Source organism: Abrus precatorius, unplaced genomic scaffold, assembly GCF_003935025.1.
Source record: "Abrus precatorius isolate BTA unplaced genomic scaffold, Abrus_2018 Scaffold7, whole genome shotgun sequence".
Lineage (NCBI taxonomy): Eukaryota > Viridiplantae > Streptophyta > Magnoliopsida > Fabales > Fabaceae > Abrus > Abrus precatorius.
In genome coordinates, this window is record NW_020874417.1 from 301,133 (window position 1) to 427,184 (window position 126,052).

Here is a 126,052-nt window from a genome sequence, read left to right on the forward strand (position 1 = left end):
CAAAAAATAAAAGAGAAACATAACTTTTATTTATTTATTTTCTTTTCATTCATGTTCCCCATATTTTCTTTCCGCATGGCAGAGTAACTCGGTTTTTTTTTTTTTTTTGTATGTTTGTAATTATATGCAGGAATGTATATTTCATTAAATATTTTTTTTGTAAATATTAAATTTTATTGATTCATATCAAATTTAACTTTTTTCATCAGATAAATTAAAGTCATTACTTTATTTCATCAACAAAAGTTAAGTGATATTTTATTTCCACAAATATATAATTTACACAAAGTTTAACATTCATAATAACTGAAAAAAATAGATTTATTATAGTTTTTGTTTAAATATCACAAATTTTTTATAATCTCTCATTTCTAAAATAAGTTATAGTCTTGTCCTGATAAAATATTTTTTTCTCATATAATTCATTTATTAATCTTTCTTTTGTTTTGTCCATTAAGTATATTTTTAAACTTTTTATCCTTCTAAACATGATGATTTTTTTTCCCATTTAGTTCACATAAACATTATAACCTTCGCATTTAATTATCCGTCTATTAAGCCATGTAGGCGCTTATGTTATGTTTGAGAAAAATAATTGATAAAAATTTACTTCAGGTTGAAAATAATCTTTAACTGAAAGCTAATAAGTTGATTTATTGAATTATATATTTGATAAAATTAGTTGTTGAATTAGTTTAAAAATGTCATATTTGTGTGAATTTTTATACAAATTCTACTATATTATGTAGACAAAGGTATTTTTTTATATAATTATATTTTGAGGTTTTTCAAAAATAAGTATTTTATTTTAATAACATATATAAGTAATAATGAAAATAAATGAATAATATTAAAGGAGGGGAAATTATAAATTTTGTTAAAATATTGAATATTAAAATTAAAATTAAAAATAATAATAAGTTATAAGTTTATATATCACTTCAATCAATGTATGAAAATAAATAGATATAAATTATTGTATAAATTATTTGAAATTAAGTGTCAAACACGCTTTTAAAGTGTAAAACAAAACGAAAGAATAAAAAAAATGTAAAGGGAAAATGTTACAAGCACCAAATTATAACTTTATATGTATAAAAAAAAATTATAACTTTATAAACATGAAAAGTTAATAGTAAATCTGTGATATTTGGAACGATAAAAATATATTTAAGCTAATAATGGTACTCAACAATTGAATTAATTAAATTTAATCTAATCAAAGTTTATTCACGAACGTAAATAGTCATAAATCCCTTACCCGAAAACAAAAAAAAGCATTCAGTCAATCTAAAGTTTTTTGATCCGTTGTGTAATTAAATTGGCCCAAATTGACCTAAAACCCAGTTGAATTGGTGTAAGCTAATTTTTGAGTTAACGAATGAAATTAAATTTGCAAAATTTCTTAAGTGAATTTTGAATCCCGTGACCTAATAATTAAGTTAAATAGTCATTATATCAATACAGACTTCAATATATACAGTTCAACTAATGAATTGTTAGTTGAACCAAACTCATTATCTCAACCAAATTGATAGCCATACCGAATTCGATGACATTGCTTTAAAGTTGTAGTACATTTATTTTATTATGTACAATACAATTTCCACACGTACAATCAAGGGAGTGAAAAGTACAGAGAAATCAACGCTTTTCATGTTTTTTTAATACAATCGTAATTATTAGTTAAATTTTTAAAAAATTAAGAATGAAAAAAAGTGAAATTTACATAATTTTTAATAGTTAAAACTATATATTAATAAAATTGTCTTGTTAGCATTTCTGAAGTACTAAATATCAAACTTAAAATTGATGTAAAGTACGAAATTCGGTTACCAAAACAAACCATAAAAGATAGTACACAGTACACTCGAGGTCTCACACAGCTATGAAATTATTCTTATAATTAGATTTCATAGTACATGAATAGTTCCTCCTTATGCGATTACAAATGAATCATACCTGCACTCATGCCTGCATAATCTAAACAGCCAAGTTATTTCTGGGACAACCTTAACCTTGTTTGATGGGAGATTCTTACTGAGAATGAGATGCTGCTTAGTGTTATTGTTAAGGATGTTGACAACTGACAAGGATGAGGTAAGGTAATCTAGATGAAGAAAGGATGAGGTGGGGGTAAAGACAGGGCAAAAGCAGGGGAACAGGCAGAGCATGGATGGAGCTATCAACATAATAGAGTCAAGAAACTGCGAATGAGAGGGAAAAACTGTTGCGGTTTCACTCATGCACTGCCTCTTCCCTGGCTTTGTCTCCATTCTCCTCTCTTGGTCCCCCTCCTTATTTTTTTGTTGAATATGATCTATGTTCGAATGTGATCATGGATTCAACTTAAAAAGGTAATGACTGTTGTTCACAGAGCTTGGCTAAAGAAGTATGATCACTTGTTCTATGTGTATGGTCCCACATTCTTAGGTGCCTAATCATTGCAAACTGCTACTTGATTCACAACTTCATACCTGTTCTTGTCTCCAATCATTCAGACAAAATGTATGACGCTAGCGATAGAAAATAAGTAAATAACAATTTCACATGTTAGCTAAGGTATAAAAGCAGTGTGATAAATTGTATGGCTCGGAATTATTTCCCTTTGCTAGTACAATCCCCACAAAATTTATTTAACCATCATGTACTCATTTTCATCTCATCCAATTTGAAGTTGCACTAACTTATAGCTTGCATCTTCCTTCAAGTTCAAGGTTAAGTCCTTGTAAGGGTTAAGGACACCAGAGTCTTATCTATTCCATAAGTAAGCCAATCTAATTGCTCACTGCTCTAACAATAACAATCATTCTTTTTTATGCAGCATTTTATCGCAAAATTTTTAAATTTTGCAAGTACTTCATGTCATCTGAGTTTTGATTTTAGCAGGAATGATATGTTGCGTGGTCTAAATTTAACAGATTCACAAAACCACAGCCAATAAAAGAACACTTGGAGAGGGAAGAGAAAATAATTTTATTCAACAAAGAAGAAGAATGACTTACATGCTCTTATATTTATCAGACAAGGACAAGGACTCCATAGAGTCAACTAGGACACAGGGCTGAGCTTCTCCCAATTGATGGTCCAGTTTTCCAGATTCTATAAGCTCTAAATCCTCCAATAGAAACACATAATGCTCTTGAACATCCACAGCACTTTTTTCTCCTCCAACCATGGCTGCAACCACCTCCCACCGTTCTGGGTGGTTCTCATCTACCACGGCTAAAGCTAACTCAAACAATTTGTTCTCCTTCCAACTCCACTCACTTGCGCTCTTAGCAAAATCATTCATGTCACTAGTCTCACTCATTCTAGATGACACTCACTATGACCCTTTGAGGATATCACAGTCATTCATTTACATTATGGTAATTTAATTTTGAAAGACGATTCATTGTTTGAGAATTGAGAATCTCAGTAGCACCTTTGTTGATTGTTGTTGTTTTCTCTGATCAAAATCTCACAACCATACCCCTATGAGCCCTCGGGAAGTCAGATACCTGCAATGACCTGCAAAATCACTTTATCTTTCTTGTCATTAGAAAGGTTACATAATATTAATTAAATTTCAACTTAAGATAATGAAAGATTGGTTATATTGGGCCGAAACAGTTAACTGATGATAAACTAAAGACAAAAACTAAGTACCTTAATATGCATTTCTTGCAAGAACTAGTATCTCAATTTTTTTACAATTCCAAGCACTTGATGTCATGTGGTGCTAGCAAGCTTGATGTGGAAATTTGTATACGTAAAACTTTTAGGCATAATAAATTGGCACATGGAAGAACGGTCAGAAATCATCCACACATTATCAATCCATGATTTATTTTTTCTTTTTCCAAATTTCAACATTTACGTTGCAAGGATGGTAGGTGAAAATGGTGGTTAAGATCGAACAATGCTTGACCTTTCTGTAATATTCGAAACGATTTGATGCCTCACCAATCAGAATGAGGTCACTTTCGAGGGTTAGTATGTGATCAAAGGCTAAGATGTGGGAAACAAAAGGAATTAAACGAGCACAACATAAGTGAGAATAAGGATAGATGTTTTTTTTGGAAATGTGTTAGTTGATCCACAAGACATCACAAGTGATAAGCAATTTTGAATTTAATAATATTTAAGAGGTTGCATAAGGTTGGAATCTGCAGAAGTAATATTTATAGAAAATAGCCATATTAATATTTTAAGGATTAATCTCATTTAAAATCGAAAATGGGGGCATAAGATGAGATCCATAGTACCTACGTTCATGTGGGTTTCATCTTTACGATGATCTCGGGGCCATGAAGGGTAACTAATGGTGAATTTGAAGCATCTTAGCCTAATAGTCGTATGTATGTAGGTACCCATATGAATTTAAGCGAGTCCCGTAGAAAGAAAAATTTTCAGTAGCTAAGAAGATTTGTATAAGAAATTAAAATTTTTAAAAAAATTATATACAAATATTAAAAACAGAAATAAGTTATTTTAAGTGAAAATAAAAATCAGAACAAAAGTAAGGTGACAACTTTATAGTTAAAATTGAAAAAATAACATTTTATTTTTACTTTAATTATAAAAGTATCACTTTTTATTATGTTTTTAAACCCTAAACAATAAATAAAATAATTTTTTACTATTTCTTTGGCAAATATTTGATATAAATAAAAAATAGGCGATAATTTAATAATTAAAAATAAAAAATTTAGAGTTGATTTCAAAAATTAATTTTATATTTTAGATTTTTAAAAAATTCTTTATTTTTCATTTTATTTCTAGTTTTTAAATATTTATACAAAAATGTCAATTTTTGTTTATTAGAAACAGAATTTGTTGGTTACATTTAAAAAGAAAAGAAAAGAAAACCTAACCATTGTTCATCATTTGATCGTGACACTTATAATAATTTCATTTTTAAAAGTACTTATAGTGTAAATAATTGCAATATCATCATTCAACCCATTTTTATATATGGTGCATATTATGCTATTCTATATTTTTTTAGATCAACGATTATGATTCTTCTAATATTTTAAAGATTAAAAAGTATTAATATCTTTTTAACTAAACTACTAACTTTACTACCTATTTACATAGAATTAATGGTAAAAAAAAATATTAAACTCTCTCAATTATATAAAGTAACGTAGATTTTATCTTTATATATAACTAGTTTTGGCACAATTACTACAAGTAATTGTTAAGTGGAATTGACTCCACAAACCCTATTCATACAATATTTAATTTAATAATAACTATTCCTTTTAGTCTATTTTATAAAATTCTTTTTGAAACATTTGATAGTCCTTGTGTGTGTGTATATATTAAAAAATATGTGTTATCTTTTTATATTTATTTTTCATAGTATTTTTTTGCAATTCAATAAGGCAGTAAAATTTATATAAATTGAAAATTTAATTTTAAAAAATATATATCAACATTTCTTAAAAATTTAATTAAAAAGCTTTATAATTTATTTTAAACTGTATATTTTATCATAAAGCTCCTATTTGCATATGGCATATTTTTGTGGAGAAAATAGTGTAGAGTAAGCACCAAAAAGTCTAAAATTATAAATACTCAATCGAGCGAAGGAAGGAAGAAAAAAAGCTTAATTGTAAAGAAGAAAGAATGGCCCTAGTGTGATGCAACTTCTACACCATAACGCAAAATTACGCAATCAAGATTAATCGTAAAATATGTTATTAGTTGTTTATTTTATCATGAAAGTTTTAAAATACAATTAAAACCAGCATTATATTTATAAAAATAAATATTTATGAGTTTATAATCAACAATGAATATCTATAATTATACTATAAACATTTTTCAGTAATTAATAAACAAAGTCACCTTGTTTTTTAGGTCGAATTAACAACTTGCTTTAAACTAATTAATATGCTATCTTTAAAAGAATAGAGAAAACAAGAGCAATCTCGAAAAATAATGATCTCAATGACAAAAGAAAATTTGTGCTTTTTTTTTGTCTTTAAAACAAATTGTGTTGGCCCATAGCTGTACTCCCACCTAGCACGTCAGCTAATGGGCTTTGGACTTCTTCGTTAAACAATTACTGACAGTGTTCAAACTGAAAAAAAGTTTCGATAATTTATATATATATATATATATATATATATCTATATATTGATTATATGATGTAATTATTTTTAATTTTTCTAAATTTTATTTTTAGAATATGATAAATTATTTATTAAAATAAAATTTATATTTTTAATTAATACATTTTAATTTAAAATAATTTTTATTTTAAATAATACACACAAATTATTAAAAGAATCATTAACTTTTTTGTAGATGTAGATTCACAAATTATTCAAAGATAAAATATATCAAAATGTAATTAAAATTGAGTTGGAAAAAGATGAAAACTAACAATTATAAAGATATGTTCTATTGAAGTTTGCTTAACTTGTCTAAATTTACGCAATATACATATATTTTCACAAAAACAAAAGCTCCAATTATTATTGAATTTTATTTATAAGTGTTTTGGTTATATTTATAAATACGGTTAATTTAATTTATCTTAAAAGATTTTAACCTTTTTTTTTGGAAAAAAATATTATGAGTTTTTATAAAAAAAATAAAAACTGTAAATAATATTTATTTATTTAGTGAAAAATAATAATTATTCTAATAATTAAAATTTAAAATCAAATTAATGGTGAGATACTCAGTATTGATTAATTGATGATTAGATGATAATATGATTAAATAGGAAAAGAGAAAGGATGAATAGACAGAAAGAAAATAAATGAACAGCTTTCTTAATCATTAAGAGTGATCTCCTCAAACAAGTAAAAGGATCGATTGGATCTTTAGTAGCATTGAAAGCAGTTCCAATTCGATATCCTGTGTGTACAACTCCCTTAGGGTACATTCACGCTAGAAAGATTACAACACTCGACTCAACATATGCAAAATGCAGCAATGCAAATGCTAGTAATAAAATTAAGCCTTGGTGAAACTAGCATCAAAAGGAATGCCAGCGGCAGGCAACCAAGTGCTAGCTTGGAGCCAATTTTCAGCAGTGAATTGAGTAGCTTCCTCTTTGCTAATAAGACCTTTGGCAAAAGGTGCCCTAGCTTTAACAACAGAACCAGGTCCAGTGTTGCCAAACTCAGCGAAGTAACAGTTCTCAGTGTTTGGTTCAACGGTGTTCCATGGAATGTAACCATCAGGTTGAATCAAGTCACCAATATCATTCTCAATGAACACTGCCCTTGAAAACGCCTTCCATGGCCTTGCCAAGTAAGACTTCACGGTCAAGCGGTCAGCGACGAGTTCAGCATCGGCCATGATCTGGCAGTTCTGAAGGACTATTCCGGTGGGCATGCTCTTCTGGCCAGTGCCATCAGCCACCACAATGTTCTGTTGGTTTGGGCCAGGCTTCCTCACTAGGATCTTGGAGTTCTGGATCAAGGTTGAGGAATAGCCGAAGATGAAATCGATTGTTCCTGAGATCTCGCAGTTGCGGTAAAACTGACGGTGGGCATGTGCGTACAATGTATCTTGATAACCTCTGAGTGCGCAATCAAAGAATGCTGAACGATCACCTTGGACACGTAGTGCCACTGCTTGATGTCCCTCCCAACCAGCGGTATTCTCGAATGCAATTGACTTGGCAATGAAATCATCAGCAGCAGTAGCTGAAAGCATGCACATTTTTAAATTATTATTTCACGTTAATCAAATAGCTACATTATAGAATATGATAGAGACACATGCATGCATGTATATATATTTTTTAACTTACAGAAGGTGGCGGTTCTTATTGTCTTTACACCGGCATTGAAGTTTTTGTTTCCGGTGATGATGGTCTTGGTTGGGCCATCACCGTACAAGAGAATGTTGGGCTTCTTCTTGTCAACGAGGATGTACTCATCATAGATACCAGCCTTAACGTAGATGAGGAACCTACCTTGGTGCTTCTTAGGGTAAGAATTAATAGCATCCAAAATAGTTTTAAATTGGCCACTTCCATCTTGAGCCACTATAGCATGGGGAAGAATTCCACCCTGGTTAGGTTCGTCGAGCTTACCCAAAAGCTTACGATCAGCAGAGGAAAGCCACGTGGGGTAACCCTCATGATCAACCTCGAGAAGGCGACGAGAAGCGGGTTTCAGAGCCAAGTTAAGGTCAAAGGCAGAGAGAATGTGTGCAATTCCAGACACGATATCAAGTGCCAAGCCAGTGAGTTTTTCAACGTTGTCCAAGCTTCCGGTTTGCAACTGCTCTTGCACTTGCTTCTCACCGTCGGTGTTGAACCCATCCAAGCAAGATTGTTGGTAAGCAACCACAGCTCCCAACCAGTTCTTGAGTTCGGCGGCGCGTGTGTTCACGTCCTGAATGCTGCTTTGTTGGACGAAAACACCCGAAGCGTCGAGCTCTTGGATTGCGGATTGTAACAAGTCTTTGCAATCGTCAAGGGCCATCTTCACGCCGGTGCTTTTGTTGCCATGCTCCACTGTGAGCTGGTCGCTCATGTTGAAGGCTTTAATGACGCTGTCCATGGAGGTTTTCACCACGGTTGCTATGTAGTCCTTTGGGTCGGTGGAGTTCACAGGGGACAGAACATCGTGGCAGAGTTTCTGGTCATCGGAGTTTTGGCACAATGATGCTACAGCCCTGTTGTGGTTACTCAACCCTGATCCACCACCACCATTGTTGCTGTTCCCTTTTGGGCTTTGGACAACAGCAACTACGCCAATGACAACACCTACAACGAGGATGAGAGAAACCGCGGAGCCAAGAATTTTGCCATTCATATTTTTTTAAAATTTTTTGGGGATATGATCTTTTTGAGATTTTTTTTTTTATTGGCTTTTTCCCTCCGAAGAGAACATACAAACAAGGATGAAGCTGAAGCGGAGAGAAAGTTATTGGGAATGTGGGAAGGATGGGTTTTTCCTTCCCTTATTGATTGTGTTTGAGGAGAAGGCGATGAAAAACAATGCAGAGGTTTGGGGTATTTATATGTGTCATGGGAGTTTCTTAATGCATGTTTAGCCATGCATTCAGCTTATGACTCGTTCAATGGAAGTTCTGGTTTTTGCGGCTTTCGTGCGTTTCACCATATTTGGAATGCATTCATTTGCTAAAGACGTTCCACGCAGTTACAGATCGCAATTTTGTTTACCATTCGTAGGGTAAATCGCTGGAATAGATCGATTATTTTGTTACCCTCATTTTTAGCATTCCAATCTCCTTACCCCTTTTTCTCCCATATTTTTCCTTCCTTATTTCTCTAATTAAATAATTAATAACTCAACATGGAAAAAGATTAAATATTAACATCTCATACTTCTAGTATACAAATACAACAAAGAATCAGTAAAATTAATTATGTGAAATTATTTTCAAAGTTCATAATAATCTCAACATTTTTACAACTTATTTTTTGACAATTATGTTACAATTTTTATGCATATATATATATATATATATATATATAATTTCTAAAATAAATTATATATTAAATTCACTACACATTGCGCTTAGAACAATATTTCCTTTGCTATTGTATTGGCTTCTCTGTACCGTGTAATTATATGTAATATTGATTTAGTGTAATTTTTTTTATAACAATGAAAATAAGTCGTATATGATAAAACGACCCAAAAGAAAAACTTGTAAGCACAGATCTTTGTCTACAATTTACTTCTAATTTTTAAAAATTGGACTTCTAAAATAAGAGTTACTGAAGATTTTTTTTTTTTGAAAAAAAATAATGTGTAAAATTTATCGAAATGACATGATTTTTAAACATTTTAAAAAACATATCGGTACAGTTTAAGGAAAAGAAGTTAAAGTGTATAGGAAATTTAAGAAAATAACCATGAGAAATTTAACCAGGCCAACTCAGTTAACATGTTATAATTTTTTTAAATATAATGATAAATAAATATTTTTTTAAAAATGATATGCAAATTATACTACAAAAATACTATCATTTACTAATATATAAAGGACTGTCAAGTGTTAGAGTATTTTTTATTAACATACAAAAAATTGTCACGTATCAAGATAATTTTCATTAGTAAAAATTTTCCAACAAAAAATAAATTATTAATAAATATTTAAAGGTCTATACCAACATGCAATGCATTATACTAATATTTGTATATTAATAGTATATGGTAATGTTCTGCCCTGATAAAATATATCATATTATTAGTATAAATTAAAATTTTTTGTAATAGTAATTTATTTTATTATGATAATAAAAACTGATTCAATATTAAATCGTTAATATATATTTTGTTTTCGTAATACTGTATGCGTAAAAAATTCCTGTTTGTAATGTTGTTATTCTTGTTGATTTTTTGCCTCCACATAATGTTGAGTGTATTGTGGTTCCGAGTCTTAGAATTCTGTGACTATAAGAGTACAGTAATTTAATTTCATTCACTAAAAAATGGTTATTTATTAATAATTCAACAATATATAAATTTCTGTTAGCATTATACATATATATATATATATATATATATATATATTAATAAAAATTAAATCATTAAATAAATATCATCAGTTTATACGAATATTAATATATACTATTAATAGATCGAATTTTAGCATGATACATTACATGTTAATATATATATATATATATATATATATATATATATATATATATATATAAATTTATATAAGTATATATTATATCATTAGTATATATCGTCACAATTTATTATAATAATTTAATTTTGTTCAAATCAAAATTATTGAACAAAAGTTATCTTAATAATTAGCAATTTTTGTATGATAATAACTGATAATTTTTCAGTAATTTAAACATTAAGCAATTAATATAAAATAAAATATCTTATTTTTATATTTGATTGAATTTTTATCCTCTTTCGTATACATGTGTTTCAATTTTTTAAAATAGAAAATGTTATAACTATATACGATATTAATTATTTAACGTTGAAATTGAAAAAGAAACTGTAAAAATCAAATCAAACTAACATTAGGAACAGAGTCTACAGTTAATAAACTTGATATTAAGAATGAGGTTGTGTGCTTTAAACTACTAATTTAAAACACTTTACCATATATTCACATCTATTGTATTTATTTTTATTTTATTTCTTGCCACATATCAGATGATAGATTGAAAAAATTGAGAGACTACATGAATCCCCCCTTGGGGGCTAGAAAGATTCAAAGATCATTTTCGATATTATTTTCAATATACTGTATCATAAGGCCTTGCTCTCGCCCTATATATGTACACACACATGCATGATACATTAATTTCTACCCTTACATTCTGCCTGAATCTAGCAATGATCCTACGAATTTCTATGATCTTTCAATCGGTATATACGTTGTGGTTCATTTGAAGGCTTTGAGTTTGACCCAAGTAAACTTAAATTACCTATCTAATAAACTTAGTTCTTTGTTCTAAAAGACGAAAATACAATAACCTTACAGGTATATAATATATATATATATATATATATATATATATACGCATGCAAGCCATAGAATTCAAGCTTTAGTGAAGCCAAGATCGAAAGGAATGCCAGTGGCGGGGAGCCATGTGCTGGCTTGGAGCCATTGTTCAGCAGTGTATTTAGCAGCATCAGTCTTACTAAGAACCCCACGACCCCACTTGACCCTGTTTTGCGCATTGGCACCCAATCCGTTGTTAGCATACTCAGCAAAGAAACATGTGTCAAGGAACTGAGTGCCTTGCCATGGAAGAAACCCATCTGGCTGAATCAAATCACCAATCGTATTTTCCATGAAAATTGCCCTTGAATATGCCTTCCATGGCCTCGCCAAGTACGATCTCACCTTCAACTTCTCGGGTGCCAATGCTGCTTCTGGCAATATCTCACAGTTCTGAAGCACTACCCCTGTGGGCATGTTCTTTTGGTCCGTTCCATCGGCTACTACTATGTTTTGTTGGTTTGGCTCAGGCTTACGCACTATGATTTTGGAGCTCTGGATTAACGTCGTGGCGTAGCCGAAGATGAAGTCAACGGTTCCGGAGATTTCGCAGTTGCGGTAGAATTGACGGTGGGCGTGTGCGTATAACGTGTCTTGAAAACCGTGCATGGCGCAGTCAAAGAAAGCTGAGCGATCACCTTGCACGCGAAGTGCCACTGCCTGGTGCTTGCTCGCTCCAGCGGTGTTCTCGAATGCCATTGACTTTGCAATGAAATTTTCAGCAACGGTGGCTGCACATTAATCATCAAGTTCAATGCAATCTTATTAAATAATAAAAAAATATTTTTTTTCTTAACCTTAGAAAAAAGTGAAATATAAGAAAGATGGAGAAAAACAAAACACAACATAGTTAAGGATTTATTATTTACCTGATAGGAAAGGACGAGAGATAGAGATAATTATAGATTGTATATATAGAATTAAGATGTTAAAAAAAAAATATTATACATTCAAATATCACATTACAACGATTGATGACGTGATACAATTATCTATTTGTTATATTATTATTTAACCATGATTTCTTAACATCAAAAAGAGTTTATAAACATTTAAAAACTAATGGCCATCAGAATAAAAAATCAAGGATTAAAATCCTATAAAATGATCAGAAACATATTTAATCTTAAAATAAAGTTGGTCATAGAGATGGAGAAAAAAACATACCGAAGGTAGCAGATCTCATTGTCTTCCAACCATCGATAAAATTTTTACTTCCAGTGATAATGGTCTTTGTGGGGCCATCACCGTATATTAGAATATTAGGCTTCTTCTTGTCAACGGTAATGTACTCATCATAGGTACCAGCCTTAACGTAAATAACGAATCTACCTTGATGGTTCTTGGGATAAGCATTGATAGCATCCAAAACAGTCTTATATTGGCCACTACCATCTTTGGCAACCACTGCATTAGGTGTGACGGAATCTCCTTTATTCATAGCAGCCAAGAGCTTGCGATCAGAACCGGCCATCCAAGAAGGATACCCATCATGATCCACTTCAAGAAGCCGACGAGAGGAAGGTTTCGAACTCAAAGTCAAGTTGAAAGCAGACAATATTTGCGATATACCCGACACCACATCAAGTGCTAACGCAGTTAGTTTTCCAACGTTGTCTAAACTACCCGTTTGTAACTGTGACTGCACCTTTTTCTCACCGTCCGTGTCGAACCCATCAAGGCACGATTGCTGGTACGCAATCACAGCGCCCAACCAGTTTTTGAGGTCTGTGGCACGGTCGTTAACGTTGTTAATGTTGTTGTCGTTAACTAGGATGTTTGAGGCCTGTAATTCGTCGATGGCGAACTGTAACAAGTCTTTGCAGTCTTCGAGGGCCATTTTGACGGTATTGTTGCTCTGGTTGTTTTCGACGGTGAGCTTGTCGCTCATGTTGAAGGCCTTGATGACGCTGTCCATGGAGGTTTGCACAACGGTTTTGATGTAATCGGTTGGGTCTGAGGTGTTGACATTGCCGAGTGTGTCGGTGCAGAGCTGGTGGTCATCGGTGTTTTGGCATACCGCTGCAACAGCCTTGGAGTGAGTGTTCAAATCGTGGTTGTTTTCGTCGCCGCTTGGGCTGGTGCGGACAAGAGCAACAACGCCCAGAGCAACACCCACTACGAGAATCAGAGAAACGGCGGAGACAAGTACTTTACTTTCCATTTTCTTGTATATAATATTTTTGTCTTTGAAATTATTTTATTGGAACTCAACGATTACGTGACATGAACAACGAGAAAGAGAACTGTGTTTGTGGGAATGGTATTGTGAACGATATGGTGTTGTTCGGAGCCATTTCTAGAACTTTTGGTTCTTATAGATGGTTTAAGGTTTTATTTTTAGGGACATTGACCATTTCTGTGGAAATCGACGACCACTCATTGACTTTGTTACGTCTGGGAGCTCATTGGCCATTATGTATTGCCTTCGCTATCCATCACTTTGGTTGCCCCAACTTTTAACCATTCGATTATTGTAGACAAATGTGCTAATTAATTATACATATATATGTTGTAAATGAAAACATCGATAGCAAATTATGATATATATATATATATATATAACAACGGAATTTATTCTTGGATTGAAGGTTGTATCATCGATATGGTGTGTGAGTGATTTTTTGTTCATCTATGATTCTATTTTTAATTTATATTAAGCATGCAAAATTAATGTACCATATATATTTTATAATAAATGAAATATCAACCATTAAAAGATACATTCAAATCTATATTTTATCTGCATGCCTCATAAAAAGATTTCAGATGCTCTTTCTGGTCTAAATTCGATCTAAACAGAGACAGCCCTCCATCGCATGTTCAGAACTAATTCCTACCCTTTCATGATCGAATTGTCCTTGTAAAAGTTGTTCTGACCTCAATTTTAAAACTGAAAAATTTAAGGAGCTCAACTTAATGGGCTTGAGTTTTTGAGATGTAAAAAAATTATTTTTTGTATTGGATTAGCAAAAGAGTAAGTACATTGTTGACAAAATAAAAAATAAAAAATAAAAATAAAAGAGTATGTTTACTTTACCAATCAAAAACATCTGTTAGTTCTATATACAAATTTAATGCGATAACCTCATTAAATAATTTGTACTGAATTTCTCTTTAATAGTTATTCTTTAAATAAACAAGGGACACTGTTAGTTTCCATTATACTTTGTAAACATATATCCTTATAGTTTTCTCTTAAATATATACTTTGTGTGTGTATACGTACATACATATATATATATAAAGACCCATATATAAATCAAATCTCTTTCAACTTCAAGTGAACGGAATGGAGTTTATTTTATTTTGTTTTCTATCTTTTTTAATTAACAAATAACACAGGCATATCAATAAGAAATTTTTATCTCTTCTAAGTAGTTATTTAATTTTATTTTTTCTGATATGTCATTTTTAAATTAAGTAAACGGTAAAAGAAATAGGTAACTTTTTTTTTTATCAGCTAAAAGGAATTTTATTAAAATATTGATAACAACAGGTAAATGTGTCAGGTCATTTCAAATACAAGTAAACATGTCTTGCATTTGGTGAAAAAGATAATCATTTGTTCTTCCCTTACATGGATAATCATTTATTTTCTCAAGTATATGGTTTTTTTTTCTTATTTTTTAATATTTTTACATTATAAAAGTTTTGTTTTGACATATACAATGCATTATTATAGAATATATCTTGAATATCGTCCTAATTTCTAAGAATTATATATTAGCTACTCGCCATTTTAATGTAACAGAGTTGAGTTTAATTATCAATCGATCGAGCAACACCTATGGTTGGATTTATTTGAACTCAATGTAAATTTACTTTTCTAATAGGTCAAAGAAAATTAGTTTAAAAGAATTTAAAGAATATTATATCCGTACATCAAAGTTCTTTAAAAACTATCCCGTAAAAGACTGTTTCATTAATGGAAAATGGCAAATATATAACACCAATCAGAACAAGTGAAAATTCCCCAATTTAATCAACTCCCAGTACTAGGATATAATGTTTATTATGAGATTCAAAATGCTAAGTCCAAACACCCCTATGCATATATAACATTTTTTCTTAATTATATACACCAAATTAATTATAGTATTTAATAAGCTGTGTACTGTCAAAGTTTTCTATACTAATAATATATCAAAATTAAGTTATTTAAGTTTATCTGGTCGAAAAAAAGTATTTATAATAATTACAAACGTTTGAGTGTTTTTATTTCAATATTTTCAAATTATTTATAAAGGAAAACACATAATAATTTGCCTTGGTTGAAAGGATTTTTTTTTAAATTCTAATATGCATTATGTTAAAATAATAATCATTATTGAAAACTAAATTAATCGTTGTCACAATGTAAACGCATGCAGGCATAGAGATCTTAATATTGATACAAATTTCAAATGAGTTATATAGATTGAATATATTAATAATAATAATAATATTTATATATGTTTTTTTAAAATTTTTCTCGTTCTATCATATTATTTTATTGCTCATATATTTTTTTTTATCTTTTCTTCTTATATATCTACTAAGTGTACAATGATTTATATTTTTTTTAAGAAATACGAGTTTTATAGATGGTAAACTAAATATATGACTAATTCGGATTCTCTCTAGGTGAAGGACCATCCAATGTTTATAAACAAACACTTGTCTCTCACACGTAACTAAATCTTATCCTCATTTTTACTGATCTCATTCATTAATAGAACACAAAATTAAGGGCTAAAAGATGTAGCTAAAGAGGGAGCTACATTAGAGAGTCCAGGTAGGATACATGACACACTTACGAAGTCATTTTTCAAAAAAAGGAATAATGTAAAAATTTCAATTTCAAATATTATTTACAGTTTCCTTACGTTTCCAAACCACGTGTATATACAAGAGGATTCTTCAAAGTAGAATCATAAGAACTGTGCTGAAAGATAATCCTGCGCTGTGTCACATATATTCAAGCTTTGGCGAACCCAATAGCATAAGGAATGCCAGTAGTCCTCAACCAATCATCAGCTTTTCCACCTGGTCCAGCTCTAAGGAATTGACCAGCAGTGAATTGTGCAGCTTCATTCTTATTAATATTGGGATGATAACCCTTCCACTTGACCCTTCCTTGAAGATTAGAACCAGGTCCAACGTTGTCATACTCAGCATAGTACAACGTGTCAAGAAACTGGTTCCCACTCCAAACAGTCCATCCTTCTGGGCTAATTACGTCTCCAATGGTCGATTCCATAACCACTGTTCTAGAATATTGCTTCCACGGCCTCCCCAAGTACGATTTCACTTGGAACCTTGCAGGGAACAAATCCCTCTCTGGGGTTATCTCGCAGTTCTGAATCACAATTCCTGTGGTCATGCTCTGTTTGGCGGTGCCATCTGCGGTCACTGTATTGAATTGATTAGGGCCTGGCTTTCTTACGATGATTCTTGAGTTCTGGATAATGGTTGCAGATGTTCCGAAGATGAAGTCTATGGTGCCCGAGATTTCACAGTTGCGGTAGAATTGACGGTTGGCTTGAACGTACAAGGTGTCTTGGAAAGCGTGCATGGCACAATCGAAGAACGCCGACATGTCTCCCTGGTTTCTGAATGCCACTGCTTGGTGCTTAGCAGCACCAGCGGTGTTCTCGAATGCCATTGACTTTGCAATGAATCCAGGTGCAACATTTGCTGTACGTATATATATTGCATGCACAAATGCATGTAGACAGAAAATTAGTATTGCGAAAACATATTATATATATGACTTACATAACTATTTTCAAAAATAGGTTTGGATATTATATAGTCTTTATGATTGCTAAATTTTTTAAAAGTTCAAATAATTTCAATAAGATGGCCAATTTACCAGACATGTTCTTTCACTTTTAAGGATAGACTAATTAAAAAAGTGTGTTAATAACAACGTGTTGTTAACATTTTTTTATATCGTTTATAATTATTCATTTTATAAAAAGTTAAAGTAAATAAAACATTTTCTTGTAATTTAATACTTACCGAAGGTGGCAGTTTGCATGGTCTTGACACCATCTACGAAGTTTTTGTTACCAGTGACAATGGTCTTTGTAGGGCCATCCCCATACATAAGAATATTAGCTGCAGATTTAGGAACGATGATGTACTCGTGATAGATCCCAGCCTTAACATAAATAATATATCTGCCTTTGAAGCCTTTAGGGTAAGAGGCAACCGCATCCTTAATGGTTTTAAATTTACCACTACCATCTTGGGCAACAACTGCGTTCGGTGGTATTGATTCAACTCCCTTACTCAACAGCTTACGATCGGAAGCAGAGAACCACGATGGGAACTCTTCACCATCAGCATTCTCAGCCTCCAGAAGACGACGAGAAGCAGGCTTCAAATCCAACTGTAAGCCAAAGCTCTGAAGAATGTTAGATAAATTAGTGACAATGTCAAGTGTTATGCCAGTGAGCTTCCCCATTTGGTCCAAACTTTGCGTTTGCAACTGTTCCTTAACCTTGTCCTCACCGTTTGTTCCATTATCAAACCCTTCCATGCATGACTGTTGGTACGAGATAACTGCACTCAACCAATTTCTGAAGTCTGGGGTTTGGTCATGCAAGGCTTGAATATTGTTGTCACGAACCAAGTTAGCCGAGGATTCGATGCTGTCCATGGCGAATTGCATTAAGTCCTTGCAATCATCAAGGGCCATTTTGACTCCAGGAGCATTGTTATTGTTGCCATGTTCCACACTGAGCCTGTCACTCATGTTCAAGGCTTGGATAATGGTTTTTGAAGTTGCTTCCACTGCAGCAGATAGGTAAGCCATTGGGTCTGAGGCGTTAGCGCTGTTCACAGAGTTAAGAGTATCATGACAAAGATTGGGGTCTTCGGTGCCTTGGCACATGGCCTTCACAGATTTTTGATGTGCTGCTACTGCAGGATCAGATGAGTCCTTTTTGTTAACAACAACAACAACACCTATGGCAACACCCACCACTAGGATGAGCGAAACCCCAGAGACAATCACTTTCCCTTTGGACATTTTTTTTACTCTTGACTTTTTAAAGTTTTTTTTATTCCCACGAAATTATAACGATGGAGCAATGTAGGAAAGATGAAATGAAGATTTCCTCCCCTTTTTCAATTTATTGGTTTCTTATTTGGGAGGATGATAATGCTATGTATTATTTATTGATTGATATTTAAGATGGTATGGAGCACAGAGCTACTACAAGGATTGATTCATGGGGTTTATATAGGGAGTTCAACCTTTTGTCTATCTCAGAATAGATGAGAGGGTAACTTTAACATGAATGAGTGTTCAGAATTGACGTTGGTTTCAGAATTTTAAGGGGGGTTGACTAGGACGCTGCTATTTCTTGAACGATAGTTTATTGCTATGGTGGAAATAATTTCCTATAATAAGCAAGATTAGCATTTTCTGGGTAAACTACCGTGTTGAGTTGATGGTAGATGGTGGGCATTGTTTTGGCTGAGAATAGTGAGGCTTGGACCGTTTTTCAGTCCGTAGTTATTCTTTCAGGTCTTCCTTTGTTCTTGAGAAACCGCAGGATTATTCGTGGTGGACTTCAATGACTATCGACCACTAATTAAGATGGTAAGGCTCACTTATCGATTATACAACGATTTGTAGGGATTGTAATATGGTCCAATCCACTGGTTGATCCATTTAAATTATCGATTATAAAACTAGGAATTTTAATTTCAATATAGAAGTTTTTTTTTTTTTACTCAGACCCCTTTTTAACATTCTTATTTAATTTAAAAACATTCAAACATTTTTGTAAAATTTAAAACATCTTTTTGGTATTAATACATATTGGTCGAAGTGGTAAGGGGTTTAATTCTTATAAAGTAACGTTAGGTTTAAATATTATAAATAAAAACAAGTAAATAAATGTCCATAAATTCATCCAAGCAATCAACTCAGATCAGTCGAAAGCCTATGAAATTTTCAGATACTAAAAATGTCGAACCCTAAGGCCCAATCAAAATCCCGAACCCCAAAAGGAAAAGAAAACTTGGGTTTGCGAAATTTTGTTCACAAAAATTTTACTCAAACGAAAAATGTAAGGAAGCCTTCGTTATAAGTTCTTCAACGTACTAGCCGTCCAAAAGAGATTATGAACTAGACAGAGTTCATCACGGGTATCCATATCATTATAAGTAAGATTCTAGAAGGCATATAGAAAAACACCTATATTAAAAAAATTATTTTACAATAATCAAATAGTAATCTGAACATAAATGATATAACTGTTATTTTAACACGTTCAGATCCCGATTTATTTTAAATTAAATCACATCTTTAAAGACAGGTCAAAGAATCAATCTAATAAGAACGGGCCTTTGCCAGTGATTGTTTTCCAGTGGAGATAGTCCACTGACTTGCTCTTAGCTAATGATTATACTCAATTCTGTTTCGTAGTTTTCCCAACACTTAATTGTAAAAATGCCAAGCATCTCAGCGGTGAGGGGTGGAAAGAAAAAACAAATCAAGAAAACAAATACATTAAAAAGAATAAAAGCATGGAAACCGCAAAGAACCTCATGGATTATGAACAAAATGAATGCAGTGTAAACAATGGGATATAAAGCCATATCAATTTACCACCAGCCTCTGAACCAGTCTCTTATATTTTGTATGCACACTCGTGCACATACTCACAGATATATTTAAGAGAAAGAGATAGAGAGAGATTAATTTGGTGTTTCACCAGCAGGTCCAGGTCGTGCAGTCAACAAAGGTTGAAGAGCTTTGACTACAATGCTCATGTTTGGTCTGAAATCAGCTTCGTATTGCACACACAGTGCAGCAACAGCAGCCATCTGTAATTAATCAATTATCATGTTGTTATCCATGGTATTGTTCTTGAGTAGATATTTTATATTTAAGGGCATTTGTCCTGGGTATCTGTGGTTCCAATAATAAAGGTTTCCAGAAAAATTTGATATTGTTCTACAAGAAAGTATTTGTTTATTTTCTTCTAGCATAATGAATACCCAGGTTCTTGTACTGAAACTTAAAACATAAACTATTTTCTTCCAATTGTTCAACTAATTCGTATATCCAACAAATTTCCACCTAAAGGAAATGATATAATAGTTTTTCTTTTAGATTTAAATTTTTGTCTCTTGCACAGTATTTTGTATTTACTAACTTAATAGAGTATAAGAACTCTGATGCTATCTCTAGTAAGCTGCTTTTGCATAGTTTTCCGGTCCGTATGAACACAATTTCAAATAATATATAAGCTATAATACATTTTCATATTCTACACCACCTTAGTAAGAAAATGGAAAAATAAAATAAAAATGTGAAGAAGAATATACTACAAGACAGTAAACACCTTAGCAACAGCTTTGGGTGGATATTCTCCTCCTAGTCTTGCATCAACACACTGCCTGACTTTATCCTCGCTGAGTTTTGGTGTAGCCTGAAACGTATATCAATTGCTGTTATCAGCTAGGATTTTAGATTGGACAGTAAACCACAATAAATAGGTTTAGTTTCTGCTTCTTTTTTTCTTTCGTTGGAGTGTGTTTTGGGGGCAGGGTATAACGATATAGCTTAAATTACTACCCAAGTAACTAGACTCTGCTGTCCACGTGGTAGTGTATGATCAACGGGTTTCCTTCCAGTCAGAAGTTCCAGAAGGACAACACCAAAACTGTATACATCACTCTTAGCATTCAATTGTCCAGTCATTGCATATCTGCATGCACAAGATTAGATAGATAGTAATTTAGCAGTCTAAGGCCAAGACACCAGTAGATGAAGACACACACTTGTTGGGTGACTTTAGTCAACTGTAGCAGAAAGGAAATTGAAAAATTGATAATCATATCTTACTCTGGTGCATGATAACCAAAGGTTCCAAGGACACGAGTAGAATGAAGACGTGCAGCCATATCTGGAGCCTGATTTGATAAATCAAAGTCTGCAATTTTAGCAACATCATCATCAAAGATTAGCACATTGCTTGACTTGATGTCTCGGTGGATAATATGGGGATCAGCCTTCTCATGCAAGTATTCAAGTCCTCTTGCAGCCCCTACAGCAATTTTTACTCTCTGTGCCCATGTCAAAACTGGACCAGGCTGTGCTCCCTTAACACCTTTTCTGCCTGCATGTACAAAAACAATGACAAGAACATTTATAAAAGTACAGACTAAACTAATATATGTCTCAAGTAGTGACATTACCAATCAAGGCATCAAAAAGAAAAAAATAATGTTAAACGCCATAATCTTCTCAGTTCCTCTAATGTAAAGAAAAAGAATTCAAATATTGCTTATAGATGTAGTTTTCTAATTTGACCAATTGAAAGGAAAAACTATATACCATGCAAAATATCATGAAGAGACCCATTAGATGCAAACTCATAAGCAAGAATACGGGAGCTTCCATCAATGCAATATCCAAGTAATTGAACAAAATTTTCATGCTTCAGCCTTGATACCATTGAAACCTGAAAGTTAAAAAACCTCGCAGTTTACGGGAAAAGAACAACTTCAATGACCTGACAAAAAATATTAATCCAAGATTGTCACACATACATACCTGTGCTAAAAATTCCTCATCAGGCTGTTTACTGGCATCTAACTTCTTGATTGCTGCAGCTTGCCCACTTTTAAGAACACCATAATATACTCTTCCATAGGATCCCTCTCCAATCAGAGAATCTTGACCAAAATTATCGGTTACTTCTTTTAGTTCATCTGCTGCTATATCAGGAACTTCAATGGGCTGAACTTTCACAGGCTGAGCACCCTGCTTTGCAGTTTCAGAAGCATGATGATTTCCATCATTCCCTGCGTAAATTAATCACAATAACTTTATCCATCAAATTTTAAGGAAAAATAACATCAAACAAATAAACACAATGAAATATCACAAAACAGCATATCAATCTCGTATTAGACTCAATCCGATTGAGACGGAAACATCACTTGAAGATGCATGAATGCTTAGAGTTGCAAACTGTATGTATCATCGTTGATACATTGCTCAAGCTTATACGAGCCAAATTACCTGCTGAATTTTTTACAACATATTGTCCTCCACTTTCGGCAGCCTTATGAAAGTCATCCTCTTCGCAACAGCTGAAACAACTCATGGCTCTTTCCCACTGAAATAATTCACTAGCCCGTCAGATCATACTAACAACAGTTCAGTATTAATCTTCAATATACAGTCTAATTTTTGTTCAGTAAAAAGAACACATTATTGCTAGAAAGGCTGCATCCCAGTTACAATTGCAAACTTCAACAATTTCAGAAAGAAAGAAGGAAATAGTGTATCTGCGTGTGTTTTCTGTTTCAATTACTTCGAGTTCTACCTTTAAGTATTAACTCAGCAGGGCTTCATTTCGTTCGCAGACGTGATGTTTCCACTCATTTGATTGATATTAATTAAAAACGCAATAACCTTGTTTAACTCTTAGAAATGCTATCAAATATAAAAATGAGATTGCAGTCCCAATCATTTGCATGATTCCGTCATCCTTGGAAAACAAGCGCTTGCAAGTGATGCATGAGAATTTCATTACTTCACAGCATTCTATCAATTTTTTTTTTTCATTACAAGAAGCTCAACGCCTCAGTTAGCAAATCTCAATCAAATGAAGCTAAATGGAAGCGGATCGAATCAGTTTCCGGCAACCAGAATTAAATTGCTACTAAAGTCCAAGCAAGCAATCACAGATCAGTAAAAAGCAGAACCAGTTATTACTTGCAGAAATCAAATTATGCTGAAAAATAAAAAGAGAAATGCTCGTCCATTAAAGAAATTATAAAAGCAAAGTCGATGGCAAAGATGAAATGAACATTGAGAATTTTTTGCAAAAGCAGAATAGAAGAAGTAACATTGAAGAGAGTGGTGGATCGATGAGTACCTGAAATGAAATGAAAAGGAAAAATGGAGGAATTGAGAGTGAGGGTGTGGAGGGGAAGATCTCGGTTCCAAAACCGGGGAAAGATGCGCAGGATAAACAGAGAGGAGTGCGTAGGATAAAAGAGTCGAACAAGTTTTTGACTCGCTTTGAATTGGAATCGGAATTACAATTGTCGTGTAACGTGTTTATTATTATTAGTTACAATGATTTTTATTATGCAACTAAGTATCATTTCACTATTTAAATACCCCTAATCATAAAACCTTCTTTTCTTTTCTTCTTCTCCACCGACCTTGCTCGCCAGATTTGACTTGCGCCGTATATACATACATTCGTACACGCCAGTTAGTGTTTGAATTAGTTTACTAAGAAAACAAATACATTTAATTTTAACAAATTATAAAATGCTTTTATTATAATAAATTTCTATAATTATGAATCTTAAAAAAGGGTAAATATTTATTAAAAATAATAGTGTCTTGTAATTTTTCATACTTTTTTTCATAAAACACTTTTTAGTGCATTTCATATATTTTACATTTTTGTAGTGGTATATTATTATTATTATTGGTCTAAGCAACATATGAAAAACATTTAATTCGTACTGTTAAATTTGTTCTATTGCATTTTATAATAAAATACAAACAGTTATATCTGTTATATTTTATGCGATAAGCATCCTATATCATAAATAAATATTTTTGAACTATATAAAGACTTTATTTTTCATGCAGTGTTAGTATAAATATTTTTATTTAAAAACATATATAAAATATGAAAATATACTATTAAAAAATCAATTATACAGTTATCCCATTTTAAACATTAATGGCAACTAAAAGTTTATAATATATATTCACATAAAAAAAAAGTTTATAATATAAGAGTGAAGTTGAATATTTATTGTTGCTATTTAAACAATCCAATCATATACCGTACGTCATACATAGTGCTTCCTTTTTTCTCACACGTATCTTGTAAAATTTTATATTAAATTTATTTATTTTCATTAATTAGTTATTTAAACAAAATAAGATTATTTTTTTAATGTATATTTACTTATATTTTAAAAAAATAATATACATTAAAATAAAATTATTTGTTAAGTATCAAATAATTTTAAAATGTTATAAACTTATCTATTTATTGCAAGTTTTAAATCAATGATTGAAGTAATAAAATTTAATATATATAAAAAATGATCAAACAAAATAAATTGGCTAAGTCTTACTCTTGAAATAAGTCAATCAATTTCTTTTCAAATTTATTAGATGATATATATTTATCAAATGTATAGCCTTTCAAATATTTATCAACTTAGGAAAACATAAATTGTGAATGTTCAACTTATTCCTACAGTGTATCTATTCTACTTTATTTTATCTTTCTTTTTTTCTTCTCCTCCTCCTTTTCGAATTGTCTGAGTCATGAATTTTGCTATATTAATTACGATATTAGTACTAGCTCAACTTGACAATTCATATGAGAAAAGTTGGACATTGAATATTCAGAAACTTTTACATAGTCATGCATTGAGCAAGTCAATAAAGACTCGGTATACTCTCACTATGAAAGGAGTACAACTCCCTTTGAAGAAATAGTTATGTGCCCCACTGATCGATGTTTCTTTTCTGAGGTAGGCTTTGTCTGTATGAGCAATTTCCTTGAAACAAATTAACAGGAAGAAATCAAGAAAACTCTTCCCACTTGCTCTATGACCACTCATTTGTTTTTGTCAAATTTCTAGGATTCCAAGATTATTACAGAATCAAAACTAAAAATCTTACTTTCATTTAGAATCTGTCATAAATAATGAGTATTCTCTTCTCTTCGTAAGATTGATCACACACATATATAGATGACAATCAAGTTGACCAAAGACAGTATTTTTTAGGAAATATAATAAAATACAATGTAACAAATTTGAGAATAGATTCATATTCCCTTATTTTCATCTTATAGCTAGATATTGTCCATCAATCATGCTCCTCGCGAATCATCTATAACGATGCATAAATTGTTCTGGAAGATTTTGAATTCATTAAGAGGACCAAACAGGGCTCACTGCTCAGGGATGTTGATGAAAGAATCGAATCAATCCGTTTCCTGTTGTCATGCAACAATGCAACGTGACCAATATCTCGAGAATCATGAATTAAGGTGCGTACTTAATGAGTTAGACACGTTATTAGCAATAATGCTAAAGAACTTAATATCATATAAAACAAAATTAAGGCTCATGCATGTTACAAGATTGTTCACATAATTAGTTTGTTATCTTAAGCAAAGGAATAAAACAAAAATGACGGAAGAGAAATTCCAAATAAGGTTGTCTCATATTTGCAACTTCAACGAAGGAAGGTTTTGTTTGGGTTCTGTTGTCTGCCAGCTTTGAGTGCTGTGATTCACTTGGCACTTAGCTTTATTGGAGTAAATATATAAGTGTGTGACTTTCTGGCAGAGTTCATGGGAGGGGGAACCATGGAGAATATTTACGCGGCATTGGTTGATTTGTGGGCTCGCCTCATCATGCAAGGAAGAGGACATAATTCAAACGGTTAGGGATCAAAATTATTATTGGAATGTTTGTTTTTATTGATTTATATATTTAATATGAGAGTGTAAATATAGAAGATATAGATATAAATTTAAAATTTAATGTATAGAGTAATAAGTAAATTTACAGTCAATTATATATATATATATATATATATATATATATATATATATATTATTCTACAAATTAATACATGATGCATTAAATTTATCTGATATGTATTTTTTATAAGTTTTAACTTTTAAAAAATAGCTACTTTATAATTTACTTTTTCATATATAATATCACATCGTTATTTTTTATTCAAATATATCTTCTTTTTCGTGCATTCGTTATCTAAAACGAAATATGCAAATTTGTTGGCCTTTCACAGGTATACCGTAATTTGTCTTTCAATACTAACTCTTATTTTTTAAATTTATAATATAAAAAATATATATCTTTTATTTTTTAAATTTATAAATTTAGAAAGTCATGTAATATATTTTAAATTTTTATTTAAAAATTTATTTAAATTTAATAATATCTATATAATGTAAAAAATATATATATTTTTAAATATTCAACACAGTTATATTCATTCAGACTTTAACTTTATTAATTCTTAGAAATTGCAATGAAAATAATATTAACGTTGATATAAAATGTTAGCCATTATTTTTAAATTAGAGTACTTTTAGAAACTATCTTATGTAAAATTAGTTTTCTTTGTCATCGTGCTATTTCGCTTCTTCTATATTGAGAATTTAATTTTTAATTTAATTTTAATTTTTTAAATTATGTTAATGTAATTATTTTTTAAAATTGCTCTCTTAAAACATATGCATTAAAATGAAGTAGTAGAATGAAGAGAAATTTATAAATTTTAAATTGTGTAATTTGAATAAAATTTAATTAGAATACATGAACAGTATAAATATTTTTTATACTATTTTTCAATAGTGTATTATTACATCAGCAATAATGATTTATTTTTGTAATAATTAATTTTAAAATTATATTTACTATGCATTATAATTAGTTAACTATATACTTTTTATATATTAATAGTGTATTAAAATTAAATTATTTTTTTAAATATTAAGTGAATGAAGACGTTCTCGCATTCGTTACAATAGAATCTCTATTTCGATCCTTAGAATGTGGTAAATTTAAACTTGTTGTAAACTCTCAGTTTGACAACTTTCTTTACCCTGAAAATGAAACACATCCTTCCCCTAATATAATGTGCAATATTAAGTAGAATTAAAGAAAATTAATTGTGAAATTTTTCAAAGAAAATTTATATTTAAAAATATTTTTATGAGAAAATATAAAAAATTATAATTAAAAAAACGAGGCCTAAGTGTTTCTTTTATGCATAGATTAAATATTTTGAATCATAAAGTGTGTTTACTTTAAGTTGTTTTTTATTTAAGAACATGAACTTAAAAATATAACATTCACATGTTTACTATATATTTAAAGAAAAAAAACCATCAAATATAATAGATTTAAGAACGAGTCATTTTATATTTTAAAAGGAAAAGAATATGACATTTTGAGAAATATATTAAAAGTTATCATATATTGTAATTAACGAGTTTTATTTTTATTTTGAATATCAGGATTTTGTTTTAATTTGCTTGCTTGATTATAGAGAAAATTATATATTTATGTATCAAATATATATATTTTAAGACCAAAATAAATAATAATAACCCATTAAATTTGCCCCTAAAAAAAAATGCTCTGAGAGGATCTAAAATAATATTCTCATGGATCCGCTGTGGGGAGCGGGCCCAAATAGATCCTGCGGACTGCCTGACTTAATATATGGTTGATTGGTTGTTGTTTCCCATAGACACTGTCAAAGCAACAATATGATTCGTTGTCTGATCATCTGATTAGTCCATAATATTAAATAATAAATGTTAAATAGTATTTCAAGTGTTAGTTAAAGATATAATAAAATATAGTATTTTTTATAAAATTTATAATACTATTTATTTTTAAATTTGTGCATATTCTTAAATAAATAAAAAAATTGAAGACAATACATCCTTATTAAACTTTAAAAAATGATTTCATTATTACCAAAACACGCCCAATAATTCAGCTCAAAGGGTCTTACAAATGCACTTTCAATAGACAGAGCATAATCAATACCGTGAAGTTAATTAGGACGTTTTACTATAATTTAGGTTGTGATAGTCCCGCTAACCAGTCACCAAAAGTCAGATAATCAATAAAAGCCTCAAGTTATGAATTTTAATTGGACGTTATAGTATGCGATCCTTACTTTGATTGTCTTGGCAAACATTTAGCAAAAGCTAAATTTATATAGTTGGGAGGGTGGTAAGAGAAAAAGTAATATCTAATGTTATTTTGTGTTTGTTAAATAACAAGATACAATAATTTATTTAGTTGAATTATTATATTCTATCTTTATAATTTAATTTTTTATTTTAAAATGGGTGATGGATTATGAAATATTTTTATTGTTTTGTCACTCATTTCTTCACGCAGAAAAGTGTCTACCAATGACATTGCTTACATAATTTGCATACCGCGTCTAATGTAGTTAACTGTAATACACCCTTTCGTAAATTGGATATTTTGGGTGGTTAAAAGTTTATTATATTTATATAAAAAACATTATCTTGGACATACAAGTTATGAAAAGTGATTTAAAAGAATGGATGATATTAGAAGGGACGTGGAAACCTTCCCCTTTTCTAGGCTAAAAGTATTGTTTATACAAAAAAGAAAAAGTTTTCCATTCCACAACATTCATGAACACAAATCTCAACATGGGGGAGTGGGGGCAGATACCCGGTACGTTTGCATTCGTTGGCATGCCATTTGAGGTTTCAAAACGTAAGGAAAATATGTCTTTATTAATTATTAATCAAGCATCGCAATATATTAAAATAAACTTTTAAATTATAGTGTTTTCAAGTAAATGGATTATGACTAATTACTATCAAAAGAAGAATACATACAAACACGGTGATCTACATGGATGAGTTTACCTAACGAAACTTGTACAGTTTACGATGGTCGTCATGTAAAGTAGCTTCCAGGTTGTTTTTCCTTTTATTATAGTTACTTTTTTGGTTTGGTTTTTTCTGTTTCTCGTTTGTGTTCCTATTTTTCCTTAAAAAAGAAATAGCGTGGTGAAATAAGACTAATCCACACCACACGAGAGTTGACTATATGGAACGGTGGAGTCAAAACTTTAGAAGGAGGGAAAAGAATTTTGATACTAATGACACGATTATAATAATAATTACTATAATTAAAATTTGATGAGAGTAAGAAGATGAGTATTAGAGGACATAACATGAGGAGTGGAAGAGTGTGTGGCGTTATGGTCACACGTGGTTGGCATGTGGAAAAAACAGTTACTTACAGAGAAGGGGAGGAGTGTGACGTTTACTTAACGAAACGAAACGAAACGTTAACGGAGGAAGAGAAGAGGAAGATGAAGATAAAGGATGAGAAGGGTGAAAGCAAAGGCATCTTTTGGGTCCAAAACGAAAAGAGCGAGGGACACGCAGTGTGTGGAAGTGGCCCACCACTTTGAGCCTGGTGGGTTGTACTGTTCCCAATCCCACCACCACCTACGAATTATTATTATTATTATTTTTTTTTTTTTCCCTGATAGATAGAATATCAAACCATACCTTCTCAAAAATGAAAAAATAAAGCCAATCAAATTCACATCGCCATCATCATCATCATCATCATCAACCATAACACCGTTTCCGTCCACAGAACCTGTTGGCAATTTGCGTGGCGCACTTTCCGACATTAACCTGCCGCCGATCTCCTTGCTTCTTACACGAAATCTCTGACGTACCAGTACGATGTTTCCCTTCGCTTTATCATCAATTTGTTGTTGAATTTTAGCCTTTTTTTTTTTAAAATTATTGTTCCTTTATTTTATTTATTTTTTGAATATAGGAAGGAAGAGGTTGTCTGTCGGTACTTGAGCTGAGCTAGGTTTCTGTTACTTCAGTTGACTTGGGGAATTGGAAGGGTTTGGGGTTAGTTGCTAGTAGTTGGCTATGTGGATTGCGCTTAATTGGAATCATGGTTGCGTGGGTGTGCTCTTTCTGGACTGTTGGGGATGAGCTGAGGTTAATCCACTGTGATTCCGTGCTGTTAATTTCGTACAGTAACTGAATTTAGCTCTAGTTATTGGTGTTTAGGAGTATTGGATTAAGATTGGTATTTCTTGGTTGTGACCATGGAAGCTAGATTGGGTGCGGAGGCTTATCATTTTTATGGTGTGGGTGCTGCTTCCTCGGATTTGAGGGGTGTGGCGAAGAGGTCGTCGGAGTGGGATTTGAATGATTGGAGATGGGATGGCGATCTTTTCATAGCTAGCCGCCTGAATCCGGTGCCAGTAGATGGTGTGGGAGCGGGGCAACAATTTTTCCCTGTTGGGTCCGGGATCCCGGGAGGTCTGTCTAACAGTTCTTCTTCGTGCTCTGAGGAAGTAGATCTTGGGGATCCCAAGGGGAACAAGGAAGGGGACAAGAAAAGGAGAGTTATTGTGCTGGAGGATGATGGTTTGAATGAGGAAACGGGCACCCTTAGCTTAAAGCTTGGTGGGCATGCTTCTTCGATGGTGGATAGGGAAATTGCGAGCTGGGAGGGTATGAATGGAAAGAAGAGTAGAGTGGCTGGAAGTACTTCAAATCGAGCTGTTTGTCAGGTGGAGGATTGTGGTGCTGATCTGAGCAAAGCTAAGGATTATCACAGACGTCATAAAGTTTGTGAGATGCACTCCAAGGCTAGTAGGGCACTTGTGGGAAATGCAATGCAGAGATTCTGTCAACAATGTAGTAGGTAATTTCCCCTTCTTTATTGGTTTCAACTTTTGCTGTAGTTGATCAATTTGAAATTTGTTTCACATATTTACGGTGGTTATAAAGGGAATAAATGGTATTAATTGTGATACCGAGATGTAAAGAGATTCTGAAAATTGAAAATTATGTCTGAATACTGCAGAATATTTTTATAGATTTCTTTTAGCAGTCCTTTATGCAATCGTTAGTTTTTATTTTTATGCAATCATTTAGAGATTCAATCACTATTTCATTACACTTATTCCATCGACAGGTTTCACATGCTTCAAGAGTTTGATGAAGGAAAGAGAAGCTGTCGAAGACGCTTGGCAGGCCATAATAAACGAAGAAGGAAAACAAATCATGAAGCTGTTCCAAATGGAAATTCGTTAAATGATGACCAGACTAGTAGTTATCTATTGATAAGTTTATTGAAGATACTTTCAAATATGCATTGTGAGTATTCCTTTAAATCATTATCTTTGTAACTAGCACCTAGAGGAATTGATTTCATTTAAGATCTGCTTGATTACTTCATATGGCACTATTGATACTTGTTTCTCTTGTTTGAAATGATGAAATGCATGGTATTAATTTAAAATATTCCTTCCTATACATTACTGCTATGTTAATAGCTGCAGGAAGGTAGTTTTGTCAGCTGCAAATATGTTTTATAAAAGCTGTATACTGTCATGCAAGACATGTTAACTCTGAGATTGGTCTGAATTTTCACGCAAAATTAGTGTAAGTTGTACCTAAGACGACACATTACTTCAGCAGAAAGATGCATGGAGGAAATTATCTCCTTCCTCAAATTTATAATTCATTTCATGTTGTAGAATTTGGTTTTGGTTGTCCACTTAATTTCTATGGAAAATAGTGTATCAGATGGAAAACAGGATGGGCACTAGTGTAGTTTTATGTTTTTTCTTCCTCGTTTCTGTTATGGGGACTGGATCTTTAGCTTTAAGGGCATGGTTGATATATTGAATATTTATAGTTTTTAAGAGGAAGAAGCTGGATCTAACACATTAGAAAAGGACAAGAAAAATTATTTGAGCTTGTTTTTTGTGTGGTAGTCAACTATACTGTATGAGCCCTCATCACAAGGTTAATTTCCACTGATAAGCATCTGTAGGTACATTGATAGACAAGAAATGGGATAAATGTTCTTCAATTGTGGCAATAAGATGCACTTTCTGGTCACTAAACTCACAAAATCCTAAGAATGACCTTGTCAATTAGTTTCAAACTCGAGTAAACTTGCTGATACCTTGGAAAGTTGTCCTACAGCTTTGCTTTTGCTACTCATGACTAACATTTACTTTTAGGGTATTTACCTTTTAGTTCTCTTAATTTTGCCGACAAAAAAAAAATGTTGGCTCTATTACCTGAATTCGTTGCCTTTACCTGGTGATTATTTGGTGCTTTTCTAAATTGATGTCTTTGCTTTTTGCCAGACACTTAGGTTTTAGGCCTTGTTAATAACCTGATTAATTTCACAACTGATTAACTGCTTGCACTTTGCCTCCTGTACAGTGGAAAATCCTAGTGGTAGTGAGTAGTTTTGTCAAGTAATTTGTTGCTGTTTGATATTGTGAGTACTTATATAATCTGATGCTCATGTATATGCCAATTAAGCATAAGACATATGAGGAACTTTGAATCAATAATTAAATGAGCTTTATAAATCTTTTGTTCTTGAAGTTTCTAAAACTAACAAGTTATGCCCAGATATCTCAGTTAAGTTGGCCAGAAGAGACCAATGATTGCTCTCTGAAGCAGGATCTGGGGAGTTACAAATTAATGAACAATTATATTGAAAATGATAAACATGCAAGGCTATCTCAAAAAATTTGTTTGTTCTCCTCCATTGGAGAATAAGTGCTCTTCAGTAATTGGTATGCAATAAATTTTTTGGGGGATAGTAAAAAATTTTTGCTTATGCAAAAGTGTCAATCTTGTATGATGTCATGAGGTCATTAGACTCATTATTTAATACTAATGAAGCACTTGTTTATTGCTGTATATGGCTTAAATGACATGGGATCTTTAATGACATCTAATTGTGTTTGCTTAGTAACAGTATTCTCATCTGTTTTCTGATTGGTATTTCTGCTACAACTGAGGTTTTTTTGGGATGGATAGTGACATTTTTGATGAATTATAGCTGACAGGTCAGATCAGACCACAGATCAGGATCTACTAACTCATCTTCTAAGGAGTCTTGCAAGTCAGAATGGTGAACAAGGTGGCAAAAACATGTCTAACCTTTTGCAGGAACAAGAGAATTTGTTGAGAGAAGGGGGTTCATCAAGGAGATCAGAGATGGTGTCAACTCTATTATCCAATGGTTCTCAAGGCTCCCCAACTATTACAAGACAAAATGAAACTGTATCTATGACTAAAATGCAACAAAAAGTGATGCAGCCACGTGATGCTGGGGCTGCTGATCTGCAGATCATGTCTTCTATAAAGCCAAGCATTTCAAACAGTCCTCCATCCTACTCAGAAGCCAGAGACAGTACTGCTGGACAGATCAAGATGAATAATTTTGATTTGAATGACATATATATTGACTCAGATGATGGCATGGAAGATCTAGAAAGATTACCCATCTCTACAAATCTTGTGACTAGCTCTCTTGATTACCAATGGACACAACAAGATTCTCATCAGTCAAGTCCACCTCAAACGAGTGGAAATTCAGATTCTGCATCTGCCCAGTCTCCTTCTAGTTCGAGTGGAGAAGCTCAGGTATGTTTTGTCTTGCTGCATTATTTTGAATTGGTTGTTCTAAATTGTGCTTTTCTGTACTGTCCTTGCAAGTGTACAATGCATCCCCATGATTATGTGGCTTTCCATAGGAAGGATGTTTTGTTGAAATTACCATATAAGTCAGTTGTATTACTTGTATTTCAAGGTAGTGTGTCTTGGTTCCTAGACTTTTAGTGCTGGCTTGAGTCCTTCACAATCATGGTGTTGCAGCTTGGTGGTATGACCCTATGACTATAAGAAGTGAATCCTTCATTTAGTCATGCTCTGCAAGTAGTCAAGAAGTAACGTGGCTCAAGGCCTTTGATTTGCTTGTTTGCATGATGATATCTATGGAAGAATGGATTTTTGTTTCTTGGTTGTTCCAGAGTTTTTTGCATTTGTTTAAAGGTAGGTTTTGGAAGCTAGTAAGAGGAAGGGAAGAGGTGGCTCATAGCATATTTGAAGGGATTGAACCTGCCATCTTTGCTTCCTAAGGAAGCCAGGTGCCACTAGGCTACATAGTTGTTGAATGTTCTAGTTTAACACATGCCTGTACAAATCTTGGTTTAGATAGCATGTCTGGATTTGACTTTTTAATCTGATATGGAAGCATACTTGATTTGAGAATGTTAGATGATGTTGGAGCACCTGGTAGTTATGATGGTGAGAAAGACAATGCTGGACCTTCCTTAGGTGTCAAATGTGATGCTGCTTGTTTAGATTGTGGGGAAAAAATTAGTTTGTGTTGCAACTGCTTACTCTATGCCTTCTTATAACACATGAAATTTCTAGTTATTGGCTATTTGCTCCTTCACTCCTTCCTGTGTATTATTAGACTCTCTTATCACCTCTCGTCCTCAACAAAATCTTTGGTGGGAAAATGCAAAAAAGATTAAATCAATAAATATTGATAATTATTTACCTTTTTCCTAGTCTTTCCTAGGTTGTTGAGCAATGCCTTTTTTGCATTTAATTTATTATTGAGATTGTCATCATTTAACTTTTAATTTTTTTGTTTCTACCATTCAGAGTCGCACAGATCGAATTGTTTTTAAGCTCTTTGGCAAAGAGCCTAATGATTTTCCTCTTGTACTTAGAGCACAGGTACTTTTAGCTTTCTAAAGTAGCTGAGGGTAACTGCTATTCATTTCTTTCATTTGAAAGTTAATCTCACTGAGGGTTTCAATTGCCAGATTCTTGACTGGCTGTCCCACAGTCCTACCGATATTGAGAGCTACATACGGCCTGGTTGTATTGTTTTGACCATTTATCTGCGTCAGGCTGAGGCTGTATGGGAGGAAGTAAGCTTTTACTTCTAAATTTATTAGGTTATTTCCTTTACAGGGGACACCGTTGAACTTACATGCTCCCCCATTTTTTTGCAGCTTTGTTATGGTCTGACTTCCAGTTTGAATAGGCTGCTGGATGTCTCAGGTGATACCTTTTGGAGAACTGGATGGGTTCACATCAGGGTGCAGCATCAGATGGCCTTCATTTTCAATGGTCTCTCACCATGTCTTTATTGTTGTTGTTAGGGAATTAAGATAACAGGAGTCAGAAAGTTACTCCCTCTTATCTATTTATAAGAAACAAATAAATAATTCATCAAAACTAATCAAAAGTAATTACATGACTAAATTTGTAGTATATTTTAAAAATATCTATAGTAATAAATGATCAAATTGGTCATTTCCACATTAAATGAATGAATCTATCCATTTATATGAATAAGGAGGATCCAAATCTTACAATAAATAAAGGTACCGAAAGAATTTAGCAATTGATGCATTGGGAAATTAGTCTTTATTTCTTATGTTTTAAACCAAAAAATAGTGGTAGTTGTTTCTTATAAAGAGGATCAGAGGGATTATTTCTGTAATAAATTAAGTTTATTAACAAAGATTGATGTCCTTGCTGTGATGAGCCATTTGTGTTAAAGACTTGTATCTACGTCTAATTTGTGTCTTGGCCGCATATATAACATTAGGTGGTTGGCCGCATTGATGTAATTTTATTGTGCTTCTAGTTTAAGTCTGCAATCTACATTGCCATCATTGTTGTTATGTTACTATGGTTTATGTACCATTAACTATATCATTAAGGACTAACAGTATTTATTTATATGACTAGTTATCTCATTGCAACTTTCATGCTTCAGGTCAAGTTGTCATAGACACTTCCCTCAGAAGTAGCAATTATAGCAAAATTTTGACTGTTAGTCCAATTGCTGTGCCATCATCAAAGAAAGCTCAATTTTCTGTTAAGGGTGTCAATCTGATACGCCCTGCCACTAGGTAATCTCTATTGCTTTGTGACTTGTCAATCCTTTGCATATTGGTAGTTGAATACGAACTTAGAAAGCAATTGGACCTACTATTTGAGTTCCAAGAATTTGTTTAAATATATTTATTTTTATGTTGGACTAGCATGTTATATGACCCTTACGCCTACCCTCAGGTTAATGTGTGCTTTAGAAGGGAAATATCTGGTCTGTGAAGATGCTCATGAGTCAACGGATCAATACTCCAAGGAGCCTGATGAAGTTCAGTGCATCCAGTTTTCATGTTCTGTCCCTGTGATGAATGGAAGAGGATTTATTGAGGTGCTTTTTCTTTGCTCTAACAAATTATCAACAAAATAAAGTTGGGAGGGACAGGCTTGTTTTTCCATGAAGATGATAAGCAATTCATATATTACCGTTTTTACTTTATGGCACACTTTCATACACACCAGTTAATGTTGAGTATTAGCAATTTCCTAACTCATAAGTTGTGATGTCCAATGCTTACTGACTTGCATACATCCATTTACAAGTGTGCCATATTTTAAAATGAAGATAAGCAATGCTTACTAATGCTATGTGGCTGAGCTTTATATTTTCTACGTTTTTTTAATTTGCTAGATCGAGGACCAGGGTTTGAGTAGCAGCTTTTTTCCTTTCTTAGTTGCGGAGGAGGATGTTTGCTCCGAAATTTGTGCACTTGAGCCTCTTCTAGAATTAAGTGATACTGTTCCAGATATTGAAAAGACTGGAAAAATCAAAGCCAAAAATCAAGCCATGGATTTTATTCATGAAATGGGTTGGCTTCTTCACAGAAGCCAGCTGAAATTAAGGATGGTTCACTCGAACTCTAGTGTAGATCACTTTCCATTAAAACGGTTCAAGTGGCTTATGGAGTTCTCTATGGACCATGATTGGTGTGCAGTAGTTAAAAAACTGTTGAACCTGCTGCTTGATGGAACTGTGAATACAGGGGATCATCCTTCTCTGCATCTTGCGCTTTTAGAAATGGGTCTCCTTCACAGAGCTGTAAGGAGAAATAGCAAGCAGTTAGTGGAGCTACTTTTGAGATATGTCCCTGAGAATATTTCTGATAAACCGGGACCTGAAGACAAGGCTCTAGTTGATGGAGAGAATCAAACCTTCTTGTTTAGACCTGATGTTGTTGGTCCTGCTGGTCTGACACCACTCCATATAGCAGCTGGGAAAGATGGTTCTGAAGATGTACTTGATGCTTTAACTGATGATCCTTGCACGGTAAAATTTCTGCTTTCTTAAATTATATCACTGTGAGGATAGATTTCTTTTAATATGTTGCGTATTTTTGTCCTGGTTTTATTTGGACCTTCATCACCACATTTAATTCATTCTTGCATTTATCTGTTGCGGTATTTGAATTCCAATTACCCTTGACTCAAGCCTACTCCATTGGTTGAATTGTTTTTAAATTTTGTTGGTTAATAAATTAATCAATCTGTGTTATCCAGAGACAAACATTCTGTATAGCCTGGTTGACCTACAAAACAACTCTTATCATCAATATTATCTGACTTCGCTTGTTTGATATTAAACTGGGTATTGTATGAATGGGCTGAATGAAATACCCCTTCCCCCTTGTAGATGGGAAGAAAAGAAAGTGATAATCATTTTCCTATTTTGTCTTGTTGGAATTCTGGAGCATTATGTGTTCACTAGTGCTACATTAGTAACATGGAGTTTTTAATACAGGTGGGAATTGAAGCATGGAAGAATGCTCGTGACAGCACAGGCTCAACGCCTGAGGATTATGCACGTTTACGTGGCCATTATTCTTACATTCACTTGGTGCAGAAAAAAATCAACAAGAGACAAGGAGCAGCTCACGTGGTGGTTGAGATTCCAAGCAATCTAACAGAGAACAATACAAACCAGAAGCACAATGAGTCATCCACTAGCTTTGAGATTGGAAAGTCTGAAGTAAGACATGGCCAAGGGCACTGTAAACTTTGTGATTATAAATTTTCTTGTAAAACTGCAGTAGGAAGGTCTTTGGTATACAGACCTGCAATGCTCTCAATGGTGGCCATAGCAGCAGTTTGTGTCTGTGTGGCCCTTCTGTTTAAAAGCTCACCCGAAGTTATATGTATGTTCCGACCCTTCAGGTGGGAATCGTTGGATTTCGGAACAAGCTAAGGTTCAATAACTTGCAACTCAATAAAACTTGGTAGCTAATGTAAGGAATGCGTTCATATAGACTGAATGACCGAGATTTCCTGTAGGACTTGCTCTTTGAATTAGCTAAATTGTGCAATATTATTTACATATTTGTTACCTTAAAGGACTTCCTTGTACAATGTATGTAGATTCAAGTTTCCTTTAAACTTTATTTGATAGGATCCTTTGTATTTCTGTGTAATACTTGAATGGAATCTTCAGTCCTGACTTTGATTAAATGACGAGTTCATTAAATGGTAATTAAATTGAAATGGCGAATGTCTTGGTTTTATTTGTATGTTGTTTTTTCACATAACAAAAGTTTTTACACAGTAAGTTTTTATATTGACGATTGCATGATTTAATGTATTGGTAACACTTTGAATGTTATAAATTTTAATAAAATTTTACTGTTTATTAATTTTTTATTGTGTTTTTGGATATACATTAGAAAAAATAGTTTAAATTATAAGATTAGTTGTTTTTTTCCTAAAAATGTCCTGAGGATGTTCACTACAAATTATTAGAATAAAAAGGTTTGATAATTAAATAAGCCAATGTAAATACGTGCAAGTGATTTCAATGTAGATTAACGCCAAATTATTAGCAAAATTTATCAGTATTTTGTTTCCTTAATACTTTAAAAATAACAAAAATAATTATCGTCTTTCAAATTATTGTATCCTTGTGTTTAATAAATTTCAACTTAATTTATTACAGAATAATTTTAAGGGAAAACAGTTATATTCAAATGAATTCATTAAAATATTGATTTAAATTAGTTTTTACAATTAACTGACTTTAATTTTGGCTTTGTTGCTAAGTCATGAGGCAAGTTTCAGTTTGAATTTAATTGAGAGCAAGATGAATTTACGCAGAGATTTTTAATTTTTTTTTCGTACAAAATTTTTTAGGAGAGGAAATAGTATCTTATTCGTAAGTAGGAAAAGACATCTGGTTTTGTCTGACTTTCATTTTCATAAGCAACTATGACTCGCATACCATTTTCAAATTGCAGAATACTGCACATTGCTATTGGTATCCATTAACAGTGTTTAACATTAACTAACTCATTTTTTTTCTTCTATAAATTTACTCATGGATCTAAGTCTTAGACACTTGTTTCTCTTAATATTTTTTGAAATATAAGCTTAACAAATTCAATCACTAAATAATATAATATTATCTTGATAATTATATATTAAATTTTAAATAAATTAAATATTTATAAATATATAATTTATAATTAATATTTATTTATATTTTACGATATTATATGCTAACATAAGTTTTTTTACTGAATTATTAAATAATTTTAAATTATGTAAAATTTTTGTAAATTTAATATATTTAATGTGAATTGGCACTAAGAAAAGAAAATTGAATGTGAGAAATCAATCAAATAGTGTAGAAGCATCTTTGTTTGATGAAGTAGTCGTATTCCTTTTATTGCCGGACAAGCAGATTTTTAGTCTGTATATATAATTTAAATAAGTGTAAATGTAAACAAAAAATAATAATTTGTCAACATAAATGGTTAATTGTGTACCAAAAGAACACACTTTATTTTTTTAATAGGTAAAAAATTACCCCCTCAAACAAACCATTCCAAACAAGGGGCACAGCAAATTTCAGTCCAATTTCTGCATGATTAAAATTTCCTCCCACAGTCCCACTTATAAGAAAAGACCTTAAGCCTGAGGCTGAGGCTTCTCCCACTTGAGTGGCTTGACAACTTCCCAGGTGAAGTCTGGCTCATCCCTTCCAAAGTGTCCATAGGCAGCTGTCTTAAGGAACCTGTTGCCACCCCTCTTAAGGTCCAAGTTAATCGTGATCATTCCAGGTCTAAAGTCAAAATTTTCCTTCACAAGCTTAAGAATCTCCTTGTCAGGAATCTTTCCAGTTCCATAAGAGTTAATAAAAACTGACAAAGGCTCAGGAACACCAATGGCATAAGAAACTTGAACAAGACACCTCCGAGCAAGCCCATTTGCTACAATACTCTTCGCTGCTTGTCTTGCAACGTAGGCACCACTTCTATCAACCTTGGTAGGGTCCTTTCCTGAGAAAGCACCACCTCCATGAGCACCCCACCCTCCATAAGTATCAATTATAATCTTTCTTCCTGTGAGACCAGCATCACCATGAGGACCACCAATGACAAATCTACCAGATGGGTTAAGGTGGAAAATTGTCTTGTCATCTAAGTACTTCTCAGGAATCACAGGCTTGATAACATGCTCCTTAAGATCAGCAGCAATTTGTTCATTAGTGACAGTCTCATCATGCTGAGTGGAAATGAGGACAGTGTGGACACGAACTGGAACCCTTGCACCATTGTCATCGAAGTACTCTACTGTTACTTGTGTCTTACCATCCGGTCTCAACCAAGCACAGGTACCATTCTTCCTAACCTCAGTGAGGCGAGCTCCTAGTTTGGTTGCAAGGACATGGCTCAATGGCATGTATTCAGGGGTTTCATCAGTGGCATACCCAAACATGTGACCCTGGTCACCAGCACCAACCTCTTCTGGACGCTTGGTGAAGTGGCCGTGCACACCTTGGGCAATATCAGGACTTTGCTGCTCAATGTTGACCAAGACCTTGCATTTGTCAGCATCAAGACCCACATCATCAGAGACAAACCCTATGTTGCGGCATGTGTCACGAACAATCTTCTCATAGTCTATGTTGGCCTTGGTTGTAATCTCTCCAAAGATCATGACCATGTTTGTCTTTGTGCATGTCTCACAGGCAACCTTGCTGTCAGGATCCTGTTCAAGGCAGGCATCAAGCACTGCATCGGAGACTTGGTCGCACAACTTGTCAGGGTGACCCTCGTTGACGGATTCAGAGGTGAATAGGAAGGTCTCTGTGCCCATTTCTCAAGCTGTACAAAATAGATGACAGAATATTTAGTCTAACATAGCACCAAAGCCTGCCAAAAGCACGTTTACTCAATTCTCAACAATCTCATCCTCGGAAGATTTCCACTATCCTAGATAATGCACAGGTAACAAAACGCACGTATATCTATATAAAAAATTGGAGGAGAATACTGAAATTTTCACTAGAAAAAGAAAATAAAACGATGTTTATTCTGCTTCAATACACAAAAAATGAAGGAATAGTTTTTTGTTGCTTCTGAAAGTACGATAATTATTCCTGAGGCATCTGACAAAGATAGCACATGAAATTTCACGAAACATATAAAAAAGTAGAAAACTACACTCCGTGATTGGCATGGAAATTTAAGGTAGCAAATAGACATTTCTTTCTTTTTAGTACATAATAAGGTGATTCTATTTCTGCATCCTGGAAAGTACTCTGTACTAAAAGTGATAACAATAAAATACGGCAAAGTACTTCAAAACATTTACGGCAATTAAAATCTCCTAACCTGGACAAATCTATTAACTAATGCTACAAAGTTCAATAAACTGCCCCAGATCTAGAGAGACAAACAAATCAAAACAGATTATAACAAGAAAACAGTAGTAGATTAGAAAAAAAAAAAAGGGAATGATCACCGGTTTCTGAATCGAGATATCAACTTCCAAATATTACCAGATCTTTAAGATTCCATAAAACCGAACAGTCACATAAATTGAACCAACACGAAGCAATCCAAAAATAAAAAAATGTTAAGCAAAAAAACTCAGATCTTTTACCTACAATTCTTAACATTAAGTGCCACTAACATGACCGAATCACTAAACAGAGACAGATGCGAAGCGAAACAGCTAACAACAAAACGTACGACAGAAAAACAGAACATGTAATACGATGAAACAAAAGACAGTGAGAAAATGCTTACATGTGATGAGAGTGGGATAGGAAAGATGCTTTGGAATAAAGAGCACACACTCTAAGCAGAGGAGACCTCGTAGAATTCCAAGTTAATGTGGTGAATGACAGTGTCTCTCTTCCAAAGACCCTCTATTTGTAGACGCCAACGGCACGCGTGACTGGGTACCGGAAACTCTTATCGTCAAAATTGTACGGCTGTTACATTTGACGCCGGAATGAAGGGATGCGATTTTTCGCGGTTGGTGAGAGAGAAATAGTTGCTTAAGCATAAATTCGCAGTGACATGTTACTAGACAGTGCCCATCGGTCTCAGCTCACCAACCTCGTTCCAAAATTTCAATTTTGACAAATAACATTTCTCTTCCTAAAAACATAAATATTAAACTACACGCTAAAATTATAATATGCTCGTAAATTTAAACAAAAGTGTAAACGCAACTCATACAATTGTTAAAACTTGAATGAATCAATTTATTATATTTTGTAATTTTATAAATATTTACATTCTCTTGTTCTATATTCTGAAAACTTTTTTGTTTAAAGATTTTTTAGGATGTTATTACTGTGTTTTTAAAATAAAGAACAGTTAAAATGTGTACATACTATATATACTTTTCTACAACATATATAAAATGATATTTGAAATTTAAAATAATAAGTACTATGTAATTTATAGAGCATAAGTGCATAACTAATTACTCTTTAAATGAGTTAATTGAACTTCATGCATAGTTCATTATAGTTTAGCTAGGAAAAGATCGACAGAAAACCATGAAAAGAAAATGAATACGCGGAAAGGGGAGTTAGAGTCAAACCTTATAAAGACTGTCATTCGCTGTCCAAATGGCGTCTGAAAATTTGACGGCGCTGTTTTGCTTGCTGTTAACACATTGTTGCAAGTGTAAACTGCAAACATTGGAAACGTGGTGATTAAGGGTAGGATCATAGGAGGTTGCCCACCAGCCAAACAAGGAAACTACGTGGTCATTATAAGAATTTTCATATACAAAGTTAAATATATTAAAATTTCATGTTAATATTTGTCGGTATTTCTTTTTTATCAATTTTTTATTTTAAAAGGAAATGCTATATATTTCAAATAAGTATTTTCAAAATGCAGAAATATATTAATTATATTAAAAGCAAAAAGAAAGTTAATACTTATTTGGAAACGCTAACATGATTTTTCATAAGATATATTTTATATTTCTCAATCGATATTTTTGAATATTCTTTAGTAAGATTTTTAATACTTTTAAAACAAATACATTTAAAAATACATGTATGTGTATGGTCAGAGCCGAAGAATGTTATAGTCAAGTCAACCATTCAAGTACTGAGACTTTGAAGGCGGCGTTGCACATCCGCCACGTGGCTAGAGAGAATTGCCAATAAGTGAGGGAATAAGAATCGAATTTTCTATCGTTTATATAAAAATATACAATATAAATAATAAATTATAATATTAATATTATTAATATATCAAAATTCATGATATTTTATAATTTTTAAAAATTATCCAATATTCATCTTATAACATAAGAAGAAAAAACTTTTTCCTATTTCTCGTATCAAACTTTATAAACAAAAAATGATATTTTTGTAATTAAAAGTAAAAATATTACTTATATCAAATGAAAAATATAAGTTATATAAACAAAGAAAATAAATTAAGGGAGATGAATATTTTTTTCATTTTGGTGAGAATAGACTATCAATCATGCTGCAAAAGTCAACTAGAATTAGGTGGGGATGTGTAAGAATTATGAGACTGATGTGATAAGCACTAAATATTTTGTTGAACCTTATTCTAATTAGTGAAGAGTGCTAGGTGTTTTATTGTCTAAAGCTTATATTTTTCGTAGCCTTGTACTAAAACACACTTCACATATTATGATTCTGACAACAACAACAAAAAAAACTCACTTGTTAAAATCATTGATTGTATAAAATTTGTTGTAAAGCGAGAAATTTGAGAGCTATATATCTAGCATCTTTCTTTATTGTGCCTGAAATATGCATCATCTCTGGTAGACACAATAGGTTTTCTCTTATTTATTATTAATAAAAGAAGAGAGAAGTTTATGGTTTTTGGTCAAAACAACGCAAGTGACAAGACCCAAGAAAGGGAAGATGGGCTTACTACTCCTCACAGTTGTAAGGCCCGTTATCGTCTGCAGTGAAAAAGCCAAAATGAAAAATGCGGTGAGCGTGGATCGAACACGCGACCTTCAGATCTTCAGTCTGACGCTCTCCCAACTGAGCTATCCCCGCACGTAATTAATCGTTGATTTTAGAATAATATGGATAATGTGTTCTGAAACATCAATGTAGTTACATGTGACGTGTTGAGTTAGAATTTCTTGGAAGAAAAAGTGTAGAGCTTCTTTCTCTGGTTGCTTCAGCACGACAACACCCTAAGAATGGGAGGAACTTCCGCTTTCAAGGATGAGTATACCTTCGGTGCGTTTAATTCTTCCTTGTTTTTCCTAACTTCATCACCGCTTGTTATTATTATTATTATCTGAGATTTGATTTGGTGTGCGCAGAGCAAAGGCTTGAGGAATCGCGGGATATTGTGGCCAAATATCCCGATCGAATCCCCGTAAGTCTATTTCTTCGTTTCAATCAATCTCGCCTTTCTTTTTTCCCTATAAAAATGGGAAATTTTTTTAGTTAATCAATATTGATTTTCATAATTTTTTGGATGGATCCAGACTTAAATATAGCTCCGTGTAGTCTTTTTTGTTTTTTTTCCTTATCTGTAATCATTGCACGTTTGTTATTAACGAATTAACGATTAATGTGCCAAATATAGAAAAGCACATGGTAACGGTGAGCATGCTTTTCGTTTCCTTAAACGGGTCATCATATGATTCGATTATTCTATTTGTTCTTCAGGTGATCGTGGAAAGATATGCGAAATGCGATCTGCCTGAGTTGCAGAAGAAAAAGTAAGATCAACTTGTAACAAACAAACATGGCTGTTTATAAGATCAAGCATGATTGAAATCATTGATAAGAGATAACTCTAGCCATGTAAATTGAATTAGGAGCAAATGTGATTACAGTTTATAAATTAATAAAGAGAAAATAATATTTACATGAAGTTGTATCACTTGTAAAATTGCATGAAGTTATGTAAGCAGGTGGTGCAAGTATCATGCATAAATGTTGCAATAGTTACTTAGTAACGCTTGTGATTGAGAATGAATGAATTTCAGTCCGTAGAGTAAGTAGAAATGGTCCTATAGACTGGGAATTCTCTATTACCCCTATTTAGATCAAATAACTCAGCTTCGGTTTAGCATTTCTCTAATACATATTCCTTTTGTATGTGTCTGATAGATACCTTGTTCCCCGAGACTTGTCTGTTGGGCATTTTATTCATATTTTGAGTTCCAGACTTAGTCTACCCCCTGGAAAAGCTCTCTTTGTATTTGTGAAGAATACCTTACCCCAAACTGGTAAACTTGCACTATAAGCCAATGGTTTATTTTTTTGTCTTCCATTTTGTTATTGTCCTTAAATTTTGTGTTTGTGATTATCTGCAGCTAGTATGATGGACTCTGTTTATAGATCATTCAGGGACGAGGATGGGTTTCTTTACATGTTTTATAGCACCGAGAAAACCTTCGGCTCGTGCATGATGTAAACTATCAAACTATGTACATTATTATTGTATACATCGCTGGCTTTGTGAAGTATTTGTATCAGAAACCTTGTACAAAATTTGTTGTACGGTTTTAACTTCTAATGAACTATTATATTCTGTTTAACCTTTGCAATGCTATAATGCGTGCTTTATAAATATGTAGCAAAATCAGAAATGGTGTAAGATGTTGCATCATTGCTGGTTAGTGAAAAATTAGAAGGTAGGAGTGTAAAGATAAAAATTACAATATGCTTGTAAAGTGTAGCAAAACTATTAGAAGTTTTCGTCATATCTTTAGACCATAGTTTTGGCTTAAAACAATTATGTCAACTATTGTTAGTCACTTTCCACTGATTTATGGCAAACCCGTGGCAAATGTTCGTCCTTTTTTATACATACGTTACATCTCACTTGGGAATTGGGGAACTTCAGCTACCTTAAGTTGGGTTTATTTGATCAATTTTCAATCCTCTCTATTTAATCTCATGGTAAAATCAACTCGTTCCTTTTATCCAAGCCAATATCGTACTTATCATAACTCATTCTCGCTTCATCTTGTGTAAAGAAACAAAAATCCCAAAAAGGGCTAAGACTGACAAACCCAGACGTAAAATATCTAATAGATGAGCTATATGCTGTAAGAATGCTCAGGGTTCTTTTATGGTCCAAGTTAACCTAAATTACAACTTTGTTAAAAGGAAATAAAAAGGTATCATGTCATAATTTTTTTTAACTTCTCAGTCCATCAACTCTAGTTGCTAACGTGCCATGGCTAAAAATTATCCCAAACATACGGGGGCATTCCCAAAACAACTATAGAGTGTGTATAAACATTATCCCTGCTTGCTAAACTTGAAATCCACTCAAATTAGACACAAATTGAGATTATTACTCCAAAACCAGAAATCGGATCGTTGATGTTATTCAAATCTATATTTTCCCTTCGTTTCAATTTCAGGATCTGAATCTGTATTTGAATTTTTAAATCTATAAGTGCTTCGGCAGAACCATGACCAAGTGGATTCTGATGAACTTCTTGGTAACTTGTGCAGCTAAAACCGGATGGAAATCAAATTAGAATTGAAGGTTTCCACAGGGGCTACTGGCCAGGCATATACAGAATAAATAAGGACACATATCTATGCAGCAACAAGGACTTATGATTACTTTACATCCAATTCAAAAGATAATAAAATTATATAACACTAACAAATGAAACCGATATTTCTAGGTTTTCAATTTTGACATGAGGAAAGTTATACACAAATCTGTAAGTATTGAGGGAAAAAAATTACGTCTTGAGAATTTAAAAGATCCTTTTTTCAATATTTGTCAGGACTATATTACGTGTGATCACTGTAGTGCTTTAGCTATATGTAACTTGTATTTGAATCTTAAATAACGAGTCAATATTACTAAAATAGATACATAAATTATTTTATTTTTATTATTCTATTGATGGAAATATTGACTTTTTCTTTTAGTCCATGGCTTCAATCCTCTTACATAATCCAAAATTGTCCCAAGTTTTACCAAACCTTTGACTTACTTGCTTGATGGCTTGTGGGAAGTACATGTTTCCGCGTGTTTTCGTCGTTTTAAATTTCGTTTAATTTGTTTGTTTTCCTTGTCGACATCTTTTGGGTCATGAATGGTTTGTGTGTGTATTACGATTCTTGCAGGGTTTCTTGTGATTGCCGCTGAAAATTATAATTTATTTACACTCACTACTTTTGCCTTTTTACTTTGTTAGAGGTGAGGATGCCCCATTCGGCCTTGTATAATTACTTGCCTTCCACTGTGCTTAGACTATTATTATAATGCTCTTATATTTTAATATTTTGCAACTGTTGTTAGATTTTTCTATCAATGATCTTTGACAAAAAAAATTTATAATAAAATTAAATATGCAACGGTGAGAAAGATTATAAGCAACGTTGAAGAAAATATGAAAAAAAAAAAACTGATTGCTCAATATTTGAAGAGGAATGGATGAAAAATTATAATTTTTTATAAAAATTGTATATAAATAATGTGAATATTATTTTTATCATAATTTTTTTAATACAACATAGATATTATTAAACTAAAATATTTTTTTTAGTAAAAAATGGATTACATGACTTTTAAAAATTTAATAAATTTTATCCATTTGAAAAAATAGTTTTTTTATTAATAATAATATTTTTATTATATTAAATAAAACTAACTTAAGTAAATAAATTCAATATGAAATAAAAAAATAAAATATAAAAAATTTAATAATTCAAATATTATCACTTTAAAGTATACTTTTAATGTTGGTCAAGAAAAAAATATTTTACTAAAAAATATTGGTGTTTAATACAAAAATTATAAAATATTTTAATTTTATGAGTTAAGACATATAACAAAAATGAATAATAATAGAATTTAATATCTTTTGTAATTATAAAGTGATAAACTATAATTTAAATTTTGATTAGAAGAAAAGGTGCATTGATTTTCTTTTCGATACATATTAATTTTATGTAGCTTAAAGTTTTTTCACTTGCTTTAATTCCTCATTTTCTTGCAACAAATTAAAATGTGATTTTTCTTGAAAGAAATTATATATTCCTCCCCATGAAAAAAACTTCATCTTACAAATAGCAGCATTGGGGCTTGTGATTACCAGGTCATGCATTTGTTATTGCAAATGCTACATTGAATTATCAAATTATATTAAATGCCATATGCAGCCATCAAAGAATAGAAAAGTTGTGCTTCAGCTGGCTGTTGCAGCCTATAGTCAATGGATCGCTCTTCATCCAATATACAATATCAAATAAGAAAACATTTCTTAGACCCTTAAAAGTTAGAATTGTATCAAATCATATATACTTACCAAATAGAATTAATAAAATAGAACGAGAGAGCGGTGTACAGTGTAAACACAACCTGAGAAGACAGAAGAAGAGTTCAAAGACAGATTGCTTCAATTACCATCCAAAACTGCAGGCTACAGCCATACACGTTTTTGTTTCAAAAGTAAGACCTACTCTCATCTCTCACCTTCTTCACTGTCATCTCTCACTCGCCATTTTTCCCAACCTATAAATATTTTCCCCCATTACATGTTCTCTCCACACCTCCACCTTAATTAGTGACCACTAACAACATACATGCTTCAATATCCCTCTCTTCCTTCTCCTCTCATTACTTTTCTGTAGCAGAATAAAAGAATAATACACATTTACTGAAATATCATTCCACTGCCATTTAGAAAGTAAATTACAATAATGGGTAGAACTCTCCACATGCATGTAATGCTCTCAACCTTGGTTCTAATTATCTCAGTTTCACCATTGGCATCAGCATCATTGAAGGTGAATTTCTATAAAACTTCATGTCCATCTGCTGAGGAAATAGTGAGAAGAGCTGTAAACAAAGCCGTTTCTCTCAACCCGGGAATTGCTGCTGGCCTAATCAGAATGCATTTTCACGATTGTTTTGTGAGGGTAAGTTCATCTTCACAATTTCCATACATCATAACTAATTCATTCTACTTAGTCATTTCATTAGTATATATATGTGCAAACATATCTAAATTTGTTGCAAATTGCTATATATATTCAGGGCTGCGATGGATCTGTGCTACTAGAATCCACACCGGGTAACCCATCTGAGAGAGACCACCCTGCCAACAACCCAAGCTTACGAGGCTTCGAGGTAATCGATGAGGCCAAGGCCCAAATAGAAGCTGCATGTCCTAACATAGTGTCGTGTGCAGACATTCTTGCTTTTGCTGCACGAGACAGTGCTCGCAAAGTTGGGGGAATAAACTACGTAGTACCAGGTGGACGCAGAGATGGTCGTGTCTCCATCAGTGATGAAGTGACACAAAATCTACCCCCACCAACCTTCAACTCTGAACAACTTATCAGTAACTTTGCACGAAAGGGGTTATCAACAGATGAAATGGTGACACTTTCTGGGGCACATTCTGTTGGTGTATCACATTGTTCTTCCTTCTCTAAACGCTTGTACTCTTTCAATGCAACCTTTTCTCAAGATCCATCTATGGACCCTAAGTATGCTACGTTGTTGAAAGCCAAGTGTCCACCAAGGAGCAATGGTGACGACACGACTGACCCAACAGTGGTGGTGCTTGATGCTTCCACGCCAAATCGTTTGGACAACAAGTACTACACGGGGCTGAAGAACCATCGTGGTTTATTGACCTCAGATCAAACGTTGGTGAGTAGTGGGTCAACGAGGCAAATGGTGCTAAGCAATGCTAAAGATGGTTCAACTTGGGCAGTGAAGTTTGCTAAGGCAATGGTACACATGGGTTCCATTGACGTGCTAACAGGCTCACAGGGCGAGATCAGGAGGCGTTGCAGTGTCGTTAACTAATTACAGTTGCACTCTTTTGCTATAAAAGACAAGTAAAATTGTTCATAGACGTATCCATGTTTTTTTCCTTCGTATTTTATTATTGGTTTTGGAAATAGTAAGATAATTGGTTTAGTATGATTGTATTTGTGATCATTCTTTTATTTTTGTATTTGTGATCATTCTTTTGGCCTTTAGTATGATTGTTTGTATTTTTGGCCTATTCAAGTGTAGACGTGTAATGGTAAGAAACCTGTGACGGTAATAAACAACAATTTTTTTTTATATTTTTAAGCCTATTTTTAATATAAATTTATTTAATAATCTTTTAGAGAATACATTATTTAATATTATATTCACGACATGTAATTTAAATATCTGTAAATATAATATCAAAATTTTAATATTTATTTATATTTTAAAAATTTATTACACATTAAAATAAAAAAATACAATAAAGCATCTATTAGTTTTATTTTTGTATAAAATTTTATAGAACTAATTGATTTAATAAGAACTTTCAAACTAATAATTAAATTATTTAATTTTACATTCTAAAAATAATTATTAAAAAATATACGTATAACATTCCTACATAAATATTCATATATTTCCTTTTGATCCGTATCAAATTTACTAAAACAAAAAATTATAAGAATATAATTAAATAATATTTATTTTCATATATTTTAAGTCTAATATAATATATTATATTCATATTTAATTTATTGATGCTATATGTACTTTTTTTACTATTTAAAATTATTAATTAGTAAAATAAAATATATTATTAGACTAGTCTCATAATATTTATATTAATAGTTTATTTTTATTAAATATATATGTTATATTAATGGAGGTGAATATAATGTGAAACAGTTAGTACATCTATGACTTCTTTCATAGTATATTAAATAATTGTTTTAACACTTTGATGGTTAATAAATTTGTTGAATCCGGATATCCAATTACTTTTTTGACAATTATTGGGATTTCAAAATTCAAAATGCTTGGTTGTTTGTGGTCGTATAGAGATTTAATTAGGCTAATATAATTTTTAACATTATAATTAAATTTATATAATGGTACTTTTATGTAATTAATTAGAGTCTTTAAATCCAACCGACCATTGGAGTGTGAAGAAGCTTTTAAAAGATACCAAGGCAAACAGGTTTTTATTAAAACGATATTAATCAAATTGTGTAAGGTACAGACATAGCATGAGTTAATTACCTGTCAAACATTAATTACCTTCGAGCGCTTCGATTAGTTTTTAATTTGGACAATGTTTTCTTTAATATTAAAGTTAGATAATAAAAAATTATTTATACTAATTATGGAGCTTTATGTTTTTTAAAAGTAAATATATAAAAATATTTATTTATATATAATATTACATACAAATGATTTAATTTACGCCAAAAGAAATTTCCTAAATTTTTTTAAAAATGTTTCTTCTCATAAGAAATGAGGAAGACAGTGGCTTGGGTTTACCAGGTCATCCATTTATGATAAATAACATTACTTTATCAAAGTGTACAATTGCCGTACCAACGCGTTCTTTAAAGAATATGAAAGTTCTCCATGTAGAGTAAGCACAAGTGGGTGTAGTAGTTAAAAGATTTAGGAAAATATATTATTTCACAGCAACGAAGAAATACATATAAAAAACAAGTGTAAAAATACATAACAGTCGTAATTTGTTTCCATTCCTTACAATTAGAAAATTAAGAAAGGGTGAGAGGTTGATAGTATAAAAACAAGCTAAGGAGGCAGAAGAAGAGTTCAAACTTGGAAGGTAGATTGCTTAAACTACCATCTAATACTGCAGATTACAGCCATACACACACACGTTTTGATTTCAAAAGTAAGACTGACTCCACCTTTGCAATGATCTCTGAGTCTCCATATTTCTCAACCTATGATATATATATTCACCCACCACAAGTTCTCTCCACCTCCACATTAATTATTCATCAACATACACACACGCATATCCTTCTCTACCTCATTACTTTTCTGCACCAGACTAGTAACTCATCATCATCCCAACACCATTTACAAAGTTAATTACAATAATGGCTACAACTCTACACATGCATGTAACGCTCTCAACCTTGGTTCTAATTCTATCAGTTTCATCATTGGCATCAGCATCATTGAAGGTGAATTTCTATAAAACTTCATGTCCATCTGCTGAGGCAATAGTTAGAAGAGCTGTGAACAAAGCCGTTTCTCTCAACCCGGGAATTGCTGCTGGCCTAATCAGAATGCATTTTCACGATTGTTTTGTGAGGGTAAGTTCATCTTCACAATTTCCATACATCATAACTAATTCATTCTACTTAGACCTTTCATTACAACATATCTAAATTAGTGGCGTCCTTGGAATATGTTCAGGGTTGTGATGGTTCTGTGCTGTTAGAATCCACACCGGGTAATCCATCAGAAAGAGACCACCCTGCCAACAACCCAAGTTTACGAGGCTTCGAGGTAATCGACGAGGCCAAGGCCCTAATAGAGGCTGCATGTCCTAACACAGTGTCATGTGCAGACATTCTTGCGTTTGCTGCACGAGACAGTGCTCGCAAAGTTGGGGGCATAAACTACGTTGTACCAGGTGGACGCAGAGATGGTCGTGTCTCCATCAGCGACGAAGTGACCCAAAATCTACCCCCACCAACCTTCAACTCTGAACAACTTGTCAGTAACTTTGCACGAAAGGGGTTGTCAGCAGAAGAAATGGTGACACTTTCAGGGGCACATTCTATTGGGGTGTCACATTGTTCTTCCTTCTCTAACCGCTTGTACTCTTTCAATGCAACCTTTCCTCAAGATCCTTCTATGGACCCTAAGTATGCTACGGTGTTGAAAACCAAGTGCTCGCCACAGAGCAATGGCGATGGCACTGACTCAACAGTGGTGCTGCTTGATGCTTCCACGCCAAATCGTTTAGACAACAAGTACTACAATGGATTGATAAATCATCGTGGATTGTTGACTTCGGATCAGACATTGCTAAGTAGTGGGTCAACGAGGCAAATGGTGCTAAGCAATGCTAAAGATGGTTCATCTTGGTCAGTGAAGTTTGCTAAGGCAATGGTGCATATGGGTTCCATTGATGTACTAACAGGCTCAGATGGTGAGATTAGGAGGCGTTGCAGCGTTTTAAATTAACCGTGGGTGCCTCCTCCTACTAAAATCAATAAGCTAATTTGTTCATAGACGCAAATATGTGTTTTTTGTTTATTTGAAAAGAAGATTGTTTCATTCTTTGACTTTATTTTTTGTATGGAATCATTATCATTCTTTTAGCTTTGAGTATGACCGTTTATACTCTTGGTCAATTCTATTGTAGATTTGTAATCAATTGTAATGAAACGTGAGCAAGAGTGGACTGCTCTGTTTGAATTATGCTGGATCCTTTAGAAGTTGACTTCTTACATTTTTGGTTGCGGATTGGTTATTCATCCAATCGGCATCTTCAATTGTCTTGGCAAAAAGAAAACGTTAAAAAAAGTGGCAGTCCAACATGATTCGAATTTTTAAAACAAAACGTTAGCTTTAAGGAGTAATCGAATAGAAGAAGGGGGAGTTTCACATCAAGTAATAGGTTTGAAATTCCATTTGCGCAGATTTTGAATTTTGATTATGTGGCTTCAGAACTCTGTTGCATGGTTAATATGCCCTTGATTAAATACTATTCTACTACTTTTTGTACTTTTGGTTTTTGATTGTTTGCTATTACTTGCCTTAGAGCGTATATCAGGTTAGAGAAATGATAAATGTACAATAAATTTGTACAATTTTTTTTACATCTTAACTTTTTAAAATGAACATCTTGCTCAAGGCAGCCTTTTCTTTTCGTTGTCAAACTTATGTGATCTGATCTGAAATTTCTTAGAGTATATAAAATCAATCAAAATTTTCCAGTAGTACTATTCCAATTTGAAGAATCTGCAAGAATGGTCCCTTTTGGGGGGAAAACCTACGTGGACGCGCATTTTTGTTTATCAAGATATGTGAATAAACAACTCCTATATTTCTGCAATTCCCTATGACAATCAAACTAGTATGACCTCAAAAATGCACGAGGGAAGAGTTGGGGAAGAATCGTATTTTTGGCTTTCACTATTAATGAATACATGCCGTAGCAGGGTATGTGAATTATTGCCAAGCAGAAATACCTGTAGAGCAAATGAATTTGTGAAAATAAGCTTTTGGTGTAGAAACCAAGAATTGAAGAAAAGAGTACATTTTAGTGTTATAGTATTTTACCAAAGGGGAGCCCACGGGGTATTAAGCTCGAGAAATGGGTATGGCCACCTGTTAGAAGAAGAAGACGAGATCTTTGTTATTGGTGATGAAGAAAGCGTTAAGCTAATAATGCTAAAACTATGAAAATACAGTTACATCTTACCATGTAAAACCACATGCGTGGATGACCCATTGGAAAATTATGTACCCACAACTCCATAGCACAAAATATGCGACTCTAAACCAAGGAAAGGGCTGAAAAAGAAAAATAAGGCAAATTGAAATCATAAGCTAGATGTTCTTAAATCGGTGCTTAGTTGGATTTAGTTGTGCGTGTGTTACTTACAAGATTATTTAACAGTGTGTCCAAAAGAAGAAAAACTGCGTTCAAGGTATGCATGCAACCCATTAACTGCCAAGTGCACACCAAAATAAATCAATGATGGTATCATTACTTCCAAAGATCAAATATTATATAATCGATTGGTCATCCAGAGAGGCAGACTACTAAGGTTTTCTTTGAGTGATATGAGAAGAACGAACATAAGCGGAAATGGAATACACAAATATTAGAAAAAAATCATCATCGTGCCACTTATGAGCCAATCAATTTAGAGGGAAAGGTATTTAAAAATAAGGTTTAGGAGTAGCAAATCTCACCATGTTTAGCTCGAAATGAGAAATTGATAAGAATGGGACAATTACACACCAAAACACAACGTCTGTTAGGACGACAGCCCCAGCACTAGTCTGTTAAATGCATAATCAGTTCAATTAGAATATTGACGACAACTTTAAAAAAAACAAAATTAAGGAAGAAGGAAAAAAAAGAAAGAAATCCTTCAGGCTTGATTCTTGTGAATTGTATTTCATACAAACTAAGCCCTTAGATAAATGAACTAAGTGAAAGCAGTTGCTTACATATAAGGGCCCAAAAAAGGATACATAAACCTGAGGGACAACTCATATGGCATATTTCATGCAATGTGGTGTGGATATCATCAGTAACCCCAGATAAAACAACACACTAGACCAACCTGATAGGTAATTTGCATGAGGTAACCCCAGAATCCAGCCCTTTGATTAAAGTCCTCTTCAACATACTGGCTTTGAAACTTGATGGAACCTTTGGTTTCTTTCTCTTTATAGACCATAGTGTTTGTAGACGTACTCTCTTCCGAATCCCTTCTCAGAAACTCAGCCATTTCCCCATTTTCAAGTGGAGGTTTGTTTAAAAGCTGCCAACATCCGTATGCAGATACTATAGTCCCCAACTGCATTCAAAAAGCATTACAAATGCACAAGTTGATGGCGATCAGATAAAATAATAACTGTTTCTCTAGAACACAACGATTTTCCTATGCATCTTAGATCCTAAATCAGAATATTTGAGATGGTGGTGCTTGACATACCGCAAAATATACCATAACTAATGTGAAAGTCCACCTGCAAATATATGAAAACGATCAAACGGTCTCCATGGTCATCGAACGAAAATCAAGCTTGTTCCTTTAACAGGTAATTTGATTAATTCCTTAAATTACATAATCGTAAGATATGATAATCATACTAGCTCTTAAAAAATGATCTTACTGGGTATAAAAATAGAAAGAAAAAGGTCCATCCAAGGCAAAAATATCAAACTGAATGCGAGCCAAGCAAAGAAATACGAAAGCTCTATATAAGAAAAGCCACAATGTGTTGAGGTTTCTCCAACAGGGAACCCACAAGTGATTGTAACACAAAGGCTTTGCTTTGGCCTTTACAATTTGAATCAAGGCTATTATAACAGAGACAATGAGGATAACGGCACAAACAGGTACTTGCCATCGAAGCCAGTACTTGGCGCCGTCACTGTCTGACATTAAAGAACAAGGTCAAAGGCTTTTCTTTCAGATATCCCTTACTACAAATGAACGGGTTGTGGGTTGGGTTGATGAAGGTGGAATTGTAGAAGACGAGACAAATTCTCAAGAGATGATGGAGGAAGAGGGCGTGCTCAGGCACTGCGCTCAAAGACCAGAGGAAACCGTTGACCCAAAGGAACTGTTTCCATCTACTTTTTTAAAGTTTGCTTAAATTGCTTCACAGGTTAAATAACTTTATTTTAATATTAATGAAATTATAATATTATATTAAAGAGTATATTATTTTTTACAGATAAAATGTTATTAATTTAGTTAAGATTAAATTAATTATTTTATGAGGTAATTTAGACAATTAATTTTTTAATGCTTCCAAACAATACCATTTTTTTTACCTTTCTAAATTAAAATAATTGATTTTTTTAGTTTGTTTAGAATATTTTAAATTTAAATAATAATTTTTAAACCAAATTTTTAAATATAATAAAAATAAATTATTATTTTTTAAAATAAGTTAAACTAAAGACAAACTTTGAGTTTGCTTAAATATCATGATAAGATTGATTTTAAAGTGTAAACATTTATTGCTTTTAAATTGGCATTGACCTTTTCAAAGCTAATTCTGTAAAACCGAATATAAAAATTAAAAATGGTTTTTAATTTTTGAAAATGAAAAAAAAAAATGTTTGATTATACTTTTTTTGAACAATTATTCTAAAAAAATAACAAAGACAGAATTTTTTTTTGAAAATTAAAACATTTTTTTAGTATCTTCGTTCTTTGATTTGAAAAATGAGAAAAAAATTTACTTCTAAAATTGTGTTTTAAATTAATGTTAGTAAACAACTTTTATCTTTTAAAATCATTTGTTAAAATTTATTTTACAATTTTTTTTAAAAAAAATGAAAATTTAAACATAATCAAGTAAGTCCATAGTTTATTGAAAAAGAATCCTTATCATTTGTAACTTTAATCAAAGAAATTGTTTATGTAAAATTGAAGGCACATCAAAATATCAACAATAAACTTGAAATTGAAGAGCATGAATTGGAAGGAAAGATGGTACTCTGTATAGTAAACAAAGATGGTAGCATCGTAGGCAAGAAGATCAATTGGTAATAAGAGTGCCATGATCGCAAAGGAAAGGAAACGAGTGGCCAAGAGCCACAAAGGGTGCACTCCATGGCAACAGCTGCTCCATAACTGTGAGGTGCTCACATTCACCACTCCATTGTATGCTCCACCCACCAGAAGGGTCTCATCCATTTGAGAGGTTCCTTCATTCTTCCATAGCACCCATAAGGCACCTATCAAGGCCCCACCAACAATGGCTAAACACACCAAGTCGTACCACTCTACCTCCAATGCCATCATTGTTGCTTCTTCAACCTTAACCCCTATAGTACAGTGCCTTCTTTCATGTATAAAGTATGAGAGTGCAAACCCAGTAAATGAAGATCTTGTTTCTTATAGTTGTTTTGGTAATTATAGATTATACACTTAATCAGTAGTACCAATCAATGATGGATTTTTAAAAAAATTTGCATGGGGTGCTGGTTGTTTTGACTTTCTAGTTTGACTGTCAGGTTTCCCATCTTTCAGCCTTGGTTTAAATTATGATAAGTAATATTATAGTTCCCAACTGTTTTTAGCATTATTTTCAATTTCTCAACCGATAAAAGTCAGCATAATTAGTTGATAGCTTTGTTCTTTAATTATGTTAACATGAATTTGATTCTTGGCTATATGTATGAAAATTTAAATGAAAATAATAATGGTATAAGATTTGAAGCCTGATTAAAAAATTTTAAAAAAGGTATTTTAAATATGGCATATTATGCACCAATGGAAAGGAAAACTTGTAGTTTAGAAGTTCGGTCACTACTTTTCTTCTCTTTTGTTTTTTTTTTCCTGGCATATTTAAGAAACATGAGTATACTTCTATAAATAAATAATATTTTTAATTAAAAATTATAATATTTAACATTATCAATATATTAAATCTCATAATATCATGTGATTTTAACTAAAAAATTATTATCTATAAATTTTTATACTATTTATTTTATGTAAATAAGTTTAAATTTAATTTTTTATTCTAGAAAAAAATATCAGTTTTAATTCTCATAAATTTTAAATATTTGAAAAACTATCTATCAGCATATATAATAAATATTTGAATAAAAAAATCATAAATATATTATTCCAGTTTGTATTTATTAATTCAATTTATCTTATTAAATACTTTTAATTCAATAAATTAGTTTGATAAATTTTATTTTTTAACTAACTTGTCAATTATTTTTATCAAATAGACCCTTAATTATTCACCTACTTTTAAAATGCTGTTTATGTCAATATATTGAATGTCTTGGACCAATTCAGTCGTATACGGCTTAAATATAATCTTAATCATACTCGTCCATCACTCAATCATTTTTCTATGTTTTTTTGGGAACAGCAGATGAACTAAATTTAACATGGGTATGGGCCGTAATAGCATATAGAAGACTACAAAGCCCAAGATTGTGAAGCCTAAAATGAAATTTATGAAACGAAATTGAGTGGGTATGAACGGTGCGATGCCGATTATTCTGTGATTCACTTGACAAATTATCACGACAATATTGTCACTGAGAGAGAGAGAGAGGTGGGAATTCTGAAAGATTAGAGCATGTCTGCAACTGCAACTGCAACTGTGGTAGGCTCTATTTCAACAACAACTAAAACTAGAAGTAGAAGTAGAAGTAGAAGTAGAACCGCATTTGCCGCCACAAACTTCCCGGCTACTCCACTATCCTCCAATCTCCTCCACTTGAGGTTCTCTCACATTCACACTAGTTCTTCTAAGCGAACCTCAACCTTCCATGGCTTCAAGCGCTTCTCCCCCGTCATGGAGTGGCAGGATTGCACGTATCTCTTTTCCTTTCCCTTCTCACTTGCAATTTCTATTCGCTTTTCTATTTTCCATCTTGTTGCCAACTATTTCTCGCCATCGATTTTAGTTTTTAGATTAATTAAATTCATTGGTTGGTGAATACAACAACTCTTATTGATGCTATCTCAGTTGCTATGACACCGATTTAGTGAGAATTTGACATTGTCTATGATTCATTTCATATTTCCCTTGTAAGCCATGCATGACTGTATGATTTCTTTTGAAACCCTGGCTCTTGATGGTGTTTTAATTATAAAACAAGCTGTTGGTTTAATCGGTAGACGACAATGCCGTGTTATTAACGTTGTACACTTTGCAATTGGTATCGGTTTTAGAGCTTGTGTTTGGGTTCTTCAGGCCACCCATTCACAGCTTCCAGCTTTAAATAAGAAAACAATATTGCCAATTTCAGGGTTAAGATGGAGATTGATGTGCCCGTCTCTGTTGCCTATACTTGTTACTCTGATCGTGAAGCCATCCCAAAATGGATGCCCTTTATTTCCTCTGTTAAGGTGTGCGTGCTTTCCTTCTCACCCACTTATTCTAAGGATCATTTTTCTTAATTACCATTATCGGGCACTGTTAAAAAAAAGGGAAAAAAAAAAGCCAAATCCTCTAGCTTATTGAATCATGACATAAAATTAACTACATTGATGAGGAAATATCTCTATTCATGTTAGCTAATACTGAGTTGTTCACATAACTTATAACATGTACTTGTGTTATTCTTAGTACCGTAAAAAATCTCAGTATATTATGGAATGTAATAAATTACAAGGCCTTGTCATATTGTCTAGAAAATATAGCTTTTGCTTGCATTTCTTTGCTAATGCTAAATCAAGCGTTTAGCTTGTTTGACTGAAATCTATGGTCTCCTCTACCTTGTTGCTAAGGGAGGATGATGTGACTTTAGGATCAGCATCTAGGTGTTCTTGCTTTGGATCCAAATGTTGCTGCACAGATATTTAAACGCTGCAACTTTCATTCAAATAATCTAGAAATGATTTTTGTTATGCATTTTGATTTTATACAAATGTTGGACTCATTTCACAGATATTGCCAGAAAAACCTGAACTGTCACGATGGTCCTTGAAGTATAAGGCATTTGGTCGTGATATTGAATTCTCTTGGCTTGCTCGTAATATGCAGGAAAAGATCCCCAATCTAATACTATTAAGTTCTTTTCAATAAATGTTCTTTACAATTCATATTCATGTTATATCACCTTCTTGCAGCCCATTCCTAATCAGAAAATCCACTGGCGATCTATGGAAGGTCTTCCAAACAGGTAAATTACGAGGTCATTTCTGAGTAGTGAATATCAAATGATTTTGATTGAATTTTATTGGGGAAGTTTTAGTAGTTCAACATTGTGGAGATATTTGACATGTAAGACTGCAGAAGTTCAGATACACATTTCCTTATTGACTGCCCTTTATATCATAATAAATTATCCAAGTGTTATTATAGTTTGATATACTTGATGATGCCGGAGGTGAACTTGATATACTTGATGTGCTGTAGTGATTTAGAAAATTAAAAGAATCAACAAATTCTTATTTGTACCATCGACCTTTGCTAGAAGAAGATAGGAGTGGAGGGGAGGGGAAATGACAGTAAATTTTGACATGAAAATGTGATACATGCATGATATTATTTCCATGCCTCCTCTTCTGTGTTTTGTTTTGTTTCCTAAACGTAGCATTAAGTAACACTTAGCTTATGCTTAATTGCCAGAGTATTTAAAACTCAAGTTTTACTTGTGACAAAAAAAAGAGTATCGTTTAAGCTTGGCTCATTTATTTAAACATATCAGATTTAAAACTTGAATTTGACTTAATTAATTTTGAAGTTAAGCTTTGCTCATTATCTAATTTATAATTTATTTTTTTACAAGTTTTGAATAATTTTTTTATTAATTTAGTACTTAATGAATATTTTTATGTTAAAAAGTAAGGTAAAATGATAATAAAATATAAATTTGTCTATATGAAGATATTGTAAGGTTAAAAATAACAAATTTTATTATAAAAATAGTATATATTTTTTTTAAAAATTTATGGTCACTTGTTTAAAATACAATTCTTGAAATTTAAAATTAGGTAAATAATACACACACAATAGTAATATTAAAAAATATATAAATTTCAAGTAAATACAATAAAAAGAGTTACAATTTTCTAACTATATATATATATATATATATATGCAAGCTATTCATGAATTAATGTAAAGTTTGGGCTTGACTTAATTAAATAACCGAGTTTAAACTTGTTTGTTTAATTAAATAAATGAGTTTAGCCAAGCATTTTTAAAGTTTGAATAGTACACGAGTAGCTCAGTTCATTATACCCCTATGTATAAGCTGAGGATTTAGTAATTGTGTATTAAATTCAGCCATGAAGGTAACTTAAAAGTAGTTTATTCCCATATATATCCTAGGAATTTAACACCTTAGTCCTTAGCAGGCTCTTGTAGTAATATTTTGCTGGTAAGGGATGCCAATATCCAGCTTTCATGCCTAAGGAATAAACATTTTGTTTAAACTCCAAGAGCCTGACGTTACACTTGTATGCCATATATAATATAGTCTCATGCAATTGAAGGGAATAAAAAGAACCTTCAACCTTTATAGTAGTGGAACACTCTAAGTGGTGATTAGGTTAGCATTTTCCTTCATCTGAGTTATGTAATATTTCTGCATTAAGATAGTAGATAAATAAATCTATACCTGTGCAGTGGCAATCTGTCTGGGACTGTCAAAATGTATGTCAAATGCAATGCTTCAATGATTAAAGAACTTCCTAGCTGTCTCGTGTTAAATCATGTAATCGGTGGCTAAAAAACATTTACTACATAAACCAAGGTTAGCACTTGGTTGGAATCCACAGAACTCGGTTTTAGACTAGTATTATTGAATTAAAAGAAAGCTTTCACAGAAACAGCCTATGGCAGAGCCTATCTCCTTGGAGAAATTATTCTCTGCCCTGCAGACCAGCCTCCTAAATACCCACTTACATCACGTGAATCTTTTGTCCAAAATGCTAGCCATCTGCACCTAAGCTAACTAAATCCTGGACCACTCTTATTCCTTCTAGAACAAACCTTCTATATTTTTGTTGCTGATCCATTGTCACATCCTTTTCTGCATTCACACTGGAACCATAGGTTCCATCAGCACTTGTCTTAGTCTAATCTCCTTTTGTGTTATTAAACAAAATTGAAAGGCATGACTTCTAAAATGACTAGGTTGCATGGATGCATTAGTTCAGTATTTTTAAGACTTTTAATAGCTTGATTTCTCATGTGGCAGAGGTGCTGTGCGGTTCTATCCAAAAGGTCCTTCATCATGCGTAGTAGAAGTAAGACCTATTATACATTTTTTTGCGTGTTTTACCTGTATTATATTCATAACAATTCATTCTTTCTTATACAGCTGTGTACAAATTTCATCTAGCAATGTAGCTTATATGGGTATTTGCTGATTTTCAAACTTTGATCCTATGCTTTAAATTTGGGGACACCTATATCAAATTGTAAGGCTCGATGTTTCAAACTAGCTACATGTTCCTATTGGTCCAACTAATTGCCTATTCCTATCAGTCCAGTAAACGACTAGGTGGGGCACCACGTGTATGGATCCAATGTATAATTTTCCTATTGGTCCCTTCTTTTTTTCCACGCATTCAACTTCTAACAAGAAAATTAGAGAACTTGAAAGTCATAATAGATAGCATTTTTTGTACATCTTTCCACCTCAGTTGGTCCTTAGTCAAGCACTAACTACTGCATTTTGTCCGTTACAGCTGACAGTCTCATATGAGGTTCCACAACTTTTAGCTCCAGTGGCATCGGTGAGTAATTTGGCCTAAAAATGCAAAGTTTTTAATAGCCTAAGTTGAAAAAAAAACACGGGGGAAAACGTTTTCCTTGTTTGGTCGTTTTTCTCAGCTTTTCACCCAGTTATAATAGATTCTGTATGTGAACACACTCACCTGTGATACTGCTTTGTACCTTTTCTGATGTTTTTCTCCCATGATATATAATTTGCAGGCACTTCAACCTTTTCTTGAAGGTTTACTTCAACGTGGTTTGGAAAGATTTGCTAAGTTCGCCAAAAGCTACTAAACCTCTGATTTTTTAATGATTGTCCTGATTTTTAGAGCAGGACTCCATTTCTAAAATTGAACATACCTGACCTTTTTAATGGCGATCTTACTTTTTGTCTAAACATTACTTGAATTACTTTTCATCCAGTCTTGGTTACATGGATGGATATCCCATTTTTAAGTGTTAATTATGTATACCTTTTATGGAACTCAGGGTCTTAATGCAAAATAAACACCCATCAGACGTAATGCAAAAGAGCTGTTCTTAAACCCTTTACCCCTTCTGCGGATTTATTTCAAGTCTAAATCACACGTATCTTATTATCTTTCACAAGCAGCAATAAAGATAATACAATAGAAACTAAGATATTCAAAACAATTTTATTGACACACAAGAATCTGACATGAATGTGGCGGTCATAATTGAAACAAAAATTGACTATAGTACAAAATAATAGCGTAACAACAGTACATATATACACCGCCACCATCCTCTAAACCGGACTATGTACATCAACCGACTACGTGAAAAAATGATGCCTGCTTTTTCCAATGTCTAAACTGAAGCAGCCAAAAACAGTAGATATAAATCTCAAAAACAACACTTTATTTGATGAACTGTATATACATCAGTTGCTAGCACTGCCTTCCAACAAGCTCCTCAAGCTACAAAGAGCCTCTGCAGAGAGGCTACAGCATCTCAAATTCCGCAGGCGTGGTGGCGATGGCTCTGGCTCGCTGTGATCAAGGGAAGAGAAGCATACAATGATCACCGTTAGATTGTCAAATGTGTTGAGGCGCAATGCTTCCATAACCAGGTCCCGGGCACATTTCTCAGGATCATCATGCCGCCTCAGGCCACGGCGAACCAGGCTAACTGCATGCTGACTTGACATCACATCCCAGATGCCATCACATCCTATGATGAGGAATTCATCTTCCTCTGTTAGAATCACTTGCCGTAACTCAGGCTCTGCAATCAAAGGTGAGGGGGCACCCTTAGGTAACTTCATGTCCCAGTCACCGAGTGCTCGAGTAACCGATAAAACTCCATTAAGATAACCATCGTCTATGAAGCCACCCAATTCTTCAACTCGCCTCCGCTCTGCCGGATAAATAGGTCTGTGATCTTGAGACATGTCAATAGCCTCTCCTTTGCGACATAGAACTGCTCGGCAGTCGCCAGCATTGGCCACCATTAGAAGCCTGAAAGCAGCATATAAAAGAAATCAGCAAAGCAAATATAGAAGGCATGCCATCTCCTTCACGCCAACAATATCCAATACATTAGAGATTGTAACCAGTGCAGAATCTTTCCCAATATTTACTGGTTCAGAGATAGGAATACAAGTTTAGAAGGACCATAAATCTTAACCAGTGACAGAGAGCACCTCAATCATGTAATAGATAGGGTTTGATTGAGGAAAAAAAAAACTGCACATTTTATTATATCAAATAAAATAGATTAATATATGCTAGTAGGCAACTATATACCTTCCAAATATCAAAGCAGTAAGAGCCGTGGTGCCTGATGAAGTATTCACACCGCAATCATCAGCCAAAGCTGAGTCAGCCAAAAGAAATGCCTTTCTGAGGGAATCCTCTACCTCTTGTAAAAATACGTTATTAACTTCAGATGTCTGTGGGAAACTGACATCCTCAAAGAAGAATTTTATCACATTTTTTCTTATGTAAGCAGCAGCTTCCGGTCCTCCGTGACCATCAAACACCTGAGAGATTTGCCAAAGCTCAATAAAATATAGAATAAGATTAAACAAAATCAAGAGACAAACATGAAAAGTTGATTACCCCATAAAAGGCACTTGGTGTGGGAAAGTTGTATAGTGATCCAAGGTGAGACGACAAGTCGTCTATCCTTATATGTTCATCTTCCATGTATCTCCGCGGCCCAATGTCAGCAAAACTACCAGAACGGATGCAAGGGATAAATTGCAAAATCGCAGATTCAAGAGCTGCATCCGAGATTCTTTCTGCAGACCTAACATCCTACACAAAAATAATCATATGCGTATCAGTAAAATGAGAATCAGAGTATCTAAGGACTAGACTAGATGTTACATATTTTGCATAAGTTGTTCATCATATAGAAACAATGATGCTCTAAACCAATATGGCCACAAGCTAACAATCAAATCAAAATCACAATTTCAAAAATCTAATGCAAAATTACGAGTATCTTCGTTGAGGATTTGATCTGCAAGAAACGTTGGCGAGCAGCAATGTTATCCTTCTAGTTACCAACTACAGTGAAACCCATCCCAGACAAATCCATCTCTACCAAGAGAATGAATTTCAAGTGATCAGAGAGAGATTCCCTAATAGTTGCTAACATACGACTAGGATCACCATAAATAAGCGATTAAACAAAACATATGTTCTTAAATTGAACAAGTAAAACGCTGTGAAGCAACCTAAACGAAATTAACACAATTCAGAAATCTTCACCTAAGCTCAATATATATATGCTGACTCCTAATCCAATTTTTTTTTTGTTTTATCATTTTATGTAGGGACCTTGATCCGAGAAAGAGAAACCAAAGAACTCACATAATTGAACAAGCGAATAGAAAGAAACCCATCATGCTCTATGACCATCTATGTCATCCTAACATCAGAAAAACACAGAATCACAAAAAAAAATATAGAAAGGGTGTCTGAAAAACTAACCTGTTGTGAAGTGAGTAACTCAGCGGAGACTGATTCAGAAGCACGAACTCGGTCAAAACTCGGAGGCGAGATGGCATCTGCATCTGCGATCTCGTGAATATCGCTTCCTTTATTCGGAAAATACTTCACATCCAACACACCCACGTTCTGTTGACACACAATCTCTGCTTCAGCCACCATGTTTCTATGCTGCTTCTTCCTCTAATCTTACCCTCTTCTTCTTCTCTCACGGAAACTTATTGAAACGACGAAATCCAACGTTGTGCCAAGCTGAATGCTGTGCAAGATTCCAAAAAGATTTGATTTTCAACTGTTTTATTTTTCTTATTTTCTGTTGAGGTTTCTGGGGAATTTTCTCGCGGTTTCTGTTGGGATTGGTGATCGAAAACTTCTGCAATACTGGTGTTGAAACTCAATATAAGTGGTTCCGATGGGATCCGGCGGCTGCCGGTAAACTTGTTTGAGTTACGGACACGTGCACTTTTTGCCACCATAGGATTCCAAGGAAGCGTTTGCCCCGCACGCGTTGAGGCTTCGCTTCACCGACACGTGACTGTGTTTGCGGGTTGACGTGTGACCTTTGAAGTGTTGGAGGGTTGCTTCCATGAAAAGACGGAAACACCCTTACACGTAAAAGCTGTCAGGTTTGACTTGGTGGTTGGTTACAGTTGGGACAGGGGTAACATGGGAAGTTCAGTTTTCGCCGACCAAGGATTTTAACTGTCTTCTCTTGTTCATACTTGTTGACGCGTTTGTGATGTATGGCATCTTTGTTTCACCATCGCCCTTTCTATATCTTCAAATCTTTTTTCATTTCTGCAGTAAACTTCCAAAGTTTAAATTAAGCTTTCTATAGTTACTTTTTATTTAATATTGTGGACCCTATTTTCCTTCTAAAAATATATTGAAAATGAATAATAATAACAATAATATCGATGAAGGGAGGTTCCCACATACATTTATAAAGGAATGTGAAGAAAATAAAGCTTGGTGTTGAATTAAAACAGCTATTTCCACCGTGAAAATCTAGTTGGATAGCTGGACAATTAATTAGCGTTTGGCATATTGTTGGAGATGAGAATAAACCGCAGGTTGATTAGTTAAAAGTATATAAAATGATACACAAATAAAAGAATTGTGGGTCTCAAGTGTTAAAATATTTTTCAATAAATAAGATATTTGATTTAAAAGCACAGTAATTTAGTATTTCACGTATTTTAGCATAATTTGGCACATAAACTTTAATGCATATATACGTGCATCTCATAAAATCTTGGAGTTGCTATGCCAAAAGGAGATTAAAACGAAAACACGCAAGTTCTTTAAGCTTGCAGAGATCTTTTATGACAGCATGCAATAGCCATATCAATATTAGGAAGCTTAATAATTATATATTTTCCTGAATTAGGAAGAGCCTAGTTCCCTTTAGGCCATGAACTAGCTACGTGTCGCATACCATTTTGTTAAAGAGAGATGGCAACTGGCAAATAATAAAACGACTGAAACAAAGATTCACGATGCAGCTTTGCCCACTATGCTACACACAACTTTAAAGGGGAAAAAATATTAAAAGTATGAGTAGAAAAAGTAAGTTTGGTGGCCCAACTTGCTAACCCACTATCTTATACTTTTACAGCGCCTCATTCATGCTTTTCATTTGTTGATTAAGCATATTTTTACGTCTAGCTAGTGCCCACAATCTTGACAAACTTTTAAATAGTTTAAGAATACTATCCTAAACGGATCATTAAGTATTAAATTTGTCAAATAATTTATTAAATATGCATTACGTGTTAAACTGCATTTAAATAATGCTAAGAGTTCAAATTTTGAAGAGAATTTTACTTATTAACTACTCTCTTTAGTTTGATAGATTAACGTATAATTATCCATGTGGAGATCATCTGATAAAAAATCTCTTCGCAGTTTCAATCTTACATGTAGTAAACAATTAGGAATAAGGATAAATATTGAGTTAAAGTTAATTAATTGAGTTTAATTACTTAAGTTCACAAAAGAACAAGTATTTAAGCAGTAATCATTTGTTTGACTTGTTGCTATGCCTTGTGATTTCTTTTATTCTTAGCAACACCTTCCTACATTGTCTTTGGATTGGCAAACTGAAATGATTTTAAATTTTAGTATTTGAATTCTTAGCAACACTTTTCTTACTAATCTAGGAAGATATTGTGGAATCAATATTTATTTCTACTTCATTATAATGTTATATAAACAATCAAATGGGAAAATTATTATATTTCACTTTATTCCATTTTATTTTACTAACTATTGGTACCTAAAATAACGTAGCTCTTATTTTCTGAGCATTCTAGATTGAATTTTAATAAAAATATATTAAAATATTTTACATTTAAAAAAAATAATCTTATAAAAATTAAATATTAAAATTAAGTACCACAACTGTATAATAATTCAATCATCTCAGTACTCCTCTCATCATTTGATGGCCCAGTGAAACATTGAGAAGAATATTCTCAAACGTTCACATTTAAATAGATAAACTCTAAATTTATTTTAATAGTAATAGTTATAACTTTTACATTAGATATATATTTATAAAAGTTTAACATGTTTTAAAATATATACAAAGATTAAGAATAACTTTTGAAAACTTGAATATTTAAAAATAATTAAGCATCTCGTATCACAAGAATCAAAGATGTCTCAACATAAAAAAAAAAAAAAAAAAAGTAATGATTTGCATTCGCTAATGATGTTTTAAAATCCAAACTAAAAAAATTGATTGGTCTCACGTTCTAAATCTTCTAAATTTTATCTGTGCTTATTGATAATTTTCCCAATCACTCAATTTGCAATAAAAATAAAAAACGTTAGCCAAACAGGCATTAACACTGCAAAGGCTTGAGCTTGCCAAATCCACTGTTTATCTTGCGTAACTATATGTCATTCTTAATGATTTCAAGATAATTTTGTTCTGTGGGTTATCTGAATTGAACCGTAACCCTCAAAATCAACACACGTATACCAAATGGAATGCAATATTAGAGCTAAGTGAACTTTTTTGTTTATCTAAAATACTACCCTATACCAATTTTGATTACTTTTTGGTGGTCCATCGTAGCTTTGTACTTAGTATATAGTAATTAGTCACTATTGTAGTAAAATTCTAATATTTTTCTCACGTCTTTGTTGTTTCCTTGGCATATAATTACAAGACATAAACAAACATAGATGGTTGTAGAGAAAAGGAAAGGAATAGAGGTGGGTGGCGTAAGAGAGACAGGGAAGTGAAGTAGGTACAATATTCCTGCTTTTCACAAATATCTTGGGAGTATGAAAATAGGTGGTGGCCAGCTACTGGTTAACATAACATGCCAACATCCTCATCTTATCCTTTTTTAATTACCTTTCATAACACCCGGCAAACCAAATGTTCATTTAATTGTTTTCCAAATTTGTGATCAGTGCTATCAATAAATAAATCTTTCATATATGCAAAAATGTCAAATAAGTTTTTAATTTAATGAACTGGGTTGAATTATATCATTGTTTTAACAACTCTAAATAAACTTATGAAAAATACAATCAACTTTAATTTAAATTGTATAAACATTTTTTCTTATACACATTTTAAACTTTTTAAATACTTTTTTTTATCACATCATTCATTTTATTTTACAATTTTTGTTTTCTATAGAATAAATATATACTTTGATTTTGAAAATAACACCTTATTTACTTATAATTTTTAAAAATATTATTATGTACAATTTAACACCTAAATAAATTAACTTATTTATATTTTTCCCTTTCACTAATTAGCATTAGTAAAGTGTTGTGAATTTATTGATATGTATAAACTATAAATATATAAGTATCACGCAAAAAAAATAATTTAATCCTTTAGAGTAAACTTTGTGTAAATTTTATTTCTAAAAATATTGATGTATACAAAATTTTCAATGTCATGATGTTTGTATAGAAAAAATATATGACACATTGTTTGTATAAAAGGATAAATAAAATAAAAAAAAATTTATGTTATTAAAAGCTTTCAATAAATTTGTTACCTCAAGCCTCAAATATCCTTGAGCTTGCTTCGATTCCTTGTGCACTCATTCACATCACAGGGCACAAACATAGGCAAATCTCATCGTTTAATTTCATCAACTACCTCTCGTTATTCTTCCCTTCTACCTTAGTTGCGCCATTTTTTCTATCTGCCATTGATTGCTAACGATAACAAGAGAGACGGCACATAATATGATAAGTTGTTAACTCTCAATATCTTTTATGCTTCTCCACTAGTGATTTAACACTTGCTCAAGTTTAAGGATTAGTTTAATGAAATATTTATTTATAGAAAGGATAATATTAGAGAGATCGAATGCTACTTTCTCTTTTTTGTGTCACCAAACATATGCATATTGTTGGACGTAGATAATCTTATTCTGATCAAAGTTTATGGCCCAAAACGAGAAAAGGGAAATGAACATTGGGCCATATTGGGTGTTCAAGTGACAATATTAAGTTCCTAATTGTACACTTCTTTAAAGAAGCCCACTGATGATGATCGACTCAAAATGAGGAAAAGAAATGGAAGCAAGCAGCATAATCTACGATGAGAGGGTAAAACCATCTATTCACAAAATTCTCTCTGCTTCAAGCATAAAAAGATATAATTTTCTAAAAATGAATGGCTTTCAGAAACCGGTGGCTTATGCTTCAGAGTGTAACTGTATTGATCAATTTACAGCTTATGTGACCAATTGTCTGTCTCACAACATTGAAAGAAAACAAAATAATTGAGATCATTATCATGTGTGTCCTACAGCTTATGTTTGGTTCAAGGAAAGAAGACATAGAGCCAAAGAGAGAGGATATTCATCATCATTATTATTATTATTTAATTAAAAAAACATAGGGAGAATGAAATGTTTAGAATTTCTATAATGTGCCCATAAACTATTCTTAGAGTTTTATTTATCCTCCATTCGCTTTTATAAAACCATTATTATTTTTCTTTCCTTTCAACCAAATTATATGATCTTTTTCTATCTTCGTTAAACCCAACATCATGTAAAGGAAGTCATTAGACAATAGAGATAGAAAGGAGGAGCATGAAAGGGGTAGGGATGTTTCCCACACAGTTGCATTTCGGAGATGATGAAGAAATAAATTCACTGTTCCTTCCCTGTTGAGGCATGCTTATCCAATTCCTCGGGGAAGGAGTGTAATATCATCCCCATCAACCAATGATCAATTAGACAATTGTAGAAGCCATGGGACATGCCTTAGGTATTCCAGCTTATGCTAAATAAACAAACAAATGATAAATTCCATTATATGATCCATATATTCAAGCAAGTTATATTTTACTAATATCTGTAACTAATGTAAGATAATAAATAACAGTAATACAGCTTCAAATAAAATTTATGTTAACGTTATATTTACTTATTATTTATATACATAAAAATATTCATTGATTGATTATAAATTTTTATTCATCTCTGTTGATTAATCATTTGTTTCTTTTAAAAAAATTAAAAGAATATAACATAATACGGAGTCAAGATTAGCAAAGGGTAAAAATTGAACAATGACCAGCGTTCAAAATTGATTTGAAAGTTTTGAATGTGCTAATCTTTAGCCAATTGGAGTTGCCAGGGGTCATCAAAATTCGCGAGGTGTAGTTGGGTCAAACCAACCACCCTTTTTTTATTCAGAAATTCAGTAAGTTTTCGTTGGGAATTTTCCAAAATAAATAATTCTATATTTGATTTTTATTGACTAAAATTATGAAATTTACAATTATTAAATAGGTTAAAACGTAAAAAAGTAAAAAGAAACTTTTGCATCCAATTGAGAAATGAGGATGATTACTATTTAATTTATTTTCTATGATTAAAGAGGAACAAGTCATACCTAAGTCTCCGGATCATCACACATAATAAATGATTTGCACATGATGTTTAATTAACCGTAAAGTTCGGTATTAGATATTCATAAACTGAAAACGTTTTTTTAAAATGTAACTTAACTCGCTCCACCGCCCCCAATTCTTTGCATTATTATTAAATAAAAATATATTTATTACTATTTTTTTTTTATCTGATTAGTAAAAGAATTTATAAATATAAAAGTAAGAGAATATCTGTTATTTTAAATAAAGGGACGGTAACAACAGTGCTTTATTATTGAACGGTCAAAAGAGCAAAGAGAGAGAGATGTGTTGTGTTGACTGTGGGATAAGAAGAGAGTGGGACACCAGAAAACAAAAAATGGTCAATGATTTGCATTTGTCGGATCTTCTTCACCTTTCTTCGTTTTCGCTCTCTTATTCCTTTGTCTCTTCTCTTGTTTCCGAATCCGCAGTTTCACTGAATCAGGATCCGTGAGTTTCTCTTCTTTTCTCTCCTTTTACGCATTCTTATTTCTCAATTTCCTCCCTCTTTCTTTCTTTAACCTAACTCGCCTCATGTTTCTTCCGCATCCTTTGCTTCTTTTCGCTGCTTAATTTCGTAATTAGGTTTCAATCTCACCTCTCTGCTATGCCGATTGCCACACACCACACTGCAATTTTATATGCCATTTTGGACTTCTTCTGTGTTTGTTACTAAAGTCAGAAACGATTAACATTGTATTTCGGATAATTCCTCTTCTTATATGAAGAAAGTTTAGTTGCGCTTTCACGTTTTTTTTTATATTGCTTTTCAATTGCAGACATGTGATGATTTCTTATGAACTAATTATGTTAGTTTCTTTGTCTGGATTCGTCTCCGTTTTAGTGTTCTACTAACAATTTTTGTCTTTGCGGGTGAATCCGTGATTCTACAATGCAGATTTTGGGCTAAAATTGGTGTTGAATATCTATTTTTCTCTTTAGAGTTCTGTAATTCGCTAGACATTGGTCTTTTTACTTGAGGTGGTGATTGAATTGAAGTTGCAGCAAGGTCTTCGCGATCTTTCTTTGCTTGAGGTGATGGCATCGGCGGGTGTAGCACCTGCTTCTGGATTAAGAGATGGAAATGCAAGTTCAGTTGCTGTAGATAGGTTGCCCGATGAGATGAATGGCATGAAAATTAGGGATGAAAGGGTAAGATAAAATGTCTATTTTATCTTAGTCTGTTTGCCTGTTCACCTTCTCGTCACCTTCTCGTCACCCACTTGAGAAGCTTCCTGGTAAATTTGTTGTCTACTGATGTCGTAACTTGTTAAACGAAATGCAGGAAATGGAAGCGACTGTGGTGGATGGAAATGGGACTGAAACAGGACATATAATTGTTACTACCATTGGTGGTAAAAATGGCCAGCCAAAGCAGGTCTGTTTATGCTATATTATCTATTACTTGGACAATGAAATTGTTGTCTATTTGCATTTGCATGGTTACTCATGTTGCGATGTTTTCATGATTGTAGACAATAAGCTACATGGCTGAGCGTGTTGTTGGACATGGATCGTTTGGTGTAGTTTTCCAGGTTAGTCCCTTGTATATTCTTTACTGTGCTTTTTTTTAGTTGGATAGTAATGAAGCTTTGCTGTATATTGATGTTTACTTTATCTTGTCTTGATTATGTAGGCAAAGTGCTTGGAGACAGGTGAAACTGTGGCTATAAAGAAGGTTCTTCAAGACAAGAGGTACAAGAACCGGGAATTGCAAACCATGCGCCTTCTGGACCATCCCAATGTTGTTACTTTGAAGCATTGTTTCTTTTCAACTACTGAAAAAGATGAGCTTTATCTTAACTTGGTGCTTGAGTATGTTCCTGAGACTGTTCATCGGGTGATAAGGCACTACAACAAAATGAATCAAAGAATGCCATTGATATATGTGAAACTCTATTTTTACCAGGTATATTTCTTCTATGTGCTATATTGAAATTAATTTTTTCCTTTCCTGTAAATATCAAAGAGATTTTATGAAAGCTACTGTGTACATCACGTTGTTCTTATTCCTTCTATTTCTTATTTTGTAGATATGTAGAGCACTAGCTTATATTCACAATTGTATTGGAGTGTCTCACAGGGACATAAAACCTCAAAATTTACTGGTATGTTCACTTGGAAACTTGTTCCTGTAGTTTCTTTTGTTTTCTGTGTTGATCTGCATTGTGCATCTTAAATTAGTGTATGAGCTTGTACTGGTTCACTTCTGTATGTATTTTCCCCATTTGTAAAACTACTTTACTTTCATATCTGATGCAGTAGTTCATGCATATATCTTTTGGATGTTTTCTGCTAACAGGTCAATCCTCATACCCACCAGCTGAAACTTTGTGACTTTGGGAGTGCAAAAGTCTTGGTTTGTTTATTCTCAACCTGGAAATTTTATTTTATTTTTTCACTATGTTATCTGATGTATTATCAATATCATGAATAAATTTTGTGTATATTTGACAGATCAAAGGGGAACCAAACATATCTTACATCTGTTCTAGGTATTATAGAGCTCCTGAGCTTATATTTGGTGCAACTGAGTACACCACGGCCATTGACATTTGGTCAGCTGGTTGTGTACTTGGAGAACTATTGCTTGGCCAGGTATCTATCTAGCTTTTAAGTATGTTTGATTTTGGTATAAAATTCATATATGTACAGAAGCTAAGAATGAATTCATATTGTTGTCAGCCTCTCTTTCCTGGTGAGAGTGGGGTAGATCAGCTTGTTGAAATTATCAAGGTAAGATAAGTTCTAAAGATTGATATTTTACTTTGTAAAATCCTGCATTCTGTTAACTGTCATTTTGTGTAGTTTGATATTTTTGTTGCTTTCAATAATCACCACTTGAATGTATGGTGATTGTGTTTACATGTATGGAAATATCCATGATAATAGTCCCTTGGTTTATTCTTTCCTTTTGCCTTGGTCAATCCCATATTTATTTCAATTACTTCTAAGAATCTGAAGAATTTTGGGATACACATGCAGGTTTTAGGTACCCCAACAAGGGAAGAAATCAGGTGTATGAATCCCAACTACACTGAGTTCAAATTTCCACAAATTAAAGCTCATCCATGGCACAAGGTTTTGCGATGTTAGCCTTTCCATTTATACATATTATTTCATAGACATGTTCTTATATATGAACCTTCATCATCAGATCTTTCACAAACGTTTGCCTCCTGAAGCTGTGGATCTTGTCTCAAGGCTACTGCAATACTCTCCAAATCTCCGATGCTCAGCTGTGAGTTTAAATCTTGTTGAAAACACCAGACTGTCATGTTCATGATCATTTTATGGCTGCCGTTCTTGGTAGTTGGTATAATCATTCAATGATAAGTAATGGACTTCGTAATTTGTTTTATTACAAAACTTCATCGATATTTTTTCCCTTGGAAAATTTCCGTGTAGTTTTTCTTAACAAGCCTGCATAATATGTATCCTGTGCAAATGTAGTATATACTATAGGGCATGGCCTGGAAAGTTCCTTCTCTTTCCCGGATGATTTTTTATCAATAATATTTCTATAATTATTTCCAATTGAAAATTTAATTAAATTATGTTGTTTGTGCTTTGGGCAATTTAGGTGGAGGCCCTGGTTCATCCATTCTTTGATGAGCTGCGTGATCCAAATACTCGCCTACCCAATGGGCGGTTCCTTCCTCCGCTATTTAACTTCAAAGCCAATGGTAACAACTAATTCTCTGATGAATATTATCTTATTATATCTGTGTATTGAATTGCCTTGAATGGCTCGTGTAATACTGGTATTGCTGGTGATCTGACACAGAGCTTAAGGGAGTGCCTTTGGAGATGCTGGTGAAATTGATTCCATCTCATGCAAGAAAGCAGTGTGCCTTGTTTGGGTCATAGTGTAGCCTTGTGTAAATATTATCTACTCTGTCTGTAGAAGTGTATGTAATCTGCTTCAGGTTGTTAATACCCCTCACCATCCAAATAGTTATTTTCTGCCTGTAGAAAGCTGTTTGAGAAGATCCTTCCTTAAAGTTGATTTCTCTTTAGGATTTAATTGGTGCCCTTATCTTCAAAATTTAACCGGTCAGGTTTTATTAAGTATTAATTAGAAGAACCATTGGTTACTCAAAATGATATACTTGAACACTATCACAATGTGATCCGGGGGAGGGGATGTTCTAAAGCTTGTTTTGATATACTCTCGCCTCTCCTCAATTATGAGAAATTTTTCTTTGGAAGATTATCTTGCTTTCAAGGAATTGTTGCTTATATTCTCGTAATATTCGATGTTGTTGATGTAACTAGCGTACTTTAATGGTCAATGCTAGTGGTGGTTGGTTGGAGAACGAAAAGGAGTAGGGTTACTACTTACTACCTACTAAGGAGCGAACACATGCTCATAATACCTTCTCTGTTTTGGTTTATTCCCCTGCGTCAGGTTGTGAGGACTTCCGTTCCATTCTATCCTTTTAACTTAATAAGAAAATCTGAATAGATAAGTATACGTTGTTAATTTACGTTATCTAGATGTTAATAGTATAAATCCTGCATGTCTATTAAAGGGCAATGCCACGGAATGATTGAGTGGCTTCACCGTCCCTCCGCCCATTCAAGCAGCATAACTTGACCATAACAATGGCAACGTGTTAATTGTATAAATTCTGCCCATTTATTTTGTAGAAAAGCTCGTTTCGGAAAATTATAAATAAGAGATTAAAAACTTGTGAGTTTCTTAAAGACAAGCTAAATTAAATAAGCATATACCCAAAGATTTGGTAAAGCAACCAATAATTGATTTATCACTATTAAATTTAACATAAGAACATGATTATTTATTGAAACTCAAATGAATGACTAAAGCTTATTAAATAGGAAGTGCAACCGTTCCTTTATATGTGTTTCATCTCAATAAATTTTAACTATCAATACATGTGTAATAAAAAAATGTTATTAGTACTTTTCCCGTGTTCTTTTTTCGAATACTGGCAAAAGGATAAACAATTTATATTGTCTTAAGTCTCAATAATATCTATTTTAAAAACAAAAAATTATATCTATCCACTAAATTTGAGTCAAATTTTCTTCCTTTTATTTCGTTAGAATTAGAATAGAATAGTTATTCCTTCATCTAAACTTTTTAACATTTAAAGGATAAGTTAGTATATGTGTTGGTCGAATTAAACCATCATACTGGCTAAATTTGTAAAAGAAAAGAGAGTTTAAAATTATATATTGACTTTAAGTTATTTATTTCAAGTTGCATAAATCAGAAGCACTCTGAATTTGTATTTGATTTATTTTTTAATATTCTTATCTTAGAATTGTAAAACATTTAAATATTTATTTTGAAGAGTGTGGAAGTAGATTAATTTTCACATAATAGTTAGCCGTGGATATTTTTTTTCACTAATTTTAGAGTTTTCACATTAATTATTATATTTTAAATGTGTTAATTTATTTTTTTAATTTATAGAAATATCTCAAGAAAAAAATGTCATTTTTTTGTTAACAATATATGTAAACGGTGTTGAAAGTCAAGTATAAGTAAAGAAGATAAGTAATATATAAGTGAATAATATCCTATAATCTTAAAATTTTGGATTAACGTGGTATCTAATATCTAAGTACGTTTGTATGATTTGTGCGGGAGCGCTCTAAACACATAGATATTCAACGTTATAAAGATGTGTATCAGAAATACGACGAAAGAGATCAGTCTCCTGGGAATTTTCAAAACAATCTATTCGAGTAAAAGAATGTCAACTTGTGTAGGCCAGTTACTGCAAAAGTCAGCCACTTAGCTCTAATTAAGGTCCACTTTTCTTTATCCTTTTGGGATACGTAAAATCGTTTAATTGAAACACTGGATTCAGTTTTAGCTGCAACCTTTTGCATGTTAAATGTAGTTTTTAGGATCACTAGACATATAGCTCGTGCTTTAAGCTGGAATTTTGATCCATCGAACGTGCTATCTGATGAAAATGCAAAAATTTCTTCTCTAAAAACGAAAACACAATAATAATAATTTTTACAGCCTCTATGCCGGTTATTGAGTTTGAGAGGCCAAGCGAAACCAAGTCAGACAAAAATGTAAACTGTCATCATTAGCTATATCAGTGACAGAAGAAACCGAACAACCGTGACCAGAAATAGTGGTATAAATTTGGGCGGCGATAGAAAGATAGAGACCAATATTTTGAAGTGCTGTGAGTGGAAGCAAAGCAAGAAGCATGAATTCTCAACTTCAGAGTGGATGGGCGGTTACAGATATTGACAAATCATTTTTTAATTAATTTCCAGACGAAGCCTAATTAACTATGATACTTTAAGGACTGCTTTTATTTGTTTTTTAAACGGAAATTTAGTTCAGCAGCATGCAACTTGCTATTATTTTTACACTCACATGACTATAGGTTAATAGTCCATTTTCTTCTTATAAAACTTACCTCACCAACTCTCAATAGGATTTAGATTTGGTACCTTATGTATAAAGCTATAAATATTCCATTTCCTCTGGTAGCATTCATTTTGATTGAATTGTGTCGTCGCCATATCAATATTTGTTGGGTGAATATAATAACATCGTTCATGCAGACTCATTAATTCTCGAGTTTATTTGATAATATAGACACTATGTGGTACTATTATTTGTGCAAATTATTTGTGACTGATTTTCCATAAACATGTTCTTTGGACCATCAAAATGGGATACGAGAAGCATATATATATATGGTATATTCAAAACAAGCACATTGGATATAGCTCTCTAACTGTACCTGCTATTCGAGGTGTGTAGGCGGATTTTTTAACATAACCTCCCTCTGCAGGAATTATACTACTTCCGTAATTCAGCTATCAAATATTCATAGGCAATTTAATGATGAGTGTCATTCAATATATATTCTTCATAATTAGTCAGTCTTTAAACTTATTCTAGCTTTAATATGCGTATATTAAGAAATGCTTAAATAAACATAATGCGCTTAAGTGTGTAAATGTACACCTCGATCACATCATTCATGGTTTGATAACTATCATAGCTAACTGATAATCATCATAATTTAATATAGTTAATAATGTGATTGACTCAATTTACTGAACTAAATTTATGCATTTTCTTTTAATAACTAAAATTTTGCTATATTAGTGTCTTAAAACACGGATTAATTATAAACATTTAATATTTTTAACTACTTAAAAATATTTGTTGCAGTATTAATATGATAAAAACTTCATATTTATTTAATGTTATTTTTTTTCCTTAAAAAATGTTATCCATAACAAATCCCTTGTAGTTATGGGACAAAATAGTAATGGGAAGAACATGGGAGGCTTGTCGACTAGCCAGCCTGACTTCTACTTATTCCTTTTTGCTCTTTTCAGAATTGTCATATGCGGACTCCACAATCTCTAAAAGAAGGGCAATGCCTATGAAGTGTTTGTCGGTTTCCACTTCTAAAACCATTAAAAAATTGGTAATGTGCATATGAAGCTTACCACATTGTCCACTATGACTTGTTAGTATAAATAGTAAACTCAGGTTTTCTGATTCTCAAAATTAAACTTGTTGCAACTTGTGTTCTAGTGCTCTTAGTGGTCACTTGTCCAAGGAAGGTAGAACCACTGCTTTCTTTCAATTTCCCAAAACTCAGGGTACCCAATTGGTCCAAAATTCTAGTCTTTATTTCTTTCATCTAGTTGTTGACACTTGACAGTCACAAAGCCAATTGGAATCTCAAGTTTTCAAATTTTTAGAATGAGACAATCTCATATTTTACCACTAGCATTATTCTCCTTATATTTTCTTACTTTATTTCTTTCCACCCAAGCTAGGTACCATTTCCATACAAAACACAAGCACTCACACTCTCATAATTCACCTGAAATTTCACCATCTCTAGCCCCAATGCCTCCACCTTCTTTCACTCCTGATGATGCTCCTAGTCCTAGCCCCACTGTTAATGACAACTACCATAATGCAACTAACTTATTTGATGTACGAACATTTGGAGCCATTGGAGATGGAATAAGTGATGATACAGAGCCATTCAAGATGGCTTGGGACACTGCATGCCAAAGTGAATCAGAAGTTAACACTATCCTTGTTCCCCATGGTTTCTCCTTCATTATTCAATCTACTATCTTCACTGGTCCTTGTCAAGCTGGCTTAGTACTAAAGGTAATGTAGTTACTCTTCACCTTTTTGGTTTTTCTTACATGGTTAAGGGTAAAGCTCATTAATTGACTCTGCTGGCCCACATGGAGAAGGTTGATGGTACTCTCATGCCACCTGATGGACCAGAATCTTGGCCAAAGAACAATAGTAGGCGTCAGTGGCTTGTCTTTTATAGAATCAATGGGATGTCACTTGAAGGAAGTGGTTTAATAGATGGGAGAGGAGAAAAATGGTGGGACCTTCCTTGTAAGCCTCATAAGGTATTGATGATTTAAAAATATTAACAAAGCAAAAAAAAAAATTCATTTTTTATGCTTCAAACAATATCTGATCCCTTCAAATAAATGCCACAGGGACCTCATGGGACAACATCCCCTGGACCTTGTGACAGCCCGGTTGTAAGTTGTCAAAACTCAACCTTTATTTTGTGCATAATTTGTCCATAAAAAAAAATTATTGTGTGTACATATTCTGTTTGTGATTGAAAATATAATTGCATATTCATCTATAAGTATTCCATATGTTGCAGGCCATGAGGTTTTTCATGAGTTCCAACTTGACTGTACAAGGACTTAGGATCAAGAACAGCCCTCAGTTCCATTTCAGATTTGATGGATGTCAAAGCGTTCACGTTGAATCAATCTACATAACAGCCCCAGCACTAAGCCCAAATACCGATGGAATACACATAGAAAATACCAATGATGTGAAAATATACAATTCTGTCATTTCTAATGGTTAGTCACAAAAATAATCCCCTAGTTTTCTCTATCTATTGCAACATCAAAAGGCATTTTATGAATTATCCTTTTATAGGTGATGATTGCGTGTCCATTGGATCCGGTTGCCATGATGTCGATATTAAGAACATCACATGTGGACCTGGTCATGGGATTAGGTAATTTGTTATTTATTTTCAAGAGAAAGGTCTATACATTGTCCCTGTTTTTATTTCTTGCAAGCTTGTATGCATTTTCTCTAGTTAACCTTATTAATTTTTTCAGCATTGGTAGTCTGGGAAATCACAACTCTAGAGCATGTGTTTCAAACATTACGGTGAGGGACTCAGTTATAAAAGTGTCAGATAATGGAGTTAGAATAAAGACATGGCAAGGTGGATCAGGATCAGTATCAGGAGTGACATTCAGTAATATTCACATGGATAGTGTAAGAAATCCCATTATAATTGACCAATTCTACTGCCTCACTAAAGAATGCACCAACAAGACCTCTGCAGTATTCGTATCGGATATAATTTACACAAACATAAAGGGAACGTATGATATAAGGCACCCACCTATGCATTTTGCCTGCAGTGACTCTATCCCATGCACCAACTTGACTCTCTCAGATATTGAGCTTCTTCCAGCTCAAGGAGACATTGTGCTTGATCCTTTCTGTTGGAATGCCTATGGAAATTCTGAGACACTAACTATTCCCCCAGTCTCTTGTTTGCTGGAAGGAATTCCTCAGTCTATTTCTGGCAATGACATAGATCACTGCTGACCCACCAGAATCATATTCTATAAAACAAAAATGTGTGTATGTATATAGATTTAATTACTAGGGAAGTAATCATAGAATATAGTGTGGTCTTGAGTCTTGTATTGTGATTGTTGAGGAGTTGTGTTTTAGATGCTCCTCCCAAATTGTTAACTATCTCCTATAGTTATAATTATGTCAGGTTTGAAATGCAAGTTTGGACTAGTTCATATCCAAAGCGCTTTAATTTGTAACTACTACATGTCTAATTATATATTTTGCAGTGGCATGCTGTTATAAATTTGAAACGCATGGGGTATGTTAGGATCTGAGTTTGGAAAAGATAGAGGATAGCATTAATTTTGGTTAAATTACACTATGATCAAATTTGAATAAATTTATAGAGAAATTTCTATTAAAAAAAGTATAAAAATAAATAAAATTTTTTAAAAATTAAATAAGAGAACTCTCGTCAAAACTTCTAAAAAAAAAGAAAGAAAAATACAAGCATGAGTTAGAGAAGTTTTATTTATTTTTTAAATGTTTTTTCTACAAAAACTTTTTTAAATCTTTATCCAAATTTAACCGATATTAATATAGGCAAGTGCTTAATGAATAAAGATTGCTGAAAGGGTATACTATATATAAACTTCCATTTTTTACTTTTATTAAAATGATTTCTCTCCATTGAAACTCGCACTTTAACTGAATATATATTTACATTCCTTGGAGATGAACTGGAACGTTTTCCCGCATGAGCGAGGTCGTCAATTATTGCGTCTAGACTTTGGTTTGAACAATTATGAACACTAGTTGCAGAACTGTGAAAATGGGTCAAAGATGAAAAGAAAAAAGCATTTAAATGTCACTAGTCGACCTCAGAATTTGGACTAATATTTATGCATAAGGATGGATAGATCACTACACCCCCAAATTGAGTATACGAATTAATATATTGTAATATAGCAACGAATGGCACCTGTGATGATACAGCAGATTAATGCATCCTTGAATTCACTGCTTATAAATCATTTATCGCACTCAGCTTGGTTTGTTAGATCACTCCATGAGCTTTACTATATTTTTTTATTTATAAGTTTAATAATTTGTTATTATATTATAAAATAAATATTAAATAAAAAATTATACATTCATTATCTTAAAATATATTAAATATCTTTTATGTAATAATTAGGAGGATTTATCAAAATACAGAATACAAAGATTTGGAAATTATTTTTCCTCTATACATGTGTTGTGAAAATTATGCTAGTCAATAAATCAACTACATCCTCATAGTTATATATTTCTTCCGTTTTACTATGTCTCTTTGAGTATTCTAATTTGTTGTAAAATATTTTCAATTATATGTCATTTATTAATATTTCATTTAAATATCTAAACGAAGTTATAACAACATTATAACTCTTTTAATAAAGATATTTTAAAAAATATTATAATAATTTATATAATTAATATTTGTTAAAAATGTATACGTTACTTTAAAAAATAAATAATATGAGACGAATAGAGTAGTTTCTTATTGTCAGCTATCTCAAATGACTAACTTCTTTAGTGGTACATTGATGAGAAAAGTATTTTAATTTTCAAGCATACAAGAAAGCTTTAATTTTGAATTGATTTAGGTTTACATATAAAGTTTAAATATTTGGGATTCCACGCTCGTCTTCGCTCGCTGTTTTGGCAAATAAAGACAGATACTCGATGAATATTTAATTTCTTTTTATAGAGCTTAATGTTTAAAAGAAGCACAGAACTATTGTGTCCATGAAAATATTATATTATAACTTGGTTGAGGTTGAACAAGTTATTCTTAAACCACAAAGTAGAAGATTCCAAAGCTGCCTTGGCATTTGTCTCTTAAAAGAAGATTAAGGTGATGACTGATGAGAGTATAAACAAATTAAAGAAAAACAATGGAAACATATGGGGGAATCTAGAACAAAAAGGGAATGATGATTGCATAATTATCAGTGAGCGTGGGTGATTTCAAGAGGATTTGTAGTCCATAACCATGACCTTCACTTGTAAGTTGCGTTTGGAAGTGGAGGGAGTGACAAATTTTCTTTTTCAATTTTGCACGCGCGGTGGCCACTCTAATCAATACTCAAGAGTGTCTTTTTATTCGAAGGAAGGTATTCTTGCATTCTCAGAAAAAGTAACACTCAGTGCACGGGCTAAATCCAATTGCCACCCACCAAACACACCTTTTCTCCAAGCTTTCCAAAGGGTTATTATTGTTATTACCATAGATTGCAAGACATGAAACATAGGGATGAAAAGGATATTAGCATGCACTTGCTACATTGGGATTCAAGGAAACTAATTTTATTTTATTACTACCTCTTTTTCCTACTCCACTTGATCTTCTTCTAGTCCTTTAATTATTTTGCACCACTTTGAAGATTGGTCATTCTATACACCCTTATACTCAAGGTGTTACAGAATCCATTTTCAGATATATGAAGATACAAAGATCAGATCACATGGAATGGTAAAGCATCTTGGCCAACACCATTTAATGTATAACTATATTCCAAAAGGCCTTTAGGGAAAAAATTAATAATAAGAACAACTGGGAGGTTAAGTGAAACATAGGTAATGACTTGGGGATTAGTTTTGGCGCGGCTTCAGAAAAAAAGTAAAGGGTTTGTAGTTCCTACTGCTTTATAATTTATCGAGGGATATCGCATGAATATGAGCATGGAAGGCTGTCCAAAGTGAAAGAAAAAGGTAGCAAAAGGAATCTAAGCCACTCAAAAGGGCATCTCCTATCTACCCACTACAAGTTTAGTTTATGTCTGTGCGACTATAACTTCATTTCTTATGAATATAAACACCTAAATAGAGCAAACACAGCACTTTCTTTATCCATTATGATGTTTGAAGAGACTTGTAACTTGTAAGAGAAGAAAAGGCAAATTTTTCAGAAAAAAAGAGTGGGGAGGGGCTAAAAAAATGATTTAAAACTGCAGAATAATTAATTGGGTTTTATCATATTATTTTATTTTTGGGTATACTACTTGCATTTTATTAATCTCGCGTTTGACAATCTATCTACTCAAAGGCACAAAATGAACATAAAGGAGACTGGCAATGGGGAAGGTTTGATGGCTTTTACGCACACCAATTCTAAGGGCAATAAAAATGGGTACCAGTGCTGAAGTTCGCATGAATGCACAGTGTGCTTATTAGTAGTAAACCAGTGAAGATGAAGGGTTATGAAACAATATCGAGCTAGATATTCAACATATTATAATGTTTCTTAGTTCTTAACATTGCTTTTTAGCGTATTCTCAAGATGTCGATTTTAACGCTGTGTCCGACAGAAGTAAGTTCCTTCCTATTTTTGGGAGATATATATAATTAATAAACAGAACTCACTCTACTTAAAATATTATCACTAATCAGTAATCATCTACATAGAAAGAGAAAATTCCACTAAATAGTTTTAAAGTATAAATAATACTGATGACTAGTGTCCTAAAGCTTAACAAATTAAGAGTAAAAAACAAATTATTAAAAATTGTGTTAGATTCTATTAGAAATTACAAAAAAATGTTTATACTTCTTATATTTTTAGATAAAAAAAATTAATTTCTTCAACAGTATCCTGAGAATATTTGTTAGTATTTGTCTAAAAGTAGTTCCTCTTATTATTAAATTACATTAATTTACGGACACTTATTTATATCTTTAAGTTATTTGCTGAAAGGAGAACTAGATTTGAGACTCAAAACTATAAATTTTGAAAGTATTGTAAGTGTTAGAGGCAAGAGCAAATCCGTTTAACACCCTAATTTAAAATAGATTTTGCTGACCTTATTCTACGAGTATTGATAACAAATAATTAATAATAATAAATTTTTATTAAAAATAATAATTATATTTTTGTAACTTTAATATAATAAATGTGTTTTTTTTATTAAAAAAATTATTTATGAATGTTTGAACTTAAACACTAAGGTTAAGAAAACCCTTTAAAATAATATATATTTTATGCAGTTTTGAAAAAAAATTAATAAAATTTCAAAATAAATTTTATTGTTCCTGATGGTTTGTTCGCCAATGTTGATCAATGTACATTAGTTATAACTTCCTTAAGTTTTGATATTCAAGTTGTTTTTAATTAATTAAGTTTACTTAGTTTTAAAATATATAAATTTAATTTTTCATTAATTTTATTCTACTTAAAATTTTTAATTTTATCCTATTTTTAAAAACTTAATAATAGAATCAGAACATAAAATGACTTCTGAAGTTTAATAATAATAATAATAATAATAATAATAATTATTATTATTATTATTATTATTTGAAGAATCGTTCTTCCTCGACTGATTTTTGTCATAGAAAACTAACTTAGGTTTAGAGAAAAAATGATTTGTATAAAATGAAAAATTAATTACTGCAGTTAAAAGTGCTTAGTAAAATGTGCATCAAAGATACTATTGGTTTAATTTAGAAAGTCGATTTCAAATCAATTCCTAACTCGTAAACGGAAAACTAATCAATCACTTGAAAGTTTGAGGTATAAGATTAAAAAAAAAAATTGAAAAATTAAGAGTATTTTTAATTTACTTTTTAAAAACAATTTTTAAAAAATTATGGTATAAAAAATTATAATGAGATTTGAAAATAAATGACCAAAAAACTAAAAACCTTTTCTTTTTTTTTTTGTCATGAACGAAGGTCATGTTTGGTTTCTTCACTTCAACACCTCTTTAGTTCCCAGAATTGGGCCTTAATGCTAGGTTTCAGGAATTAAGATGTCCATTTAGTGTAACATGGAATTCTGACCAAAAAATGGGTGTAACATGTAACATGGCTTTTGGGCCATTGGCTTAAATTCAGTACATTAAGCTCTTAAAAGATTATTTTGATTTGTTATTCTATAATTATTTTTTATCCAACTTATTCCTCTAAATCAGCGTTGTTTTGAGCTCTTTTATTTAGCCTTATATAGTGGTAGTTGTCATTTATATTTTAAATCTTATAATATTTTGAGAATGAGGTTTAAGTTTAAAAAAGGAAAGGAAGATAGTTTATTAATCTCAAATATGATAATTTTCTTGAATTTAAATAATAAAATAATAAACTAACATAAATTTAATGTCGTAATTAGTTATTTATTTTTATAAATATTTTGTATTATTTATTTAAAAGTTATAACTTATTCTTAATCTTTATATTTTTATAAGATTTTTAATTTTGTTTTTTAAATTTTAATTCCTTTTTTTTAGAGAAAAAATGACTTTGTCCTCTTGTGAACGTGGCTTGACAAAAATGAATAAGTGTATAAAAATTGACATATTGCAAAATTAGTAAATTATATCACTATTAAGGATTAAAAATATTAAATTTTAAAAAATAAAATAAAAAATATATTTAAAATTGTTCTGATTCTCTCTCTCTCTCTCTCTCTCTCTCTACGTGCTTTGTTTGAGAAGTTAGGACACGCAATATTGATTTTTTTTACATGTTATCTAAAATATCTTTAGCTTAGATGTAGGTAAATTAACTAAGTTAGGACTTGTAGATTCTCTTACGTGTGAAAGTTTTAAACCCTTTCTTCTAAGGCAATGATAAATCTCACTTTAAACTTATACTAAATTGAATTATTTAATTAAACTATTTCTTCTTCACATGAGTTAACATTTTTTTATGCTTTTGTTAAAGTGGCATCATGAGAATTGATTTGATATCTTTGCTTTCATGTGAACAATTGATGTATGGTATTAATTCTTGAGTAATTCACGAATCTAGAAAAAATAAAGTCGAATAAATTATGCTTTTCTTTTCAAGTGCTCTTTTTGAAATTTCTTGGAGTTTTCTATTCCTTGATTTTTAAGAATGAAAATATACTAATTAAGCATTCTTAATCAATACACGAAATTCTGGATTAGAAAATTAATTTACTCGTGCATAAAAGTCTACATAAATTAAGTTACTTGCAAATTATTTAATTATTTAATTATAAATATATATTCCAACTCACTTGTTTGATTAAATAAATTAACTTGATTTTCAATTTAAATTTAATAATAATATTATTACATATGCCTTCACCATGTTCGTACATTTAACATTAAACAAAGTGTATAAATTATTGGTTTGAATTAAATAAAAATAAAAATCCTTTTTATGTACAAGCCAAATTTTTAATTCATTCAGAAAGCATGGTTGGTTTATTGAGGGACAAAAGGAAACTTGAAAAGAAGAAAAGGCTTACTTGTTTGGAATAACCTCGAATAAAATAAAAAAGATTGTAGGGTCTGGGTTTTGTATTTCTCCACAAATTACAAAGAAAACAGTGGGAGAGGAGGGAACTTTTATAACACTGACAAATGCTTATATTTTGATTTATGTTTTTATATTATAAAAATTGAAATGTCATTTTTAACATATTATACTTTTTTTTATATATTTAACCAAATAAATTACTTAAATCTTAATTTAAATACTCATTTATTTTCTATTGTACTTATGCTTTTCTTTCTTTTTCTTACATTACATATAATATTAGAGAACAAAGAGTATTTCACATTATTTATCTTTACATCTTCATTTACACTCATCTTAAAGGAATTTAATCAGTAGAAATTATGAATAAAAGGTTAAATTTTAGATAAAAAAAAATAAATGCGCATAATTTTAAAAAATCTAGGAATCAAACTAGGCAAAAAATAAAAGAAAACTCGATATATTAAAGTAATAATGTAAAGAATTTACAACTGAAATATAGAAGATGCTTTATACTGTAATATAGTAAAAAAGTGAGTAATGTATGTGTACTATTTGGATATAAAAAAATAAAAATATAATGACTTTAGGTACCGAATATAGTGCTTGGACAACATAAACACGTCAATATCAGTGCACTCTTTCAGCGTAGCTTTAAGGACCAACATTGTATTGACTTGGGTGAAAGCTATGTACCCCAAGTCAGGCCTTTTTTCTTTTTATATTGGAAAAAGGAAAAAGCAACACACTTCTTGTTGTAATCATGCCACGTCACCCCATCGCTTCGCTGACGAAACACCAACATCCACGTTTTCAAATTAATATTTCTACAAATAATTGATATTTAATATTTACACTCTTTTTTTAAAAAAATTTTACCAAACACTATGAATAACATTTTTCTTTTCACACCATTATCAAGTTTTGAAATATATAAGACAAACATAGCGATTTGTAAAGATTCGCCAACTCCTTTTTTTTTTCTACTTTTTCTTTGTGAAATGCCAACCGCTCAGTTCATACTTGATATCAATTACACGTTTCAATTTTTACTATTTTACGTGATATATATAATCAATTTTAATTAATTGACAATATAAAACTCTTTATAAATAGTGTAAAATATACTAAAAGTAAACTAAAAACATAATTTTGACATACTAATAATATAACATTTTTATACTACTCTAACTCACTAAAATATATGATAAGTATACTTTCAGAATTAATTATTAAAAGTAATAATTAACCGTTACCAAAACTTTTTTTTTTTTCTCGTGGGAGAACTTATAATACGAAGACTTAGTTTGACTTGGTATAGAACAAAAAGCTTTTGTGGCATATTGGTCATTTAGATTCCATAAAGAACAATGGAAAAGCTTCGTAATGATGGAGAGCCACCATCTTATATGTCCTTATATTGATCACTTTGAAGCAGCAAAGAAGCAACCAAGAAACTACTTGCTGCTGTCTCCTTCTTCTCTCAAAACCGCACGCGTTCTCTCTTTTTCTCCGAACCTTCCTTACTTCTTGTCACCAATTTTTTATTCTCAACACCCTTTTGAACATGGATATCAGTGCCAGTAACAGCAGCAAGAAGAGGAAAATTTGCCGCGAAGAAGGTGAAGAAGACGAGGCCAAAATGGAGACGTTCTTCGCTTTGGTGAGAAGCATCCGCGAGACTCGTGATCGATGGATCGGTTTCAGGTCTGGTGAAGGCAAGAATAAAAGGAGTAATAAAGAAGAAACTAGAGTTACGGTTTGGAAACCCACGTTTCAAGTCGAAGATTTCGCGGAGCAAGTACAGAACGGAAATCGAGACCCAAGTTTGGGGTTATTAGAAGATGCGTCTCGGAGCAAAGAGTGTGGTAAAGAAGAAGAGGACGCGGAAAAAGGTATCGACTTGAGGCTCTCACTTTGAATATGAATGGACCCAACTAGATAGAGCACGTACTGCTACTGCATGTCCTTCTCAAGTGATCGTAGGTATTGGCTTTGGCTAAGTGTTATATTGGTGCATGAATCATGATGAGAAACATAGAGCCATGTCTTTAATTTCACCAACTTCATTGCCACTGCTGTGCAACTTGTAGATTAATTATTTAGTTAATATGTTTTTTTTGTTTTTGTTTTTTCTAAGGCTTTCAGTGATCAGCTGTACTTCTGAACTTCAACAAGTGAAAGAATCCTCTCTTTTCTGTTCGATCTATGCTTCAAAATTCAAGGGCAGAAACCCTTGGTTTTTCAACCAGGAAAATGATTTCATATATTATTTACGGGGTAAAATAGGTAGATGAAAAGAATAATAATATATATATAGAGAGAGAGAAAAAACTCAACACATTATATTTAATAATTTTTATAAAGTAAGAGATTAATTAATTCAAGACATTGTCTTTATATCTTTATATCAAATTTTATAAAGTTAAACATTTGTAAATATATATATTTTAAATACATATTACTATTAAAATAAAATAAAAAAATTATATTATAAAGTATTTATTTATTTTCTATATAAAATTTTATAAAATTAATCACATTTTATAAAAAAAATTAAGAAATATAAGTGTCGAAATATGCAAGTTTAACATTTGATATGGTTGGATCTGACTCTTTGTATGATTAATTTATATAAATTAGTGATAATATTAAGTTGAATTCTATTAATTAATTCAATATTTAATTAACAAAAATAATAATGTATTTACTTGATATCAGGAATTAAATATTTAGAGATGAATTCTACGTACAACAATTATTATTGACAATAAAAAGATGTGTAGATATCCGTCTGAAAATAATTTTAAATACTATGCCTATCGTATAAAATAATACTGAATTGAAATTTTTTTAATTAATTCAGCATTGGACTGATGGAGTTTATGACCATTAAAGAAAAGTATTTATTAGTGATCAAATTTAACCATAGAAACCGAGTAACTTAACAACTAATAATAATTAAAAAATATAAATTATTAAATAATTTTTTCAATTGCAAAAGTAAAATATATATTTGTTTATTAATTCGGTCACTAAATTATAAATAATAAGTTAGTGACTAAATTTTGCCGTTGTAAATAATGGATTATGTATTCAGTTATTAAATTGCAAAACAAAAAATATTAGCAACCAAATTAGTGTCTAAATTTTTTGTCATTAAATTAACAACCAAATTATGCGGTCACAAAAATAAAGATGCTTTGAAAAAATAAGTGAAAGTACAAAGAAAAGAAAAAGAGAGAGGGTATTCTCTCTATGCGGATACAGAATTGGTTCTCACATAGATTTATGCAACCATCATTTATAACTAACAATTTAATAATTTCTCCGATGAATTTTGTTATTAAATTAATAAATTATTGACTTATAATAAATTTAATTGCTAGATTAATTAGTAATCAATATTTTAGCAACCATCTCCTGTCAATTGCTAATTTGGTCACCAATTAATTTAACGATCAACATTTATTTGTAGCAACCAAATTTTTCAGTCACTAACTTTTCTTTAGTTGTGTGATGAGGAGTAACCTTTTTACTCACTTGATTTGATAAGAACTAATTCTAAATATAACAACCTTTTATCGTATTAAAAATTTATTTAAATATAATATAAAATATTATAAATTCAATAATAGTTTTCTTTTAATCTTGCTTGTTTATATAAAAAAAAATTGTTATAAGTTTAGATGAATAGAATTTCTGCCATGGTTTGTATTGCATGTAACATCTGTTTTTTTTTTTTTTTAATTTAAAGTTTAGTATAATTAATTTTAATAAAAATAAGTTTAAATTAGTAAATGCAATTAAAATTTATAAAAAAAATTAGTTTTCTGATTTTTAAATTAACACAGGCTCCTATATTGCATGCGTGAATAGGATAACATATGCAATCGGTGAGAATGACCCCATCAGAACATTCTTCCATTCAGACAGACTCAGTCTGAGACAGACCATAGGAATGAAATTCCACGGCAGACTTCAGTATTTATGTGTCTGTGTGTATATAAATAATGAGTTATACAACAATTGTTTTGTATTGCCTCTATTTTTCCTTACACATCCATTTAGCTAAACTTTTTATTTATTTATTTACAAATTTATAATTAGATTAATTATCTTCTTATATCATATTTTAACTCTCAACTAATTACGAATATACTACTTCAACACTATTTTAGATAAGAGTAACATAAATGAAATGTATGGTAAAATTAAAAAAAAAACATTTTTAATTATATTTTATAATATTTACACTAACACCTAATCCCTTTAATAAAACACGGAAAAAATTATTTGTCTTATTTATAACATAACTGACATTGGAAAATTTTAACTATTTTTTCTTATTTGCTTTACTCACCATTAATCTTCACAGTTTTGTTTTATACTTCTTTAGTTTTAAATTGAAATATAAAATTTTAGAGTAAAACATTATAATATATAAAAATTAAATAATAAATTAAAAATTAATATTTTTAAATAAAAATACAGTTTCATTTTAAATAAAATAAATTTAAGATGTGTGATTTTGATTTTAAAAACATAATTAAAATTGGGTGAAATAATCTATTTATTATAATCTTTACGGACGGATTAACCTAAACCCGTTTGTGATCAATTATTCTAAATAAAAAAAATGAAAATTAATTAGGGTAATAACGATGTTTGTCAAAGAACTGAACAAATTTTTTTAACTAAAAAAGTTATAAAAAATATTTATTTTTGTGATTTTCAAACTGTTTTAATTTTCTAATAAAAGGATTATTTATTTGTTTTTAATTAATATTTTATGGGTAATAGTTAGGATTATTTTTATATATGATATTTTAAAATAATATATACTAAAATATGGTATTTTTAAGAAAATTACAGAAATATAAATATGAATTCAAAAATCGTGGTTGATAATTTTTTATGCATATGTAAATATTCAGAGATAAAATAATTAAAAATTATAAAATAGAAAAAATGTTAATAAAATTTTTAATAAATTTTAAAACGTCTAATATTTTTTTGAAACACCAAAAACTGCCATCAGCAATTTTTGGTGAAGAATTGCTATTATCGATTTTTAAATTTTTTATATTGTATTAATTTTCTCCAAATTCTTTATTTTAGTAATTAAGTTTTTTTTATATAAAAAAGTGCCCTAATAGTTTATCAGATGCACGTTGCTTCTATTTTCTTTAAGACAGTTCGTAGAAAATGTTAACAATTTTTTATGAACTGTTTTATAATTTTTATGAAATATTCTTTATTTGCTTTTAACAAAATGAAGCTGTTGAAGACGTAGAAATAAAATCAGAAAACAAAATCTTCATAATAAAGTTAAGTTTAATGATATTGAATGAAATTAAAATAATTATATTATAATATCTTTTATTTTTTAATATATGTTTATGAACATGTTCAAAGTAACAATAAAAATGTTTATATTGTAAAATTTCATCATATAACTCTTTTTTTTTTTTTTAACTTATTAGTATGTGTCTCTAAAAATATTATAGTTATATATAGATAATGACATATTGGTACGGCAATTTAATTAACTTAGTCGCGGAAGGTATAAAAAAGTCAGATGTATGTCAGACTGAGATCACATGATGTTGTCATCACTTAGTCACAGTGACACGTGTTCAGGTAATGGTCGATACTCTTCGATGCGTCATTCTCACGCGTAATACTCCACACGTTATACCTACTACTCAACTTTGTAATCATTCAGTAAATTTAAAATCAAAATATTAAATAAGATTTTTTATCTGATTAATTAAATGTTAAATTTTTATTAAATTTATTTTGTACTTTGATTCATTCATTGTTACTTTAACACTATTCATTGAAAATATTTTTAAAAACCTTAATTCATTATCTGACATTTTTTTATTTTTAAATATCATTTGAAGTGGTAGATGCATCTTGTTGAAATATTTTATGTTTAAATTTTAGCTGTTTTTTAAAATTATGTTTAAAAAACAATGTATAAAAATTTAATTTAAATATATTTTATACTATTATCTAATTATAAATTAATATGTCAATAAAAATTATTATTTTTTAATAATTAATATAAAATTTTTATCTAATGTGGATTTTAAAAATTATTTTTACAATACATTATTTGTCACTTTGAGTTTAATTTAAAAATACTGTTAGTGTTATGATTTATACCGTTATTTTATAAATATAATTTTTTATTAACTATTGCAAAAAATATAATTTTATTAATATAATAATTCTTAATTTTTTATAATTATCTATTATAATCACCAATAAAAAAAATTTAGATCTGATAATGGTAATTTTTTTTTTTACATATACAAGTACTCAAAAAGACTTAATTTAAGTAATATTAAGTCTTTTGACATTCAAACTAATCTATGTTAGTTTAAAATTTTAATATTTTTTAATAAAATATAACTTTATTTAATAATTAAAATAGGGTAATAATATATCTTTCTCTAAACTTATATGTTTATGTTAAGGTTCGAGCGGTTAAAAGTAGGGGAGGAAAAAAAAACTCTAGCAGAAAACAAAATCAGTTAAGATTCTACTTGTTTAATTTTTTTTTTTTTCTAAAAAGGGGGAATTTTTATTTCTTAGTTGAATAATATTTTTAATGTAAAAACAATCGTATTTTCATTATTCATTTGAAATAAAAAAATATTTTACTCGTTCACTTACTTGTCTTAGTTGTGAAAATAGAAATCAGCTAAGTTTATTTTCTCATATAATTTTGTTTAACTTAGCATGAAAAAAGTTATATTATTAATCGATTATAAATATATTATTAATATAATTTTAAATTTAATTATTACAAAAACTAATGATTGTATATATATATATTTATTTATTTATTTTTAAAGAAAAATCAACAGAGAAAACACTAAAAATATACGTTTAAAAAATAGTGGCTGCAGTCTTATGTAACGCGAAACATAAAAGATTGAAAGTAACGTAAAATAAATAGTACCTGAAACGAGGGAGAAAGTCTAAGGGGAAGTGCATCATGTGTAGGAGAGGTCGAAATCATGACGAATCACAAGGCGTGCCTTACGCATGGAGCGATAGCACGGGGCAGTGACGTCATTAGCAAAACGTCACAAGTAGAAATTTGATAATTGAATTGAAACAATGAACGCGTAGGTTCACGTCTTCGTTTATAAAACGCACACATCATAGAATTGTTATACACGGCATTCCATTTTCAACAAAACTTGCTAACCCAGGAACTCTACACCTTAATCCCAGTACTCCTCAACCAACCAACCAACCACAATAACGCAGGTTAATTAATTTCCGTTGCCATGGAAAATAAAAAGAAAGAGGTGAGGGACGGTGAAGACGATGAGGTCGAAGAAGAGATGAAGATGGAGAAGTTTTACTCGCTGTTGAGAAGCTTCCGAGACGCACGTGATCGACGGCGAAGGGAGTTGCTGGAGTCGGACAATAACGAGAGAAACAGGAAAAAGATGAAGGGGGACACGACAACCAACGCCAAAGCCGAGGTTTCTTTCGAGTGGCAGGACTTTACCACCGAGACTCACTTCAGACAGCCCCCTTTGGTTTTCCCGAATCCGATTCCGTGTGACGCAATCAAAGACAACAAGGGTAGTAAGAAGAAGAAGGAACAACAACACGATCTTGCTCTCGACCTCAAACTCACTCTCTAACTGCCGCACCTTCAACCGAAAAACCGGTCATCATGGACCTTCAATTTTACCTGGTCTTGTTAAATGGTTACCTGTATTATTCATGAGTTAACTTTTTCTATATATATATATATATATATATATATATATATATATATATATATATTGCGATGATGCAATTTGCTGTCTGTCAAGTTCTTGTTAGCATTTTTTTTGCCATACATATATATTAATTTTTTAAATATATTAAAACTATTATTTTATTAATTAAAATATTAAAATAGTTTAATTAATATAAGTTTATAGTTAAAGACGTATATATTATGAAAAGTTAATTGTATAAATATTATTAGTGATATTATAATTTAATAAAAAATTAAATTATAATTATTAATTTTAAGATAACTAATGACAGTTATCAATACATGAATTATTATTTTTAACTGTAAATTCAAATAAAATATATAATTATAGTTATTTTCTTTTTTTATTTTCGTAGAAGAAAAACTCAAAAGAAAAAAATTTAAAGCATTTTATATTTGATAAATCAAATACTTATTATCAATCTCATAATCTTTATTATTTTTAATGACGAATTCAGATACACCTTGACTGTGATCTTTAAGTACGGGATAAAAAAACACGTAATTAGGTTGAGTGATTGAATTTCAACAGTTCTTTATATGTGGACGCCGTGGAATTCATTTCTGATCAGTAATCACGGAACATTGATTTCCAACCGCTGAATCATTCTTACAAATTGAAAACTGAATCTATCAAACTTCAAAAAATTGCATTTTATATTATGATTTGATTCAGTTAGTCGAACAGATATGCACTTTAGTTTATAATAATATTGTATAGATATACAATACATTCTTTTTTTAATTTAATATTTTTTTACTTTTTTTATCGACAAATTCATCATTCCCACTTTTATCTTTATACTTGAAGCAACACAAAAAAAGGAAAATTATGTCTAGATTAGAATCTCAAGAACACTATTGAAGATTAAAAAAAAAACAAAAGAGAGTTCTTTTTGTACGATGAACCACTTTGCAAGGCAGAGAGAAGAGCCAAGTTTTTTTTAGACTTTTCTCTTTAGCACCCTCGGATCCGAGACTTGATATTTAATAGGTCAATTTAAATTCCCCAAATCACTAAGAAGCGTCGGTGCTTCACGTTATTAAGGGAATAGAGTTGCTAGGTCCCTTAAATTCTATTTTTTAATCAATAAATATCTTAAAATTTAATTAAATATTCTAACTTTATTTTTTATTTAATTGATTTCTAAATTTTATAAATATATTCCTTAAAGTTAAATTGTTTTAATTAATTCTTAAATTATTTATTTACCTTAAATCTGAATCATTCATTGATTTTTTGTTATGCTTTATTTTTATAAATATCAAAACACGGAAGATCAACTTGTTGACAGAGTTATTTATAGTAAATGTAATTATGTTATTTGACTCAAATAAGATTATCTTTATTGGAAAATATATGTGAATATACTTTTCTTTGTTTTAAGTTGAAAAAGTAATTTTATTTTTATTTTTTAATTTTTAAAATACATACACATATATATATATATATATAATTTTTCAAAATTAAAAGATAAATAAAGAAATAAAATGATAAATTTTTATGTATATGTAAAAGAACGTAGTATATAATAAATGAACGATTTTTTATCAGGAACAATCTTGAGCCTCGGGGACACATATATGACTGACTCATGATCGTGAGGAGAATTCATCCCAAGGAACGATCCATATGTAAACATGCATGTTTGATTATTTTTTTTTAATTTAAAAGTAATCGCTTATTTATTATTTTTTCCATAAATTAATAAATATTTAAAAAAAACTAAAAAACAAGTTTGATGAGAAAGCATCATAACTTGCTATATCATAACTAGATCATAATTTTAAATGTAATTTTTTCGTAATTTAAATAATTTTTTTTATTAAAACTTACATGTTATTCTACTTTATATTATATTCAGTTATTCACAAACACAGTCTTGGTATATAATACTTCCTTTATTTTTTTTAAAAAGAAATCTTTGTTATTATTATCTATTTATTTACTAGTTTTTTTTATAGATCATGGATCAAGCTAAATAACTTCACGCTAGTTAATGTACCGATTTGGTAATTATTTATTTAGTAATTTGAGATGATATTAACTATTTTAATTAATTCTTAATTATTTTACGTATTTATCATAAATAATAGAGATATAATCTAATAGTTGAAGTAAAAAATAACTTTAATATAAACCAAAAATTGATATATTTTCATTATGTGTAGCATTTATTTAAATGAAAATATAAAAAGAAATAAGGATAGTAAAAGAAAGAAGTACGTCTTTTTAATACAAATTAGGATAAATAATTTTTTTAGATACATGTATATAAAAAAATTATATATAATATTAAATGAAATATTATTTTTGTTATATTCAAATAATGAAATTGGATAATATCATGATGAGGAATCGAATTAATTAGCTTTTCTATTTCTAAAGTATTTACTATACAAAAAAAGAGGGGAGAATGGGTAAGAAGATTCCTTGGTTAGCTTGCTCTTTAATTCCCTCCATTTTTATTCCCTCTTTAAACATATGTAGCAGGAAAGAATTTGGAACCATGCTTTTCTTTAGATATTTGGTGGTTCGTAGTCACTTTGTAATCGTATGTTTAAATATTTTGATGTTTGAGTATAGAATGGCACCCACGTAGGATTCCATGTTCCTTATGCCTTTGCGATGTCTTCGTTAGACTTATAATCTTGAAATCTGAAAAAAAAAAAAAAAAAAACGAAAAACTACTAATATATAACTATGTATATAGTTATAAAATTACTTCCTCCATCCCCTTTCGTTTATGATTTAGTTTTAATTTTTTTAAAAACTTTTATATTTAGTAGAAATAAAAATATTTCTAATAAATTAAGGAGTTGTTTAGTTTTTTTTTTTCTCATTTTATGTCTTTACCTTTCATTATAAAGTTTTTACCTTATTTTAATTATATTTTTATTTTTAAATATTTATTAAAAACAGTGACGATAAAGAAGTTGTTTTTCTTATTTGATGTAAATTTTCTTAAATCAAAGTAAGATAACAATTTTGTGATTAAAAACGAAGTTCTCAACAAAATATATTCTTTTATACATCATCCTAACATTATCAAAGAATATTATTTTAATTAAGTTTCTTAATAAAATACTTTCAGAGGTGAGAATCTAAAATTCATACAAAGATAATATTTTTTTATAACATAAAAATCCATTTATAAATCTATCAATATTGTCAAATTTAAACCTAATTTATACCTTTACTCCATCATATTCCTGTCCATCTAAAGTTTTTAATAATATATGAGAAATATTAACAACATACTTTTACACACTTTTAAATACACTTTTTTAAACACATTTTAATTATTTATTAAAATTTATTTAAAATAAAAAAATATAAATTTTCATTTTTTTACTATTAACTTAATATATTTTTTTATTTTTTAATAAATTTTAATCATCATGTGTTAAGGTACTTTCTAACATTCCTCATTATATAAATTGACGGAAGAATTGCAGCCTTTGATGGACAAGAAAAGCAGGCACCTTAGCTTATAAATATAACAAGGATAATATATGGAAATTTTAATTTGACTAGGAATAGACTCACGTTTAAAACACGAATTAATTAAATGTTAAATATTATGCAGCATCTGCTACTACTTCATGATTGGTTTTTCCACATATGTACAATATTTAACTCTTAGATGTTAAGGTGCAGAGTTATGAGTTTATTTTCATGTATATATATTGGTAAGAAATGAATTAAGCTTTGACTATATACGTAAAAGATTAACAAATTCAAAAGGTCATAAGACTTAATTTGAGTGTAATTTGTGATGTTAAACCCACTGTGTGATTTTAGTTAAGCCCAACAATACGTATCTCTTTCCATTTGAGTTCCTCTATAGATGATTTTCTATTCTTTAAGAATGAACAAAGGGCAAAAACTTGAAAAATTGGATCTCAAACCCTGACGTTTGAGAAATTAACACTTATTAATTAAAGACAAAGTTATACACCAACGAAACACTAGTCGGATATCTAATTTAGGCTTTTCAACTTTCATAGTCAGTGAGCTAAGTTTTGCACGCACTTCAATGCGTGAAAGAACGGAGTAATGGCATGAGAACATTGCTGAGTAAGCTGTAAATCAAACAACGAAAACGACAATTATAATTTAGATAGAAACGGTTAATTTCAGTGAACATTAACAGGCTGAATGAGCCAGCTAATAAGTCTCTCTATTATAAGTACACTATGCCTATTGCTCTTTGTTGAATTGGACCATCACTAGTCAGAGTAATTCTTTATACACTTTAGGCAAATACCTAATGCCTAAGCATAAGACAATAGATCATTATATCCCACATACTTCAATTGAGTGGTTATGGCAGACCCTTTTTATTCAAATATTTTTCTACGACTCACATGCAGTACCACACCAACATAAAAAACGTGCGATGGTATATCTTTATTTAAAAGTTCTCCAGTCAAATATTTGTTATTTTGGAAATAAACTATCATTATTTTAGCAGGAACACACACACGTTTAATGACTTTTATAATTCTTATAAAATATATGCATTAAAATTTTGTTAATGATTTTTGAAGTTTTCTTTTATTAAGGGAGGGTCCTAGTTACCAATGAAGTAAGTCAATGTTAAAAGATAAAGATGTCAAGAAAGAAGAAGTAGGAAAGGGCGAGAGCATTTCAGAATATGCACACTATGTAACTCATATATAATATATAATTTAATAAAATATTACTCCTACTTTTAATTATTTATTTAAAATTTACACTTAATAGTACCTTATTTTTATTACAAAACTAGAAAATTAATATAAGATGTATAGAGGAAATTGGAATACCAAAATCTTAATTGCTTGTTAATATATAAAAGAAAAAAAAAGGTCTCGATGCAATTTAAAGTTATTGAGCAGGCCAACTATTCTCCAAAAGATAAAGATTGTTTTTTAATTTGAAAAAACACAAAAACATGCCTGCTTTTAATTTGTTTAGGTTTTACACAAATGTTTAAAAATAAAAAATAAAACAATGTGATAACTAACTAAAAATTATCACCTGTTAATTTTTTTATGAGATCACGCTATCTTTAGAGACAAAAGTGGTAATTTGAAAAAAATTTAAATCAAATTTTTTTATTAAAATTTTGAAACAAAAAATATATTGAAGTTATTTCTTTTGCTTTTTTTCTCTCATAATATCATGGGAAAATTCAAAAACAAATATAAGAAAATCTTATTGTGAATGATTCGGGATTTTAAAGATACCACTTCAGTGTTTGTAGATTTTTTTTTCCCTTTGTTTGGAAAGGAGTTGACGAGGATATGGGTGTGGTCCTTCTTTATCTTCCAATTTTATTGGTAAGTGAGACGAGACAGAGTCAACTTGCAATCTCTCAAAGTAATGATGATGAACTTGATATCCGGCCGTTAATCTTAAGATTCATCTTGTTATTATAAATTGACACTTCATATAAGATTTTTATTTTATTTTATTTTTTCATATATGTGTTTTTTAAAAATATACTACAACCATGAAATAATCACTTAAAAGATGTCCGATTTTGGTGACATAGACAATATTTTCCTATCATTAACCCTTTCTCCTACGTCTTTTACTTTATACTAGTGTCAGTGGTGCCATTTTATCAGTTTCTGTAACACGTTGAACGTGCACTTGTGGTTGATGAATGGAGTGAGAGTCCTTTTGTGGCCACAAATTTTGAAAGGGTTACTTTCAAGTGATTCATCTCAACTCCACGTTCTACAGAACATGGTGCATGGTCAACCAATGCCACAAGAAGCAGGTGTATTCACATCCTTGCGTGTCTACACCGAATTAAAATGTATGTGTCTAAAATCTACGATTAATTATTATCAAAAAGTAAAATTATGCAGTGCTAATATTACATGTGGTGAGCGTGTGGATAACTATTCTCATGATTTACTCATCCTGTTAGTTTGGAGCCTTTAGCTGGCTCGTACTCAAATTAAAGGAAGCAAAATTCTAAATAAATTCGATTGACGCGTATAAATGGTTGAGATTGAATTGTGTGAACCAGAGTGGCGACTTGCATGTAACAAGCTTAACCACTACTCGAGATGATATGATTGAATGAATCCTACCTTAAGGAAATGGAAGAATACCATACCACTTACCACTACTTACTCATCCATCCATACTTCATGCAAATTGGATTGTAGGAGCCACCCCTTTTAATTTGGATTTGTGGTGAGAATGAAATTCATTTCATTAGCTAGTGATTTCTGTGTTATCCTTTTATATTATTATTATTATTTTTTCTTAAGCCAGTACTTTTCAAGTAAATTCTATTGTCAAGTGCTGTCTTGTTTTCATGATGCCATATTTGACTACCAATAAGGATATTCTTAATCTAATGGCATTATAAAAGAGGACCAAAGCTCCACTCGGGGATTTTCATTTTCATATGCACAGTGATAGTTAATGAACAGAAGTGATCGACAAGGTTTCACTGCATTCCATGGTGTTTGTTCTTAGTGATTATATTTACTCCTTGAGAACTGCATTGTATGAAAGCACGAATATGCAAGACTTGTGACCATTCTTTCAATATGTGTATGTATTAATTATTGGCGGTTATTTTTAGATACCCTATAAGTCTCCTTTTAAAGCATTATAAACCCTGCAATCTTTTGCTTCTATTTCATGTCTTGCTGGTTCGATAACCTCACTTGGAGTGGAACCACATTGTATTACCTATATTTTGATCGGTCTACAAAATTAGAAATTAAGATAATGGAATATTTAATCCTTACGAAGACACATCCAGAGTAATATGGAAAGATAAAAAGAAAAATGATGGCACCATTAAAATGAAGTAAAGAATTCATAATTGGCAGGGAGATGCAAAAGGATTTGTGCGGTGAGAGTGGATCGAACACGCGACCTTCAGATCTTCAGTCTGACGCTCTCCCAACTGAGCTATCCCCGCCTGATGCTCTATTAAATTAAAACTTATAATTCTTTTAATATCTAAAAATTAAAAAATATTAACTTATTTTTCAACTAAACCAAACCGCTAACCAAATCTTATCACATATAGGGAATACATTAAATTTTATTTATTAATTTTTTTTCTAAGAGTTTATGCCTATAAACAATGGCAAATTTTGAGACAAAATTCTGGTAGAAGAAACAATCCCAAATTTATATTCAACTAATTTTTTACTCGAAATTTATATATAAGATTTTTCTCACTTATTTCTAAATATTCAAGTAAGTACTCAGTAAGCATAGATAAAGAGTTAAAAATAATATAATAATTCCATAAATGGCTGGATGTCTGATTTATTTTAGTCATGTTTATTCTAAATAAAAGAAGATATTTGTATCGTTGCTCATCGTATTATCTGTGAATGTGATTCTCTTGATGTTGTGACTGTCCTGAAAGGTTTTTATCACCATGTTATATAAATATCTGCACTTGATTACCAACTTTTTCCAGCCACTTCATTTTATCCATGTTACCCGGGATGTTAATTCCATTGTTGAATAATGTTTAGCCAAGTCAGGTGTTTTTGAAGACTGGGTTCCACCTCCACAAGAGAAGTCTCTCATGCAGCTAAAAATTTGGGAGCTTCTCTTGCTATATGTTGATAAATAATATCTTTGATATATTTTAAGAAAATTATAGTTATTATTTGCTGACACACTTTAAATATAAGTTATGTTAATTTTAAATATATTAAGATTTTATTATTTTCAATTATGATTATTCATAAAATAATTTAAAATATCAAAATCCAAATGAATATTGATGAAATTTTGAAGTCCTTTAAAATATCAACCGAGAGGAATTTCTCCATCGCTCAATTTTATTTTATTTTTCTTTCATAACTCAAACGAATCGGATGCTTCATTTGCATATCTTTCTGTTGAAAGCCCACGCAAGAACTTGGAATTTGGGCCTTTCTATCACATAGATGAAGCCTGGTAATATTCGAAAGAATTTATGAACAGTTTATGACGACATTGTACTTAATCATAGAAAAAAAAATATTTAAAAAATAAAAAATCATGTAAGAATAGGTCTCTTACCTCAGAAGCGAAAATGGCAGCGGAATGAATCTGAAGTCGAACAATATTTCACCGAAAAAAGAAATGATGTGTTGGTTGGCTTGCGTGACTTGGTTTCCTTGTGAAGCTTTTGTCTCCCTTTCTTCCCTTTTAATGGAGAGACACCGGTTAGGCGATTCAATGGAGGAAGAGCCAAAGAGGATATTTGAGATGGGAAAGAATACTAAATAAAGGCACACTAATATTATAAAATTTGATTTGGGGTTAAATTATGCCTCTAAGATTGAATTTATGACATTATCAAGTCGCCATGCCCAAACCAACCATAATTTTGTATGCCCATTTATAGAAGCTGGTTTTCATTACTTTCTAAACTCACCTGCATGGAGTTGACTTATGTTATAATTGTTTAGGCTTAGTTTATATAGCTTTAAAAGAATAAATTGCATTTTAAAAAAATATAATTTATTATTTTTACTTTAAATCTTACGACTTTAAGAGTTAAAATGAGTCATGAGATTTAAAATTAGCTACGAACTACCATAAAAAAAATAAAACATTTAAATAAATTCAAGTCTAAGAAAAAGAATGGAGTTTTTAAAATGAAAAGAGAGAAAGGTAGAAGCTTCAAGCTAGAACGTGAGGATGTTATTAATTTAAAAAGAAAAAAGGAAAAAAATATGGTTAAAAGATAAAAAAGATAAAAGAGTTAACGGACATAAAAGTGGAAAGCGGAAATTATTAGGAGAGGGAATAGACGACGTTATGACGGGGAAACACGAAATTTGGATCTGTGTCCGCGTTGTATAAATTGGCGTAGGCCATGTTGTGAGTTGAGCTCCATTTCTTTTCTCTTTGTGGCAAAGAGAAGAGATCAGCCTTCGTCTTCTTCGCTCGCAACTCTCTCTCTTTCTCTCTCTCTCTTCTTCAAGGTAATCCTCTCTCTCTCTCTCCTCTTCTTCTCCTTTCTGTTCACGGATCTCTTCACCATTTCAATTTCACAACCAAATGTCTCTCTTCGCGATCTACTTTACTTTTTTCTGTTTCGCTGGATTTCATCCTAGATTGGTTTCGCAATTAATTTATCTTAATTTTGATATACGATCTGGTTTTGTCCTTGCTTGATCTGCATCGCGTGCAGTGAGATCGCACGATTTGCATCTCACGAGTTTGTTTTCTTCGCTTCATTCACCTCTCGATCGGATTTGAATCGCTCTTTTTCTCAATTTTGATTGTTCATGCATATTAACACCATTTCTTTTGCTTTGGATTTGATTTGATTTGTTGTCATTGAAATTGGATTGTTGTGGATTCAGAATAGTTGAAAATGGGGCTGTCTTTCACCAAGTTATTCAGCCGGCTGTTTGCCAAGAAAGAGATGCGTATACTTATGGTTGGGCTTGATGCTGCGGGTAAAACCACTATTCTTTACAAGCTCAAGCTTGGAGAGATCGTCACTACCATTCCCACCATTGGTAAGTTTCATCCTCCGTCATCTATTCGTTTGTTATTTCTAGTTTCTTAGGTGTCAACTGGTTTGTATTGATTGGTGAAATGGGGAAGATAATAGAGGAGACATTTCTAACTAATTCGAATCGATTTATCCATTATCCATGAAATAACGTCAATTTATTTCCTTTCCTTTTCGTACTAGCTTATTCAAATGAATGTGCGATCGATTATGACTGTTTTTTTCTTCTTTTTCCTGTTTTGGCTCTACAACTTTTCAAATATTATCTCTAGATTTTTGTGATGTTCGCTGAGATTGGTATATAGTCAATTTTTTTAGCCTAAATGGAGTGTCACTGGCATCATTGTCGGCCTGATAATGGCTCTATCTCATCTTTCTAATAATAAGTGCCATGTGCGATTTTTATTTTGTACTAATATTTCGTGTGGTGCAGGGTTTAATGTGGAAACTGTGGAATATAAGAATATCAGCTTCACTGTCTGGGATGTTGGAGGTCAGGACAAGGTATTGTTTTTTCCCCCCACTACATCTTCTGTGTAATTACTGACATTATAGTACTTGGGGTTATATGGATGGTTTAACAAACTGTCCGGAATGCTTTTATTGATTTTGTAACACAGTAATTGGCTGAAACTCGCTTGAGCAACTATGTATATGACACGGTTTACTTTTCAAATTTGAGTTGTGAGCAATAGATTCTGCATCAATGGATGTCAATTTGACCCGATGACATAGATGTACTCCTCTTCATCAAGATACAGATATGATTCAACATATGCTTGACATTGTTTTGCATGCGCTTAATTGAGGAATGATGTTCTCTGCAAATTGTGTAGTGTTTATGGTGAGACCATGCTGGGTATCAGTATATCATAAACCAATCGGCTATGAAAGCTTGTACTCTTTTTTTACGTCTATTTTTGAATTCAAGACTGGATGTACTCAAAATAATTCCCAGAGTTTGTGTATGTGACAGTCCAGGCTTAAAATGTCGTACCTTTGACCTGTTGTTATTAATAAGCTCTGAATTATTTTGAATTAATTTTCACAGTATGGTAGTGACCATTGACATGTTTTTCCTTGTAGATCCGTCCTTTGTGGAGACATTACTTCCAAAATACACAAGGACTTATTTTTGTGGTGGATAGCAATGACAGGGACCGTGTTGTTGAAGCTAGAGATGAGCTGCATAGAATGTTGAATGAGGTAATAAAATATATCGTAAATGAGTCAATATGAAACCGTCTATTTCATATTATTTGATTTCCCAGCATAATTCTGTGATCTTATTGGATATTCCTACTTTGGTAGGACGAGTTGAGAGATGCCGTGCTTCTAGTGTTTGCAAACAAACAAGATCTTCCAAATGCTATGAATGCTGCTGAGATAACTGATAAGCTTGGTCTTCATTCCCTCCGTCAGCGTCACTGGTAAACTAGAATAATGCTCTCGACATTCTGCTCCCCACCGTTCTCAATTTCCGGCATTCACCCCTTATTCACTCCCACTTGCCTTGCACATGCAGGTATATCCAGAGCACATGTGCCACGTCTGGTGAAGGGCTCTATGAAGGACTCGACTGGCTCTCAAACAACATTGCAAACAAGGTTAGCAGAATAGTTATTTTGATGGACAAGGCAATTTAAATTACCAAATAACAATTTTTACTGATATTTTTCTGCTTTTGGGTGATTTGCAGGCATAGAGATTTATTAGTTAAGGGTGCACGAGTTTACTATGCGGCCTTCAAGATCCCCAGTTTCTGATTTTCTTGCCCTGCTTAGATTTTCATTGCTCGACATGTATTATTTGTTTTTAAAAAAAGAACAGCAGTCTGTTACCGAAGAATAATTTGAATTTTTTTTCCATGTATAACCAAATAGCATTGTTTTACCCTTTTGATTTGCGAAGTCCATTGAATGATTTAAAGCCTCGAATATGTGTATGATTTATATGTCCTATTACATTTTTACGACCATTTGTATTCGACATAGCCGTTGCGAATTAGAGGAAAAGGGTTGCATTCATTCCGAAACCCATCTGATGATATTCATAATACTAAATAAAAAATTTATTATCATCCAAATCATTAATGAATGGAACATGTAATTTTTAAATTGGCAACTGAACCAAAATTTAACCAATTGAATTTGTATTCGACATGCAAGCAGGGTTGGGTTGGCCCGCTAACACCCTATTTCAAAGGCACAGGGTAAGCAGCACCAAGAAATCAAATACAAATGGATAGCTAATGAGTTTGATCATTAAAAGTCTATCGAAATCGAACCTAGTGAAAAATCTAAAACGTAACGAATGGAAAACCAATGCCGAATGGTCAACATAAAGTATCGGAATGCAGTAGAATGGCAGAAACACCTCTTCAGTTCCTGACATTCAGGTAATGATGAACAGGATTGTACACTTGAATTATGTATTTCCGTAAGTTCAGAGCAACAGATTAGCAATGGAATGACCATAACAGAGCAATCTTACCCACTTCCAAACATTTCTGTTCCGCAAAATGTTTGACAGCGGGCGTGCATTCTTCTCCCCGGAAGCATAGATGATGACTTGTTGCAAACAGCTGATGCTGATTAGTCTCCGTGGAGCCAGTAACATTTCATTACCTGGAATCCTAATCTTATTATACTGGCTCACGTTAATAAAATGTTCAACCCTCTTGTCTGAGCTATTTTCTTGAATCTTCACACACCTTCCACAGCTTACTCTGAAGACATAACTGGTCTCAGTCATGTTCCCAACACCTTCTGCCACAGCTTTAAGACCTCTGACTCTTCCTTTCATTTAGCCAACGTCATTTATAACCAGAATTTAAGCGAGAACCTGATGTCTCGATCTGGCTCTCCATACTTTCATGAACTTGGAGTGGTTGCCGAAACACGGCCATTTTCTGTGTCAAGCTCTGAAGAGCCTCGTGTCTATTTGCTAGTTCCATGAGAACCTTGATTCTCTTAAATGACACATTACTTGGCTTCTGCCCCTTCTCAATCATCTCCAAGAAACATTTCTCTGCTTCCCCCAACTTCCCCATATCACAAAGCAAGCCAAACAACACATCGGAAACCAAGGTAAAGGACCCAAAACCCTTATCCACCATGTCACCCCACAACTGCAGTGCCATCTCCACCTTTTCCTGCCTCCTAAATAACCTTATTAAGAACATACAAGACTGTGTATTTGGAAGGCAACCCTCAACCATCATCCTCTCATACAAGCTCCAGGAGCTCTGCAAATCATTGGACCAGAAATAAACCCTAAAGAACAAGTTGTAAGTAGTTGCATTTGGACTCAAGCCTTTGTTTTGCATCTCATGTACCAAACTATAAGCATCCCCAAGCCTCTTCGCAATGCAGAAGTTCCTAATGGTAGCATTGTAAGCCGCAACATCAGGGTAACACCCATACTCCTTCATCTCCTTCAAAACATCCCTAGCTTTGTCTGGCTGACCAATCAACCCCAACCCACCAATGATACTAGTATATGTAATCACATCCGGCGACAAATCCCGGTCACGCATTTCATCAAGCACTTTATAAGCCTTGTCCATATCCCTACCTTTACAATATACATCCACCAAACTATTGTACGTAACAACATCAGGTGTCACCCCCATCTCCCTCATCTCCTTGAAGAACCCCTCAGCATCCTCAGGGGTCTTCCACCCAGAAAGAAGAATGTTAAAAGTTTGCAAATTTGGGCGAAAATCGTGCTTCAAACTATGATAAACATTTCTAGCATCCGTCATGCTCTTCTCTTGGCAAAGAGTTCTTAACAAAGCATTGAAACAATTAATATCAAAATCAGGAACCAGCTTCTTGAACCTTCTAAAGGATTCCACAGTTTGTCTAACTGAACACACTTTGGCGATTCTGCCTAACACGATCATAACGGTGCGTGGGGTAATGAGAGATTGGTCTTTTCGTCGCGCTTCGATTAAAAGATCCCAAACGTGGGAGAACATGCGGCTTCTTCCGAGAATGTAGAGCATCGTGTCGAGGGAAAAAGCGGTGTGGTAAAACCCTTTTCTTCGGCCAGTGTAACGGAAAAATACGAGAGTTTGAGAGGGGTTCCCGTGGCTGAAACGAACCCTTTTGAGGACTTGGTCGATCAAATCGTTGGAGAGGAAAACGGCGCTTGATTTCAGGGATTGCATGAGCTGTTCGGGCGTGGAGGTGCTTCTGATAATGCCGTAAACTTTCTGTACGTCGTCTTTTGAGTTAGAGCTTAAGAGGCGATAGAGAATGGGGGTTGAGAGAGCAACGCGGTGCAACGGCGATTTCAGTGAGCAACGCCTCAGCAACATTTGAAATTTGGGGTGTTGTTCGTCAGCTACAGTGATACAGTGGTTCTTCGAGCAAAAGATGAAAACCAAAGAGGATCGGTTACGCTCGCAAGTCCCAGCGCGCCAGTTTCATGTAGTAAAAGGGCTTGCGATTGGGCCTTAGCCCTCCTTATATGCACTGCCTCACTCCACTCTCTCCTAAGCCCTAATGTGTTTCCATTATGATAGTTTTCCATTAAATATAATTTGCTCAACTTTTGAATAAATTTTTATACGCTAATCATCATTTACTTTTGCTAAACTAATAATTCCTACTTGAAAACCCAAATAAAGTATAGAGGTTTATGCAATTATGCTATATGTTAATTACAATTTTTTCTATTGATTGTTTATGCAGAAAGAAAAGAAAAGAAAAGAAATATATTTCTATTTATTTGTCTATATAAAAATTTAATGGAATATTCATTATACTGTTTGGGCAATATAAATTCAAAGAAACATGATATAATAAAATAAATAAAGAGTAAATCATGAAGTTAACTAAATGAATTTAACAATATATTTAAATACTTTGATCTATATATTTTCACAACAACAATAATAATATATGAGAATTTATCTAAAATTTTTAAAAGCTAAAATATTAACGATTTTCGGTGAGTAGGGATCTATTTGAAACTTTTTAGAAGTATAGAGACTCTATTAAAAATAATAATTATAAGTACTTAATTTTTTTGTGAAACTATAAGAATTAAATTAAACATTATTTTAACTTTAAAATTTTAAATAAATCAAGGGAAAAAAATAAGTTCATTAAGATGCCAACTATATAAGATATCATGTTATATTTGTAAATTAGTGGTCAAGTCATTAACATTAATAATTTAATTGGATGACAAAAGAATATGTCAGACATATTTTTTTAATTAGAAAAATTAGATTTAATCGATACAAAATTTTTAAAAAGTTAAAATCACACATTATAATACTAAAGTGAAAGTAAAAAATAGAAAGAGTGTTTATTGTCACTTTTCATTTAAATTTATTGTTCAAATATTATTATTAGTAAAATTTTCTTTAATCAATGAAAACATTCATTGAAAGAGTGGCAATAAATATATTAAAATGACAATAGAAACACCTATAAAAGAACCCTACCCTACAAGTTCAAGACCGAGACAATAAACATTTTTCGAATTACATGTTTATAGGCACTTTTGCCTTTCCCCATGATTATGACCAAAGAGGCATTTAGTTTAGTGCTCCTAATTCCTAAATACATTAACAAACGATCCCCTAAGGTTGATGGAAACAGATCCCAACAGTAATATTTTGCGTCATAATTGATTTTAATATGGAAAGCCCTTCAAACATTGATGACTAAAGTGCTAAATAATTCACCTACTGTGTATACGATATATTACTCCATCAAGAATAGTGTAACAAACGCAAAGCCCACTTTAATGTGCCATTTTATCCCCAAAAAAGAGTTAATCATCGTTTACTTGCATTTAGTGGCTCAATTAAAACATTCAAATCCAATGTAAAAGAACAAATGCTTATTGGACTACAAGTTAAAAATGACTCAATATGAAAACAAAATTGTAATGTAACCTTAAGAATTAGGCTTAAGAAATAAATTAAAAAAACTATATTTATGTATTATTGTGGTCTAGATCTCTCTTATTCTCTTAATTTAACCGTTTAGTTGGATATACATTAATTATATGTAAACTAGTGAGTTTGACATGTATTATATGGGGTATTATTGAATAAAAAATTAAAATAAATTTATAATTTTTTAAAAATATATTTTAATTAGAAATAATAAATATTTTATTTTATTGAGACATATTAAATTAAGTAAATAAATTTTTTAAATTAAAATAAATTATAAAAATTTCAATTTAAATTAACATCAAATTAAAAAGTTAAATATTTAATGCAAGAAAAATGGCATAGCATAGTAGAAAAGAAAATGAATTTATGTTATTTAAAATAATTTCTAAAAATACTTTTCTTTAAAAATTAAAACTTGCATTTTGTAGGTGTTGCATGATAAAACTAAATTTAAAATACAAAATATATTTAATCCTATATTTTCAAATTTAATGGAAAAATATAGTATCATAACATAATCTAATAAAATATAAGATAAAAATTATGTACTTATATAAGAACCTTATGAATTATAACACAATTAATACAAAAATTTTAATTATTAGTTACATTAGAATGCTTACACATTAAAAAAAATGTAGCAAAACTCTTTATACTGATTAAGATAAAAAATTCTCTTCCTTCCAAATTCTGTAGTGTGATGATAGTTAAAATTGAGTGAAAAGAGATTTACCATCTATTGTTCTTGAATGGAATATTATGTACAATATAAAAGTGAACCAACATGTAATAAAACAAACAAACAAATGGAATTGATATAACTCTGGTGTATCCAAGGGTGAACACAAACGTTCTTATCTTTATCTGCATGGCTGGGGTGCAACCTTTGCACAGAATATATATATTCCTTTTAGAATTCAAAGATATGGTCAACAATCAAATGCTCCGAAAGCATCGTAGGACATATGCGTTTTGCACCCAATAGAGTAACAAGATCATGGGAAAGCAAAAGGCAGAGGATCTAAGTGCTTAAGCAACAAAGGTTTGAATTGTCGCCCTATAATTATTCATTTATAAATATTCAATACCATTGTTTGGTACCTTTCACCAAACCAGCTGTAGAGTGAATCCAACATAATATGTTCTGTTTTTCTCCCTCGCAACAAAGACTCTTTGACCATGCTAATATCTATTACAATATAAGAGATAATTTGGATAAACTTTATAACAAAATTTATAAGAGAAATGCTATAATGATTTAAGAAAGTAAAATAAATATATTTTACTTGTAAATCGCTATTAATAAATTTAAGAATAAAAATAGTGAAACTTATTTATTTATTTATTTTATAGATAAATTCACATTCAATTTTGGTTGCATCCAATTAATAATGGAATTATACAAATTTATTAAGCATGAGTTGAAAGAATATGTTTCAATTATTTTAATAATAATTAATACAAAACTACGAAATTAGTCAAGCTTGGATACTTTGATCTTTTAAGCATATTTATGTATTGTTTGTTTGGCACATAGAATTTGGGATTACAAATTTATGGTTTCATTTCATAGAATTTAATAAGTAAGGTTAATATTCTTTTAGCCTTTATTTTCTAAATTATAATGGTTACAAACCTTGCTTCTATATTTGTTCTTTTATTATTGATATACTCTTGTTTTTATTATCTTCAATATTATTGTTATAATTATCATTATTAATCGTTGATATTATTACTATAATTACTATTTATTATTATTATTACTAATTTTACTATTATTATCGTTGTTATCCTTATCTTTATCCCTAATAATTATTATCATTCCTTGCCCTATTTCCATTATCCATGTTACTGTATTTATCAGTATAACAGTATTATCACCTTTCATCACTATTAATACTGCTGGTGTAAACTATCCTTGGCGCCACATCTTCATCTCCTTTCGGGATACAACCATTACTAATTATTGTTATAGTCTCTGCCATACCATTGCTCAATCATTGTTATTGTACATATAGTTATTATTTTTTCACTCAAATTTAATGTAATATCACCCATAACTACTACTAACTCGCTCAAAGTATTAAAATAGAATTAAAATTTTGCTTGAAAGTATATTCCAACAATTTCATTTTTTTGCACAACTCAAACAAAAGAATTATTATTATAAAATTGAAATTACAATTTTGAAAATCAGACCTTTTCTTTCGAGACTGATTTACATTATACTTCAATTTATTTTAACGTAAATAATTTGGGGTGTCGTCCTGCATTTATCTTTCAATCTCTCCCCTTACAAAATAGAATTTGTTAGCTTCTGCATGGCTGGTTTGTGTTGTCTTGAAAGGTAGTTTCAAGAGATGTCATTACCTTCTTACTCGGAGGAAAATAAAAAGGTTGAGGGTGAAAAGCATAGTGTACATGAGAAGTATGTGATGTGATAGCATGATCAGAAGGAATATCATGGACTCATTGCAACGAAGACATCAAAAGAATGCTCAACTAGTTAATGCTTATGTACGCACACGACAAGATACCCTCTTTATTTCCTGTGACAAGGAAAATACCACTAGCAAAGAGCGTTAACATGATTGCTCTCATGGGGAAGCTAGGCGACGAAGGCGTTAGGAATAACAACGTGTTAAGATCGAGGAAATACGAGGAAAAAGTTCATCACATGGATTTCTTCATTTACATGGCAAATTTTGGTTGAGAATACAGGGTCGAGGATAAGAAAACGAGACAAGTGATTTCGGTATATTTTGTTTCCACGTGTTTATAACATGAATAAAGTAACATTTATTTTATGTATTTTAAATTAAATAATACGAGAGAGTACATACCTCTAATTAATTTTTAAGATTTTTTAACACTATTAATGCAATTTGGCTATTATCTATTTTTTAAAATGAAAGATGTTATCTTATCTTTACTATCTAAATTTTAGTACTCGCACAGTCCCACGTATATGCCGATCGATCATACAGTGATGTGTTGTAATTGTAGAGAGCAGGTAACACGTTAATAGATTTTTTTATCTAAAAAACTCATATTATATCGTTTTTCTATGTTTTGATATTTATCTCTTACATAATTGTATCATGGACAAAAATTACGAAGGAAATATTTTCCAATAATGCAAATGTTCACTTTGAAAAGCATGTAGGGTGTTGTGGCTTTATCCTAGGGTCTAGAGCAGTATTGACACGTCGCTGTTGATATTTATATGGTCGATCGATTTTCATCATTTAGATGGAAACTTGAATTGAACCAACCATTGAATTTTAACCATATATATTATTGCTTTGTGACACGCAAATTCTTTTCCGGGGACACTGAACAGTAAATTCCTGCAAAAGATTTTGATTTGTATTGATTGTTGTATTCCTCAGCAGTTAGCAGCCCGAAATAGATCAATTAAGGTTCGAAAAACGACAAATAGAAGAACAGTACAATTTCTATAAATTTCTCACCTTACCCTTTTCTTTTTCTTTTCTTCTGAAATTATTAGTATGATTTACATAACGAATTACGTTTTTAGTTAGATTTGATTTCGATTTTAACATTCGTGGCAAACATCTTATCACTTGACACCTTCCTCTCTGTCATCAAATATAATTTGAATCGAGCCAACCATTTATGTTTTTCATGAATAACGTGTTTGATTTTGATTGAGATTTTTAAATTACATGAAATGTGAACTAGCAGGCCCGAAAACATTTGCGATGAAACCTCTTATATTTTGGTTGCAACCGGCGATTAGACTTATGTTTTCTCACAGAATCTTTAACACTTGAAAAAAATTTCCCAATTCGATGGCTATTTGATCTTTGGGTCAACGTGCAAAAACATATCAAATTTTCTCCCTTTTAGTCTTGCGCTGATCACTCACTTTGATGAGTTAATTGCATGAAGTCTAATTCATCTTCTTTCTCATTGACTACTCAGCTCTTGGTGCACAAAATTTCTCAGAGTACGTTCTTACAATATTAGTCACCTAACACACTTAATTGGAATCAAGAATGAGAAATTCGTGTATGTGTGAAGAAAAGTGGTGGGTAGTGTGAAGTTTTGTTTCCATTCCACGGTCAATACCATTTTTTCTTAGTGGGAAGAAACAGTGGACCCATCTCATGGTTTTCTTTTCCATGGTTCTAACTTAATGAGCCAATAATTTATAGTCGGTTTGGAGCACAAAAATCATGCCACAGAGGTCGGTCTCGTAAATAATAAATCATTTAGCGTATGCAAATCGTGGCCTTCATCATTATCCCATCACATTGGGACTAGGCATCGAGTACGGGAGTTATGAGACCTCCCCCTCCTTCCCATTTGAACAATAAACTTAATAGTAGAAATGTATTAGTAGTTTAAATTATTAATGAACAAAATTAACGATCAAAGTAAGATAACAGCTGTTCACTTAAAGGACAAAAGTAAATATTTACTATAAAGAGCTATGCTATTAATTTCTGTACTCTTTTTTTCGCACCTCACTCCTTTTTCGGGGAAGAAAATGGTTAAAAAAGTGACTGGGAATTGAGCTTATATCCCTCGCTTTTCGAAATATTTGACAAATTATTAAGGAGTGAATTTTATATGCATCTCACTAAATATTGAGTAGACTCAGATTATATACACAAGATAAAACTCATCATAACAAGCTGAGTTTCACATCAAATAAATATAATATTTTGACAAATGGTTTGGAAGGAAATGGATAAAAATGATACCTTTCATTTTAATGAATACTTTATTTTATAATTTTAAAATTAGAATAATAAAGTGAAACATTGTCATATACATTTGAATGGTATATTATTTAAATTTTAATATTTTATAATTATTTAATCCTTTTTTTTTTGTTCTGGACTCCTCATCCAAATAAACTAGGATTAATTTATAAATGAGACAAATATAATAGATTAATAATACTCCGGAGGAAAAAGAAAAAGAAAAAGAAATCATGAAATGTAATATTAAGGAGGGTGAACTGAATTTCTAAAAGCTTCTGAAGTAAAAACATGGCCTTGAAAGGATAAATTGGAATTTATCTTAATTATAACCATGCACGTCGCTTTTCTATTCTTTCGTTTTTTAAAATATAGGGTAGGGTGGGTTGGGTTGATTCTGCGTGAAACACAAACTGACACCGACCGACTTGTGGATTTTGTGATTGTTGCCCACTCATTTAAATTTATGAAAACTACTACTTTTTGCATGTTAACAAATTTACCACATTATTCTTTACCGATTAAAGGTAATTTCATTATTAATTTATAACTAACATGTGTATCAATGCTTTAGAAAACATTGCAACCTCCACACCCAATTTATAAAAACTTTGCTAATAAATAATAAAAATATTATCTATCAAGATAAAACTTTAAGACTCATTTAGGACATGAGAGTTGGATTGCTGCTGGTTGAGAATACCAAGGATCAACTCTATAGTCTTTCTTCTCGTGATGCAGATTGGGATTCACTTCAGGGATCAACCATTTCTTCTTTGGAACACATCAATTAATAAGTTTCTTGTATATTATGAAAATATCATTATATAAAAAATTAAAGCATGTTATAAAATTATTTAAATTTTAATGAATTTAGAAAAAAAGATTATTGTTATTATTAATAAGTATTTTATTATACTAAATATGAATAAATTAAAAAATATATAAAATTAAAATATAAATTATAGAAAATATAAAATATAAATTAAAATAAAAATTTTAAAAATAAATACTCAAAATTAGAAAAGACATATTATATAATGAAAAGGATAAAAAGTTAAAAAAAATAACTTTCGTATAAGATAACTCCTAAAACTATTATCATTTGACATAGTAATTAAAAATGTCTTTGTTTAAGAGTGGATGCTCACAATTAGTATATAGAGTTATATGGAGGAATGTTAACTGATTTTTTAAGATAGTTATTTTAATAGTTAATAAAAATAAAACTTATTTGACAAATTAAATAAAAAAAATTGATCAAATTAAGTTGATGTCTTTTATATAACGTGTTGATTTTTATATTCACATAATTTGTTTCCTTCGTTTTATCTCTCTACCTCCATCATATCTAAATTTTTGTTTTTATCAAAATACCGAGTTAGACTAATAATTAGTCAGAAAAAAAAAATTATGACCCAGGTTTGGGTTCACGAAATTAACCATATCGAAATATCAAGCTAGATTAAAGTTAATTAAACTCATGACAATGTGTTGAAATTAACACTCAAACTATCTAAATAACATTTCTCTGTCATAATTATGTGTATATAAGGAAGTTTGAATAGATTTATATTATTTAATACAAATAGTTAACACTAAAATTTCAATTAATATGTTATTCCAATATCTATAGATGTCATCCAGTTGTTTTATTAAGTGCTTATTGACACTATAAAGAAACCTATATGTTAATGTTTTAATTTGTTGTACGCTCAGCTCATTAATATAGTTTACTTATCCATAATGTCTATATATTAATTGTTTAGCTTTTCTTAAACAAAGTTTTTATTAATGGGAATAATTAAGTTACAAAATCAATGGTTAACTTTTAGTGTGTATGTAATTTTTAATACTGTTTGATTAACTTAGTTTTTTAAGACATTGTCAATTTTTAAGACAAAATAAAATTATAATTGAATTAAAAAAATATTTATATTAATTATGAGTTAGGGAATTCGGCTTTCAAAAGCAATAAAAAAAATTATATTGCCACGGATAATGCTTTATTAAAAAATTCTGATAATTTTAAGAATACGTATTAAATTATGTTAACAGTTTTGAAACAATAATTTTTTATGAAGCAAATTTGTACTTATATATTTTCAACCAATATTTAAAAGAGTGGTTATTTTTTCTAGTAAAAATGGCTGTTTGAACAAGAAAAGCAAGAGAAGAAAGGGGGAGGAAAGTGTGAAATGTTTACAAAATAAAAGATACAGCACCAAGTTGTAGTCTTGCACTAATCTTTCTTGGCGCGTGTCTGGAAGATAAGCAGGAGTCAACGAGTCAAACTCCACACAGCAACCTTAGTTCTATCTTAATCCTAAAAGTAACACTATTAAATTTAATTATTATAGAAAGATAAAAAAATTATAACAAAAACAAGATGGAATCTGGTGCATTGTCCGTGTACCCTGTCCGTGTGGTCCGCGTCCTTTTTTGGTTCCGTGGAGTGAAGATGTTGGAGTGTTCTTATTCTTATCCGACTCCATTATATATAACTCCACATGTCCCCAATTAACACTAACCAAATCCCACCCATGAGAGCCATAGATGTCAAGGTTAAGAAAGATGGGTGTGGCTCACTGCCACATCTGCACCACAATGAAAACGATATCGGCATCAGAAAGGGTCCATGGACGGTTGACGAGGATACCATTCTCGTCAATTACATCACCACCCACGGTGAAGGTCACTGGAATTCCGTCGCACGTTCTGCAGGCACGTATACACTTTCTTCTAAATTCATAATTCATTACCAGCTCAATTAGTTATTAATATCATGATCGTTAGTTACTTTAGCGTAGCCTACATGGTAACCAAGTTTTTTCAAAATTAAAATAAATAAACAGGCCTGAGGAGAAGCGGGAAAAGTTGCAGATTAAGGTGGCTAAACTACTTGCGACCCGACGTGCGGCGTGGAAATATCACGCTCCAAGAACAGATATTGATTCTTGACCTTCATTCTCGGTGGGGCAATAGGTAAAATTCACTCTTCATGGTTGTTTTGTTTTAGGAGTTAGATATACGGTGTAAAAATGCATAGAATGTTTTCGTAGGTGGTCGAAGATCGCTCAGCACTTGCCGGGGAGAACAGACAATGAAATAAAGAACTATTGGAGGACCAGGGTGATAAAGCAGGCGAAGCAGCTCAAGTGCGATGTAAACAGCACACAGTTCAGAGACGCGTTGCGTTACGTGTGGATGCCCCGCTTGCTGGAGCGGGTTCAGCCCACACCGCACACTCTCCAGGGTCCAAGCCCAAACCCATATGGAGCCGGGGTCCAAAACGGTTCAGACTCAGGAACAGAGTGTGCAAAAGCGAACCACTTCTCCTGCGCCGGTGGTGCTTACTCGGACTCATCATCCGGGGAGTTGCAAGTTCCTTCGAATTCGGATCACAGTGATTCTTCGGGTCTTGAAAAAGGGTCGGGTCCATGGGCAGGTTTGAGTAACCAGATTTTTGAACAGGGGAACGGTGAGTCGTTAGAAAGCCTGTGGAACGATGAGAGTATATGGTTTTTGCAGCAACTTTCTGATGAGGTGGATATAAAATACAATTCCCTTCCGTGACGCATCCTCCAATGCACAGTGCCAAAAGTTAAGCGTGCGTTGACGGTTTTGCTCACTTTTATGTACAAATTACTACTATCATTAGGGGATGAGTTTTCCTAGGGGAATTCATGTCTCAAATTTACCTTTTCTATTATACTTTTGTTATGTATCGTGATTTTATATTTTTTGTTCTCTTTATAAGTAATTAATAATAGCTGCATGAGAAATGCAAAATAGTACCAGTGGAATTTTATATAAGACTATCCATTTCTATTTTTCTAAAGTTATTGCATCGAATACATGAAGTTTGCTCGCGATCGTAAGTCTTTTCATTGAGCAATAATGGTTAAGATAATATATTTTTTGAAATTGCTTATTCAGTTTGAAAGAGATAATATATTTTTAACTAATTATATAACATGTAATTGGTATTTGAATTAGAGGGGATTGGGAGGTGTTTGTGCTTGCTTCTACGCTTGTTAAAGCAGATAATAATAGGTCTGCTTTTGAGCTTGAAAATGAGTTTGGGGAAAGCAAGGAAGCAATGTGTTCCATGAGTAGTAAGGGCCCCTTCCAACCCCATATCAATGCAAGTTTAGTGCTTTTATGAGGTTGACTCCTTTCACAACGTTGTTTTCCTGCTAATAACTTGAAAATGTCTAGTTGGAGGGCAGCATGCGAAACGTTATCGACCAGCTTAAATTGACATCTGGCCCATGTAACACGCTGTCTACTTTGAGGTGATTCCTATGTATTCATTCAATGCCCTCCACATCTCACAACTTTCCAATCATTTTAACAAAGGGTGATCATAATTAGGACGAAATTTTTGTTTCAAAAACTCATCATAAACAATTTACTCTCCTCCCTTTTTTTTTTATTAAAGCTAAGCAACTAACTTATCATAATTAATAAAGATAATCATATTTTTACACTATTTATACCAATTAATGATTAAACTAGCGGCTTGTATATAAAATGAATGTATATAAAGAATGGATGGGTGTCTTCTTAATACAAATTTCATAATAAATAAATTATAAAAAATTAATAATTAATGCATATAAAAATATTTGGTATTTTTTAATAATTAATGTATATAGTATTTTGAGAATATTTGTTAATAATTTTTAAATATTTAATTATTCTTGTGTATAAATAATTTTAAAAAGTTACAAAGTATTAAATATTTATTTTTTAAAATTATATTTAATTTTAATAAATAATGTTTAATTATTCCATACTTTTAAATAATATTTTTATCATTTTTAGTAGTAATATCTATATTAATATAGTGTGTATTTGATAAAATTTAAAAAAAAAGTCAGTTGAAAAATAATAAATTAATTAAAAGCTTAAAAATTTTGAAGTTAAAAGTTGATAGTAACTTAATTGAATTAAAAGAATCTAGTAAATTTAACTGTTAAATTGGTTAACAGGTGTAAAGTAATATTAAATGATATATTTAATAATTGGACTCTAACTTAAAATTTATTAACTATGCATTTTTAAAGATGACTATATCAGGATAATAATTTTTAATTTTATTAGTATAAGAAAATGATACTTGATGATATTAAGAGAGTACGTTGAGAGTCTCTTAATATAATTAAGTAAAGGAAAAATTCAAATAAGACCACAAAGACAAAAAAAAATTTGAAAAAAGTTAGGAGTTTCTAAATTCAAATTTTATGATTCTATGGTATCATTTATTCGGAAGAGATGACAGTGATGAACACATCAAATTGAAGCTCAACAGACCCAAATGCACGGTTTAGTCTCTTCGAGAGACTACTTTGCGTGTCGACAATCTCGCAACTGAGTCATCTCTTCGCTTTCGAGTCGCTGAATCCAACCATATTGGCACCACTGAGTGAGCTCTTTTCCTTTCTCACCCTATTCATTGCCCTTCTAATTTCATCCACCGATTGTTTTCTCACCATTAGTTTAAATTACTTATGAATCCTTTCTCTGTTCACACATGTTTGCATATGTGGCTGCTAATATGTCAAAAGTTTGTATTGTGACGATCGTTTTTAATTGGAAATGATCAAAGATTTGCCTACTTTCACCTCTTCTTTTTAATTTTTAACGCCACCTTTTATTATTTTATTCACTTGTTTTTGGGTTGAATGTAATATTGAACATTACATTTATTTTTTGTGAAATTGTTAGGGGGAAAGAAAAATTTTGTAAGTTCTAAAATTATGTTGAAAGATCTACTTTTCCAGGAGTTTTAGAGGGTTTAAAGAAGAGTCTTTCCATGCTGAAAAATTTCATTTTTAAGAAATCATGAAAAGAGCTTCATCCTTCTTTAAGAAAATCATATTTCGAGTAGTCTTGACAGAATATGAAGACTCATTTTTTATTAAAAAATAGGACTGAAAAGAAAATTATTTTAAATCCACAACATTGAAGACTTTTTTGAGGAGTTTCTAAGGATTTTCTAGTCCCGAGTCATGTGAAGCCATTATATGTGGCAAATCAAATAAATGAAAAATTTTGAGTGAATAAGGTCCTCGTTGACTCTGGGCAGCAATCAATCTCATGCCTAATTTCTTGCTAAAAAAGATCAGAAAGACAAAAGAGGACCTATTGCCCCATAACATGATTTTAACAGACTATGAGGGGAAGACCTTGGGTTCTAAAGGGGTACTAATTGTCAATTTAAGACCATGTCCCGAGCAACTATTTTTGTGATAATAGCTTCCAAGGCAAGCTACAATTTATTGCTTGAAAGAGAATGAATCCATGGAGTTAGAGTGATACCTTTATCACTCCATCAGAAGTTGTGCTTGTGGAACAACGATGAGATCTTAGAGTATGTTGACGAATATCATAGTTATTTTAAGTCTGAAGTTAATGTTAGCAGCCTTGATACCAAGACGTTTGACAAAGTCATTGCTAACATTTCACCACTTAGCATGACAGATGTGAGCGGCCTCTATTTTACCAAGAATGTCAATTTACAAGCGCCCTATGAAATTTGACTAGATCCTTCAATGGGTTTTTACAGCCTTCAGAATGAAGTATCAGAGGCCAAGAAAAGTTTGAATTGCAACATGAAGGATTGACCCTTTTGGCTCAAATTTTGGCCTATGTGGCTAAAAACAAAATAAAAGTGGCTCTTTAAGCCGCTAAGGTCCTAAAGGCCAATGAATCAGATTTGGCTATTGAGAACATGGAAAATTTGGCTTGCTTGGCCAAAAGTAGGAAGGCAGCCTCCGAGGCAACATAAATGGAGTAGCTCTTGATAAAGCCTTAGGATTTGCTAGTAGTCGAAGTGATCTCATGCACAGGATAAGAAATTTTGGTCTTAGAGATCGATAGATAGGAAAATTGGCTCGATTGCATTTATGATAACTCATCGATTAATTTCGAGAATTCATCTTGAACAGAACAAAAAATTGAAGGAAAAGTCTAAAATCTGAATCTTGTGAAAATTTTCCTACCCATAAAAAAAATTTAAAATATTAAAATTTATAAATTGGTTTGGGGGAAAGAAAAATTTTCTAAGTTCTAAAATTCTGTTGAAGTATCTACTTTTCGAGGAGTTTTCGAGGGGTTAGAGAAGAGTCTTTCCATGCTTAAAAATTGCATTTTTGAGGAATTATGAAAACAGCCTCATCCTTCTTCAAGAAGGCTATATTTTGAGCAGTTTTGACAAAACATGAAGAGACCTATTTTTGGTTGAAAAACAGACATTGACAAGGAAAATATTGTAAGTCCACGAGACTAATGAGGTATCAGATTTCTCTCAGAATTGGTTAGAAAGTAGAAACTAAGAGATAAATTATTCTAAGTCCACAAGACTAAAAGAGCTATCAGATTTCTCCCATAATTGGTTGAAAAGTAGAAACTGAGGAAAAAATTATTTTAAGTCAACAAGACTAAATGAGCTCACAAAATTTTCTCAAAAATTGCTCGAGAAAAAGGAACTTAAGAAAAAATATTCTAAGTTCACATAAGACATGATATTTGATGAGGAAACTAACAGGAAAAATGGTCTTTTGATGAGTTTATGAGGATTTTCAAGTCTTTGATACCTAGAATTGGTCAAAAAATAGGAACTAACAGGAAAAATATTCTAAGTCCACAAAACTGAATGAATTCCCAGATTTTCCTCAAAATTGCTCGAAAAAAAAAAAAGAAATCACTGGAAAAATATTTTAAGTCCATAACACTGAATGAGCTCTCATATTTCTCCGAGAATTGGTCAAAAAGTCAAAACTGAGGAAGAAATTATTTTAAATCAAAAAGATTATATGAGCTCAAAGATTTTCCCTAGAAATTGCTTGAAAAGAATGAACTTAAAGAAAAATATTCTAAGTTTACAAGAGACATAATAGAGCTCAAAAAGTGATATCGAAAGAGTTATAATGGTCAAAACAATTATCAACGGTTACCATTAGTGGAAGGTTCAAGACATGAAGAAAGATCATGGGCGATAGCAGTTATGGAAAAGCCTCAACTGACAGCACGATTATAAGCAATTGTGGATAATGGGTAACAATGATTGAAGGCAAGCACGTATGAAAAATAGTTGCTGAGAAATGCCCGTGAAAAGAGGAGATCGAGGGTGGTTTATTTGCCTATAAATACTATAAAGCTTTATATCATCGGGGATGACTTTTTGCACTCAGACATTGCACATAAAAGTCTCTGCATACTAAAATTCTGTTCCGCGCCAAACACCAGTTACCTGGAGTTTCACGGTTGTTGTTCACTATGAGGGGTCGCATGTTTACTTTTCTGCAAATTTACATTCATATTCTTTATTTCCAATTTCTGCTATGTTTCGTTCTTGTAATTTTATTTTTGTTCAATACGATTGTGTAAAACTTTGCTTTCAATTCAATTTTGCATAATTGTGATCTACTATTCCATCTTAAATACTACGTTTACAATGTCAATCTAGGCATTACGTTTAACAATAAACTTAAGAGAACTCAAAAAAACTTAAATTCAGTTCTTAGATTGCTCTTGAATGATTTATTCACAAACTATCATTTTTTACTGTAAACAGTGTGATTTAGTTTTGTAAAATTATCATTTGCTATTCCTGTTTAATCATCTACTTTACAACGCTAATTTGAGCATCACGTTAATAATACACGTAAAAGAATTTAAGAGAATCTAAATTCACTCCTTAAATTACTCTTGAATTATTTGTTTACAAATTATCATTTTTTACCATAAACAAAAATAAAGAGAAGATAACACTTACATGTTACTGAATTTTTATTTCAGAAATCATCTAATTAAACTGCCTTATCATTAATATTTAATATTATTAATATATTAAATATAAGCAGTTTTCACGTGCCAATCTATTGCATAATAATAAATTTTTAAACTAATATTTAATATTATTAATATATTAAATTGTGTGATTTTATGTAATTTTTTATAATTACGTGTATTTACACTTATATTAAAAATATTGTTAAAGTTTTAAATTAACCTTTAAAATATTTCTTATTTTCTCTTATTCAAAGGTAAGTTGTTATTGTGTTAAATATTATGTAATAGGATAAATTGACCTTATTAAGTAATTGTCGATTGAATATTTGTTTTTGAATAAACAAATATGATTTAGAAGTGTATATACATCTATTTAAATTACATATTTTTATTATAAAATATGAGAATTAATTTTCTTAATTGTAAAATGAATAATGTTTAAGTTAATCTAAAAAAATTCATGTGTTCCACTTAAGAAATCAAATTTGAATTCATTATTAAAAAATTGTTACATAAAATTACTACTATTAGAGATTTTTGGCAGTAAAAATCGAATTTTTTTTTACTGATTTTAAACCATCACAAACATCTTAAACAGTAAAATGATCCCAAATTGGTAATATGTAAAATGATATTTTTGATAATTCGTTTTTAAAATGTATTATTTTAGTAAATTAATTCTTTTTTTATTACTTCCAAATTAAGGATTTAAATCCGATCTCAGGGTTGATTACATTTCATGATATTTGGTTTGATATTTTGGATGGTTTATGCATATCTTATTTGTGTTAATAAAAAAGAGTTTTAACATATTTTATGGGTTTTTAGTATATGAATTATATACATATAAAGTTAAACGTAGAGATGGATGGCGGCTTGTATAGATTTGAGAAAGAAAAAGGATCGTGCACGTGTCCTTAGACGTGAATGTGTGTTGAAAGGTACAAGGCTGCAATATTGACTCATATTTTGCGTGGCCTTCAAGCGTAGGAAAAAGCTTCATTCTTGCTTCTAGAATTTAAAATTATTTCTGATAAATTCAGAGTTGTGCGCAGTTCCCCAACGTTGTTAGCCACTGATCCGTTGTCTCTCTGCTGTCTGTATTGTTTTTCCTCAATATCTGTCGTTTTACCTATCATTGCCGCAGATTATCACTCAAAATTCAATCTCAACTGTCAACACACCGGAAAGCATAGTTCTCTCTCTCTTTTGTGCCGACCACCATCCCCATGCTCAATTAAGTGATTTCTTCTAATTTTTTATATGTGTTCTCTTTTCTCTTTTAGTTTTCAAAACTCTCTTTTGAAATTTTATACATTGATTAGAATTATAGTTTTAAAAATAATTTGCCAAAATAATGAATTTTTAACACATACTGTTGACGTGGTGCTATGCTATAAGGTTACTTAGATTAGAGCAATATATGTCGTAAAACTCATAAATGAGGGAAGCGGAACCATACCCCACGTGCTTATCGATTATTCATCGTTGTTATTGACTTATTTCCAGTGTGTAGGTCCCATGATTATATTTAAATTTATTTTAAAAGATAATCACATTTTTTTTATATAAAATGATAATAATTTAAAGGAATAATCATTTTTCAAAAAAGAATTTATCGTGCGAAAGGCCAGTGATGACTAGAGATATTGCCGACATTGGCTGATTAATCTCGTTTAGAGAATGACGTGTCCATATATCTGAGGCCCGCGCTTACGCATTTTTTCCTTAATTTTATTTCCATGAACTTTTTTTTATTACATTTGTTTCCACGATGAACTTTTCATTGGTCATGTCATTAA

General features: G+C 31.6%; 19 protein-coding genes and 3 non-coding genes across 29 annotated transcripts; 12 read left to right on the forward strand and 10 right to left on the reverse strand.

Annotated features, from left to right (window-relative positions):
* Positions 1-6,960: 6,960 nt before the first annotated feature.
* LOC113873762 (pectinesterase-like) lies at positions 6,961-8,777 on the reverse strand. The gene is made up of 2 exons (XM_027512067.1): positions 7,766-8,777; positions 6,961-7,658 (listed from the first exon to the last, which is right to left on the reverse strand). Exons 1-2 carry the CDS (start codon positions 8,775-8,777, stop codon positions 6,961-6,963), a joined length of 1,710 nt encoding a protein of 569 aa, XP_027367868.1.
* A 2,731-nt stretch (positions 8,778-11,508) lies between these two features.
* Positions 11,509-14,457, reverse strand: LOC113873693 (pectinesterase-like). The gene is made up of 2 exons (XM_027511944.1): positions 12,640-14,457; positions 11,509-12,203 (listed from the first exon to the last, which is right to left on the reverse strand). The coding sequence occupies exons 1-2, from the start codon at positions 13,634-13,636 to the stop codon at positions 11,509-11,511; spliced, it is 1,692 nt and encodes a 563-aa protein (XP_027367745.1). The 5' UTR covers positions 13,637-14,457.
* A 1,975-nt stretch (positions 14,458-16,432) lies between these two features.
* Positions 16,433-18,493, reverse strand: LOC113873763 (pectinesterase-like). The gene is made up of 2 exons (XM_027512068.1): positions 17,479-18,493; positions 16,433-17,151 (listed from the first exon to the last, which is right to left on the reverse strand). Exons 1-2 carry the CDS (start codon positions 18,491-18,493, stop codon positions 16,433-16,435), a joined length of 1,734 nt encoding a protein of 577 aa, XP_027367869.1.
* Positions 18,494-19,757: 1,264 nt separating this feature from the next.
* Positions 19,758-23,551, reverse strand: LOC113871194 (pto-interacting protein 1-like). 2 transcript variants are annotated; one of them, XM_027508108.1, is made up of 8 exons: positions 23,388-23,551; positions 22,508-22,612; positions 22,037-22,287; positions 21,818-21,944; positions 21,326-21,599; positions 21,056-21,188; positions 20,823-20,909; positions 19,758-20,301 (listed from the first exon to the last, which is right to left on the reverse strand). In XM_027508108.1, the coding sequence occupies exons 2-8, from the start codon at positions 22,590-22,592 to the stop codon at positions 20,173-20,175; spliced, it is 1,086 nt and encodes a 361-aa protein (XP_027363909.1). In that variant the 5' UTR covers positions 22,593-22,612; positions 23,388-23,551; the 3' UTR covers positions 19,758-20,172. The 2 variants fall into 2 exon arrangements, with proteins under 2 accessions (XP_027363909.1, XP_027363910.1); XM_027508109.1 differs by lacking the exon at positions 23,388-23,551 and having other exon boundaries at positions 22,037-22,222; positions 22,524-22,592.
* Positions 23,552-29,279: 5,728 nt separating this feature from the next.
* On the forward strand, positions 29,280-38,289 carry LOC113873152 (squamosa promoter-binding-like protein 1). Of its 4 annotated transcripts, XM_027511153.1 has the most exons (12): positions 29,283-29,499; positions 29,686-29,772; positions 29,875-30,765; positions 31,039-31,220; positions 32,935-33,521; positions 34,551-34,625; positions 34,715-34,822; positions 34,907-35,024; positions 35,680-35,815; positions 35,979-36,123; positions 36,424-37,059; positions 37,531-38,289. In XM_027511153.1, exons 3-12 carry the CDS (start codon positions 30,161-30,163, stop codon positions 37,972-37,974), a joined length of 3,036 nt encoding a protein of 1,011 aa, XP_027366954.1. In that variant the 5' UTR covers positions 29,283-29,499; positions 29,686-29,772; positions 29,875-30,160; the 3' UTR covers positions 37,975-38,289. The 4 variants fall into 4 exon arrangements, with proteins under 4 accessions (XP_027366955.1, XP_027366954.1, XP_027366953.1 ...); XM_027511154.1 differs by having other exon boundaries at positions 29,280-29,772; positions 36,430-37,059; positions 37,531-38,243; XM_027511152.1 differs by having other exon boundaries at positions 29,283-29,772; positions 37,531-38,234.
* Positions 38,290-39,402: 1,113 nt separating this feature from the next.
* LOC113873733 (S-adenosylmethionine synthase 1-like) lies at positions 39,403-41,948 on the reverse strand. The gene is made up of 2 exons (XM_027512017.1): positions 41,813-41,948; positions 39,403-40,885 (listed from the first exon to the last, which is right to left on the reverse strand). Exon 2 carries the CDS (start codon positions 40,875-40,877, stop codon positions 39,687-39,689), a length of 1,191 nt encoding a protein of 396 aa, XP_027367818.1. The 5' UTR covers positions 40,878-40,885; positions 41,813-41,948; the 3' UTR covers positions 39,403-39,686.
* A 2,058-nt stretch (positions 41,949-44,006) lies between these two features.
* Positions 44,007-44,079, reverse strand: TRNAF-GAA. The gene has a single exon. It is a non-coding gene; the product is annotated as a tRNA-Phe (tRNA).
* A 109-nt stretch (positions 44,080-44,188) lies between these two features.
* On the forward strand, positions 44,189-45,477 carry LOC113873735 (autophagy-related protein 8i-like). Its single transcript, XM_027512019.1, has 5 exons — positions 44,189-44,268; positions 44,355-44,410; positions 44,707-44,759; positions 45,154-45,272; positions 45,360-45,477. Exons 1-5 carry the CDS (start codon positions 44,229-44,231, stop codon positions 45,458-45,460), a joined length of 369 nt encoding a protein of 122 aa, XP_027367820.1. The 5' UTR covers positions 44,189-44,228; the 3' UTR covers positions 45,461-45,477.
* Positions 45,478-48,720: 3,243 nt separating this feature from the next.
* LOC113873734 (peroxidase 5-like) lies at positions 48,721-49,837 on the forward strand. Its single transcript, XM_027512018.1, has 2 exons — positions 48,721-48,939; positions 49,058-49,837. Exons 1-2 carry the CDS (start codon positions 48,721-48,723, stop codon positions 49,835-49,837), a joined length of 999 nt encoding a protein of 332 aa, XP_027367819.1.
* A 2,057-nt stretch (positions 49,838-51,894) lies between these two features.
* Positions 51,895-52,993, forward strand: LOC113873552 (peroxidase 5-like). Its single transcript, XM_027511711.1, has 2 exons — positions 51,895-52,113; positions 52,217-52,993. Exons 1-2 carry the CDS (start codon positions 51,895-51,897, stop codon positions 52,991-52,993), a joined length of 996 nt encoding a protein of 331 aa, XP_027367512.1.
* An 851-nt stretch (positions 52,994-53,844) lies between these two features.
* On the reverse strand, positions 53,845-57,309 carry LOC113873770. Its single transcript, XM_027512076.1, has 8 exons — positions 57,005-57,309; positions 55,486-55,519; positions 55,111-55,347; positions 54,734-54,823; positions 54,420-54,485; positions 54,237-54,328; positions 54,095-54,142; positions 53,845-54,003 (listed from the first exon to the last, which is right to left on the reverse strand). Exons 1-8 carry the CDS (start codon positions 57,307-57,309, stop codon positions 53,886-53,888), a joined length of 990 nt encoding a protein of 329 aa, XP_027367877.1. The 3' UTR covers positions 53,845-53,885.
* Positions 57,310-58,527: 1,218 nt separating this feature from the next.
* Positions 58,528-63,217, forward strand: LOC113872295. 3 transcript variants are annotated; one of them, XM_027509738.1, is made up of 7 exons: positions 58,528-58,851; positions 59,289-59,388; positions 59,930-60,025; positions 60,112-60,164; positions 62,190-62,238; positions 62,683-62,730; positions 62,930-63,217. In XM_027509738.1, exons 1-7 carry the CDS (start codon positions 58,613-58,615, stop codon positions 63,002-63,004), a joined length of 660 nt encoding a protein of 219 aa, XP_027365539.1. In that variant the 5' UTR covers positions 58,528-58,612; the 3' UTR covers positions 63,005-63,217. The 3 variants fall into 3 exon arrangements, with proteins under 3 accessions (XP_027365539.1, XP_027365540.1, XP_027365541.1); XM_027509739.1 differs by having other exon boundaries at positions 59,930-60,020; positions 60,107-60,164; XM_027509740.1 differs by lacking the exons at positions 62,190-62,238; positions 62,683-62,730; positions 62,930-63,217 and adding an exon at positions 60,237-60,517.
* Positions 63,218-63,316: 99 nt separating this feature from the next.
* On the reverse strand, positions 63,317-66,066 carry LOC113872294 (probable protein phosphatase 2C 49). Its single transcript, XM_027509737.1, has 4 exons — positions 65,674-66,066; positions 64,795-64,992; positions 64,480-64,715; positions 63,317-64,191 (listed from the first exon to the last, which is right to left on the reverse strand). Exons 1-4 carry the CDS (start codon positions 65,851-65,853, stop codon positions 63,615-63,617), a joined length of 1,191 nt encoding a protein of 396 aa, XP_027365538.1. The 5' UTR covers positions 65,854-66,066; the 3' UTR covers positions 63,317-63,614.
* Positions 66,067-70,775: 4,709 nt separating this feature from the next.
* Positions 70,776-75,810, forward strand: LOC113872352 (glycogen synthase kinase-3 homolog MsK-3-like). Of its 2 annotated transcripts, XM_027509847.1 has the most exons (13): positions 71,884-72,052; positions 72,501-72,754; positions 72,888-72,980; positions 73,078-73,137; positions 73,239-73,511; positions 73,636-73,710; positions 73,905-73,961; positions 74,060-74,200; positions 74,288-74,338; positions 74,588-74,683; positions 74,760-74,843; positions 75,186-75,288; positions 75,390-75,810. In XM_027509847.1, the coding sequence occupies exons 2-13, from the start codon at positions 72,641-72,643 to the stop codon at positions 75,470-75,472; spliced, it is 1,230 nt and encodes a 409-aa protein (XP_027365648.1). In that variant the 5' UTR covers positions 71,884-72,052; positions 72,501-72,640; the 3' UTR covers positions 75,473-75,810. The 2 variants fall into 2 exon arrangements, with proteins under 2 accessions (XP_027365649.1, XP_027365648.1); XM_027509848.1 differs by lacking the exons at positions 71,884-72,052; positions 72,501-72,754 and adding an exon at positions 70,776-70,784 and having other exon boundaries at positions 75,390-75,698.
* Positions 75,811-79,331: 3,521 nt separating this feature from the next.
* Positions 79,332-81,257, forward strand: LOC113873428 (polygalacturonase At1g48100-like). The gene is made up of 6 exons (XM_027511534.1): positions 79,332-79,754; positions 79,841-80,011; positions 80,105-80,149; positions 80,281-80,488; positions 80,568-80,649; positions 80,756-81,257. The coding sequence occupies exons 1-6, from the start codon at positions 79,332-79,334 to the stop codon at positions 81,255-81,257; spliced, it is 1,431 nt and encodes a 476-aa protein (XP_027367335.1).
* Positions 81,258-88,998: 7,741 nt separating this feature from the next.
* Positions 88,999-89,418, forward strand: LOC113873689. The gene has a single exon (XM_027511940.1). The coding sequence runs from the start codon at positions 89,065-89,067 to the stop codon at positions 89,416-89,418; it is 354 nt and encodes a 117-aa protein (XP_027367741.1). The 5' UTR covers positions 88,999-89,064.
* Positions 89,419-94,807: 5,389 nt separating this feature from the next.
* On the forward strand, positions 94,808-95,173 carry LOC113873725 (protein NIM1-INTERACTING 1-like). Its single transcript, XM_027511997.1, has one exon. The coding sequence runs from the start codon at positions 94,808-94,810 to the stop codon at positions 95,171-95,173; it is 366 nt and encodes a 121-aa protein (XP_027367798.1).
* Positions 95,174-102,163: 6,990 nt separating this feature from the next.
* On the reverse strand, positions 102,164-102,236 carry TRNAF-GAA. Its single transcript has one exon. It is a non-coding gene; the product is annotated as a tRNA-Phe (tRNA).
* A 1,877-nt stretch (positions 102,237-104,113) lies between these two features.
* LOC113870714 (ADP-ribosylation factor-like) lies at positions 104,114-106,752 on the forward strand. The gene is made up of 7 exons (XM_027507125.1): positions 104,114-104,253; positions 104,638-104,796; positions 105,226-105,296; positions 105,879-105,998; positions 106,104-106,222; positions 106,318-106,399; positions 106,492-106,752. Exons 2-7 carry the CDS (start codon positions 104,649-104,651, stop codon positions 106,495-106,497), a joined length of 546 nt encoding a protein of 181 aa, XP_027362926.1. The 5' UTR covers positions 104,114-104,253; positions 104,638-104,648; the 3' UTR covers positions 106,498-106,752.
* A 760-nt stretch (positions 106,753-107,512) lies between these two features.
* Positions 107,513-109,187, reverse strand: LOC113873282 (putative pentatricopeptide repeat-containing protein At1g02420). The gene has a single exon (XM_027511334.1). It carries the CDS (start codon positions 109,114-109,116, stop codon positions 107,608-107,610), a length of 1,509 nt encoding a protein of 502 aa, XP_027367135.1. The 5' UTR covers positions 109,117-109,187; the 3' UTR covers positions 107,513-107,607.
* Positions 109,188-113,302: 4,115 nt separating this feature from the next.
* On the forward strand, positions 113,303-119,252 carry LOC113873779 (transcription factor JAMYB-like). Its single transcript, XM_027512089.1, has 5 exons — positions 113,303-113,413; positions 115,640-115,681; positions 118,064-118,172; positions 118,304-118,433; positions 118,511-119,252. The coding sequence occupies exons 1-5, from the start codon at positions 113,303-113,305 to the stop codon at positions 119,022-119,024; spliced, it is 906 nt and encodes a 301-aa protein (XP_027367890.1). The 3' UTR covers positions 119,025-119,252.
* Positions 119,253-120,727: 1,475 nt separating this feature from the next.
* Positions 120,728-120,834, forward strand: LOC113873967. Its single transcript, XR_003506031.1, has one exon. It is a non-coding gene; the product is annotated as a small nucleolar RNA Z107/R87 (small nucleolar RNA).
* The last annotated feature ends 5,218 nt before the right edge of the window (positions 120,835-126,052 follow it).

Bases quoted from the DNA above. Each gene is read 5' to 3' on its own strand.
- LOC113873762 (XM_027512067.1), bottom strand. From the start codon at position 8,777: ATGAATGGCAAAATTCTTGGCTCCGCGGTTTCTCTCATCCTCGTTGTA. The intron at 7,659-7,765 runs GTAAGTTAAAAA...GCATGCTTTCAG, and splicing joins AATAAGAACCGCCACCTTCT to CTACTGCTGCTGATGATTTC.
- LOC113873693 (XM_027511944.1), bottom strand. From the start codon at position 13,636: ATGGAAAGTAAAGTACTTGTCTCCGCCGTTTCTCTGATTCTCGTAGTG. The intron at 12,204-12,639 runs GTATGTTTTTTT...ATTAATGTGCAG, and splicing joins AATGAGATCTGCTACCTTCG to CCACCGTTGCTGAAAATTTC.
- LOC113873763 (XM_027512068.1), bottom strand. From the start codon at position 18,493: ATGTCCAAAGGGAAAGTGATTGTCTCTGGGGTTTCGCTCATCCTAGTG. The intron at 17,152-17,478 runs GTAAGTATTAAA...ATATACGTACAG, and splicing joins CATGCAAACTGCCACCTTCG to CAAATGTTGCACCTGGATTC.
- LOC113871194 (XM_027508108.1), bottom strand. From the start codon at position 22,592: ATGAGTTGTTTCAGCTGTTGCGAAGAGGATGACTTTCATAAGGCTGCC. The intron at 21,600-21,817 runs GTATATAGTTTT...TTGTACATGCAG, and splicing joins TCTTCATGATATTTTGCATG to GCAGAAAAGGTGTTAAGGGA. The intron at 20,302-20,822 runs GTGTTTACTGTC...GATTAATTACAG, and splicing joins CACCCAAAGCTGTTGCTAAG to ATGGCTGCTGTTGCTGCACT.
- LOC113873152 (XM_027511153.1), top strand. From the start codon at position 30,161: ATGGAAGCTAGATTGGGTGCGGAGGCTTATCATTTTTATGGTGTGGGT. The intron at 34,626-34,714 runs GTACTTTTAGCT...TTCAATTGCCAG, and splicing joins CTCTTGTACTTAGAGCACAG to ATTCTTGACTGGCTGTCCCA. The intron at 34,823-34,906 runs GTAAGCTTTTAC...ATTTTTTTGCAG, and splicing joins CTGAGGCTGTATGGGAGGAA to CTTTGTTATGGTCTGACTTC.
- LOC113873733 (XM_027512017.1), bottom strand. From the start codon at position 40,877: ATGGGCACAGAGACCTTCCTATTCACCTCTGAATCCGTCAACGAGGGT.
- LOC113873735 (XM_027512019.1), top strand. From the start codon at position 44,229: ATGGGAGGAACTTCCGCTTTCAAGGATGAGTATACCTTCG. The intron at 44,411-44,706 runs GTAAGTCTATTT...TTTGTTCTTCAG, and splicing joins AATATCCCGATCGAATCCCC to GTGATCGTGGAAAGATATGC. The intron at 45,273-45,359 runs GTAAACTTGCAC...GATTATCTGCAG, and splicing joins GAATACCTTACCCCAAACTG to CTAGTATGATGGACTCTGTT.
- LOC113873734 (XM_027512018.1), top strand. From the start codon at position 48,721: ATGGGTAGAACTCTCCACATGCATGTAATGCTCTCAACCTTGGTTCTA. The intron at 48,940-49,057 runs GTAAGTTCATCT...ATATATATTCAG, and splicing joins TTCACGATTGTTTTGTGAGG to GGCTGCGATGGATCTGTGCT.
- LOC113873552 (XM_027511711.1), top strand. From the start codon at position 51,895: ATGGCTACAACTCTACACATGCATGTAACGCTCTCAACCTTGGTTCTA. The intron at 52,114-52,216 runs GTAAGTTCATCT...GAATATGTTCAG, and splicing joins TTCACGATTGTTTTGTGAGG to GGTTGTGATGGTTCTGTGCT.
- LOC113873770 (XM_027512076.1), bottom strand. From the start codon at position 57,309: ATGGCATTGGAGGTAGAGTGGTACGACTTGGTGTGTTTAGCCATTGTT. The intron at 55,520-57,004 runs GTACCATCTTTC...ATATATTTGCAG, and splicing joins ATCTTTGTTTACTATACAGA to GTGGACTTTCACATTAGTTA. The intron at 54,143-54,236 runs GTAAGATGTAAC...TTCTTCTAACAG, and splicing joins CACGCATGTGGTTTTACATG to GTGGCCATACCCATTTCTCG.
- LOC113872295 (XM_027509738.1), top strand. From the start codon at position 58,613: ATGTCTGCAACTGCAACTGCAACTGTGGTAGGCTCTATTTCAACAACA. The intron at 59,389-59,929 runs GTGTGCGTGCTT...CTCATTTCACAG, and splicing joins CCTTTATTTCCTCTGTTAAG to ATATTGCCAGAAAAACCTGA. The intron at 62,239-62,682 runs GTAAGACCTATT...TGTCCGTTACAG, and splicing joins CTTCATCATGCGTAGTAGAA to CTGACAGTCTCATATGAGGT.
- LOC113872294 (XM_027509737.1), bottom strand. From the start codon at position 65,853: ATGGTGGCTGAAGCAGAGATTGTGTGTCAACAGAACGTGGGTGTGTTG. The intron at 64,716-64,794 runs GTAATCAACTTT...CAAATCTCTCAG, and splicing joins CACCAAGTGCCTTTTATGGG to GTGTTTGATGGTCACGGAGG. The intron at 64,192-64,479 runs GTATATAGTTGC...TGCTGCTTTCAG, and splicing joins ACTGCTTTGATATTTGGAAG to GCTTCTAATGGTGGCCAATG.
- LOC113872352 (XM_027509847.1), top strand. From the start codon at position 72,641: ATGGCATCGGCGGGTGTAGCACCTGCTTCTGGATTAAGAGATGGAAAT. The intron at 73,512-73,635 runs GTATATTTCTTC...CTTATTTTGTAG, and splicing joins TGAAACTCTATTTTTACCAG to ATATGTAGAGCACTAGCTTA. The intron at 74,201-74,287 runs GTATCTATCTAG...TATTGTTGTCAG, and splicing joins GAGAACTATTGCTTGGCCAG to CCTCTCTTTCCTGGTGAGAG.
- LOC113873428 (XM_027511534.1), top strand. From the start codon at position 79,332: ATGAGACAATCTCATATTTTACCACTAGCATTATTCTCCTTATATTTT. The intron at 80,150-80,280 runs GTAAGTTGTCAA...CATATGTTGCAG, and splicing joins GACCTTGTGACAGCCCGGTT to GCCATGAGGTTTTTCATGAG. The intron at 80,489-80,567 runs GTTAGTCACAAA...ATCCTTTTATAG, and splicing joins CAATTCTGTCATTTCTAATG to GTGATGATTGCGTGTCCATT.
- LOC113873689 (XM_027511940.1), top strand. From the start codon at position 89,065: ATGGATATCAGTGCCAGTAACAGCAGCAAGAAGAGGAAAATTTGCCGC.
- LOC113873725 (XM_027511997.1), top strand. From the start codon at position 94,808: ATGGAAAATAAAAAGAAAGAGGTGAGGGACGGTGAAGACGATGAGGTC.
- LOC113870714 (XM_027507125.1), top strand. From the start codon at position 104,649: ATGGGGCTGTCTTTCACCAAGTTATTCAGCCGGCTGTTTGCCAAGAAA. The intron at 104,797-105,225 runs GTAAGTTTCATC...CGTGTGGTGCAG, and splicing joins CACTACCATTCCCACCATTG to GGTTTAATGTGGAAACTGTG. The intron at 105,297-105,878 runs GTATTGTTTTTT...TTTTCCTTGTAG, and splicing joins ATGTTGGAGGTCAGGACAAG to ATCCGTCCTTTGTGGAGACA.
- LOC113873282 (XM_027511334.1), bottom strand. From the start codon at position 109,116: ATGTTGCTGAGGCGTTGCTCACTGAAATCGCCGTTGCACCGCGTTGCT.
- LOC113873779 (XM_027512089.1), top strand. From the start codon at position 113,303: ATGATTGCTCTCATGGGGAAGCTAGGCGACGAAGGCGTTAGGAATAAC. The intron at 113,414-115,639 runs GCAAATTTTGGT...CAAATATAATAG, and splicing joins TGGATTTCTTCATTTACATG to ATTAATAATACTCCGGAGGA. The intron at 115,682-118,063 runs ATGAAATGTAAT...CACAATGAAAAC, and splicing joins AAGAAAAAGAAAAAGAAATC to GATATCGGCATCAGAAAGGG.